The sequence below is a fragment of the Notolepis coatsorum genome (genome assembly GCF_963971535.1).
Source record: "Notolepis coatsorum genome assembly, chromosome: 17".
Lineage (NCBI taxonomy): Eukaryota > Metazoa > Chordata > Actinopteri > Aulopiformes > Paralepididae > Notolepis > Notolepis coatsorum.
Genome location: NC_140181.1, coordinates 95,545,251 through 95,649,471, shown reverse-complemented (window position 1 = coordinate 95,649,471; position 104,221 = coordinate 95,545,251). Strand labels below are relative to the sequence as shown.

The 104,221-nt window shown below is 43.4% G+C and overlaps 2 protein-coding genes across 6 annotated transcripts in view; both read left to right on the top strand.

Moving 5' to 3' along the window:
• Window positions 1-32,253, top strand: part of washc5 (WASH complex subunit 5) — a 115,865-nt gene extending 83,612 nt beyond the window's left edge. For 2 of the 3 annotated variants that reach the window (XM_084332578.1, XM_084332579.1), the window contains exons 22-29: window positions 2,981-3,083; window positions 3,698-3,777; window positions 6,589-6,692; window positions 17,057-17,186; window positions 23,238-23,334; window positions 26,176-26,329; window positions 29,668-29,755; window positions 31,618-32,253. In XM_084332578.1, coding sequence (XP_084188704.1) covers window positions 2,981-3,083; window positions 3,698-3,777; window positions 6,589-6,692; window positions 17,057-17,186; window positions 23,238-23,334; window positions 26,176-26,329; window positions 29,668-29,755; window positions 31,618-31,674 — 813 coding nt within the window. In that variant the 3' untranslated portion in view covers window positions 31,675-32,253. The remainder of the gene's footprint in view (window positions 1-2,980; window positions 3,084-3,697; window positions 3,778-6,588; window positions 6,693-17,056; window positions 17,187-23,237; window positions 23,335-26,175; window positions 26,330-29,667; window positions 29,756-31,617) is intronic. The other variant, XR_014620654.1, reaches the window with a different exon arrangement.
• A 9,963-nt stretch (window positions 32,254-42,216) lies between these two features.
• On the top strand, window positions 42,217-102,178 carry nsmce2 (NSE2 (MMS21) homolog, SMC5-SMC6 complex SUMO ligase). 3 transcript variants are annotated; one of them, XM_084332630.1, is made up of 7 exons: window positions 42,217-42,462; window positions 42,852-43,000; window positions 84,089-84,201; window positions 86,989-87,142; window positions 87,267-87,352; window positions 97,241-97,347; window positions 101,582-102,178. In XM_084332630.1, the coding sequence occupies exons 2-7, from the start codon at window positions 42,880-42,882 to the stop codon at window positions 101,694-101,696; spliced, it is 696 nt and encodes a 231-aa protein (XP_084188756.1). In that variant the 5' UTR covers window positions 42,217-42,462; window positions 42,852-42,879; the 3' UTR covers window positions 101,697-102,178. The 3 variants fall into 3 exon arrangements, with proteins under 3 accessions (XP_084188756.1, XP_084188757.1, XP_084188758.1); XM_084332631.1 differs by lacking the exon at window positions 42,217-42,462 and adding an exon at window positions 42,467-42,535; XM_084332632.1 differs by lacking the exon at window positions 42,217-42,462 and adding an exon at window positions 42,569-42,676.
• Window positions 102,179-104,221: the final 2,043 nt, after the last annotated feature.

Here is a 104,221-nt window from a genome sequence, read left to right as displayed (position 1 = left end):
TCCTAAACTGATATTTCACTAATAACACTTTAACCTATTGGTAAACAAACGTATTGCTGAAAATATACACTATGACTGCTATTGTGACAGGGTTAGGGTCTTTACTCTTGGCTGTCCTGGTCGCGTGAATACTTTCCCCAAGGTGGTTGTCCTTCCTCGTTCGGTTTGCGCGGCCTGATTGGCCACTGACGCTTCTCTCAGCACCCAATCGCGTTACGCCTAGCTTTCAGTTCCACAACCCAAGTCCTTCAGTTCCACAGCCCATTTCCTCGTATTGTTTTCATCTCTCTATATTAACCCTTTATTCGCCAATGACGAGTTAACACGTTAATCTCCGCCATGCGTAATCTGCCAATGACGACGTAACACGTCATTGAGATCAATATTTCAAACATCTGTGATGGCAATCATATTTTCCCCGCGGAGACTTGAGATCCCCTGTTGATCTCCTCTCAACTCTCCGACGGTTCAAGAGCGCCATCTGGTGGCCGATCGGCGGATCGCCCAAACAGCAAACCGGAAACAGAAAGTGGTGCTCATCCAAATTCGGTCCGACCACTCGCTATAGCTCCCGGGACTCCATCTTGACACACTGGATAATCGATCGCTCGCCCTAACTCAATAAACAACGTTATTTGGACGTATATAGTATTATACAACCTGGAAATGGTTCATCTAGATCATAGGTGTCAAACTCATGGCCCGCGGGCCAACTGCGGCCAGCCACGTCATTTGATGTGGCCCCCCAAGAGCTCTGGATTTTTTTTTTTTTTTTTTTTTATTAATTGTGGGTTAATGCGTTAATAAAGCTTTGACAGCCTTAGTTATTACACATTCTTACACATACATGTGTGTTGAACATCTGAGGTATTGATCAAGTAACAAAGGAAAAAAGCCAAAAGCACTTACTCCTCAGACATTCTTTGACAATTTTACAACCCAAAATACAAAAAAGATCCAGGCGGAATAGGTAACAAAGGGTTGAAGAAATATTGTCTGAACTGTCAGATGCAAGCTGGCTGTGTGACATAACCGAGCATCTCGCTCAATTGAATAAGAAGCTGTAGGGACACAAACAAGTCCCACCCAAAACTTGACCAATATAGTTGTGAACTGAGACAACCATTATTTTGTTATTTTTGAGTACAGTTACAGTTGTGTGTTCATGCAGACACATAATAGCAATTTCATTACGAATTGAAAATGGGGGACCCTGATGTAAACAAGTCGAAAGTCTTTCTCTGGTCTGCATCCCCTTAACAATTGTGTGTATTGAACTGTACTGTACCCATTCTGCAATCTGTTAATTAAAGTTAATTAAACTATCTTCCATTAGTTGGATGTATGGCCTCTGCAAGGTTGTGTGCAGCCATTTGTTTTTGTAACATCTGCTACATCTGTCCCACGTGTTCTTTGCAGCTCACAGTTGTTAGTTCTGCCCCTCTTGACTGTGACAAAAAGGTTTTGAACAAACTTAATGTCATAGCTTGTATTTGATGATATTCTTCTTTGTTATTTACTTGAATGGTTTGATCATTGATTGATGGAGTAATATGGGGTTCTGATAAACTAAAATTATTTGTTAAAATAACATAAGCTAACATATTTTTACATCTATGCAAATGCATATGCAATATGTATAACTTGAATAAGTAATAAATACAGAAACAACATGTTTAACAATATGTAAATGAGTAGCTACATTTATTTTACATTACATTAACATTTATACGGTCTTTGGCCCTTTGAGGGCAACCATAATGCTGATGTGGCCCTCTGTGAAAATGAGTTTGACACCCCTGATCTAGATCAACATCCCATAATAGAAATGTTTCTACTCCAAGCTGATCGCCCAACGGCTCGAGGAGACCGGGGTAAGTTTCAGCGTTTATTATTACCGTGTTCGATACAAACTGCTCTGATGATCATATCACCCACACTACATGAATCATCTAACGTTGGCCACGGAATTATAAACGACCCCCCCCCCCATCCGGTCAACATCAGATGATGAGTAGTAACTTCTAGAAGCACGTACATTTGAAATTTTTTATCTATCAAACTGTATTTGATCATCAATATAATGCATTTAGGGCTATAAATCACGTTCTGCAGAATGCTGCAGAAAACGATAAAAACATATTTATACTTTAGACCGTATTTTAGTATGAATATGTGAATGAAAAAGTAGAACGTTGCTACATCCTAAATGATAGATAATTGACGTTGAATGGGCCATAGTAATGTCAATTTAGCAATACAATTTAAAAAGTTATAGCCCTGCAAAGAAGGGGAACTTCTCCATAGACAAATAGAGCTGGCAGAGGATGGTATAAGGATGTTTTTTTTTCTCATCCATTTTCATTGAGTCCAATCCAAAAGGGTGCATTACCATCTGGGAGACGATAGGGGGCGCTTTTTTCACATCTGAGCGCCTGGCGGGCCAGGTTTACCAACGGTAGACTCGGTTGATGAAATATGAATTCAGATCGCTAATAAAAAAAATTAAACGAGAATTCTCGTGATGGGCATTCAGGGGGCGGGCTGATAACCAGAGATATCTCGTGATGGGCACTCAAAGTGTTAACGTAACGCGCTATTCATATCAATCGACATCACATCAATATAAATAACGTGTTGTTTTCAGTATATTGCACGGCGGTAGCAGTATATTGATGCACGGCGGTAGTAGTTAGTGCATTGATGTGCTAGTTAGATAGTATATTGATGCACGGCGGTAGCGAGTGCTGTTGATAGTTAGTAGTATATTGATGCAGGTAGGTAGCTGATGTGACGGACTTGTGGAACTGAGAAGTTCTGAAAGTTAGGAGCGAGCGTTAGGAGTAACGCGATTGGGCGCTGAGAGAAGCGTCAGTGGCCAATCAGGCGGCGCAAACCGAACGCGGAAGGACAACCACCTTGGGGAAAGTATTCACGCATCCTGGTCTACATGTCATTCTCTGACGCTGTCCCCTCTCAGAACTTCCTGACCGTCCTTCAGAAGACCATCCTGAGAGACAAGGTCGTGGTCGACGTCTTCAAGGCCATGCTGGTCGCTGTCAACCCGGTGAAGGGCATTGTGGGTAAGTAACAGTACTGGCCGTCTCAGACCCACTCATATCCAAGCTCCAGGAGAGTCATCAAAGAGAAGTCTCCTATTCTCGGTCTTTGCCCCACAATGGTGGAACGAACTGCCCACCACAGTTAGGACAGCCGAAACCCGTCCAATCTTTCGCTGTCGACTAAAGACGCACTTCTTCAACCATTATCTGAAATGAAAAAATAATAATAAACAATAATAATCTAACCCTAACTAACCTTACTGTCCTAATATACTAACCTACTGTACACTGTAGCACTCAACACTTTGATGAACATTGTTACTCAGCTGATAGATTTGTGCCCTTCCTGATGACTTGTTTCAAGTTTCTTTATTAGTTGTGATAAAAAAAATACAGAATACTTTTATATGAAATGCTTTTTCCTGTTCCTGTCATACTTGTTTCTGTTCCTGTCGTACATAACTTTTAAGTCGCTTTGGATAAAAGCGGCATCTAAATTACTAAATGTAAAAAATTTGAATGTAACAGTGTAGCTATGGTGATAATGCTTTGGTATAAATGATGATAAGCTTGTCGTTTCATATGAACAGTTTCTTTTGTTATTAAGTGTTTTTTGTTATTTTTTCACACGTCAGTCAATTCCAGCAAAGTGTACGCCCACGCCGTGGCCAAGACGCAGAGGGTCTGGGGGCCGTACCTGGAGGCCATCATGAAGGTACTGGGGAGGGTCTGGGGGCCGTACCTGGAGGCCATCATGAAGGTACTGGGGAGGAGTGGGGGCCGTACCTGGAGGCCATCATGAAGGTACTGGGGAGGAGTGGGGGCCGTACCTGGAGGCCATCATGAAGGTACTGGGGAGGAGTTAGTACCTGGAGGCCATCATGAAGGTACTGGGGAGGAGTGGGGGCCGTACCTGGAGGCCATCATGAAGGTACTGGGGAGGAGTGGGGGCCGTACCTGGAGGCCATCATGAAGGTACTGGGGAGGAGTTAGTACCTGGAGGCCGTCATGAAGGTACTGGGGAGGGTCTGGGGGCCGTACCTGGAGGGCATCATGAAGGTACTGGGGAGGAGTGGGGGCCGTACCTGGAGGCCATCATGAAGGTACTGGGGAGGGTCTGGGGGCCGTACCTGGAGGCCATCATGAAGGTACTGGGGAGTAGTCAGTAGCTGGAGGCCATCATGAAGGTATTGGGGAGGAGTCAGTAGCTGGAGGCCATCATGAAGGTACTGGGGAGGAGTCGGTACCTGGAGGCCATCATGAAGGTACTGGGGAAGAGTCAGTACCTGGAGGCCATCATGAAGGTACTGGGGAAGAGTCAGTACCTGGAGGCCATCATGAAGGTACTGGGGAGGAGTCAGTAGCTGGAGGCCATCATGAAGGTACTGGGGAGGAGTCAGTAGCTGGAGGCCATCATGAAGGTACTGGGGAGGAGTTACTGGGGAGGAGTCAATAGCTGGAGGCCATCATGAAGGTACTGGGGAAGAGTCAGTAGCTGGAGGCCATCATGAAGGTACTGGGGAGGAGTTACTGGGGAGGAGTCAGTAGCTGGAGGCCATCATGAAGGTACTGGGGAAGAGTCAGTAGCTGGAGGCCATCATGAAGGTACTGGGGAGGAGTCAGTACCTGGAGGCCATCATGAAGGTACTGGGGAAGAGTCAGTACCTGGAGGCAGTGTTAATTTTGGCAGCTATTTTCATTTTAGTTTTAGTCTTAGTCATGTGTCAAGTGCTCCTTTTTAGTTTTCATCATATTTAGTCATCTGCATTTATTTTTCGTTTAGTCAGTTTTAGTCAACTAAATGTCTGAGAATTTTAGTCTTAGTCAGTGTTAGTCTCGATTTTGTCTTTTTTGTTTTTGTCTAGATTTAGTCGCAGAAAACTGATGATTTTTGTCTAGTTTTCGCTAATGAAAAAAAGGCATTTTATATTTTTATATTGTAAATAATGCAATTCTATTTATTAAGTATAGTCTAGCCCAAACCCTATCAGCTGATTCACAATAAGTTCAGTAGAAGACTAGAAGCCCAATACAATAGTAACCAAACATTCCTTGAAATGGTCAATAGATTCAGAAATAGTCAGACATGGAATGGAACATATTCTGATTTAAATTGCATTTTTCTTTTTCTTTTTACCAACAAAGCAACATTAGGGTAGTGTAAATACACAGTACACACTGATTGCTATTCTTACTGGGACCTACTGTACAAATTTCACACACGTCACACACACATTCCCTTTTGTCCCTCGAGTCGTACCGTAGATCGCTGACGTCACTTAAAATGGCGGCCCCCATCAGAGCATTCGGCTAATAACATTAGCTTAGCGACCCTGCCACCGCACTTCTATGTGCATAAAGTGTGGTAACAAAATATCACAGCCCCTAAGACTGGGAGCGTTCTAACTCTACTGAGCATGTACCCAACATTATATGAAAAATAAAAAGTCATTACGACGTTTTAGTGCACTTCAAGCGCTAAAGGGATTCATAACTTATAGCAGGGTCAATCTCAGTGTTAGTACTCGTCTGTTTCTTTTCTTTTCATACTAACATTACCTTTTTGAGTGAACGTGGTCTTGTCCTTGTTGTATCCATGTGTAATGTTGATAGTAGTGGGTGTACACAGATGAAAGAGAGCAAGTCTGTGTCTGGGATATAGATCCCGACTCCCAGGCTATTAGCTATTAGCTCTTCTGGCAGCCTAGCCATCCTCTCAGCCTCTGTCGTCTTAAATGCTATGTTCTTTTGGTAGAACTGTTCGGATGCCGCAGGAGTGGTGAGAGAGTAGCAGATTCCGTTCATGGTTATTGGTATAAGCTGTAGTCACGAGAGACCTGGGACACGGTTTTTAGCCTCACGTATGTTATGTAGCTTGGCTTTTAGCCATAAACGCTGCTGAGCTTAACCCGGAAACGGAAATGGGAAATGCTGAAATAATAACGTGACTTATTCTAAAAGTTATAATTATTTTGTCTCATCTTGTTTTAGTCAACATAAATTAAGAGAGAATTCGTCATGGTTTTTGTAAACTACATTTTTGTGTACTCAGTTGTGGTCAACGATATGTAATTAACTATTTAGTTGCGTTGGCGTCACGTGGTCTTCAATAACGTGACGTCACGTCTCGTTGTCGTCATGAAAAAAACCTTCGTTGACGAACATCTTTCGTCATCAATTTAGTCAACAAAATTAACACTGCCTGGAGGCCATCATGAAGGTACTGGGGAGGAAGAGAGGAGGAAGAGGAGGAAGAGGGGAGGAGGAGGGGAGGAGGAAGAGGGGAGGAAGAGGGGAGGAAGAGAGGAGGAAGAGGGCAGGAATAGAGGAGGAAGGGGGCAGGAAGAGAGGAGGAAGAGGGCAGGGAGGAGGGGAGGAAGAGAGGAGGAAGAGGGCAGGAAGAGGGCAGGAAGAGAGGAGGAAGAGGGCAGGAAGAGAGGAGAAAGGGGGGCAGGAAGGGAGGAGGAAGAGGGGAGGAAGAGGGCAGGAAGGGCCACAGACCGACCCCATGTCTGGCTCTCCACAGGTGGGTCAGATGCAGATCCTCAGGCAGCAGATCTCCAACGAGCTGAACTACTCCTGCAAGTTCGACTCCAAGCACCTTGCGGCCGCGCTGGAGAACCTCAACAAGTTAGTGAAACATCATCTCAACACACCTCCAACACTGTTAGTGAAACATCATCTCACACACCTCCAACAAGTTAGTGAAACATCATCATCTTAACACACCTCCAACACCGTTAGTGAAACATCATCTCACACACCTCCAACACCGTTAGTGAAACATCATCTCACACACCTCCAACACCATTAGTGAAACATCATCTCACACACCTCCAACACCGTTAGTGAAACATCATCTCAACACACCTCCAACACCGTTAGTGAAACATCATCTCACACACCTCCAACACCGTTAGTGAAACATCATCTCAACACACATCCAACACCGTTAGTGAAACATCATCTCACACACCTCCAACAAGTTAGTGAAACATCATCTGACACACCTCCAACACCATTAGTGAAACATCATCTCACACACCTCCAACACCGTTAGTGAAACATCATCTCAACACACCTCCAACACCGTTAGTGAAACATCATCTCACACACCTCCAACAAGTTAGTGAAACATCATCTCACACACCTCCAACATCGTTAGTGAAACATCATCTCAACACACATCCAACACCGTTAGTGAAACATCATCTCAACACACATCCAACAACGTGAAGCAGTTCTGCACACTTTCATTCAGTCTGACGGTCATTGAGAGTAAATTAGTTTGAATATGGCCACTGGTGATGTCATCAGGGACATTGAATCCTTGTGTTGTGTTAATTACAGTTTAATGATAAGGTAGCAGTCCCCTGTAAGGCCGTGTCCACACAGTTTGGGTGTATCCGCCCAAGTATTTTATCGTATGCACGTTTCGTCCATGCGGAACCGCGTTCTGGGAGCCTGAAGACGCTATTTTCTGAAAACGGGTCCCAGAGTGAACAAATCTGAAGACGCCACCCTTGCGTTTCCATCTTTACAAGTCAGTACGCATCTTTCCTGAACTGATGACGCCCACCTCTCCCTTAACCCTCATGCTCAAACCCAGCCAACAAAAAAGAAACATAATACAACATAGCTGCAGTTTGTTCACCAACAATCTCAACATTTGTATTCTAGACATTTTCAACAAGTCAAAGGAAGACAAATATTAGCTAGCTTAACTAGCGTTAGCTCAAAAACACAGAACCGGACGACACAAGTTGTTCCGCTAGCGATAACAACAATAATACTTCCGGTCTGGGGTTTTCAAAATAAAAGAGCAAAGTCTAAAACACCGAAGCTATTGAAAGACGTTTATTTTGTACATTAAAACAACAAACTAAGCATTTAGCATTGTTTGTTTGTATCTTCCGCCATTCTTCTTCTTCATGTGTTTGTTCATTGCACAGGTTTTGCGCATGCTCCATTCTTCTTCTCTGTTTTTAGTGTAGTTTGTGGCAGCGTTACAGCATTTTCAGTGGTTTCGTTTGGACGCATATTTCTTGAGACGATTTCGTGTTTATCGAAAACCTTTTTTAAATGAAAACAAAAAGATCGGTTCCGTGTGGATGTGGCCTAAGACAAGGTGTTGTGTTAATTACAGTTTAAGGAAATGATACGGTAGCAGTCCCTATAACCTGTTCCACTCGACGGGGTCGGTACCGACCCCTTTTGACCTTATTAAATTATAGTCATATTTTTATGAAGATGCAAAATAATTTGTGATTTTAAAATCAACCGTTTTCAAGTATTATTATCACTACTATGTCACAAATACATGTAGAATGTAAAACGTTAGGTTGGAAATAGTTTAGCAATAGGTTAAAAGTGTACTTATATCATTTTAAGTTTTCTATTTGCGATCGCCAATTTGACCCGGAACCGGAAATGGAAATGTTGAACCATGGGAATTGAAGCTTTTTTGCGGCCATTTTGTAGAGGATATCGCTAGCTATCTGCCAGCGTTGGAATATCTCCGATCTACACTTCCTGGCAAGTTCTATGGGGGTTCAAAGTTCAGTGTTCTGAATGAATTATGTCAATAATTGTTATGATTCGCGATAATAAGCTACAAAAGGTAACGTTTTTGACAAATATTGAAAAGCAGTCAGTTTCCCCACACTATTGTTACCATGTAGGAAGAATTAGATCTGAAATTAGTTTCAAAATGGTTACACTGTGGGCGAAATAAAATAGTACAGTCGATTACAGTAAATATCAGTATCTGTTATTATGCACGCCTGGTGATACTATATCCAAATTGAACTCGGCCATTTGAAAGATACTATATGTATATATATATAAATGTGCGAATTGGCTATAATAAGGTAATATAAGCATATATTCTATATTCTATAATAATATTTCAAATTGCATTGGTCCGGATGGGAGAATTCAGTACTGTATATACAGAACCTTCAGTTTGATCATCTTCCCTTTATTAATTTCCTTAGATCTTTTGTACACATGATCTCAAGAGGGTACTGAATGAGCTCAGTGGCAGTTTTTTAAGTTTGGTCATTATTATCATGGTTTTATTCACTGTCAAAGATGAAAAGAAAAATCATAATTCATATTTTCCTTTGTTTCATCACAATTTAAGCAAGCCTAGTAATAGACACAATATTTCTGACACTGAGAATACATTCATTGAGGTCCATAGATGTTCCTAGATACCAAGAATATGCAAATAGCCCTTGTAGAAGTGGAGCAATATTCCATTTACCTAGGTATACATTTTATGCAGATTTTCACCTGGGGTGGAACAGGTTCTATAAGACATGGTGTTGTTAATTACAGTTTAATTAAATTATATGGTACAGTAGCAGTCCCTATAAGACAAGGTGTTGTGTTAATTACAGTTTAATTAAATGATATGGTACAGTAGCAGTCCCTATAAGACAAGGTGTTGTGTTAATTACAACTCAATGAAATGATAAGGTAGCAGTCCCTATAAGACAATGGGTTGTGTTAATTACAGTTTAATGAAATGATAAGGTAGCAGTCCCTATAAGACAAGGTGTTGCTATCTTTTTCATCATTTCATGGAGCTTTAAAGGGTTAACAACACAAGGATCCAGTGTCCCCGGATGTCACTCAAACTCATTTACTCTCAATGACCGTCAAACTAAACTAAAACTGTTTAGAGTTTTTGGATACGCGTGAGATTATGTGTAAAATAAATCTGCGTTGTTTTTTGGTGAAGTGCTCCTTTAATCTAATTTACGGGGGGCGGCAAGAGACAGCTGAGACCTCAACAATATGATGATGATACTGTCAATATGGTCTGTGAAAGTAAATGTGATGTTATTCTATATATTAGATTAAGATGTATTGTCATTATGCAGCACAAGTACAGTACAACTAAAAGAAGCTTGACATCCAACCAGAGTGCAAATGTAACAGTAAAGTGCAACAGTAATATAGAATGTACAGGTGATTAAACTGGGTATAGAATATATATATTAGTACTACTGAGTAATAGTGCTATTCAGATGTATACAGAGTTGTAGTATTAATATGTATAGTTATACAGGTATAAAGGGGGCGACAGTGGCTCAGGAAGTAGAGCGGTTGTCTGGTAGTCAGAAGGTTCCCGGTTTGATTCCCGCTCCTCCCGGGCAGTGTGTGGAAGTGTCCTTGAGCAAGACACTTAACCCCTAACTGCTCCTGATGGGCAGGTTGGCACCTTGCATGGTCACCTCCGCCGTCGGTGTGTGAATGGGTAAAATGTTAGGAACAAACTGTAGTGCTTTGGATAAAAGAGTTATATAAATGCACCATTTACTATTTCTAAAGACACTATGGTAGTAAGTCATACTGGCCAGCAGCATAACTAGTAAGAGTAGGTAAGGGATATGTACAGATATAGATATTGTAACTGAGGGGTACAATTCCCTGACTGTATTAATCAAGTATTGGTATCATTAAACCACTACCGTATTATGTACATTACTGGCCAATACCGTACACAAGTATATGATGAGAACTTCTCCACAATAACACGGTTTCCACACAAATACTCGTTTAGAATATTTATTACAGCAAATAGTATTACATAATATACTTTACTTCGGGTGCGCTTATAAGGCAAGAAATGTGCGTAAGCAAATCAATATGGAATGTCCATTCTCAGGTTACGCAGGAGGTAATTATACAACCTGAATGTAAGGAATTATATCTCTGGTACTCTGGGGAGATACAGGGAGATTCTGGTAGGGGGGTGTCCCACCGGTTGTAAGCCAGCAGGGGGAGGCAATGCTCTATGCAAGTCAATGGTTCCAAAGGGAGCTTCAATAGGCACCTGGAGACGGTATATTGCTCCCTGAGTCAGCGGGGAAAGGCAGTGGTAATCCCAGGGTGCGCGCCGCGCAGATGAAGCCGTGGAGTCTCTGCTCCGACAGAGACGGGCTCGAGTGATGTCCTCACGGGCAGGTGTAGATCCCACAGCAGTGTGTGTAGACGGTTCTCTGCTCCAGCAGCTTGGTGAAGAATGAAGAATAATAATAGTAATCCTGCCGGAAAGTGGCTCTGCAATCACCGGTGTAGGTATCCTCCGTGGTGCGCGGTGGTTCACAATTGAACTTGACGTTACTATCCTATTAGCACGCGGCAATAAGTGCTCTATGTAGACACACAATTACACACTTCACGTGGTCTTTGACTCGTAATGAAGGCTTTTACTAGCAAGGAGCGAACGATACGTTAAACAAACGTAGTAGGATAAACACGACTCTATTTGGGGCAATACGAGCCCTACTCTGCCCACGTTGCGTAATGGGGAGAGACGTCACTTGGATAACTGGAACTGAACGAGACTGAACGGGACAAGGGGCTTCTACATTTACTTGCGCCATATTTATATGTACGGTGGACAAGTAGTGCCGCTCTGCTTTCGGTAGCCGTATTCCTGCGCGGAGCTGAGGCTAGTAAGGGCATGTCTCGTCGGTAGCTTTCAAGTCGGCTCTAGGGGGTAAGTCACTGGCGCCTGGTGGCACGCCATCCAATAGGAGAATGAAATATTATGGGCTGTGTAACTACTAGGTTAAAGGGACATTCCGTGTATATGTACAAAGAATACACAAGGGATATCAAACGATATACAAATATTATGCAATATATCAATAAATACATATATTCGGTTTAATCTGACCCTTTGTAACAGCCGCCCCCTAATTAGTCCCACCTAATTAGCTAAGCAGAGACAGATTAACCGCACTGTCCACTACTCAATGTCCGTTGTGAGGGTAGGCAGGTCACAAAGTCAGGGGTCATGGTCGTCATTAAGCGAGTCGGGGAGCCTTGGCGACTCTATCAGCCTCGCCACGGGTCGGTTGTAGGTCCGCCCTTGGCCGAGCACTTCTGCCACTCTGACCTTTCCGTCGGCACCAGTGGTCACTTTGCTTACGCGGCCGGCCGGCCACGCAGCTCGGGGTAGTGACTGGTCTATGGTCATGACGACTGGACGGGATGAAGGGGGGCTTAGGAGGAAGCGGGCCTGAGACTGCTTTGATCTGTGCTTGGCTGTGCCTTCTCCTCCGTCTGTTTCTCTTGTTTGCTCTGTACCCCATCTGAGGAGGGGCCGGTCCCGGCCGCCCCGTCAAGGAGTCGCTTGGGGTGCTGGGTTCGATGTCAGCTACGTCTGAAGCGCAGCTGAGGGGGGTGGAGTTCCGAACTCCCTCTGGTGCCCACGGTTCTCTCACGGGCCTCTCGCTTAATGTCAATAGCCTCTGCTGTACGGGGGAGAGGCCGGTGTCGCTCGCCTCTGTGTGTAGGCAGCGTGTAGACGTGGGTTGACTGTCAAGTCCGTAGAGGGGGCCCTGGAGCGTCCATCCCAGTCGGGTCTGAACCGCGACTGGGCATCCTTTGGGTCCGACGTGGGCCGCCTCAATTGGGAGAATGAGGTCCGCGTGGTCGGAGCCGATGAGCAGGGTCGGTGTGGCGCCGTCGATAAGCGGTATAGGTAGTTGACGTAGGTGCACATACTTAGCCATCAGCTGTGGGATGGGGTAGGTGTACTGAGACAGGCCTATGTCGTGGCTGGTGAAGACGTTAGTTATACTATACTGCTTCTCGGGCTGGTCCACCGCTGCTATCTTGAAGGAGACCCTTTCACCCTTTATGGTCTTCTGGTCCCTTCTGATGGTGCGTATGGTCATTGTATCTTTGACACCTCGCAGGCCCAACTGGGCTGCTGCGGAAGCGAGGAGGAGAGTCTTTTCAGACCCATCGTCCAGGACGGCGTAAGTGTCCAGGACCTTGTCCTCGTGGCTCAGGAGCACTCTGACCACTTTGAGGAGCACACAGGGGGTCCCGCTATGCTGGTCAATGTGGAGCACTCCTGTTGGTTGGTTGCCTTGGACCTTCTGGTGGGCTCCGCACAGTGCTGCGCGGTAAGCGGCGCCCGCCTGGGCCGCCCCTGCGTGGTAAGCGGCGCCCGCCTGGGCCGCCTCACGCCACTGGTCCACTTGGACGGGGTTCAGTGTCTTATATTCGGCGCACTGTGCCAGCCAGTGTCCGCCGTCGCAGTAGGTACAGTAGGGAGCGGTCTGGTGGCTCTTCGGTACTGGTGCCACCGCCTCGGCATGGTACATTACCGCGACGGGCCCACTCTGTTGTCCTGGCTGACGCCTGTTGATGTCATGCAGGACCTCCAAGTGGGTGCCACCGCACCTGCTGCACTTCTTCTTCAAGCGGCACTCAGCTGCTAGGTGGCTGCGCGCGCAGCGGAAGCAGCGGCGGTGGTCCTTGACCCACTGACTCACATCATCCGTGGTCAGCTTCTTGAAATCTTCGCACTGATACAGCCGATGTTCTCCCTCACAGTACTGGCACTCAATCTTCCACTGGTCCTCTTTCGTCGAGGGGGTGTTGTGGTTCTTGTGTGGTACTGATTCGGCTTGGTGCATAACGGTCACCAACCGGCGGTTATCCGTTTGTTCCCGAGGTCCGAGTCTTGGGCTTGGTCCACTCCATACGAACGCGTCGAGTCGTAGGCTACTGACCTCCCTGGTGAGGAACTCAGATAGGTCTAGGAGGGATGCCTCTGGACCGTTGGGGTCGCGGTAGTCTCTCTGCCGCCTGAAGCGCTCTTGTCGGGCGGGAGGGAGCTTCTCTAATATCCTCTCTACGTTAGAGTTAGCGTACAGTTCGTAGATACCCTTTTCCTTTTGGGACCCCAGCATCCCTACCAGGGACTGTACCTTGATAGACAGGTCATCTAGCGCTCTGTTGTCTCTGGCTGGGGGGAGACGGTCAATGTCTCTTATCTCCTGTATCACGTAGTCCCATACGCGTCCATACCGTTGGTCGAGTGCTGCTAGAGCCGCTGTGTATGGGGTAGTAGAGTTGGCATAGGCCAGCGCTATATTGTGCGCTCGGGGCACCTTGAGGTGCTTCAATAGGGTAGCATACTTGTGGCGTTCATCAGCTACATCAACCATCATTGTCTCTAAGCACATCCGTAGCTCTGTGTACTGTGCTCGGTTCTCATGGGTGAAGTCTGGAAACGTCGGTGCGCCAAGGTACGATGTCATGGATGACTGGCACATCGGTGAGCGTTGGGGAAGAGGCCTCCTAGGCGAGTCTCCCCGTGCGTGTCGTCTTGGGCTGGTACTTGGTGGGTACCGAAGGTCGGGTACCCAGGTGCTGTCCCTTGGGGCTGGCGGTGCGTCAAACTCACCCGTGAGTTGAGTCGGGGGTTTGTAGCGCAGGGCCTCGGGGCTGACTTCTGGGCTGTACTGGACCTCCTGGTCCAGAGTACGTTGCTGCTGGTCGGGGCTGTACTGGGCCTCCTGGGCCAGAGTACGTTGCTGCTGGTCGGCTTGACATTCCTCCTCTTCCTCTTCCTCTTCCTCTTCCTCTCCCTCTGCTAGGACCTGGAGTCTTCTGTTCTCGGCGTGGTCCGATTCTTCCCGGTTGCTGGGTCTCGTATGGACCGGCCGGGAAGGGGGTTCGGAGACGTGGACAGGATCCTCCTGTTGGCGGAGTCCCGGGTCGCTTCGTCGGGTAGGGGAATGTGTCCTAGACCCCTGTCTTGACGATCTCTGAGAGCTCCGTGCGGAGTGAGGGGGTGTCGCCATGGCAACCAGTTTGTCCATCAGCTCCGCCTGCAGCCGGTCGCGCTCTGCCTCGCGCTGGGCATGGGCTGCGTCGCGCGCTGCTTCGCGCTGGGCATTGGCGGCGTCGCGCTGCGCATTGGCGCTGGCCTGGGCGGCGTCGCGCTGTGCGTTAGCGGCGTCGCGCTGGGCATTGGCGCTGGCATGGGCGGCGTGGAGCTGTGCATTTGCGACGTCGCGCTGTGCATTGGCGCCGGCGTGCTGTGCATCGGCGCGGCTTCTCTCAATGTTCTCTTCTGTCTGGAGGCGTCTGGTCTCCAGTCTTATGCGGTCGTCTTCACTCCTTTGTTGCGCCTGGAAGCGCTCTCGCTCGCCTGCAAACTGTTCGCGCTCGCGCGTCTGTTGCGCTTGAAGTCGATCGCGTTCGGTGGAGGCTGCCAGGGTGGCGATGAGTGCTTGCGCCAGCATCTTGTCCGCCGCGCTGGGGGAAGACGCCGTTCGGGGCGATCGGCTCCCGGCAGTACTTGTTGGAGACCCGTTCTCCTGTTGCGTACCGAGGAGATCCATCTCCTGGGTGCGCGTCTCTTCTTGTGGTGGGTCAGGTTCCATCCCGGGAGGGCTTTCTTTGTCCTGGAGCTCTCCGGGGACTACCTTGTCGACGTTGTCGGGGGATAAAGTCGTGTCAGTTCCCTCCTGGTCCCCACCGTGAGCTTGGTCAGTTACATTAGAACCCACTAGGGCCTCTGTGGTCGGGGTATCCTGGTTGATGGAGTCGGACATAATTTTACTATCCGCTTTAGTTATTTTATCCGTATCTAATTTCCCTTTAAAGCTAGGTATTGGACTGACAGCGTATGCCTCTAGATAGGGAGGTGGCTGCCGTCTGCGCTGCGGGCGATCTAGCTTAGGAGAACCGTTTGTGGAGTGTTCGTCATCGGCCATGTCAATATTAATATTATATTAATATTACGCTAATTATTATCCGGCTCGAAGGACCAATTGTAACTGAGGGGTACAATTCCCTGACTGTATTAATCAAGTATTGGTATCATTAAACCACTACCGTATTATGTACATTACTGGCCAATACCGTACACAAGTATATGATGAGAACTTCTCCACAATAACACGGTTTCCACACAAATACTCGTTTAGAATATTTATTACAGCAAATAGTATTACATAATATACTTTACTTCGGGTGCGCTTATAAGGCAAGAAATGTGCGTAAGCAAATCAATATGGAATGTCCATTCTCAGGTTACGCAGGAGGTAATTATACAACCTGAATGTAAGGAATTATATCTCTGGTACTCTGGGGAGATACAGGGAGATTCTGGTAGGGGGTGTCCCACCGGTTGTAAGCCAGCAGGGGGAGGCAATGCTCTATGCAAGTCAATGGTTCCAAAGGGAGCTTCAATAGGCACCTGGAGACGGTATATTGCTCCCTGAGTCAGCGGGGAAAGGCAGTGGTAATCCCAGGGTGCGCGCCGCGCAGATGAAGCCGTGGAGTCTCTGCTCCGACAGAGACGGGCTCGAGTGATGTCCTCACGGGCAGGTGTAGATCCCACAGCAGTGGGTGTAGACGGTTCTCTGCTCCAGCAGCTTGGTGAAGAATGAAGAATAATAATAGTAATCCTGCCGGAAAGTGGCTCTGCAATCACCGGTGTAGGTATCCTCCGTGGTGCGCGGTGGTTCACAATTGAACTTGACGTTACTATCCTATTAGCACGCGGCAATAAGTGCTCTATGTAGACACACAATTACACACTTCACGTGGTCTTTGACTCGTAATGAAGGCTTTTACTAGCGAGGAGCGAACGATACGTTAAACAAACGTAGTAGGATAAACACGACTCTATTTGAACGAGACTGAACGGGACAAGGGGCTTCTACATTTACTTGCGCCATATTTATATGTACGGTGGACAAGTAGTGCCGCTCTGCTTTCGGTAGCCGTATTCCTGCGCGGAGCTGAGGCTAGTAAGGGCATGTCTCGTCGGTAGCTTTCAAGTCGGCTCTAGGGGGTAAGTCACTGGCGCCTGGTGGCACGCCATCCAATAGGAGAATGAAATATTATGGGCTGTGTAACTACTAGGTTAAAGGGACATTCCGTGTATATGTACAAAGAATACACAAGGGATATCAAACGATATACAAATATTATGCAATATATATCAATCAATAAATACATATATTCGGTTTAATCTGACCCTTTGTAACAGATATAGTATCTACAGATATGTAAAAATGATATAGAAAGAATATAGAAGGATTATATGCAGGTAACTTCAGACAGATGTATATATATATATGTGGTAAATATATAAATGTATTATTTACGGTATATACAGCACTATTGTACATATATATAAATGGTTTGTGTTGCGTCAGGTCTCTGCTGTCGGACATCGAGGCTCACTACCAGGACCCCTCCCTGCCCTACCCCAAAGAGGACAACACCCTGCTATATGAGATCACTGCCTACCTGGAGGCCGCGGGCATCCACAACCCCCTCAACAAGGTACATATAGACACAACATGGCCTCCACAACCCCCTCAACAAGGTACATATAGACACAACATGGCCTCCACAACCCCCTCAACAAGGTACTGTACATATAGACACAACATGGCTGCCACAACCCCCTCAACAAGGTACTAGTTGGGTCAAGAACCAACATTCTGTGACCATTCTCTGGCTAAGATGTTTTGATGATTGATTTGACTTCTATGGACCTTTTATAAAATATTTAGCCCCCGTGTCCCTCCGAAAAATCCCGGCATTTTTTGTCAGATGGCCAAATCCAAAATACCTGCTGACGCCATCTTGAAAAATGTACTTTTGATCCAGAGCACCTAGAATCATGTATGAATACACTTTTTTGTCTAAGTCAACCATGACGATTCCAATTCTGACATCAGTTTGACTCTATGACATCAATTTGACCCAGAAATCCAAGATGGCCACCATATAGTAGAGCGAAAATGTAACTTTTAATGTCAAAACCAATTTTACCATGGTACTGCTGTACTTTAAACAAACTACCTTCATAAGGATAACAGCAAAATAATTGATGAATGTACAGTATGATAAGATAACTAATTATACTTCAAAATACGCTCTCTTAAATAGCTGTAACTTGAACAGATTAACAATGAAACCACTTTTTTTCCATTTTTTTTTACTTAATTTTTTTTGTACTTTATAGCATTTTCAACTTTTTCTGGCCACGCAGACCGATAGAGGGAGAGAGGAAGAACGGGAGGAGAGGTAGGGAAGACATGCAGCAAATTGTCGCCGGGACTGGGAAACGAACCCGGGACGACCACTTCGCGACTCAGCACGCTATGTGGTGTGCTACTGGAGCGCCCCAACAATGAAACCACTTTGTCATGTCATGATCAGTCCGAATCAGAGCATTCTGCCTCACTAGATTCTGAATCATCAGATTCCAATGAATCACCCCTCCTCCTCCATACATCATCATCTCCCTTCTCATCATCATCCTCCTCACTCTCCTCTTCCTCACTTTATTCAGCTGGTCCTGGTGCAGGTAGATGTGTTGGGAGAGCAGGTTGTGTGTGGCGGACAGGGCGACAGCGACCACCCACCAGCTCCCAGCCATGTCCGAGTGGCAAAGGGTGTCGCTTCAGGGAGGGGTGGCACACTAGATATGCCAAGTAGTTGGCACGGAGGCAGTGTTGGCATAGGCTATCTGCATATGGAGGGAGATGGATGAATGATTTGTTCTTCATTCTCTTCCACTTTGTGGCACGGGGGTCTCAGCCATGGTGCTACTCTTCTTGTCGCCATAAATAACATGTCGTGTGAACTCGAACAGCTCCTCTAGCACCTCCTCCTCAAGGTCAAGGCTATCTCCACACCGCGAGAGCAGCCGTCGTGCCATAGGGCTCTTTGCCACCTTGTCATACACCGACGACTTACCCTTGCCATAGAAGCCTGAATTGGCATCACAGCCTGTAATACAGTGTAGCTGCACAATACAATCTGCCATCTCCTCAGTAACCAGGCCACGGCAGAAGACTGTGTCCTGCTTTCTCTTGATACAGAGCATACCGGGCAGCTGTTGAGAGATGACCGCTGCCGTGACATAGGCATCGGTGTCGGCTGCATCAATGACCACAGGGCCACTGTAGCCTGACTCACGTAGAACTGTGTAAGCAGAGAAAAGGATGGTGTGAGCCTCAGACTGGTCAAAGCTGTAGTTCTGCATTGGTTGCTGGGTTGACAAGTTGGTGCAGTGGGAGCCAACAGAGTAGACGATCTCTGTATCTACACCCTGTGCAACAAGGTCAGTCAGATAGCTGCATATTACTTTTTGTAGCCGCTCCTTGTTGCTGACGCTACACAGCAGTGTTTTGAACTCTCTGGCAGAGGGGAAGGGGTCGCCCAGCTTCATGTAGGTGTTGGGGACATGTACCTTACCTTGTACCCGCAGATCTCGCTCATCATCTTTAGTTGAGTATGCTGCGTCGTACGGGTCATTTACACAGAAAATACGGTCAGCATCACCATGGCAGGCAAGGATGATGGATGATACCTTGTGGACATAGTCCAACCACTTGTATGGGGTGCCATCTTGTGTCTGCCGATCTTCTGCTGATGGGGTTGCCATCCTCCAGATCATGCCCATGTCGACAATAGCGGTGTAGGGTTCTTGCAGATCTACAGATTGGAGAGAGAGCTTCTGAATGAGCTTGCTCTTCTGTGTCTTCCTATATGTGCCATTGGAGTTGAATAAGGCCACACATTCCTCGACAACACGATGTTCCAGCAACTCGGAGAGATTCACAAGTTGACTGACCTCAACCAGGTTGATCACTGCCTTGAGAGCACTCCGCTCCATCTCAGCAGCTCTTGCTTTGAGTTCCTCCCCGGGCTTCTCCATGCAGGGCTGCTTGGAAAATGTCAAGCGTTTGCTCAGAGGGACAGGTGCATGGAGGGAGGTTTTCTTACTGAACACTCGGTCTTGCAAGAAGCTGGTCAACTTCTCCTCTCCCACAGCATAGGCTGAGTTGAAGTCCGCGATGAGTTCATCAGAGGCAGGCATGGCTGACTGGAGGGTGGGTGAGGCTGGATCAAATGGGAAGGAATCAAACTCATGCATGCATGCGACCAGGTCCTGCACGCGCTGCTCATCTTCTCTCATCCTTTTCGGACCACATTCTATGTGCTTCCTCTTGGCTTTTTTTGTGTGGCCAGGGCATTGTGAGCCACCCGGATCTTGGCCAAATTGTTCACATTTCTGGAGTGCACCAGCAGCTGCTTCTCATTCTGGAGGATGGAGAGCCAGCCAGACTTCATTTTGCTGCCCTTGTTCATTGTACACTCGATCCACATGTCCCAGGCCATGTTGGAGTAGGGGTTGCCTGTGATGGACTGAGTGAAGTCAGTACGAAGGAAGGCAACCTGATCAGCAGGGAGAGCTGTCAGCATTGCCCAGAAGTCAGGCAGCCACCTTCCATACCTATTGTTGTCGTACACTACCATCCATGGCAGCATGGCACGATTGGCACGCAGAGAGCTGACATACTCATCCCAGTTGCAGATATGTACTGCATGCACATTCTGCATGAGTGCATCTGTCATAGACAGGAAGTCCCTCCAGTAGTCCGCCATATCACTGGCCTCCACCTGGGTGAATAAATTGGTGATGAGGCTCTCGAGGTCAGTATCATCCTCCAGTGCCGCATGTGCAGCTGCACGGGGTTCTTGGGAGAGACTCATATCTCTCAGAATCTCAAGGTTCTCCCTTGTCTCATCAGCCAGGTTGGGCATGAGCCTCCCCTTTACGCAGCCCCCTCTTGTAATGCTTGCCTTTCAGTGCACGGTCGACGGAGCCCTCTGCAATAACTCCTCCTGCCACAAGTACATCTCCTAGCTCACTCCCCTTGTAGCGCTTGTAGATAGCGCTCATCATCACACACTGTGAGCGCTCATCATCACACACTGTGTATGGAAGGGACCAAGAAAGGGTACAATGTCATGGTACTTGTTTGGGTTCTTGGCCTTGATCAGAGTGATGAGGACGTACACAGGATGATCTCCCACTAGGAAGGCGAAGGGCATGTGCTTAGTTGCGATGATGGTAGACCGCTTCTCCATGATGTCATTCGCAACTGACTTGTTGGGCGGTTTATTGTAAGATGTATGAAAATAAGCCTTGCTCTTCCTCTGCTCCATATTCAAGCCAGCGTGAAACCCATTGTATGAAGGGATAGTCTGCTCAACTGCAGCAGGACGATCACCATTTGTATCTGCACAAGCAAGGGCATGAATAATACTCCGCTTGCGCTGAGGCTCTGTACTTAATGAGAACATAGTGGGCTTAGGGCGGATGGGAGGCTCACTGGGCTTGATGGTCCTATACGGCATAACTGCCTGCATCTCAGACGCCTTCTCAGTCAGTGCCTGCGACACAATCTTGGCATCTTTTATGCACGCATGCTCAACCTGGATGTTTGCCTCATAGTCCTGTACATGACATTCTAGACGTTGCAGAAACATCCAGCTACAGCGGTGTGCAGTACCCCCTCCTGTCAAGGTGTCATTGAGAAAGTCGTCATTGTCAATGATACTGATGCTTGGTTCTCCCTCAGCGATCCCGCCAGGACACACCGAACACCGCTCAAGGTCATGCATGGTCCAGACATCACGCAGGAGAAGCACATTCTGGTAGCTTATCCCCATGCCCAGCCCAGTAAGAGTCAACAAGCTCCTTGTTTCGAGTCATCCCATGAAGGGTGACAGTGGCATTGATGGTGGTAGTGGTGGGTCGCTTTATGACGTACTGTGTTATGAGAGAGGTGAGAGAGTGTGTGCTTGGAGTCAGATCTACCCCCTTCTTTCCCCGCAAAGCAGATAGCAGCTGCACCATGAGAGGCGAAAGCTCTTCCTCCTCTTCTAGCTCCTCGACCCTCGGTGGCCATGGGACAAGTTTGACTGACTTGATGTCATCCCTGAGCAGCTTAGCCACATTACGTACCAGTTGCTCACTGCTGACACCGATGGAGGAGAGTGCTGCTTCGACATATGAACCACCCCCAGATGTGTCATAGACTAGATCGCTATGGCTCCTCTGATGGCGGGAGTGGAAGCCAATCTTGCTCTCAAACTCCCGGGTCAGGATGTCTTTGATGTAAGATGACTTGACCCCGGATGTTGGGAATCCATACCGAGAAATTATAGAGCTGTAGTCTCGGAGGAGACTCTGCAGTGATCTCAGCTCATGTTCCTCAAAGATAACTGTTGTGATGTGGTCAAAGAAGATAGTCTGAGCCTCACGGAGAGTGACATTGTGCATGTGTGGGAGTTTGTCATCTTCACTAATTTTCTGGTAATTACGCACATATTTCAACCAGCATTTGAGGTGATATCTGATTTCAAGTGCATAGGGCTGATCAGCTGCATAATCAATCAGACAGTTGATTCTGTCTCGCATTCTCTGGTCTTCCAGGGCCACCGTGTGGCTCTTGAAAGCTGCCCATGCGTGATCGTACGAAATCAGTACCAGCTTTGATTCTGGGTGGTTGGACGACTCTGTCTTACAGCACCAGACACATTTGGTTTTATCATGTATCAAAATAAATTGTAAAAAAACAAAAAAAAATTGTTTCATTGTTAATCTGTTCAAGTTACAGCTATTTAAGAGAGCGTATTTTGAAGTATAATTAGTTATCTTATCATACTGTACATTCATCAATTATTTTGCTGAGATCCTTATGAAGGTAGTTTGTTTAAAGTACAGCAGTACCATGGTAAAATTGGTTTTGACATTAAAAGTTACATTTTCGCTCTACTATATGGTGGCCATCTTGGATTTCTGGGTCAAATTGATGTCATAGAGTCAAACTGATGTCAGAATTGGAATCGTCATGGTTGACTTAGACAAAAAAGTGTATTCATACATGATTCTAGGTGCTCTGGATCAAAAGTAAATTTTTCAAGATGGCGTCAGCAGGTATTTTGGATTTGGCCATCTGACAAAAAATGCCGGGATTTTTCGGAGGGACACGGGGGCTAAATATTTTATAAAAGGTCCATAGAAGTCAAATCAATCATCAAAACATCTTAGCCAGAGAATGGTCACAGAATGTTGGTTCTTGACCCAACTATACATATAGACACAACATGGCCTCCACAACCCCCTCAACAAGGTACATATAGACACAACATGGCTGCCACAACCCCCTCAACAAGGTACATATAGACACAACATGGCCTCCAAGAGTAAAACATATTTTTTTTCTTTTTCTTATCTTGCAGCATATTTTAAGGTTTTTTAATATTAAAATATATTTTGTTTTTAAGAATTGTAAAGTATAGGCAAAGAATAAGCATGTGCTTCAGCCTATTCCTTTTTTCGGTCATTGAGTTTGGATTTTGTGTGTGAACTTACTTTGAAATAATGTACATTTGTGATTTTTTTCTTTTTGTAGGTCCACACAAGTGTGTTTTTGATTTGTTGTAAACAAAGACAGAAAATAAACTATTCATTCATTATTGATCACTCGGTCTGACTGTCAGTTGTTGTTGTTGTCGTTGTCTCAGATCTACATCACCACCAAGCGACTTCCCTACTTCCCCATCGTCAACTTCCTCTTCATCATCGCGCAGCTGCCTAAACTGCAGTACAGCAAGAACCAAGGTGAGGGACGCCTTCATTAGCCTGCATTACAGCTCAGTGTTCCTTCTAGGGCTGTACCGAATGTCATTTTTTAACATTCGAAGCTTTTTTTGAAGTATTCGAACGAAGCTTCGAATGTCTGTCCTCATATTTTATAATATATATATATTTTTTTTAATATCCTCAAACTAAATCCTCAATTTGAATAAAGTGATTAATCTGATTAAATTTGTATTTTTATTTTTATTAAATCAACTTTCTTTAATGAATATATAATCAGTTTTAATACTACTGTTGTCCTCAGGACAGCTGTTATATAAATGTCCCTGTGTTGTCCTCAGGACAGCTGTTATATAAACGTCTCTGTGTTGTCCTCAGGACAGCTGTTATATAAATATCTCTGTTGTCCTCAGGACAGCTGTTATATAAAAGTCTCTGTGTTGTCCTCAGGACAGCTGTTATATAAATGTCTCTGTGTTGTCCTCAGGACAGCTGTTATATAAATGTATCTGTGTTGTCCTCAGGACAGCTGTTATATAAATGTCTCTGTGTTGTCCTCAGGACAGCTGTTATATAAATGTATCTGTGTTGTCCTCAGGACAGCTGTTATATAAATGTATCTGTGTTGTCCTCAGGACAGCTGTTATATAAATGTATCTATGTTGTCCTCAGGACAGCTGTTATATAAATGTCTCTGTGTTGTCCTCAGGACAACTGTTATATAAATGTATCTGTGTTGTCCTCAGGACAGCTGTTATATAAATGTCTCTGTTGTCCTCAGGACAGCTGTTATATAAATGTCTCTGTGTTGTCCTCAGGACAGCTGTTATATAAATGTATCTGTGTTGTCCTCAGGACAGCTGTTATATAAATGTCTCTGTGTTGTCCTCGGGACAGCTGTTATATAAATGTCTCTGTGTTGTCCTCAGGACAGCTGTTATATAAATGTCTCTGTGTTGTCCTCAGGACAGCTGTTATATAAATGTCCCTGTCCTCAGGACAGCTGTTATATAAATGTCCCTGTCCTCAGGACAGCTGTTATATAAATGTCCCTGTCCTCAGGACAGCTGTTATATAAAAGTCTCTGTGTTGTCCTCAGGACAGCTGTTATATAAATGTCCCTCCCTGTGTTGTCCTCAGGACAGCTGTTATATAAATGTATCTATGTTGTCCTCAGGACAGCTGTTATATAAATGTCTCTGTGTTGTCCTCAGGACAGCTGTTATATAAATGTCTCTGTGTTGTCCTCAGGACAGCTGTTATATAAATGTCTCTGTGTTGTCCTCGGGACAGCTGTTATATAAATGTCTCTGTGTTGTCCTCAGGACAGCTGTTATATAAATGTATCTGTGTTGTCCTCAGGACAGCTGTTATATAAATGTATCTGTGTTGTCCTCAGGACAGCTGTTATATAAATGTCTGTGTTGTCCTCAGGACAGCTGTTATATAAATGTATCTGTGTTGTCCTCAGGACAGCTGTTATATAAATGTCTCTGTGTTGTCCTCAGGACAGCTGTTATATAAATGTCTCTGTGTTGTCCTCAGGACAGCTGTTATATAAATGTCTCTGTGTTGTCCTCAGGACAGCTGTTATATAAATGTCTCTGTGTTGTCCTCAGGACAGCTGTTGTATAATGTCCCTGTCCTCAGGACAGCTGTTATATAATGTCCCTGCCCTCAGGACAGCTGTTATATAATGTCCCTGTCCCCAGACATGACTGGTATATAATGTCCCTGTGTTGTCCTCAGGACAGCTGTTATATAAATGTCTCTGTGTTGTCCTCAGGACAGCTGTTATATAAATGTCTCTGTGTTGTCCTCAGGACAGCTGTTATATAAATGTCTCTGTGTTGTCCTCAGGACAGCTGTTATATAAATGTCTCTGTGTTGTCCTCAGGACAGCTGTTATATAAATGTCCCTGTGTTGTCCTCATGACAGCTGTTATATAAATGTCCCTGTGTTGTCCTCAGGACAGCTGTTATATAAATGTCTCTGTGTTGTCCTCAGGACAGCTGTTATATAATGTCCCTGTGTTGTCCTCAGGACAGCTGTTATATAATGTCCCTGTGTTGTCCTCAGGACAGCTGTTATATAATGTCCCTGTGTTGTCCTCAGGACAGCTGTTATATAATGTCCCTGTGTTGTTCACAGGACAGCTGTTATATAATGTCCCTGTGTTGTCCTCAGGACAGCTGTTATATAAATGTCCCTGTGTTGTCCTCAGGACAGCTGTTATATAATGTCCCTGTGTTGTCCTCAGGACAGCTGTTATATAATGTCCCTGTGCCCAGGCATGACTGTTATATAATGTCCCTGTGCCCAGGCATGACTGTTATATAATGTCCCTGTCCCCAGGCATGACTGTTATAACGTCCCTGTCCCCAGGCATGACTGTTATAACGTGCCTGTCCCCAGGCATGACTGTTATATAATGTCCCTGTCCCCAGGCATGACTGTTATATAATGTCCCTGTGCCCAGGCATGACTGTTATATAATGTCCCTGTCCCCAGGCATGACTGTTATATAACGTCCCTGTCCCCAGGCATGACTGTTATATAACGTCCCTGTCCCCAGGCATGACTGTTATATAATGTCCCTGTCCCCAGGCATGACTGTTATATAATGTCCCTGTCCCCAGGCATGACTGTTATATAACGTCCCTGTCCCCAGGCATGACTGTTATATAACGTCCCTGTCCCCAGGCATGACTGTTATATAATGTCCCTGTCCCCAGGCATGACTGTTATATAATGTCCCTGTCCCCAGGCATGACTGTTGTATAACGTCCCTGTCCCCAGGCATGACTGTTATATAATGACCCTGTGCCCAGGCATGACTGTTATAACGTCCCTGTCCCCAGGCATGACGTGCAGGCGGGCGGCGGATGCGGTGGACTGGCCCCCCCTCGTGCTCGGGCTGCTCACGCTGCTGAAGCAGTTCCACTCCAGGTACACCGAGCAGTTCCTGGCTCTGATTGGTCAGTTCATCCGCTCCATCATGGAACAGTGCACCAGGTGAGAGAAACTGTGGTTACCTTGGAAACGAAAAAGAATCCCTTAATTAAAAGCTGTTTTGTTTCTCTGCTAGGGCCGGGTAACAATGAACTATAACATTTTAATATATAAAATATATCGAATCGATATGGAATTGTTCAATTTGAAAGATTTTTTATTTGATTTGATTTTTATTTGTCTCGAACATAGAAACATAAAACAAGTTTAAAAAGCAAAAAGGTAAATAGTCAAAGACTATTTCCATACAATAAGTGTTCGAGAAGGAACAGGGGGAAGTAAAAAAAAAAAAAAAAAAAAAAACGTATCAAGCCCTGCCCCTTCCTTACAATGGTTTACATTATAATTTAATACAAATAAAAATTATATATTTATCCAAATGAGAAAAAATATGTATTAGGCAGTCACATTACTGCTCAAGCTCCTCTCTCTTATATGTGTCCATAAGTGCTTGTTTATAGCTACCTTTAAATTATTTGATATTATTGCTTAATTTTATACTCTCATCCAGACCATTCCAGAGTGATACCCCACAAACTGCAATGCACATACTTTTAAGAGTTGTAGGTTGTAGTTGTAGGTTGTTCTTTTCTTTTTTTTTTTTTTTTTTTTTTTTACTTTTCTGGTCAAGCATGACCGACAGAAACAGGTTGAAATGGGATGTAGAGCAGGGGAAGACACTCTGAGAAAATACGGCGGGTCTGGGAATCGAACTCGTGTACCCCAGATCCGTGACGAGCACGGTTTTCCCCGACGCAGAAATAGCGCCGAGATATGCGGTGAGCTACGGGAGCTCCCCTCCGTAGTTTGTTCTTAAAGTCAATGTCCCTCTAAAATTATAAACACTCTCTCTAGCCATGAATTTTTTTTGAATGTTGCATGGTAATTTGTTTTTTATTGCCAAAAACATAATTTGTGCAACGATCCTATATCGGTTGTTATGAGATCTTTTAATCTAATTGCATCTGGACCTTGTGAATCAAAGTGGTATCATCTGGGCCCAGGAGTTCAAAACTTTTCATCCCCATCTGATTGGATCAGATTTGGATTTTGGGTAGTTCAAAACCAAAAAACAGGATTAGGATCACTTTGATATCCGATCAGATCAGGAAATCAAATCCAAGCTTTAATCTGGATCAAATCTTCAAAACGGGTAGTTCAAACCGACAACACAGGATTGGGATCAGTTTGATCCCAAAAAAACTGGATTATCTTGATCCCACCAGAGGGGTGGATTTCCAGTGGATTACCAGAGCAAAATGTACTATACAATTTATTTAAAAATACGTTTCAATATAAATAAGATGGCAAAGTTAATACACAATTATAGCCTTCATGTGGCCTATTTTGTTTTCAACCAAATGCTGATGACATAAATGTTTCAAGTTAAGAGTTTTATTTGTCACGGCATACAAGCATACAGTGAAATGCGGGTGGTCATGCCCGCAGCGATTGTGCAATAATACAAGTAATAAGAATAAGACATTTGTAATAAGAATAAGACATTTCTTATGTTGTTCTTATGTTTATGCTGATAAAAGTATCACAACAAAGATTGTCAATCACAAATGTAATTTAGATTAAAGAAAAAATATCTTCAACAAAAAAAAGTCCATCATCTGTCATCACTCATCACCTTCAGCAAACTGAAACCTCACTTAGAATTCAGCCCCTCAAAGCATGCCTGGATGATCAGCTGCCTTTGAATGAATGTGTTTTTGTTGTTACCCTAGTGGGAGTATTTCTTTAATTACAATTCCATTGTGATTTTATGTCCTTTATGTATTTAACAATATAATTAGACATTATAGATGTCTCTGCAATGTGGTGCACTCCTTGTCTTCCTTTTTTTCATATCCACTAGATAGAGATCGGTAGGATTAAAGCACTGATATTCAGGATCTAGTAATCTTGAAAAGTCTGAATCTGGATCAGGGTGATCCTATCCTGGATTGCTTTGAAATACCGGGACAAAATCTGGCCGAGTTGTCTGATCCTGGATCACAAAAAATGGGATTTAAAAATCGGATCGGATCAGATAGGGATTAAAAGTTTTGAACTCTGGTGATCTGTGTCAAAACCCTGTTCTGCTCAGAGCTAGTACAGAACCAACTGGACTGACCAGGATTCTTCTGCACATCCGCTGAGCTGGTTCTGTACAGCAGATAATGATGATGATGATGACGATGATGATGATGATGATGATGATTGTAATAATAATAATAATAATGATGATGATAATAATAATAATAATAAATTAATAATAATAATAATAATAATAATAATAATAATAATAATAATAATAATAATAATAATAATAATAATAATAATAATAATAATAACAAACTTTATTCGTATAGCACGTTTCAGAATGAAAGGTGAATCAAACACATGAATCATATGAATTGAAAATGGGGGACCCTGATGTAAACAAGACGAAAGTCTTTCTCTGGTCTGCATCCCCTTAACAATTGTGTGTATTGAGCCGTACTGTATTGCAGGGGTTCCCAAACTTTTCAGGCTGGGACCCAGAAAATAAGGCGTCAGAGAGCCGCGGCCCAATGCACATCGTCAGACTTTTTTTTTTTTTTTTTTTTGTCAGGCAACCGATTTTTTAAGCCAAATATCACTTCAATCCTATTAAGTTAGTTCGAGTTAGTTATTCATCTATATGTGCTATTTATGAGAGGGCTAACTTGTTGCAAAATAATAATGATAATAATAATAGCCTCATTAAAATACTATTGTTGCTTCGGTTGTTTTCAGCGTTTTATGTGCATAATCTGTTATTTAGTTTGAAATGTTCGTTGAAATAAGTAGATTTTTCATTTTTGTTTATTTATTAAGTTAATATAAAACCATATAGTCACATTTTAGAATACAATAGAATAGAATTTTAGAATACAACTAGAAACACTGTCCTGGCCTGCTTCTAAGTTCAGTGGCCTGAGAAAAAAAAAAAAAAAATTGATTTTTCTTTTTCTTTTTTTTTTTAAATCATCTCGCGGCCCTCCCGTGGCTGCTCGCGGCCCACCTTTGGGTCGCAACCCCGACTTTGGGAACCACTGCTGTATTGTACCCATTCTGCAATCTGTTAATAACGTTTTCAATCAATCAATCAATTCATACAAGAATTGCAGCCCAAGGTTCTTCACAGCAGTAATGTAGATATGAATGGACATAAAATAGACATAATGAGCATAACATAGATGATTATTGATTAAAGTGGATGGCTATTGATGATAACTATTATAAAGAGGTATCCGGTTTGCTCTGAACATGACTGTATCAGGTGTTTGTTTTGGAATCTGAAGTTCTTATTTTCCATGATGTGGCTGCAGTCAGAAGATCCCCGACATGCCCTCCGACGTGGTGGGTGCTCTGATGCTTCTGGAGGACTATGTGAAGTTCACCAAGCTCCCCCGCAAGGTAGGTCTATGTTAGGGATGTCTGATATTATCGGCCGATATTGGCATTAAAATGTAATATCGGAAATGATCGGTATCTGTTTTGAAAAAAAGATAAAAAAAAAATTTGAATTTCTTTTTTACATTTATTTAACCTTTATTTACCCGGGCAAGCAAGTAAGAACAAATTATTTTTTTTATTTATTGTCAAAAGTATGCATAGTGTTGTGTTAATTCCACGACAAGAGATATGTAATGTTGGCGGCTAAGTGGCGCAGTGGGCAAGGCGCTCGCTGGGTTCGAGCCCAGCTCTCGGCATTGCTACCAGCTTGGCTTGTCGTTCATACTAAAGCAATTGGCAGTGTTAGGGGTGGGAAGCTGGAGGGTGGGGATCGGACGTTGTGGACAGCGACTCCTACAGGTCGGTTGGTGCGCCTGCGCAGAAGAATCAGGAAGCAACGGGGGCGGTGTGTCCCTCCCACGCAGACCTTCGCCGCTGAGAGATTGCGCTGTACAGGTGAAAAAGATGCGACAGCTGCCTCCTCGTGTACCGGAGGGGACACGTGATGCAAGGCTTGGTCCACATTGCAGCCGGCCTGTGGGAGGCATGGCCTAACAGCGTTCGAGACAGGGGAGGGTAGAATTGGACGATACGAAAATTGGGATGGGAGAAAAATAGAAAATGGGAGAAAAAGTAGATATAAAATTAAAATAAAAAGATATATGTAATGTTAATATAAAAAATGTTGGGGGGGAAACCCAGCATGTATCGGTTGATATCGGCGATACTAAATTTAATTTAATTTATTACTTTTTTCAACTGCAAATAAAACTTTGTCAACATGTTTTATCTAATAAAATAAAGTTCAGTCTGTTCATCTCACTTCAATCATTTTTATTGCAGAACATGGTATTTTCTCAAGCAGACGGGTGTAAACACTGTAATCTGTGTTGCATGTACCTGACAAACTGAACTGTTTGTATTACAGTCATATTCCAACTTAACTGAATGCACATGTGTGTGTGTGGACTACTGTAGTATTACAGGTATTGAAATGAACAATGCAACTTCCTTATACAAAAAAATATATATTTGTTTAATTTTTTATGAATAATTAAATATCGATACTTGGCGTCCCTGTATCGATACAGTATCGCCACGCAAAGTATCGCGATACTACTACGTATCGATTCCCCCCCCCCCCACCCCTAACGTTCATCCTGAGAGGCACTAGGAAGTATATGTGTAACTAGGAGGGATATGAGGACTGTGTGTAACTAGGAGGGATATGAGGACTGTGTGTAACTAGGAGGGATATGAGGACTGTGTAACTAGGAGGCATATGAGGACTGTGTAACTAGGAGGGATATGAGGACTGTGTGTATGTGTAACTAGGAGGGATATGAGGACTGTGTGTATGTGTAACTAGGAGGGATATGAGGACTGTGTGTATGTGTAACTAGGAGGGATATGAGGACTGTATGTGTAACTAGGAGGGATATGAGGACTGTGTGTATGTGTAACTAGGAGGGATATGAGGACAGTGTGTATGTAACTAGGATGGATATGAGTTCAAGTTCAAGTTTCTTTAATAGTTGTCATAGTAAAATACAGAATACTTTTCCATGAAATGCTTTTTTCGGTATGAGCTCCTAAGACATTGCTAATAGTTCTGGAGTTCTTTAGCCGTTAGTTCTCCAGCTGCTGGCAGCGGTTCCTTGCCCACGGTTGTGGAGCCTGATGGCCGCTGGCACGAAGGACTGGCATTGTGCATATTTGGACGATTTTATTTCCTCTTATTTTCAAAAGTGGCAGAAATGTAAAGAACGCTTTTATGTATTTTGTGTGATGGTTATGATTATTCTTTGTTTTCTTTTCCAAAGGTGGCAGAAGCCCATGTGCCCAGTTTCATCTTTGATGAGTTCCGGACTATACTCTGAAGATTCTGTTGAGGTCCGGACTATACTCTGAAGATTCTGATGAGGAGGTCCGGACTATACTCTGAAGATTCTAATGAGGTCCAGACTATACTCTGGAGATTCTGTTGAGGTCCGGACTATACTCTGAAGATTCTGTTGAGGTCCAGACTATACTCTGGAGATTCTGTTGAGGTCCGGACTATACTCTGAAGATTCTGTTGAGGTCCAGACTATACTCTGGAGATTCTGTTGAGGTCCAGACTATACTCTGGAGATTCTGTTGAGATCCGGACTATACTCTGAAGATTCTGTTGAGGTCCAGACTATACTCTGAAGATTCTGTTGAGGAGGTCCGGACTATACTCTGAAGATTCTGTTGAGGACGTCCGGACTATACTCTGAAGATTCTGATTTTCATCATCAGTGATTCATTCTTACTTGAGCATTTTATTGTTTTGGTCAATAATGTCTTAATAATGTACTTAAAAAGATTGTAAATAGAAATACTTGTAACATGCATCATGTTTCGCCAACATCATGACCTATGACCTGTTGCCATTGTCTAATGAACCTCTGTCTTTTAATAAATGGAAGTGTTTATTCTGTTGTTTAGTTTCTCTTTTTCTGAAATATGAATGTGTTTTTTTATAGAATGAATGGGGTAAACTTAGCAACGCTGAGAACAGTGATGCCACAGATTACTTGTAAAAGTAATCTGATTACTGATTACTCCTTTAAAAAGTAATCTAAGTTACTTTACTGATTACTTGATTATCAGAGTAACTTAGTTACTTTGAAAGTAACTAGGTTACGAAGTCGTCGTCGTTCCCCCAACAGTTTTTTTTAAACGCTTTATTGAAAGTGCATAAATTGTTTTTAACTTGTTTCTCTGCACATAACGTAAATTGTTAAACTAGTGCTTCAGCTTCTGTACCATCAAGTATGGTAAAGCAACAGTCTATGATGCTCACAGCATTAGAGCAGCCAGCCAGTGGTTTTACAAAACCAGTGTATCACATCTAAATGATCTAACAAATGCAGGCTGAACTATTCAATTATATCAACTGTAACTATTAAATTGTTTTTATAAATGTCTCTCTATAAACATACAATCAGTCTCTCTTTAACATGTAAATTAACTGTAAATCTGGCAAATAAGAGCTTTTGCTCTGCCACCATCAAATATACATTAATCAAAAGGGAAAGAAACAATCTCTCTCTTTTGCTGTTTGGTTGGTGGACCTCCGAGTCCTCCTGTACCTAGTCGAAGCGTCGGCTAGTGTTGTGATTCCAGATGCTTTCAATGCAATTGGATGTGCTGTTTTTAGCGGTAGACAGTATTTTGTTTCCTCCGCATATGAATGTTTTTTTCACCCGGCTTAGCTGACACAAACGTGAAGTAGTGACTGAGGCTACGTTTAGACAAGCGTTTTGGGATGGAAGTCTGAACAGAAACCGCAAAAGTCGTCTTGCGGTTTCACTTTTAATTTTGCGTTTAGACAAGCGTTTTGGGGTGGAATTCTCCGTGCAGACGAGGCTGTAACGACGGAGCCCTGCTGTCACACGATTGGCGCATATGTCACATGACGTGCTGTGAAGACCCGCCCTACTCTGCCTCTGATTCGCAGACTGTGGATGGGGAATGTGATTGGACCAAAGCAGAGTCACTCACAGACAGAGGGTCCAGTCACGCCGCGGGACACATCCTTGTGTATTTAACCCTTTCACTGCCACACGACGTCACTCCCAAATAAGAAAAACAGCCCAAAATGTATTTTTGACTGTCGAAAACAAAATAAAATACTGCATTCCGCCTGCATTATGAATTTATGATGAGATAGTAACGAAATAGTAACGCACAGCCACTTGGACAAGTAACTGCAATCAGATGACTGGCTTTTAAAGATTAACACGTTAGATTACTATTTTCGGGGAAAAGTAATCAGATTACAATAACGCGTTATTTAGTAACGCGTTACTGGCATCACTGGCTGAGAATATGAATGACAGTCGGTTGTTGACTGTGTCCCTAGTTATGGTGCTGGGTAGTTGTGGAGAGTCACAGCCACGTGACCCCGCAATCGCCATCTCGTCCCCCAGTACAGACGCTATTAAGACAGTGGAAAATGACCGACCAGGATGACAGAGGCGGTGTTGAAGTGCCACAGACACTTTTCATAATGACATCCTGTTCTCTCTGTCACTTGCATGATATAAAGGTTTAAGCATATGTTTATTGTATATTGTTATGTTATTATTATATATCTGTTTTAAATCTAGGCATATGTTACTGTATTACTGTATTCCTGTAATTACTCTATGTCTGGGCTGGGCTGCACAGCCAGAATGGAAAGAGAAGGGGCCTCTGTGCTGTAAAGACAGGAATGTGACCTTGGCAGAGGAGGAAAGGAGAGAAAGCCTTGCAGTTATGAGGCAGAGAATTATTGTACACTGTAGACTACAGGATACATGTATTATGTTTGGGCATGTCAATCAGTGGTTAAGTATATGAGTATTGAATAGTACAGGTATATATATATATCTGTATATATATATATAAGCGTATAGGCTATTCATGATAGAAGGACCATGTACTGTATACAGCAGTCTCCCTCGTCTTCTTCTCTTACTGTTGAGTGGAGCCAGGAATGTGTCTACGACCTTGGGGGCCTCTGCTTGCCTGCTAGAAAATCTTAGGGGGTTTCACACAGCACAGTAATCTGTTACTTTTTTTAGTTACTAACTAGTGGAGTAGCGATGAGCCAATAACAACGACACAAGTTGAAAGAGGGAGTGTTTATCTGTGCTTGCTATATGACGTGACGGACCTATGTATAAAACAGAGTTTCACTCTCGTCGAGCAGATTTAGATTTTTCAGCTTGTCAGATTTTCACTTTTGACTTCAGACACGTGGGCCCTCATTCATCAAGTTTTCTTGGAAAATGTTCTATTTCCACACGTAAGCACAGAATTTAGAATGTATGCATGCACAAAAAAAACGGGATTTATCACACGTGCGTACACAGGTCCTACGCACACCTGTCATGATAAATATCACCTTGCTTCTACGCTGAGGCTCGTGCACACTTTCACGTATTTGCATACCAAAACCGCCCCGATTAACCATATACGGCAATGGAACACCCCCATGAAATGTGGAAAAATGGACTAAACCGAGGGAAGCGTGTTATGAGACAGGCTGACAGACGTGTACACGTACGGTGATGTCGGATATGATATCTATTAACCATTGCTGCCTGGACAGCGCAAACACTAATAAAGACCGTGCTGGAATATGACTGCCTTTTTCCGTTTTGTTTGATTAATACCCAGGGATTAAAGTTCTCCTCAATTTTATTCCAAATCGCGACGGATTTTCCGTCAATTTTCTACCTGCTGCATATGATTTCTAGAGGCATACAATCTATTTTGATGTCAGTATTGGGTAGCCTATATAAACAATAATACGAGAGCATATACAGGAACAATGAATCTCACTGCCATGTATGATGTAGCCTGCCTATGTGATCAATACATGAACTTGAATTCCATCATGTTTGTGTGCGGGAGCTCACAAGGCTGTTGTCACAATGGGTGGTAGTACAGTAATAACAGTCTACACAATATCACGATGGACCATGCCATGTAGCCTATGTTCTATTATGACATGATCTGTGATGACAAATGTTCTAGAATGTTTGATTATGACATCATACTCTGACAGCATGCCTATGATCAATAAAAACGCGAACTTGAATCCCATCATCATATTTACATAGTCTGTCCACTATCTTTATTACTTTGTTATTCCCCCCCCCCCCATCTATGTAAAGCGACCTTGCATGGGTCTCTTGTAAGACGCTATGTAAAATGAAGCTATTATTATTATTGTTGTTGTTATTATTATTATCATGTCTGTGTGCTGAGCTCAGTGAAGTTTCAACGGAGCGAGGTAATCTATTCTAATCAACAAATTGAAGTAGAAAGCATTCCGTTGTGGCCAATCTTATTTGGAAACATGACACAAAATAATAGTATGTCGCTTTTTATTTGAAACAATATTTAATGGCGTTTGGAGGTAGGTGTTCTGCTTCTGCCCCCCGTGCCAAACAAGCAAGCCAACCTCTTGTTCCCGCATGAGCCCGTTATAATTACACTACTGTCGCTATTTTACAGTCCTCGATATCCTCGCGGACGGACCAGTATACCTTTATATCATATCATATTCATATCATAGTTTACTCTATCAGCCTACCAGCATGTAATACGTTCTTTGTTAGAACTCAACTCGTTATTATTTTGCGCATAGATTGCAGAAATACGGGAACGTTTTGATTTAGGCTTTGACACAGAATACAAGTCATGATATCACCCACACGATATATGCTCTGTGTCCAGAGCATGTATGCTTTTCATTCATGTAAGACACATTTATTGCAAGGGTTTTGTATACACATACACTCAACAAATAACCTCTGTCTGTTCTCGTTGCAATGCGTTTATATCATGGGTGTTCATATGACTTGTATTCTGCTTACAGCTTCGGGGTTCCACTTATTACGTTTAACAATGGCAAAGCCTTTTAAATATAATCAAAACGTTCCCGTATTTCTGCAATATATGCGCAAAATAATAACGAGTTGAGTTACGCGGAGCGCAGTCAGTGCTTATTTCCGCGTTGTAAAAATATTCTACCACCGGGCGCCAACTACGCATGGTCCGACCTGTGCTTAAATATACGCACAAAGTCGAGCACAAGTTCAAATAGATAAATCCCACACTTTGCTTAGAAATGATCGTACGCACGGCTTAAGCACATATCTGTGCGTACGTCAAGTTGATAAATGAGGGCCCAGGCGTATAGGCTATGCTATACTAGAGAAGAGATGTTGTTTTATTTTATAATTATTTTAACTGAATTGGACATTTCCAATACAGTTTCTTTTGTAACTTGCTTTTTTTCTAATTAAAAATACTTTGTTTAAATATCTATTGAGTTCGTGGACTGCTTTCTACCGCAATGGGCCACGAGGCTGGCCGCGCCCTGCTTTCATCTGAGGTGACTATGATCTGGTATCCTGAAATACAGATTGAATCAATTGCTGGTTACTGCTTTTCAGCTAAAGTTATATAAAGGATATATATATACATATGGCACTGTTTGTTGTTTGCGGGTTCCGGTATCTCTGTGTTCGACGGGCTCTGTCAAGTTTGTGGGAAATTGATGGTCTAGTCACTGCAGGACTGGATGATCGGTACCACGGACGGATGGGCCTGTCGAGTTGATAAGGGGTACTGGGGCATGCAAATAATGATTAATTGTTAGTATGCTAATATTACACTATTGGCAGTAGTAAAACTTATTAAACGGTGAAGTAATATCACCAGACTTTCAAATAAGCAGCATTACAGGCATTTTGTAAAATGATGATAATAATGATGGTAATGATAATAATAATATTATTGTTATTATAGGCAATAAGAGTTCTCCCAGACATACATTCGGTTTATTACAAACAAAGAAGAGGTTAACAACTCTTTTATGCTTACATTTCATATCAACTGGATATAACTAACTAGTGACTATGAAGTAAGCTTGATAGAAATAGTAATTGACCCGAGAACTTAGTGAGTTTAGCACCTCGCTGGGGGATATCGGGCGGCCACAGGGGTCTATCTCGAGTAGGTGATCTAAGATAGATAAGAGACATCCCATCGGCATTCAACAGTAGTTCAATCCTTTTTATTGATTAGTTCATTTTGAGTCATTCATCCTAATGAATAGAACCTTTAATAATAATAATAATGTATTTAATTTGTAGGGTTGCTTTATATTTGTGGAACAAGTCTCAAAGCACTACAGTGTAGAGTAGAAGAACATAAAAACTATCGAGAGTAAAAAAGAACATAGAATAAGTAGGACTAAAACTAGTAAATGAGTAAAAAGAACATGAAATATGAAGGGCTAAAGCTAGTAAAAGAAACATAAAAGAAGGGCTAAAACTAGTAAACGAGTAAAAACAACGTGTGTGTGGAGCTAAAACTAGATAAAAATCAACAAAAGGCTCTATTAAGCTTCATTCACTTCTGGGAGCTTTTTAGTGCAACGTCAATCCAGCTTTAAGTAAGAGATGAGCGCTCCCTGTATTTATTATATTTCTATTTATCACTTTTTTATAAAGCCTATGCATGTAGCTAATGGGCTGTAATAGACCTGTCGCTAAACCACACCCCAAATAGAATGTGTCCAATCATATCACAGCAAAAATCCTAGCTTGGAGAATAGTCGGACAACAAGAGAAAACCCATTTGTGGCACATCAAACCAGACGGCTGTGATCGAAACCACTGTGAAGAGTTCAGTTTATATGTTATTATCTACCTAATATCCAATGGTGAAACGCTGTGCGTGGGGTACCTGTAATTCGGACACCAGGTACCCTGAACGACTGGATGGAGGCGTATATTTCATACCTTTTCCGAAGCCCAAACGAAAACTAGAGAAATGCAAGCGATGGATTCTGTTGTGTCGTCGACCACATACACAACTGAATGTGAAGACCATTACCAAGGACACGTATGTTTGCTCAAAGGTAAGGTCAATTCATAAAGACATAATATTTGATGGCATGTATTAGAAACGTAGACCAAACTATTAGTTTGCTAACGTTTGACTTTGACTGCGAACTAGCTATCGTATATCCAGCCCAGTTAGCTAACGTTAGCAGCTAGCTAACGTTAGCTGCCAACATGTAACGATACCGCAGATATTTTTGCATCATAAGGTTAGCTTTCTGCATCATAACGTGAGCCTTCTGTATCATAAGGTTAGCTTTCTGCATCATAACGTGAGCCTTCTGTATCATAAGGTTAGCTTTCTGCATCATAACGTGAGCCTTCTGCATCATAAGGTTAGCTTTCTGCATCATAACGTGAGCCTTCTGCATCATAGCTTTCTGCATCATAACGTGAGCCTTCTGTATCATAACGCGAGCCTTCTGTATCATAAGGTTAGCTTTCTGTATCATAACGTGAGCCTTCTGTATCATAACGTGAGCCTTCTGTATCATAAGGTTAGCTTTCTGCATCATAATGTCAGCAACGTTACCGCAAGCCAGGTGCATAACAGTGGAAATGATGACCAACAAGGACAGTTATAGATGTAATGTAGTGACCACCATTGATAGTATAAAGAACTGGCTAACAGACAACAGAATACTAATAACATGAATACTACTACATGCACTAAGAATGCTCGATGCACTTCAGATGCCATAGTGCCACTTGAAACCAGTAACAACAGGGACAACGATGTAAACAGTAAATAAGTCCTGGACTTTTCGTTTTATCCCTGACAAGGCAAACACAAATGTTGATCTGTCAAAGTTGTTATGTTTGTTGTCAATAAAATCCACTTTGAGCTGCACCTACACCACCTTAAATCCAAGGGCCGCCAGCTCGAATGGCTATCTAATAAAACCGGTCTCACTGTCCATAAAGAGGCCTACAGACAACATCAACAGCTCTACAAAGACGCCCTCAACTCTGCACGCTCCTCCCACTACTCCACTATCATACAGTCTGGCAGCAACAACCCCAGGACTCTGTTTTCCACCATCAACACACTTCTTAAACCCTCTGACACAATCTCCTGTTCCTTCACTGTCAGTAAATGTGTCTCCTATCTGTCACATCTCCAAACAAAAATTGACAAAATCCACACCCAACTAACAATTGCCTCCGCCAACACTATCTCCCCTCCGGATTCAACCCCCTCTCCACCGCCCAACCCACCTTTTACATCCTTCACTGAAATCACCGCATCGGACCTATCCTCCATTCTCTCTACAATGAAAACTTCTACCTGTATCCTGGACCCTATCCCCTCCATCCTAGTCAAGGCTTGTCTCCCTGCCCTTTCTCCCCTAATCACCTCCATTGTAAACACCTCTCTGACCACTGGCCTATTTCCCCCCGCCCTCAAAATTGCTTCTGTCACCCCCCTACTAAAAAAAACCCGGTCTCAACCCTGAAACCCTTGATAATTTCCGCCCCATTTCCAACCTCCCCTTCCTCTCAAAAATAATTGAGCGAGCCATTGCCTCCCAATTAAAATTCTACCTCGACAACAATAACCTTTATGATACATTTCAATCCGGATTCCGCACCAAACATAGCACCGAAACTGCTCTTCTAAAGGTCACCAACGACATACTCCTCTCTGCCGACTCTGGTTCCCTCTCCATCCTCATTCTCCTAGACCTCAGCGCTGCTTTTGACACCATCAGTCACCCCATCCTCATCACTCGTCTCCAGTCCTCCGTTGGCATCTCCGGAATCCCCCTCACCTTGCTCCAATCATACCTCTCACACAGGCACCAATTCATCTCTATCAACAACTGCAAATCCCCCACTGCCCCCATCACTCATGGTGTCCCCCAAGGCTCAGTACTTGGTCCCCTGCTCTTCATCCTCTACATCCTTCCACTTGGTCTGATTCTCCGCCAACATGGCCTGCGTTTTCACTGTTATGCAGACGACACTCAGCTCTACCTCTCCACCAAGACTATCACTCCAGCCACTCTCTCCACCCTCAGCACCTGCCTCACAGACATCAAAACATGGATGCAAAATAACTTTCTCAAATTAAACTGCAATAAATCAGAAATCATCATTATCGGTCCAAAATCCCTCACCAGCCACACCCAGGATTTCACCCTAAATATTGATGGTACCATTGTCACCCCCTCCATTCACGTCCGTAACCTTGGCATCATCCTGGACTCCACCCTTTCTTTCCTCCCCCATGTGAACCACATAACCAAATCTGCCTTCTATCACCTCCGGAACATTGCTCGTCTTCGCCCCTCCCTATCACTCTCCGCTGCTGAAACACTGGTTCATGCATTCATATCATCAAGACTAGATTACTGCAACAGCATCCTCTACGGCTCACCAAACACTATTCTCAATAAACTCCAATATGTCCAAAACTCTGCTGCCCGCATGCTCACCTCCACCCGTCGCTCTGATCACATCACCCCTGTCCTCCACGACCTCCACTGGCTTCCAATCAAATACAGGATACATTTTAAAATACTACTCATCACATTTAAAGCCCTCAACAACCTTGCCCCTCCCTACCTGTCCGACCTCCTCCACCGTCACACGCCCACCCGTCGCCTTAGGTCTGCAGATGCCAACCTCCTAACACCTCCCACGACCAAGCTCCGGACCTGGGGCGACAGGGCCTTTGCTGCTGCTGCCCCCTCCCTCTGGAATGCCCTCCCCAGCCATATCCGTGATGCAAACACCCTGACATCTTTTAAATCAGCCCTCAAAACCCACCTTTTCAATTTTGCTTTTGACCTCTAATTCTGTCGGTTTTATTTTATTTTGTCATGTATTATTTTTGTTCTGTTTTGTTCTGTTTTTTTGTTTTGCCATAGTTTGTCTCTCCTGCCCATGTGAAGCGTCTTTGAGCACCTGGAAAAGCGCTATATAAAATAGATGTATTATTATTATTATTATTATTATTATTATTATTATTATTATTATTATTATTATTATTATTATTATTATTATTATTATTATTATTATTATTATTATTATTATTATTATTATTATTATTATTATTATTATTATTATTATTATTATTATTATTATTATTATTATTATTATTATTATTATTATTATTATTATTATTATTATTATTATTATTATTATTATTATTATTACATATTCTCTGCTTCAAATTGGTTATGCTTTGGCCCTCTTTCGAAGTGGGTTATGCTTAGAGTTAGGGAACAACATATCAATTGTTGTTGAATATGCGGAAGAGACCCTTCTGCGCTAAACCAATCAGAGAGGGTCTTTGTACGTTTGTACAGTTGTACAGTGTCCCCCACCCACCCCTCCTACCCACCCCCCCCCCACCCACCCAACCACCTCCAATGTACAGTCCAATGTACAGTCCCATAATCCAATGTACAGTGTTGTTTGTACAGTTATACAGTGTCCCCCACCCACCCCTCCTACCCAACCCCCCCCCACCCCCCCCACTCCTACCCAATACCCCCCCCCCCCCTCCTACCCCCCCCCCCCCCCCCCCCCAACCACCTCCAATGTACAGTCCCACCCCCACCTACCCAATCCAATGTACAGTTTCTACGCCTAATGTATATACTCTTTTCTTTCTGGACTCTTTTTGTATCACAAATACAGTACTGTAATTGCAAATCTGGTATGTCATAAATGTATAGATGTAGCAGTACTGTCTATCTGTATGTCATGTATGTCATATATGTTACGATGAAATGGAAATGGGGGACCCTGGTGGAAACAAGACGAAAGTCTTTCTCTGGTCTGCATCCCCTTAACAATTGGATGTATTGAGCTGTACTGCACTGTACCCATTCTGCAATCTGTTAATAAAGTTTTCATTCATTCATTCATTCATTCATTCATTCATTCGCTGTACGCGGCTAGCCAATCAGAGAGCGTCTTCGCAGACATAGGCTACGGGGGGAAAAAATCACGCACAGAGTGACGTAGTGTGCAAGATGTCGGTTTCTTTTTTGCGATAGTCATTTGATTTTGTTCACATTTAGCGCACTGTTTAACGTTAGCCAGTAGATGTATTCATAACGTAGCGTTAGCTAACTGTTAGCTTACTTATATAGCGTAGCTGTTACTGCGAACAAGGATTTTCTTCAATGCACACACGGTAACTGACTTCAGCAAAACGTTATTGTTTTTTCCCCGGGTATTTTTGTGCATCTCTAACGTCCTCACGTTGGTAACGTAACGGTGAGTGAAACTACACACGTCATCACGTTGGTAACGTAACGATGAGTGAAACTACATACGCAGAAAGTGTCAAGTAACGTTAACTTATTTGTCCCTTTTTTTGTTATCTTAGACAACAGAAAGTAACGTTAGCTATGTAAGCTAACTTTGCACGTTAAGAACTAAAGTTAGCGAGCCAATGGTTTGGTAAATACTCTGTCTAGTAATACTCTATGTAAGTAGCATGTAACTAAGAGCAGTTAGTAATAATAACGTTAAACGAATGACTCGTAACGCTGGGTTCATGGTGTAACTGATTGATTGAAAACTATTAATGTAACTCTGGGTTAATGTAACTCTTGGTTAATGTAACTATGGGTACCATCATCCGTCTTGTTTCTCTCCATCAGTCGTTAGGTTACAGACAGTTGTGTCATAATGACTCTGTCCATGAGCACTGTCCATGCCACCCTGTCCGGTCTGAAGACGTGTCAGACAGACATCGGGACTGGAATGGACATCGTCACAGACGTGGCTATGGATCTGGTGGAAGCTCAGGGTAAGTAGTAGAAGTAGATGATCCCTCTTTCTCTATCACTCGCTCACACAGTCACTCTCACATGCACACTAGGGCTGGGCGATTAATCAAGTTTCAATTTCAGTTATGATTTTGTCTTCCCACGATCATGAAAACAAGAGAATCCAGATAAATCCATTATTGTGCAGCACCCTTCCTTCACAGCGGTGTGAGCCCCCCCCCCCCCCCCCCCCCCCCAAACAGTATTTTCAGCTAGTATTGGTGCATTTCTCCAGTTATTCTGAAAATGTTTGGTTACGTGTAGAATAAGCATCCTTTTGTCAGCCAGCTAATCACACAACCCACAAGGGTATGTGAATCAACTCAGACTACCATTGACCTCATCCTGACCTCTGACAAGTCCAAGATCTCTAATAAAGGGGTTATAGCATGCGGGTTAAGTGATCATTATATGATATTCTGTACCCGCAAAAAGCTAAAACAAAAGGCTGGCTGTCACAAAACAGTCACATCTAGAGACCTCAAAACCTACTCTAGCGAGGCCTTTAACCTTGAACTGGAGAGTCTGGACTGGTCAGATGAACTCAATGGTACACTGGTTGAAGAAACCTGGCTTGGATTCAAAACCAAATTTCATCAATACTAAACAACATGGCCCCCCTAAGAACCACCAGGGTAAAAAAAATCGCGCTGAGCCATGGATGCACACTGAAATACTGACCGCTATGAAAGCCAGAGACAAAAAATGCTCTGAGTTTCGTAAAAGTCAGTCAAAGCTTGCCAAAAGCACGAGCAGTGAACTCCAAGACCACGTGACTGAACTCAAACTAGAAAGAAACAGACTAAGAAATGACGTAAACTCCATGATCAAAACTGCTAAAAAAAATTCATCAATGACAAAACTGAGGAAAACAAAAATAAACCACGTGAACTTTGGAAATTACTCAACAATCAACTAGGCTGCAGTAAAAAACTTAAAACCAGGTTCTCAAACATAAACATAAAGACGGACAACACGCTCATCACAGACAAACTGGATGTAGCCAATTACTTAAACACTTTCTTCACAAACATAGCCACAACACTGGTAAACAAACTACCCTCCCACTCAGGGCAGTATGGGGTAGAACACATAGTAGCATACTACAAGAACCTAGGCGTCCACAAAGACGACTTCAAACTGGAAATGGTAACTACAGATGAGGTACTCAAAAAACTGAGCGCCCTCCAACCGAACAAGGCCACTGGCCATGACAACATCCCCTCCAAATTCCTCAGAGACTCAGCAGCCGCCATCACCCCAGTCATCACACACATAATAAACCTCTCCATAAAACAGGGACACGTCCCCAAGGACTTCAAAATTGCGAGAGTAGACTTCCGGTTTAGCTGCAACATGTAGCGCACGCATTTGGCAATAGCTCCGCTCCCGTCAACGTTAATTTCGTTTAAAAACCTTATTTGGACAATACCAAAAGAGATTAGACCACATCGTATGTATTGATAAGACCTTCTACTAACTATATCAAAAGACAACATGGTTAAGGATAAGGAAAGGACGGGAAAGAAACAAGAAACGGCAACTTCAGCGGCGCAGATTGAAACACGATCAAGAAGAAACGTTCAAGGCGACGCGGATAAAGATCCGTTGGCGACAAGCCCCGACGAGGAGAATAAAGAGGAGAATACACCGAGACCATCGACTATTGTCCCCGACAGGGAGACAATAGTTGTCAACATAACAGGAGCGACAGGAACAAGCTCCGTGAGAGATATAGCAGTTGATTTTGAGAAGATAATAGCAGACAAATCCATCGGCATCGTCACTGCACCTATACCACCAACTGACACAAGCAGTACAATCACACCACCCGATTTCAACTCATTGACTAACCTGATGAAAGAACAGATGGTCGCTTTCAGATTACACATCGAGGAACTCAAAGATGAATTCAAAGCACACGTCGATGCTAAACTCGAACACATCGATGCTAAATTAGAAGAAGTTAAGAAAGCGGTCGCTGTACAGTCCGAGCGAATCACGACAGTGGAGAATACGGTGACAGATATTACACGGGCAGTCAAAGTGAACAAGAACACCATCTGCATTGGCATGACAGAGGTGACAAAAGAGATAGAAAGGGTGGAAGAAGCATGCCGGAGGAAAATACAAGAGGTTAAAGATGAAGCGATGGAGAGGCTACTCGAAACCCAACGCTACCACAGGCGAAATAACATCCGCATTGTAGGACTTGATGAAGCAGTCAATTGCGCAGACGACAACTTTCCAACAGTGCTATCAGTGATTTTGGGTAACAACTTTCCAAACACAGTGCCGAAAGTGGACCAAGCTTACAGAATCGGTTCTCGGGAGCAAAGAAACAACGGGCCAAGAGTCATCATTGTTACTCTGCGGAAGACATCAATAAGAGATGACATCATCAAAATTGCTCGCATCCAACGTGGGAAGCTGAAACATGGTGATCATTCAATATTTATCTACGAAGATCTAAGCAAAGACGCCATCGCTCGACGTCTACCATACAAGGAGGTGATGCAAAAATTGTTCAAGTCTGGCCTCAGACCAAGGCTAACATACCCGGCGCTGTTATCGATCGTGGGCAGGGACGGCCGTAGGATTGGATTACACACACCTAAAGAGGCTGAGGAATATTGGATTCGATATGGAGCAGATCCCCCAAGGCAGAACGACACTGTCTGAAAACAGATACGCCGATTCATCTCCCTCTTTCTCTGTGTATATCAGTATTAGAATGACTTTTATTGTGTTCATCAAAAGTAGCAGATGATATGCAGGCCGTCTACACCAATGCGTATTGTGTATAATACGATTCGTAATACATTATAATTTCAGACCTCTGGTCTCCGGGGAGACAAGAACATATCATTGGCAATAAGAACAATCTGGAATATTCTGGGTTTATCGCTCGACTGCCCTGGGTCACTTAGAACATTCTGGAACACAACAACAGTCTATTAGTACTAGTGTATTCTACAACCTTCTAGAATATAATGCACCATGACAACGAAGGCTTGCAACTCTAACATTAAACATCCGGTGTGTATAAACATAGCATATAATCAATTGACTGAAGTTCATTCAGACCTTAATAATACTTTAAAAAATCAACCACACCTAAACGTATGAACACAACAAGGTTATTCTAACAATTTAAGAAGAGACTGGCACATTGAAGCTCTAAAAGGCTCTGTTTTTCTATTTTATCTAATCACTCAATTCGGTTCTAGTGGCTTCTCCACGTTGAGTATTATTCTATCTCTCACTCCTTATCTTTATCTTTTTTTTATTATTTCTATTTTTTCTCTTTTTCTTTTATCTCTACAATCTTTTCCTTTTTCCTGATGTTTCCTACATATGTTAGTAGAGGGTTCAAATGAATATGTCGATGAAAGTTTATTCTCTTTTTTTTCATTTTTCACAATATTTCATTACAGTAAGGGAAGGTGCAAGACCAAAAGCGACATTCTATTGTATTAGAATGAAAATGTTAGATCCTATGGCAATTAGCATAGGAAGATTAGGATTACAATGCTCAGTTTGGGCAATCCGGTGGACTAAGGGAGAAAGTCATACGCGGAGGATGTGTTTTTGGAACACAGGCCTGTACGACTCTCTGGGTGAGGGGAAAATAGGGGATTTTTATTTGTATATATATATGTTTTTAAGCTCGGCTCTCAACGGGACCTCAATAATTGGATGTACATCTATTGTAGCTTCGCACTCCAGAAGCATTACCGAAAACTACACAAAAACATGCATAGATTATGGCTAGTTTGAATATAATGATATGGAACACTGGTGGGATAAACAAATAACACAAACGCAAAAGCGTGCTCACACTGATGAAAAAAGAACATGTGGACGTGGCTCTACTAAGCGAAACGCACATTTTAGAGGAAGACATAGATACGTTAGCAGATAACACATACCATAATATTAGTCACTCTTCTTTTGGTACGAGAACTCGAGGTGTAGCCATAGTCGTCAGACGTAAATTAAATATCGAATTAAAAGGGGTATGGTCGGATGCTGAGGGGCGTATAACTATAGCTAGGATTGTACATAATAACAGGAAAATAGCGTTGGCAGCGGTATATGCCCCAAATTTGTACGAAGTGGGTTTCTTCACTTCACTAACCAATGAAATGTTAAACCATCCCGAGTACTCATTTATAATAGGTGCAGATTTTAATGCCATTTGGAATCCAAGGATGGACAAATCTTACCTCGCCTTTTCCAGCGAACAAAAAAATTCATCTAAAGCATTAAAAGATTGGTCAAAGACTACAGGGGTAATTGATTTATGGCGTTCACTTAATCCCACGACCCGAAAGTACTCCTGTCGATCGGCGAGACATAACACATTATCCAGAATTGATTATGTCTTTGCATCCCCGAGACTATTTGATAAATATGAAGTGGAAATGATACCCAATGCGCTTTCAGATCACTGTTATTTAATCCTAAAACTAAAAGCAACATTTGGTATACTATCTTCCCGGGCCCCAAGATGGCGTTTTAATACTATGCTGCTTAACAACAAGGAATTCATTACACAACTCAAAGAAGCTCTCACAGTATTCCTACGGGAGAATGCAAACGCGGTGCAAGACCCCAGAATAATATGGATGTCGGTAAAGGGTATGATCAAGGATTTCACGGATAGATTTTCCTCCATATTGCGCAAAAATCAATGCACAAAACTGTCTGAACTGGAAACGCTTTACTCAACGTTATTTAATTCTTTAAAATACAACAACTCAACTAGACTAGAAAATCAAGTTAACGTTCTAAAAACAGAGATCAATGCAATATACAGACAAAAATCGGAAATGCAAATACGCAGCACAAGACAACAGCAGTATTTCCAAGGTTCTAAACCTAGTCACCTATTAGCCATGCGATTAAGAATAAATGCAAAATTTGCAGATATAACTGCCATTAGAAAACAACAAGTACTTGTAACAGACCCCAAAATAATAAACGATACATTCAAAGAATTCTACTCCGACTTATATAATTCAGAAACGACCTTTGATCAAAACAAATTGGACACATATCTTAATCAAATTATTCTCCCTAAACTTTCGGAGGACGACGCTAAACAGTTAGAAGCACCGATCACATTAGAGGAACTCAAGAAGGCCATATCCAAAATGAAAAATGGTAAGGCTCCTGGAAGAGACGGTATCCCATCAGAAATGTACCTTTCTTGTTGGGACATATTTGGACCCTTATTACTAAATATGATCTTATACTCAGTCAAGGAGGGGAGCTTCCATAAACACCACAATATCGCACTAATTTCTGTCCTTCTCAAAAAAGACAAAGACCCCACCGAGTGCGGTAGTTACAGACCTTTAAGCCCCCTCGGAACCGATGTCAAACTGTACTCTAAGGTATTAGCCATCAGATTGCAAAAGCATATGACGTCTTTAGTTCATCCGGACCAAACTGGCTTCATAAAGGTGCTCCCATAGTCCAGCAGACTGTACACAGAGCAGACTCCGCGGAGATCCGCGCGGCTCTTTGAGCTTTCATAGTCGAGCAGATCTCAGCGGACGTCCGCGGTCTATTTCCTACATTTCTCGCACCAGTTTTACTACATTTCCCACAATTCTGTCTGTTCTACTGTACTGGCAGATCAGAGGGAACATTATCAGCGGGAGAGAGGGAGAGAGAGAGAGAGAGAGACAGAGAGAGAGAGAGAGAGAGAGAGAGAGCGCGCTTCACGGGCTCATCTCTCTCCTCGCGCCACCAATCGCTCGCGCAGTGTCACATTTAATGCAGTTCGATGTCAACCAAAACGCCGAGCAGCGTTTTGTGTGACACCAAGTCAGCGGCGCGGATGTCCGCGCCTCAGAAAATAGGAGTGTCGCACCTGTGGGTCTGCTGTCCGCTGAGATCAAGACATCCGCGGAGTCTGCTCTGTGTACAGTCTGCTGGACTATGGGAGCGCCTTAAGAGGTCGCCTGATCAATGATAACATAAGACGAATACTGCACGTACTAGATGCAGACAAAGAGGACACCACACCTAAGGCGATGCTATCCCTGGATGCTATGAAAGAATTTGACAGGCTGGAATGGTCGTTTCTATGGGCAGTATTAGAAAGGATGGGGTTAGGAAAAGGATTCATTGATATGATTAAAGTATTATACAAGGACCCATCGGCCATGATTACAACAGGCACATTCATCTCCGAAATCTTTCCGGTATCACGCTCAGCCAGACAGGGTTGCCCTCTTAGTCCCGGACTATTCGATCTATCATTAGAGCCTTTAGCACAATATATAAGACAATCCCAATACATAGAACCAATCGTAATCAAGGGCACACAACATAAAATTAGTTTATATGCGGATGACGTAATATTGTTCATGCAAAGCCCCAACACCACATTGCCTCATCTACTCAAGTTGATAGAGAACTTTGGTGATTTATCGGGATTTAAAATAAATTGGCCGAAGTCGGCTTTCCTTCCACTTAACATCCATGCAAAAAAAGACACAACCCTCCCAGGTGCGATACCCATGGTAAAACATTTTAGATGCTTGGGTGTGGAAATATTTCCCACCATAAGACAAACGGTGAAGCACAATTACACAAAAATACAGAACAAAATCAAAGACGACCTGGACAGGTGGGCAAAACTTAAAAACTCATTACAGGCAAGGGTATCAATAGTTAAGATGGATGTATTACCAAGAATCAACTTCATCAGCTCAATGCTACCGTTACCCCCTCCAGAGGGCTACTGGAAAAGATTACACTCCTCCACATACAAATTTATTTGGAATAACAAACCACCTCGCATAAAAAGATCCACCGCACAGAGAAATAAAGCAGACGGTGGCATGGCAGTTCCAGATTTTTTACAATATTTTAAGGCTTTCACATTAAGACCATTGACAATATGGTTTGATCCCCAGGCTTTGGTATCTTGGAGAGAATTGGAAGAAAACATAGTAGCCCCACAGAGACTGAAGGACCCATAATTACCCATGCAATCCGAACATGGCGGGAAACACAAAAAAAATATCCTAACCCTCAAAAATGGCATAATCACACTCCCATATTCAATAACAATGCACTCTTAATGGGAAAACGTCCTAGAAGATTCCCTATATGGGAAGAGCAAGGCATACACTCATTAGGGGATATTTTTAATAACCAGGGCTTCTGTAGTTATGGAGAAATATGCACAAAGTTTAACCTCACCGAGTCCACATGGCTTTTTTACATACAGTTACGCCTATGTTTGAAGTCTCACGGTGTTCCATTACACATACCAGTTGAACACCACAGATACCACACATTTTTCTATGAAAGAGAAACATTGGGAGGTTTTGTATCAGGTTTTTATTATCAATTACTAACGTCCTCGTATGAAACCCTTCAACTAGACACTGTCTGGAGGAGGGATATTCCAGACCTGGAAAGTGACTTTGATTGGCAAGAAGCATGGGCAAATGTCCGTCTTACATCAAGGAACCCGGACCATCAACAAATCAATCTTAACTATATTCACAGGACATACTTGACTCCTATAAGACTGAACAGAATGGGCCTGAAACAGGACTCAAAATGCTCCCAATGTACAAATGGAGACGAAGGGACATTTATGCACATGTATTGGGACTGCCCACCAGTTAAGGCATTCTGGAAAGATGTGACCCATCAATTATCAAAACTTGTATCTTGGAATATACCAGTACACCCCTCTGTATTGCTTTTAAATTATGTTTTTGAGTTTGCAGTAAATCCACAGCTAAAGAGATTGGTCTTATCGGGTATCACAGTAGCTAAAAAACTGATCGCATCACGCTGGTTTCAACCGGAAAAAATGTGCCGGAAAGTTTGGTCTCTTACATATCTCGATGTGATATATCAAGAAATATCTACAGCAAGAATTCTGGGTCTCAACGAATCCAAAATGTCAATGTGGGTAGAAGTGGTGGAGAGAATAAAAGCTAGCTTATAATGGTAGTGTCTGGTTAGGAGTGAGGGATAATGGAGGTACTATCCAAGGAGGGGTCCGGGAGGGGGGGGGTTCGAGCTGGAGCATATGTGTGTAGGGTTTTAGAAAATAGGTATTAGGGGTATGTCCTATATAAGCATTTGTATAATTGTTAATTTCGCTGGATATACACTGTATACGGTTAAAATATTATTATAGACTTTTTTTTTGTCTTGTTTCTGTACTTGCATGTAATTTTAACCACCTTGACTGTTAGTTTCATTATGCATTATGTGTTGAGTACTGACTTTTAATAATTTTTGTTTTGCAATAATAAAAAAAAAAAAATTGCGAGAGTAACACCCCTGCACAAAAAGGGCAGCAAACTAGACCCAGGCAACTACCGCCCTGTTTCTATCCTTACATCCATCTCGAAAGTCATGGAAAAAATAGTATACGAACAGATCGAAAGGTACCTCGTGGAAAAAAAATCTAATCTACGAATTCCAATCTGGCTTCAGAACATCCCACTCCACTGACACATGCCTTCTCTATTTGAACGACCACATCAAACAAGAGGTGGATGCAGGCAAATACTGCGGCATGGTCATGCTGGACCTACAAAAGGCCTTCGACACTGTCAATCACACCATTCTGATTGACAAGCTAAAAGCAATAGGTTTTGATAGTTTATCAGTGAGCTGGATACAATCCTACCTGGAGGGGAGAGAACGGATGGTGGAGGTAAACGGTACCCTATCCCCCCCCCTCACAGTGAGCTGTGGTGTTCCACAAGGAAGCATACTAGGACCGCTACTATTCCTAATTTATGCAAATGACATGTCGTCAGCTTGTGACTGCAACTTGTTCCTGTTTGCGGACGACTCAGCCATGCTGGTCTCTGACAAGAACAAGTTACAGGTTGAAAAAGCCCTCAGCTCGGAACTAGGCAAAATCTGCATATGGCTCGCCGACAACAAACTATCATTACACATGGGCAAAACAGAGTCCATACTCTTCGGTTCAAATAACAAACTCGGCAAGACCGACGGCTTCTCGGTTACAGTGGGTGACAATATTGTCACAAGGAAAGATGAAATTACCTACCTAGGTTCCATCCTAGAGGCTAATCTTTCCTGTGACAAAATGGCATCCAATGTAATTAGGGCTGTCTTAAATACTTCGAAGCTTCGAAGCTTCGTTCGATGGCACAAGCTTCGAACATTAAAAAAAAAATCGAAGTTTAAAAAAAATATATATATAAATTTTTTTTTCAAATTGTTACTCAGCTGAGTTGTACCCTTCTTGCTGTCTTGTCGTACAGAACTTGTAAGTCGCTTTGGATAAAAGCGTCAGCTAAATGACTAAATGTGTGTGTGTGTGTGTGTGTGTGTGTGTGTGTGTGTGTGTGTGTGTGTGTGTGTGTGTGTGTGTGTGTGTGTGTGTGTGTGTGTGTGTGTGTGTGTGTGTGTGTGTGTGTGTGTGTGTGTGTGTGTGTGTGTGTGTGTGTGTGTGTGTGTGTGTGTGTGTGTGTGTGTGTGTGCGCGCGCACGCATGGGGCCATTGGGTGGGGCCGGGGGACAAATACACTGGAGGAAAGTAACCCAGCTCAGCACTGCCAAAATTATATCATCACTATTGCCTGTTTGAAGGATATCATCCTCAAATACATATACACCTACATGCCTTGTAGAATTCCACACATAAGAAAGAAAGATACTGGGATCAATAAACAAAATAGGAAATAAAATTTAGATGTTTTGGTGAGTTCTTTGTTTTTTTGTGGAAGTTGCCCTTCTTAAAAATGCATGAACATTCACTGATAATTGGTCTGTAGTGGAGTCTACAAGGTCTACATTGCCGGACCATGTAGAATCCGGACCTTGTATACTGACATAATTCTGTGCATAGTTTAGTCTACACAGGCCATATTTCAAATAATCAAAATCTTACTTCATTCATCTTAAACATTCTTGATTTGGGGGATTGGTAGTTCCCATGAAATCTGAAGTTGTTCAAACGACAACAGCGATCCACCTTGAATTAAATCACACAGCCGAGTGAAACCTTGTTGGCTCAGTCACGAAAGGGGCTACTTAATTAATTAATCCAACCCACTTTATTTATAGAGCACATTTAAAAACAACAAAGTTTATGAAAGTGCTGTACAAGTCCCACAACATAAGATAAAAAAATAAAAAAAATCGAAGCTTCGAATTAAAATCGAAGCTCGGCCCCGAAGCTTCGATTGCCAAAAAAAAACTTCGAAGGTCAGCCCTAAATGTAATAAAAAAAGTCAACCAACAAACTCGATTCTTGTACCGGATCTCCTCTCTGGTAAACAAGAATACCCTGAAGACTCTGGCAGGAGCACTCATTCAGGGGTACTACAACTATGCTTGCACCTCATGGTACCAAAGCACCTCAAAGGCACTAAAAAACAAATTACAAACATCTCAAAACAAGCTAGTCAGACTACTGCTTGACCTGACTCCTAGAACCCACCTCACCCCGGCCCACTTTGACAACCTAGGATGGCTTAGAGTAGACGACAGAGTACAGCAACTTGCAATGGGCCTGGTCTACAAGATACACTACGCGACCAAGGTACCCATGTACATGTCAAAATACTTCCCAAAGGTCAGTGAATACCACGATCACAACACCAGAGGGAGCTCCACAAATCATGTTAAACCCAGATTCGGCTCAAACAAGGGACTAAACACGTTTCGCAATTATGCCACATCAATGTGGAACGCCCTACCCAAAGCTGTAAAGGAATGTGAATCACTACCCACCTTCAAAAACACTCTCAAAGAACACCTACGGGAGACTGCAATTCGAAACTGGCCCCTACAAATGTCTTAACCCAGTTGTACAGTAAATTACCAAGTATGGCTTTGTCAGTATTCCAATGTACAGTGTACATATCGATACTGAATATTTAAAACTGTTTCGATACTCATTTCCCGAAATATCGATACTTTCTGCAGTATCGATACCAGCTGGCTTGCTCGCAGTGTTCTACCGCAAGTTGTTGACAGACAGACGCACGCTGTTGCAGAGCACGCTTGCCCCTCCTCCTCCGCTGCAGCCCTCCCCCTCACAGACCTGTCTTCAGTTTGTAAACAAAAGATTTTAGCTCCGAATATGGCCAGTGCAGAGCCTCCGCAACTTGTGCTTGTGGATAAAGAAAACAGCAGAAGTGCTGTTTGGAAGTACTTCGGGTTTGAAGTAAACGACGAAGGAAAAGCTAAAGCGTTGTTACAGAGCAGTGCCAACGATACAGCTATTAGCTAACATTAGCTTATGCTAGCTAGCTGGCCACCTTTATAATTACTTCATGGAAACGGAGTAACGTTAAGTCGAGTTCATACTAACTACACTAGTACACGTATGAACTCGACATAACGTTACCCCGTTTCGGGAAAAGCTAAAGATGCCACGATGCCCATTTGCAAGCGTTGTTACAGAGCAGTGCCAACGATACAGCTATTAGTTAACGTTAGCTTATGCTAGCTAGCTGGCCACCTTTATAATTACTTCATGGAAACGGAGTAACGTTAAGTCGAGTTCATACTAACTACACTAGTACACGTCAGGGTTTCCGTTGTCCGGTAATTACCGGTATTTGACCGGGAAAATCTGTTGAAGTCCGACATATTTAATCTCTCCGGTCTTAATGTCCGGTGAAAATAATTCCCTCTAAGCACAATTTGATTATTTGAATTGTATTAAAATAGGCTAAAATTAAATAGCCTATGCGATGAACGAAACAATCATTACATTTGTTTCATCGTTGCTTCACCAAGCCGGTATAATAATGTTGTCAGCGAGAGCTTAGTGCTGGGTTTGCGAGTGCATGTGCAGCTGCAGAGCCGGAGCTGCAGCGGCACAGTGCAGTACTCAGCCATTGGCAATTCAGCTGTTGGGTGGGGGGCGCTGTTGAGCGGTCCCCAGATAGAGCCAGAAAACAGCTGAATCTGCTGCTCTGCAGCGCCATACTCTCGCAAGGTGAGGTGGAGAGAGTCATCACGCAAAAACACGATAATGTTGCCGTCTCTCTCTGCCAAATTTCTCAGTTCTTCGCTTGATATAATTAATACAAATGTCCAATATAACGGAATTTGTTAGCTCATAAAAATGTGATTATAACAGACTGCTGTTAATGTCGGGCGACTGCCCACAGACACCTATTTGATTTAAAGTCGGCAGCAGCACGGAGTCTCGGGACTTATTTTATTTGGAATATAATGACTGTATACGCAAAAGTAGCCTAGTTTTAAGTTAAAATATTATACATCTACATGCATTGAGGATGTCATTCTTTATATAGCCTGCCTATCAATTGTTTTTAAGTTCAATAAACTCTGACCGGAATTTCTCTCATTTGACTCTCTCTCAGGGTTTCCGTTAGAAAAAATTGTTGCCGACCGGCAACAATTTTTTCTAACGGAAACCCTGGTACACATATGAACTCGACATAACGTTACCCCGTTTCCATGAAGTGTTTAAGTAGCAGCAATCTTGTTGAAAATGTAACGTTAATAAATGCTCCGAGCATAGCTCCGGAGAAATCTCTCTCTCTCTCTCTCTCTCTCTCTCTCTCTCTCTCTCTCTCTTTCTCTCTTTCTCTCTTTCTCTCTCTCTCTCTCTCTCTCTCTCTCTCTCTCTCTCTCTCTCTCTCTCGCCGTCATGAAAATTGTTGTAGTTGTTGTTTTAACCAAATAAAAAGCAGCAGCACTATTGCATAACTGAGTCATGTTTGCTATGTATTTCTTTCTTTAGGGGAGTTTGTTTCACAGTTTTAGCATGATGTTTTATAGATGGCTAGGTTAAACAGGTTTTTGTTTTTAAGAGGGGTTTGATTTAGATTAGATAATTTAGTTATTTTTAAATGTCTGATCTAAAGATAAACAAATGGTTTTAAAAGTGTTATATTTATCTTCTCTTATAGTACCAGAGAGAAGCTGAGGAGAATCAACCAGCAACAAAAGCAAAATTTGTTTAAAAAATATATATATATTTTTTTGTATCGAAAATATCGATACTTTCGATACTTTTCAAGGTATCGTATCGAAGTCGAAATTCCAGTATCGTGACAACACTAGTGCATAGTCTGTCTTCTTTTGGGAGCCAGGTCTGGCTATGGCGGCCTATCTCGATGGCTAGTAGGCTGTGCTCGCTGAGTCTGTACCTCAAGGATCTCCTTAGTTTTGGCCTTTGGGTCAGTCAGTGCTCAGGTATTCTGCCACTGTGTACTCTCTGTTTAGGGCCAAATAGCATTTCAATTTGCTCTGGTTTTGGGTTGATTCTTTCCAATGTGTCATAGTTTTCTTTTTGTTTTCTTATAATTTGGTTTAGTCCAGTGTGGTTTCTGTCTTGTGGCTCTGCTTGTGTTTGTGAGCAGAGTCCCAGAACCATCTGGCTGAGTGGGCATCTCTCAATGGTCTCACTGTAGGTGAGGGCTTTGTTGTGGAGTGTGTCTGGGTCGCTTTCTTTTAGGTGATTGTAGAATTTAAATGCTCTTTTTTGGATTTTGATGATTAGTGGGTGTAGTGGCCGCTTGTTGCTCCCCAATGAATCGACAAGCGTCACGATGCACCCACTTAGATATTTCCTATACTCAGCAATCAAAGTTGTGGATGTTGAATGAGTTGAATGTCCAAGTTGCAGCCGATGTAGTTTGCAGGGTTTTATTGTCCAAAGGAAAGATGTATGATGATGTTGAACAGAACAGTTGTCAATTGTTTGTTACAGATAAGCAGTTCCAACAGTGAAAGCAGGTTTGAGAGTAAACACGATTCCATTGATTAGCTAGGCTATTTATAGAAGAGTGGCTATAATGGAGGCGGAGAGCCCTCTAGTGTTCAAAGTAACATAAATAAGACACTATCCTAAGCACAATAATAATAATATTAATAAACAAAACACTCATATGGCCTTTACAGTGGGTATCTTCCTAGTTCTGCTCTGCATGCATTATTTGGTGTTTTCCGTTGGGTGCGGAGAATGGATTTGCAAAATTCTGCATGCAGAGTCTCAATTGGGTGTTTGTCCCATTTGGTGAAGTCTTGGTTTGCAAGTGGGCCCCAGACTTCGCAACCATATAGGGAAATGGGTTCTATGACAGAGTCTAATATTTTGAGCCAGATTTAGATTGGAATGTCTAACTTGATGTTCCTTTTGATGGCATAAATTCTTGCTTTGTCTCTCAGGTCGTTCAGCTTGGTTGAAGTTCCCTGTGGCACTGATGCTAAGGATAGGTGTAGTTTTTTGTGTATTCTAGGGAAATTTTGTCTAGGAGGAATTTGTGTTTGTGTTGTTGTAGGCTGGGCCTTTTCTGGAATATCATAACTTTAGTGTTGGTTAGGTTTAATGTTAGTGCCCATGTCTGGGAGAATTTGTGCAGATGGTCAAGGTGCTGCTGTAGCCCTTCTTTTGTTGGAGACAGCAGCACCAGGTCATCTGCAAACAGTAGGCATTTTACTTCTGTGTTTGCTAGGGGGATGCCAGGTGCTGCAGTTTGTTCCAATGTTTTTGCCAGTTCATTTATATATATGTTGAAGAGGGTTGGACTCAGACTGCACCCCTGTCTAACCCCACGGCTTTGAGGAAAGAAGTCTGTGTGTTTTTCCTCAATCCTCACAGCACATGTGTTGTTGGTGTACATTGACTTTATGAGGTCGTAGGTTTTCCCACCAATGCCACTATCTAGCAGCTTGTACAGCAGACCCTCATGCCAAATTGAGTCAAATGCTTTTTGGAAGTCAACGAAACAGGTGTATATTTTGCTTTTATTTTTATTTATTTGGTTGTCGATTAGGGTGCTGAGGGTGAGAATGTGGTCTGTTGTACGGTGGTTTGGTAGGAATCCCATCTGTGATTTGCTCAAGGCATTATTGTCTGTCTGTGGTTGATGATCATACAGAGGATTTTTCCAAGGTTGCTGTTGACACAGATCCCACGGTAATTGTTTGGGTCAGATTTGTCTCCCTTTTTGTGGAGCGGTGTTATGAGTCCTTGGTTCCAAATATTGGGGAAGATCCCGGAAGGACAATGTTAACACTTTGAGCGCCACGCCTGGTTTTCCGTTTTACCGCTTGAATGCCACCATCGGCGGCAATGTTAACGTTAATATCGCCTAATCTATGTTTTAAATTGTCTAATCTGCCCATCGCATTATCAAAGACTATTTTCCAGTCAGTGCTGTGAAGGCAGATTGTTTTTTTATCGCGTCGTTTCCGTTCAGAGCAGTTAGAAAAGCCCCCGTTTTGATATAAAAAACAGCTAATTCTCAAGTTCAAGTTCAAGTTCTTTAATAGTTGTCATACAGAAGTACAGAATACTTTCATACAAAATGCTTCTTACTGTTACGCTCCAGAGACTGTGCTAGACAAGATAGTATCAAATAACATAATAACATAATATAGCATGAATTTAGAAGAAGAAAATGAGGTCACAGTTGTTCGGTATAGACATATGTACAATGTTCTGAGTTACCATATAATATACAATACACAATACTATGCAGTGTACTAATGTACAGTACTATCTAGTGCAAAGCAGAAATGGGATGAGGTACAATTTTAGGTACAATTTACAGTAAGGTGTACGAGTTGTAGTGCAATCCTTCATCCATAAATATAAAGTGTGGGGAGTGGGTGCTACAGTGTGTTTGTTTAAAGTGGGTGTGTGCTATAAAGTGTGTGTAGTGGGTGCTACAGTGTGTTTGTTTAAAGTGAGTGTGTGCGTGTGGATGTGTGTGCTATGTGTGTTTGGTGGTTGTTGTTGTGTAGTGTTCATTCATTGTTCGTTTAGCAGCCTGATGGCCTGGGGATAGAAGCTACTTCTGAGTCTTTCTGTGCTCGCCTTGAGACTCCTGTATCGCTTGCCTGACGGCAGCAGTTCAAAGAGGCAGTTGTTCGGGTGGCTCGAGTCCTTAATAATTCTCTTAGCCTTCCCCTTGCAACGCTTGTAGTAAATGTTCTGGAGGGTGGGGAGCCCCCCTCCAATTGTGCGTTCGGCTGAACGTGTCACTCTTTGTAGTCTGCTTTGGTCTTTTGCAGTGCTATTCCCAAACCAGGAGGTGATGTTGCCGGTCAAGATGCTCTCTATTGTACATGAGTAGAAGTTCTTAAGGATCTTCTGGCTGACTTGGAACTTCCTTAGGCGCCTGAGGAAGTAGAGGCGTTGTCGTGCCTTCTTCACCACACTGTTAATGTGTATGGTCCATGTCAAGTCCTCGGATATGTGGGCTCCGAGGTACTTGAAGCTGTTGACTCTCTCAACCGGTGCCCCGTCGATGCTGAGGGGGCTGTAGTCCTTGACCCCCGACCTCCTGAAGTCCACAATCATCTCCTTTGTTTTGCTGACGTTCAGGGAGAGGCTGTTTTCCTGGCACCATCCCGCCAGGACCTTGACCTCTTCCAGGTAGGCCCTCTCGTCGTTGGCAGAGATCAGGCCCACCACCACTGTGTCGTCAGCAAATTTGACGATTGTATTGCTACTCCGCTGAGCCACACAGTCGTGTGTGTACAGGGAGTAGAGGAGGGGACTCAGAACACAGCCCTGGGGGGCCCCTATGTTGAGGGTGATGGATGAGGAGGTGCAGTTGCCTGCTCTCACCACCTGGGGTCTGCCAGTCAGGAAGTCCAAGACCCACTGGCAGAGGTCATAGCCCAAGCCCAGGTCCCTGAGCTTGGCTATGAGTATGGAGGGGACTATGGTATTGAATGCCGAGCTGTAGTCGATGAATAGCATTCTCACATAGTTCCCCTGCCTCTTGTCCAGGTGTGATGCTGCTGTGTGCAGCACATGGGATATGGCGTCCTCCGTGGACCTGTTGGGGCGGTATGCAAATTGCAGGGGGTCCATGTTGATGGGGAGGGAGGAGCAGATGTAGCCCTTTACTAGCTTCTCAAAGCACTTCATGGCTATGGAGGTGAGAGCTACAGGGCGGTAGTCGTTGAGGCAAGCAGGCTTGGATTTTTTGGGTACAGGGATAATAGTGGACTTCTTCAGGCAGGTGGGGATGACAGCCTGTTCTAAGGACAGGTTAAATATGTCGGTGAATACTGGGGCCAGTTGGTCGGCACAGACTTTTAGGACGCGGCCGGGGATGCCGTCCGGACCTGCTGCCTTCCTGATATTCACTTTTTTAAAGGTCCGCCTCACCTCATGCTCTGTTACCCTGAACACTGCGCCTCCATCAGCAGCCGACCCCCCCCCCCCCCCATTGCCGAGGCTTGTGAGCTGGTGTTGTTATTACCAGCATCAAACCTCGCATAGAAGGTATTGAGGTCGTTTGCTAAGGAGATGTCACTGTTCAGTTTGAGGGAGGCGCCTTTGTAGTCTGTCATCGTTTTGAGCCCCTGCCACATAGCTCTAGAGTCAGCTTGTTCAAACTGGAGTTCAATTTTATCCCTGTAGCGCCGTTTGGCCTCTGACACTGTCCTCCTTACGTTGTGTTGCGCCACCTTGTGGTCATTCATGTTGCCTGCCACTAGGCCGTCATTGTATGCTTTGGTGCGCTCTCTCAGAGCTTCACGGACGGATTTGTCTACCCAGGGTTTTTGATTTGGGTAAACTTTCATTTTGGTAGTGGGGATTGTTTCTTTCACCCTAGTACAGACATAGTCCAGCACTGTCTCCGTGTAGGCATTAATGTTATCTGTGTCGCGGAATACAATCCAGTCTGTGTTGTGAAACACTGACCGGATCGTATCCTCTGACGTCACATCCCATTTCTGCACCTCTCGCGAGACTACGGGAGTACTTTTAATTCTTTGTCTGTACTTTGGTGTAAGGAAAATGGATGCGTGATCTGACTTGCCAAAGCCACTATCAGAATGAGCCTTGTAGCCACCTTTAAATTGCGTGTAACAGTGATCTAGGATGTTACCGCCTCTGGTGTTGCAAGTCACATGCTGGTAGAAATCAGGCAATACCTTTCTCAGATTGGCGCTATTGAAATCTCCCAGTACTAAAATGGCGGCGTTAACGTTCGTCGCTTGTATACTATTTACCTCGTCGTGGAGTCTGGAGAGCGCGGCGTTGTTGTTGGCTTGCGGTGGAATATACACTCCGACCAGGACGATCGCCGTTAACTCCCTCGGGAGGAAGAAAGGACGACACTTGATGGTTATATATTCCAGTTCTGGGGAGCAGTGGTTGGATAATTCCTTCACATTCGTTGGATCACTCCAATTTTTGTTAAACATGAAGGCAATACCTCCACCACGTTGTTTACCGGACTCTGATTGTGTCCGATCCTTCCTATGGATAAAGAAGTGATCCGCTGGTTGAATCGCGTGATCTGGAACCTCCGGTGTTAGCCATGTTTCGGTGAAGCAAAGGACATTGCAGTCCCTAGCGTCTCTTTGATATTGAATCCTTGCTCGGATGTCATCCAGTTTATTGTCTATTGATTGTACATTGGCTAGCAATATACTGGGAAGTGGTGTACGGTGTCGTCTGGATCTCAGCCTGTTTCGGATCCCAGCCCTTTTTCCTCAACGTCTTTTCCTGGGCTCTGGGAACAAAGGATCTGGTCCTAGTCTCCGGAGGATTTCTTCCGGCCATTGATGTGGTTCGGAAAGTTGATCCAGCGAGTAATCCAGTTGGTAAGTTTCCCGTAATCCAATGTCTATGAGTGACTGACGGTCATATACATTAAATGCACCAACAGTTGGTACGCACAAAACTCTAAAAACTATAAATATTAACAAAAGTAAACACAGTCTCGGCGGCGCCATCATCAATTCTGGAGCATTCTATGAAAATCGTCTTTTAGTGGAATATTCCACAACGTTGATATTCGTCTGCCTTTTTATGAATCGTTTTCAAATAAACAATAGATGATCAATATTATACGTGCACGCAAGCACATTACGGCCGCGCACTGATAATCGCTCCGTTGATTTCCTCACAGACTTTTACAGTGAAACCGAAAGAAGACATTTCACAAAACAGCTTATAACTTCATCAAACTTACTCTGATTATCCTACCACTGATAACATAGAGTCCTTACCTGACATCAGATGGTATCCAACTGGTATATTCCAATTCCTGATCACCATTCGAAAAAATCGATACGTGTATGGATCCAACGCGATACAGTAGAACTCCATGATCCGCGGGGCTCTGAGGCTCCAGAATGAACTCTGGTAACCCCGGCTGGATCAGTGAACTGGAAAATGTGGAGTACCGGATTTTTTTCCCCATTCATTTTCATTGAGTCCATTCCAAAATCACTTATGTCATCTGGGAGACGACAGGGGGCGCTTTTTTCCACAGTGATCGCCGGCGCCCCTCGGCTATACTCGGGTAGGCTCGGGTGATGCAATAATTTTTCAGATCACAAAAAAAAGTGGCACTCAAAGTGTTAAGGAGTTTTAGTATAGCCAATTGGAATTTGGAGTCTGTGAATTTTATCATTTAATTTAGGATACCATCCGCTCCGCAGGCCTTCTTGGTTTTAAGTGATTTTATTTTGTCCTGTAGTTCTTTTAGTGTAATTGGGGAGTCTAGCGGGTTCTGGTAGTCTTTTATGGTTGACTCTAGGCTCTAGTTTATCTTGTATGTGTTTTTAATGTTCATTATTTTGTATTGGACTAAAGAGATTGGAAAAGTGGTTTACCCATATGTCTCCATTTTGGATGGGTAGCTCCTCGTGGTGGTGTTTGTTTAGTTTGTTCCAGTTTTCCCAGAAGTTGTTTTTATGGATTCCTCTATATCTTGTAGCTGGTTTCTAACGTGTTGGTCCCTTTTTTTTCTGGCTGTGTTTTTGTAGTGTTTCAGTGTTTCACGAAACGTATTGGAGACGTGTGTTCTGGTTGTCTGGGTCTCTGTGTTTTTGGTTTGATAGGTTCCTTAATTTTCTTCTGAGATTTTTACAATCATTATCATACCATTTGTCATGCATATTTTCTTTTGTATTTTCTTTTTTTTATTATTTTTTAACCCTTTAATCGCCGTTGACGCTGAAACACGTCATTCCCCGCCATGCTTATTCTGCCAATGACGCTGTACAGCGTCTTTGATATCAATATTTCAAAAATCTGTGATCGAAATCATATTTCTCCCCCGGAGACATTATATGTACTGGTGAGCCCCGGTCAACTCTCTAACGGTTCAAGAGCGCCATCTGGTGGCCGATCGGCAGATCGCCCAGGGAAGAAACAGGGAAGTGGAAGTTGGTGCTCATTTCAATTTGGTCTGATCACTCGCTATAGGTCCCGGGACTCGAGCTCGACACAATGGATATCGATCCGTTGCCAATAACTCGCTAAACAACATGATTTGGACGTATATACTATTATACAACCTGGAAATGGATCGGGTATTTCTATATCCCATAATAGAAAAAATTCTGTTCCACGCTCATCTCCCAACGGCGAGAGGAAGCTACGGTGAGTTTCAGCGTTATTTTGTAATGTCTTCTATACTAACTGCTCCAATGATCATATCACCCACACTAGATGAATGATATAACGTTGCCCACGGAATTATAAACGACCCCCCGCCCATCCGGTCAACATCAGATCATACGTAGTAACTATAAATCACGTTCTGGAGAAAGCTGCAGAAAACGATAAAAACATACTTATACTTTAGAGCGTATTTTAGTATGAATATGTGAATGAAAAAGTATAACGTTGCTACACCCTGAACAATAGATATAGGACTTTGAATGGGCCATGGTAATGTCAATTTAGCAATACAATTTAAAAAGTTATAGCCCTGCAAAGAAGGGGAACTTCTCCATGTTAAATAGGGCTGGCGAGGGATGGTAAATTATGAATTTAACCCCGGCGATCAAAGGGTTAAACAAACACATAAACAAACATGACAACACACGATTAGATATACAAGCATTGTTAACAGTGCACATCAAATTAAATCACCGTTTATATAAATGTCTTATACAAGATATGCCCCTAATACCTGCTATCTATTCCCCTACACACATATGCTCTTACTCGCACCCCCCCACCCTGGACCCCCCCAATGGATAATCCATCCATTATCATTCGCTCCTAACCAGACACTACCATTATATGCTAGCTTTTATTCTCTCCACCACTTCTAACCACATTGTCAATTTGGATTCATTGAGACCCAAAATTCTTGCTGTAGATATTTCTAGATAAATCACATCGAGATATGAAAGAATCCAGACCTTTCGGCAATTTTTTTTCGGTTGAATCCATCGTGATGCTATCAGTTTTTTAGCCACTGTAATACCAGATACAACCAATCTCTTTAGCTGTATAGGTACTGCATACTCAAAAACATCATTCAGCAGTAATACAGAGGGGTGTACAGGTATATTCAGAATTAAGAGATTTGATAATTGCTGGGTCACTTCTTTCCTTCTTAACTGGTGGGCAGTCCCAGTACATGTGCATAAATGTCCCCTCGTCCCCATTTGTACATAAGGAGCATTTGGAGTCTTGTTTAAGACCCATTCTGTTCAGTCTTATAGGAGTCAAGTATGTCCTATGAATATAGTTAAGATTGATTTGTTGATGGTCCGGGTTCCTTGATGCAAGTCGAACATTTGCCCAGGCTTCTTGCCAATCAAAATCTTTTTCCAGGTCTGGTATATCCCTCCTCCAAATAGAGTCTAGGTGGAGGGTTTCATACGAGGCCATTAGTAATTGATGATAAAAGTCTGATACAAAACCTCTCGATGTCTCTCTTTCATAGAAACATTTGTGGTATCTGTGGTGTGCAATTGGTATCCTTAATGGAACACTGTGAGCCTTCAAACATAACAATAATTGTGCGTAAAAATAATATGTGGAACCGGTGAGATTAAATTTTTTTTCTATTTCATCATAACTACAATACCCTGTTTGTTGAAAACATCTCCTAATGTATGTATGCCTTGCTTTTCCCATCTAGGGAATCTTATAGGTCGTTTTCCAATCAGGAGTGCATTGTTATTGAATAAGGGAGTATGATTATGCCATTTATGTGGGTTAGAATATTTTTTTTGTGTTTCACGCCATATCCGGATCGCATGAGTAATTATGGGGCCAAATTTCAGTTCGCATTGCTTAATTGATACTTTGGTGTATACTATGTCCTGCAGTCTCTGTGGTGCTACTATATTTACTTCTAAATTTCTCCAAGATACTGATGCTTGGGGTTCAAACCAGGTTGTCAGTGGTCTTAAAGTGTACGCCTTAAAATAGTGGAAGAAATTTGGAAATGCCATCCCTCCGTCGGCTTTGTTTCTCTGTGCGGTGGATCTTTTTATACATGGTGGTTTGTTATTCCAAATAAATGTATATGCGGAAGAGTGTAATTTTTTCCAGTAACCATCTGGAGGGGGTAACGGAAGCATTCAGCTGATGAAGTTGATTCTAGGCAAGACATCCATCTTAACTATTGAAACCTGTGCCTGTACTGAGTTTTTAAGTTTTGACCACCTGTCAAAGTCGTATTTTATTTTATTTTGGATTTCTATGTAATTGTGTTTCACCGTTTGGCTTATGGTAGGGAATACTTCAACTCCCAAACATCTAAAGTGTTTAACCATTGGTATTTCTTCATGCATATTTATATTTTTCCTCGCTTTCCTATTTGAGGCCTTTAGGTTGGATAAGGAGGCTGTAATGTTGAATATGTTGTTGAGGTTTTCCACCGCCCCGTTTACGCTTTTGCTGTTGTGTTTAGGGCTGTCTTAAATACTTCGAAGCTTCGTTCGATGGCACAAGCTTCGAACAAAAAAAATCGAAGTTAAAAATTATATTTTTTTTTCAAAATTTTATTTAATTTTTTTTAATTTTTTTTTACTTCGATTTGTGTGTGTGTGTTGGGGGGGCCGATGGGTGTGGGGTGGGGCTCTCGGGGGCATGGGAAATAGCGGGCTTGGCTCGGTGGGGGGGAGTCCCCTATCCTTCAATTGATTCAAGGGACCCGTGTCGCTGGGGGCCCGGCCACGGGCGCAGCGGCCTGGGATATGGGGGGCGCCAATGGGCTCAACTCAGGGGGGGATGTCGGGGGGGGGGCATCGTTTCTGCGGTTTGACCCGGGAGAGTGGGATCTCGTGGGTTGTGGGTTCGTTGTGCGTGGGGTGGGGTGCTTGGTGACATGGGAGGTAGCGGGCTTGGCTCGGTGGGGGGGGGGGGAGTACCACCCCTCGCCCCTCTACTGGGTCTGGCCCAATCAAATTCAAGGGACCCGTGTCACTGAGTGCTGGGCCCCGCGTGGGACGGACCTGGGATGCGGGGGACGGACCTGGGATGCGGGGGACCCCGGTTTCTAGGGGGGGATGTCGGGAGGGGGGGGTTCCTTTTATGGAGGTCTGGACGGCTGAACGAGGCCATATTCAAGGGACCCATATCTGTATGTTGTTATGTTATGGATGTCACTGTAAATATTGTGTTTTATGTCTATAAATGTTAAATAAAAATGTAAGTTTAAAAAAAATAATCAGTAACGTTAGCTAGGTAGCTAACTAGGGGTGGGAATCGCCAGAGACCTCGCGATACGATACTATCGTGATACTTGAGCCGCGATCCGATAGTATCGCGATACTCGATATATCGCAAATATTGCGATTTCTTTTTTCTTTTTTTTTTATCAATTTTTTTTCTTTTTCTGCAAAGTAAAACTGTCAACATGTTTTATCTAATAAAATAAAGTTCAGTCTGTTCATCTCACTTCAATAATTTTCTCAAGCAGACAGATGTAAACACTGTAATCTGTGTTGCATGTACCTGACAAACTGAACTGTTTGTATTACAGTCATATTCCAACTTAACTGAATGCACATGTGTGTGTGTGGACTACTATACTATTACAGGTATTGAAATGAACAATGCAACTTCCTTATACAAAAAAAAATTATTAAATCTTTTATGAATAATTAAATATCGATACTTGGCATCCCTGTATCGATACAGTATCGCCACGCAAAGTATCACGATACTACTACATATCGATTCCCCCCCCCCCCACCCCTATAGCTAACGTTAGCTCACGGAACAACGATAGCTAGTTAGCCAACACTAGCCAACTACTGTCAAAACTATTGCCAAATGATGATATCAGACGTTGATATCAGGAGCTATCAGTAGCTAGCCAGCTAGATAACGTTAGACAATGCCTCATGTATTAAACTAAAGTGAATAGTTGACTGGGTAATTTTGTTTAAACAGTAATGTTAGGGGCGGCTACGTGGTGCAGTGGGCAAGGCGCTCACCACAAATACTGGAGACGCTGGGTTCACCTGTTCGAGCCCAGCGCTCCACATTGCTTTCAGTTTAGCTGGTTGTCCGTACTAATAGACATTGGCAGTATTAGGGGGTGGGAAACTGATGGGTGGGGATCGGGCGTTGTGGACAGCGACTCCTACAGGTCGGTTGGTGTGCCTGCGCAGTAGAATCAGGAAGCGATGGGGGCGGCGCCCCTCCAAAGCGCAGACCCCTGACGCTGAAAGATCGCGCCGCGCAGGTGAAAAGATGCGACTGCTGTTACCTCGAGTATCGGAGGGGACTCGTGCTATGTATGACTTAGTCCACATTGCAGCCGGCTTGTGGGAGGCAAGAAACAGCGTTCGAGACAGGGGAGGGTTGAATTGGATGATACGAAATTGGGATGGGAGAAAAATAGAAAATGGGAGAAAAAGTGGATAAAAAAAACAGTAATGTTAGCTAGTATCACTCGAGGTGCACTCGACTCTGCCGGAGCATTTGTTGTCATGGGTCTGTGGGGGCGTGCAGCAGCAGCTGTGAGCAAGAGAGACAGCGAGTGAGAACTCCGCTGAGAATTGGATCATGTTTTTCGCGCGTCGGCAAAAATAAAGCATTATCGGAATTCACAGATCTCATATTTATATTGAATATCGGCCGATACCGATTGCTGGCCGATCGATTGGGGCATCCCTAATTCCAGTGGTTTTGTCCTGGACCACAATTGAGTAAAGCTTGCTGATCATCTGATGCACGGTCAGCTCCCCGGGTGGAGACCTGTTGGGCGTGAGGTTGACCTGTAGATTTGTGTGGTATGGGATTGGTGGTGGCATGTGCTGTGTGTTGTGGGGTTGGCAGGGTGTGCATTGGCTGGGGGGGGGGGGTCGGCAGGAGGGGAGCAGGTCGAAACTGGGCAGCCTGTGCATATGTGTGATATGTTCTTTGCAGGTCGGGCGTGGACCTGGCCTGGGGTGCAGGGTGGTCTCTGGGTGCAACAGGTCTTCTGGGTGTAGCTCTGGGTGAGGTGTTCATCCCTCTCTCGAAACATTTCATGACCACAGAGGTGAGTGCCACCGGTCTGTAGTCATTTGGACATGCTGGGGAGGGTTTCTTCGGCACAGGGATGATGGTAGACATCTTGAAGCAGGCAGGGACCACTGACTCCGCCAGTGATTGATTAAATATGGCGGTGAACACAGGGGCCAGCTGGTTGGCACAGGTCTTGAGTATACGTCCTGTTATGCCATCTGGGCCAGCAGCCTTCCTGGTGTTCACCTGCATAAATGCTCTTCTCACACTGTGTTCCGACAACGAGAGAGCGTCCCCCCCCCCCTCGCGGTTGCCCCCCCCCCTCCACAACAGCCGGCGCGCCAGTGACGTCACTAGCCGGAGAGCCAGCAGCGCCACTGTCTACACCAAACCGAGCGTAGAAGGTGTTGAGCTTGTCCGCGAGGGAGGCGTCGTCGCTCCCCATTGAGGGGGCGCTGACTTTATAGTCAGTTATTGTCTTCAGTCCCTGCCATAATCCTCTTGTGTCGTTTTGTGCCATTTGTGTCTCCAGTTTATCAGCATATGTCCTCTTAGCAAGTTTGACAGCTTTGCGTAGAGTATAGACTGAAGCCTTATACTCCTCCATGTTTCCTGACTCTCTACCCAGGTTGTAGGCGGTGGTACGAGAGTTCAGAGCTGCTCTAATGGTGCTATCCACCCACGGTTTCAGGCTGGTCAAGGACCACATTTGTGCCTCCCTCCCCAGTGATATGGACCCTATGCAATTTGCATACAGGACAAACAGGTCCACCGACGACGCGGTCTCCCAGGTACTGCACAGCACCCTCTCGCACCTTGACCGTCAGAAGGGGGGCTATGTGAGACTGTTGTTCATTGACTACAGCTCAGCGTTCAACACCATAGTCTCCACCAGACTGGTGGACAAGCTGATCGAGCTAGGTCTGAGCTCCGCCCTGAGCGCCTGGGTACTGGACTTTCTGAGCGAAAGACCCCAGGCGGTCAGGGTGGGGGGTCAGACCTCCAACACCATCACCCTGAGCATCGGGTCCCCCCAGGGCTGTGTTCTGAGCCCCCTGCTGTACTCACTCTACACACACGACTGTGTGGCCAAGTTCAGCTCCAACTCCATAGTGAAGTTCGCAGATGACACGGTGGTGGTGGGGCTGATCTCGGACAACGACGAGAAGGCCTACCGGGAGGAGGTTGAGGTACTGGAACGCTGGTGCCAGGACAACAGCCTGCTCCTGAACATTGGCAAAACCAAGGAACTGATCGTGGATTATAGGAGAGGACAGCAGGAGACACACACACCACTGATGATAAACGGGGCTACCGTGGACAGGGTGAGCAGCTTCAAGTACCTGGGGGTCCACATCTCAGAGGACCTGACATGGTCAACACACATAGACACAGTAGTAAAGAAGGCGAAACAGCGTCTCTACCACCTGAGACAGTTAAGGAAGTTCAGAGTATCGGGGAAGATACTCCAGTCCTTCTACTCAGGAGCTGTAGAGAGCATCCTGACCGGAAACATCACTGCCTGGTATGGAAACAGCACGGCACAGGACAAGAAGGCCCTACAGAAAGTGGTGCGCTCAGCCGAGTGTACCACGGGTATTGCACTACCCCCCCTGCAGGTTCTATACAACAAGAGGTGCAAATCCAGAGCCTGCAGGATAATGAAAGACCCTCACCACCCCAATAACAGCCTGTTTCAGCTGCTGAGGTCAGGCAGACGCCTGCGAACCCCAGCTACTAGGACAGAGCGGCTTAGGCTCAGCTTCTTCCCCCAGGCCATCAGAGCCATGAACAATGAACATTGAGTGCTCAGAACATTGAACTGTCCACACACAAGCACACATGAACACACACACGACACGCACACTGTGCACGCTCACACACGAGCAGCCACTTAACACTTTAACATGAGCGGGCACACACTCATGTCGCACACACGCACACTTATGGCCAAAGGAAAGGACACTTTAAATTAGAATAACAGGAACAGTGTATTGCACTACCAAAGCTAACTAGCATGTCACACATGCTCTGTAAATAACTATGTACAGATACCGAGATGTCACTCCATGTTACCTGCTACCTGTTACTGCACAATGTTGTTTTCTTCTTTTGATTCTATTATATGTACCACTGTATTGCACATCGTTGCGGGCAAGACCACCCGCATTTCATTGTATACCTGTATGCCGTGACAATTAAAACTCTTGACTTGACTTGACTCTGTTGCTCCTGTAGGATGTGATGGGGCTACGGTTTAGTGCAACGTCTTTCAGGGTCTTTGCGAAGTTAGGGACTGCTCTTTTGAGGATGTGAACATCGTCATGCATGTACAGGTCTAGGGTGGGGTGAGCTGCCATGTATACGTTTTTCTGGAGATGTGTGCATTAATACTTTGTATGAAGTCTGGGTGGTAATCCCATCTGGGTAGCAGTGCCGAGATTACTACTTTTGCGCTGGGAAATGTTGACGTGGCTTTTTCGATTACTTCCATGACAGATTTGGTCACCTCCTCCCCTGTCTGCATTCTCAGGTTGTTTGTGCCTGTGTGTATTATGATGTGGCTGGGGGACCCCAGGATGTTTCCTGTCAGTAGCTCTATAGCCCGATTGGTATTCTGGCACTTTAGTTTCTTAACTCTGTGGTTTGGGAAGAGTTTTTCTTCCTCTACATTTCTCCCGTTTGAGTCCATGAGTACAATTTGTGGACTTTCTTGAGATTTGGTGGGTGATGTTGGAGGTGGGGTGTCTTGGGTGTCTGTTGTTGTGGTTGGTTGGTTGTCCTCTGGATCTTCCTCTTGAATTACTGATGTCTCTGTTTTTTGGGGCTGTTCGGTGGTCAGAGCTGGTTTGGCTGTTGACATCTCTTTGAGGTTTTGCATTTCCTGCCTGATTAGATTGTTTTCGTTCGACACCTCTTCAACTTTGCCCATGGATGTCAGCATTTCTGCCTCCAGTTTGGCTGTTGACATCTCTTTGAGGTTTTTCAGCTCCAGCCTGAGGCCATGGTTAGACTAGTGTATTTGTGGCGTTTTTTTATACGTTTTTGAATACGTTTCATGTCCCTATTACACAGAAATGCGTTTTTTGGCGTTTTTTTGTGGATACGGCTGAAACGCAAAATTGTGTTTGCGTTTTGGAGAAACGCTAAAAAACGCACAGACAACAGCGTGTAGTCTATGGAAGCAAATGAGTGCCATAAGTATTTGAATTTAATCAGACACCGCATTTATAGCATTGAAAATAATTACTTTGAAAACATGTATAATAACTTTGAAAACATGTATCTGAATTTTTTCAGACACCGCATTTATAGTTCCAGACACCGCATTTATAGTTTCAGACACCGAATTTATAGCATTGCAAATAAATACTATGAAAATCATGTATCTGAATTTTTTTGCTCAGAGTTTACCAAAAATGCAGTGTTAATAAAAAAAATCGAATGCATAATAAAATTCAATGTAAAAATGCAGTGTTCATTAAAAAATTCGAATGCATAATAAAATTCAATGTAAAAATGCAGTGTTCATTAAAAAATTCGATGCATAATTGCGGTGTATATAATTCGATGTCAAAAATTGCGGGGTGTGGATTTCGACGTAAAAAACCCAACATCCGGGTTACCCAGACAGGATAAAGCAATCGAGCTGGATGTGATCGAACTGACTTCTGGCCTATCACTGCACGGCTTTGTCAGTCATGTGATCACAACAACCCAGGAAGCCTTTCCTCCCGACGACAAAGAGAAGAGAAGGTGGCTGAAGCCTGAAGTTGATACAGTAAGTTTGATCTCAATGATAAACAATAATTAACAGGTAGGCTAACGGCAGGCACCACTACGAATTGAAAATGGGGGACCCTGATGTAAACAAGACGAAAGTCTTTCTCTGGTCTGCATCCCCTTAACAATTGTGTGTATTGAGCCGTACTGTATTGTACCCATTCTGCAATCTGTTAAATAAAGTTTTCAATCATTCATTCAGGCTAGGCTAACATTAGGTACTACTACTAGTTAGGTAACGTTAGCTAGAATCCAAATCGAAAATCAAGAATCCAAATCAAAAGTCTTATATAAGGTTATGAGATGAACATGTAGGTTATGAAATGAATATGTATGCAATATGTAATAAAAACGCAGCTCAACGCATACATTTGATCTAGAACCCCGTTTGTTGTCCCCTAACTGTTATACGAAGATGGCCGGCGGTCTCGTGACAACCAGAATACAAAACATTACCTGTTGTTATTGTTAAGTCGCTATCTTGTGATAGTAACATGGTCGTGGTGTGAATTACCTGGCTCTAAATTAAAGTATTTTTGGATGACACAACACAGTAATAAGAAGGATGGCAAGTGTATGATGGCATGCATGTACAATAATGCTGTGTATACCCTAATTATATTTATTCTTAATGTACTGTATATATCCACATGTGTTTGTACATATAACTGCATATAAACCTTTTACATATCTGTAGATACTACTATATCTATATCTGTACATATCCCTTACCTACTCTTACTAGTTACGCTGCTGGCCAGTATATCTTTATACCTGCTGCATCAATGTACATAATAATACTACAACTCTGTACATATATATGATCTGATTAGCATTATTACTCAGTAGTACTGATTTATATATTTTAAACAATATAATGAATTAAGGTTTTGTTTTATTTGTCACATAAGGTACATGTACATTACAGTGAAACACTTGGTTCTGTATGAGCCTCCTGAGATTGTGCTTCATAGAAGTTAGACATCTCTTTGATCCAATGACCTTGTAGTAGACAGAAATCTATTTGTTTGTTTCTTCATATCACAGTTTACAATTTATTTTCTTTTTGCAGGCATGACTTCACCCCAACATCCCCTGAGTGGAACATGGAAAGAGTGTTGACCTTGATGTTTATCGTTGTCTTTCAACCATATTGTTTGTTACTGTTTAATAAATTGTTTGTTACTGTTGATGTTTAATAAATGTTTATCGTCGTCTTTCAACACCCTGCCTCAGACTCCTATCCATGGTAACTCCCAGCTATTACTAAAGTTGATTTCAAGACGTGACTCGGGGGCGTTCCAAGGGTGCGTTCCAGCAGAGGTGTTCATTGACTCCAGTGTTTATTATGTATTTTCACAGCAGAAAAACACTCAAGTTATTCCTTTCTTCCGTTCAGAATCAGCCAGCCTGTTGTATATTGAACAGCCCAGTATATGTATTAGTGATGCACAGTATGGACGTTTTTTCAGCCGATAACGGATCACTACCTGCTGCTCATGGCGAATACTGATAACTTCATAACCTGTAGTTTATACACAACTGAGGGTCTACAGATCTAAAGGACAACAACCAATCAGAGCACTTGTCTGCCATAAAAACATAATACATCTGTAAAATAACAAGGGAACAAAGGTGAATTGTGCCACATTTATTTTAAACGTGTTTTATGTTTACTCTGGTGTTTAAATTTCTGTGAATATAGTTTGTATTATGTACTGTTTACATTTTGTACAATCGTCGTTTCTGTAAATGAGGGAAACCTCAGAGGCTTACGATTTTAAATAAAGGTTGAAATGAAAAAATTTGGTTACAGAAAAAGACCTAACCTCTCTTTCTCAGTCATCAGATAGAACATGCTCACAACATTGAACAGCAGCAATGTAGATGTCACAGACTGGGATGCAGCTCGTAGGTCAACAGCTTCTCTTAAAGCAGCCATTAGTCCATCAGTCAGTGGGCTCTCTGTGTTTGGGACAATGACACTAGAGTGGCCATCAGGAGCAAATCCACTGTTCTCCCACTCAATCTGAGGAATATCCACACCCTAAAAACAAGAGAAATAGAAAGCCTTATTTGTGGTATTAATTATCTTGATAGACAGCAGCAGTAAGGTGGGCACTTATGGCTTTTGAAATCTGTATGCTCCTACTCATTTATCTTTCTGTTTTCACATACTGTAACTCATTTTCTAGGACTATAAGCCCTAAACCACTGCCCATGTTGTTTAGCAAATGTTCATGGCTCTTATTCTGACCTACACTTTTGTAATTCACTCAGCATATGAATTGTTCCCACATGTAAGAGAAATTACATTTTCTCATCAGGAAACCTTTCTTATGCATTTGACACATCCCAACTTTTGCCATACAGTATAACTATGCTATAGTTCAAATATTTTCACCTATTTACCTTGCTGTCAGATAGCCCTTTCTGGTGGGGAACAGGCTTTATAGCCACCTACAGTATGCTCTCTTAAAAGGGTGCTCTGGGATGAAAATACAGGGGAAGTTCAATGGAGTTTGGTAGGTGTTTGCAAGAGCATGGATAGCGGTTTCAGTTTTTGAGTGGCTGAGGGATCAATACTATTGAAAGCATTGAAGTTGTAAAAATTGGACAAAGTTACCTCCATGTTATCAGAAACTGGAATTGGGTGATGGATTCGTCCCAGCTCCCACAGCTGATTTAGGGTCATATGGCCTTCTGTTCTTATAGGATGATTTGCCCAGCCACTGCGCAATGTGTCCAGGTCATCGTGAAGCCGTGGCAGGAACACATAATGGCAACAGAAGAGGTGTGTAGCATTGCCAATGTTGAGGAACCCCTCTTCTTCAAGGTAGTGTAGAGCATCATAGTAGATGACTGTAACAGCTGTCCACATGTCTCGCCATAGCCTCTCTATCCTGGAAAATTGCGAGTTTACCAGAACATTTTAAAGTTAAAGGACAGGGAATGGCAATATTTGCATTTGTGGCAGATTTGACATGGAATTATTATGTATGTATAATAAACAACTGATCATGTAAGATCTCAGCAGTTTCTTTTGTTGAGAAAAGGTTTCCAGCAACAACAAATGCACAGATGGATTTTATTTTAAATGCAATCCAATGATCTGATGTTCATTGTGTGTATTTCTTTATCTACCCTTTCATGAGTCATTATTGTCAGTCCAAAACAAGAGATTATGTTTTTGTAACATGTTTCTAAAACATTATCTCGTGTTATTTACATACTAAGACAATAGGTGTGACATACAAATGTAATTCGACACACACTGCCCAGCAAAAACTACATTTTTATTTTTGCAGCAAGGAAGAGATTGTTTAATTTGCATGATGAAGAGGTCACAGTTAAGTACCCTTTGACTGACATCAACTCCCACCGTAGAGAGGAATTTTACCTCACACTATTGCAAATAACAGTACTGCTTCTAGTAGGTATATGTGTAGCAAACAGTACAGTTCTGGCATGGCAGCAGTGAGATGGTGTCTTTCAACTAGCTTATATACAATATAATATATACAATAATACAATAAATTCACCAAACACTACACAATACCAATGCTGTAGACTGATGAAAATATAATTTATTTATCTGGCCTTCTTCCAAGAATCTGTCAAGAAGTTTGGTTTCCCTCTTAGGTAAATATTTCCTGAGGCAGTGGGGGGCCGTTGAAACCAACACTTAATGTGGTCTTTGTTGTAATTGTTGGTATATTTTAGGGTACGAGCTGATCAGGGGGTGGAAAATGTGGACGTTCCACGTCTCATGTTTACAGTCCGTGGCACTGGAAGGGGCAGCTTTATATCTGGCAAGAGTGTTCACAACCAACGGTAAGCCCAAAAGATCAGAGATTGCTAGTTGAAAGACACCATCTCACTGCTGCCATGCCAGAACTGTACTGTTTGCTACACATATACCTACTAGAAGCAGTACTGTTATTTGCAATAGTGTGAGGTAAAATTCCTCTCTACGGTGGGAGTTGATGTCAGTCAAAGGGTACTTAACTGTGACCTCTTCATCATGCAAATTAAACAATCTCTTCCTTGCTGCAAAAATAAAAATGTACAGTTTTTGCTGGGCAGTGTGTGTCGAATTACATTTGTATGTCACACCTATTGTCTTAGTATGTAAATAACACGAGATAATGTTTTAGAAACATGTTACAAAAACATAATCTCTTGTTTTGGACTGACAATAATGACTCATGAAAGGGTAGATAAAGAAATACACACAATGAACATCAGATCATTGGATTGCATTTAAAATAAAATCCATCTGTGCATTTGTTGTTGCTGGAAACCTTTTCTCAACAAAAGAAACTGCTGAGATCTTACATGATCAGTTGTTTATTATACATACATAATAATTCCATGTCAAATCTGCCACAAATGCAAATATTGCCATTCCCTGTCCTTTAACTTTAAAATGTTCTGGTAAACTCGCAATTTTCCAGGATAGAGAGGCTATGGCGAGACATGTGGACAGCTGTTACAGTCATCTACTATGATGCTCTACACTACCTTGAAGAAGAGGGGTTCCTCAACATTGGCAATGCTACACACCTCTTCTGTTGCCATTATGTGTTCCTGCCACGGCTTCACGATGACCTGGACACATTGCACAGTGGCTGGGCAAATCATCCTATAAGAACAGAAGGCCATATGACCCTAAATCAGCTGTGGGAGCTGGGACGAATCCATCACCCAATTCCAGTTTCTGATAACATGGAGGTAACTTTGTCCAATTTTTACAACTTCAATGCTTTCAATAGTATTGATCCCTCAGCCACTCAAAAACTGAAACCGCTATCCATGCTCTTGCAAACACCTACCAGACTCCATTGAACTTCCCCTGTATTTTCATCCCAGAGCACCCTTTTAAGAGAGCATACTGTAGGTGGCTATAAAGCCTGTTCCCCACCAGAAAGGGCTATCTGACAGCAAGGTAAATAGGTGAAAATATTTGAACTATAGCATAGTTATACTGTATGGCAAAAGTTGGGATGTGTCAAATGCATAAGAAAGGTTTCCTGATGAGAAAATGTAATTTCTCTTACATGTGGGAACAATTCATATGCTGAGTGAATTACAAAAGTGTAGGTCAGAATAAGAGCCATGAACATTTGCTAAACAACATGGGCAGTGGTTTAGGGCTTATAGTCCTAGAAAATGAGTTACAGTATGTGAAAACAGAAAGATAAATGAGTAGGAGCATACAGATTTCAAAAGCCATAAGTGCCCACCTTACTGCTGCTGTCTATCAAGATAATTAATACCACAAATAAGGCTTTCTATTTCTGTTGTTTTTAGGGTGTGGATATTCCTCAGATTGAGTGGGAGAACAGTGGATTTGCTCCTGATGGCCACTCTAGTGTCATTGTCCCAAACACAGAGAGCCCACTGACTGATGGACTAATGGCTGCTTTAAGAGAAGCTGTTGACCTACGAGCTGCATCCCAGTCTGTGACATCTACATTGCTGCTGTTCAATGTTGTGAGCATGTTCTATCTGATGACTGAGAAAGAGAGGTTAGGTCTTTTTCTGTAACCAAATTTTTTCATTTCAACCTTTATTTAAAATCGTAAGCCTCTGAGGTTTCCCTCATTTACAGAAACGACGATTGTACAAAATGTAAACAGTACATAATACAAACTATATTCACAGAAATTTAAACACCAGAGTAAACATAAAACACGTTTAAAATAAATGTGGCACAATTCACCTTTGTTCCCTTGTTATTTTACAGATGTATTATGTTTTTATGGCAGACAAGTGCTCTGATTGGTTGTTGTCCTTTAGATCTGTAGACCCTCAGTTGTGTATAAACTACAGGTTATGAAGTTATCAGTATTCGCCATGAGCAGCAGGTAGTGATCCGTTATCGGCTGAAAAAACGTCCATACTGTGCATCCCTAATACATATACTGGGCTGTTCAATATACAACAGGCTGGCTGATTCTGAACGGAAGAAAGGAATAACTTGAGTGTTTTTCTGCTGTGAAAATACATAATAAACACTGGAGTCAATGAACACCTCTGCTGGAACGCACCCTTGGAACGCCCCCGAGTCACGTCTTGAAATCAACTTTAGTAATAGCTGGGAGTTACCATGGATAGGAGTCTGAGGCAGGGTGTTGAAAGACGACGATAAACATTTATTAAACATCAACAGTAACAAACAATTTATTAAACAGTAACAAACAATATGGTTGAAAGACAACGATAAACATCAAGGTCAACACTCTTTCCATGTTCCACTCAGGGGATGTTGGGGTGAAGTCATGCCTGCAAAAAGAAAATAAATTGTAAACTGTGATATGAAGAAACAAACAAATAGATTTCTGTCTACTACAAGGTCATTGGATCAAAGAGATGTCTAACTTCTATGAAGCACAATCTCAGGAGGCTCATACAGAACCAAGTGTTTCACTGTAATGTACATGTACCTTATGTGACAAATAAAACAAAACCTTAATTCATTATATTGTTTAAAATATATAAATCAGTACTACTGAGTAATAATGCTAATCAGATCATATATATGTACAGAGTTGTAGTATTATTATGTACATTGATGCAGCAGGTATAAAGACACTATGGTAGTCATACTGGCCAGCAGCGTAACTAGTAAGAGTAGGTAAGGGATATGTACAGATATAGATATAGTAGTATCTACAGATATGTAAAAGGTTTATATGCAGTTATATGTACAAACACATGTGGATATATACAGTACATTAAGAATAAATATAATTAGGGTATACACAGCATTATTGTACATGCATGCCATCATACACTTGCCATCCTTCTTATTACTGTGTTGTGTCATCCAAAAATACTTTAATTTAGAGCCAGGTAATTCACACCACGACCATGTTACTATCACAAGATAGCGACTTAACAATAACAACAGGTAATGTTTTGTATTCTGGTTGTCACGAGACCGCCGGCCATCTTCGTATAACAGTTAGGGGACAACAAACGGGGTTCTAGATCAAATGTATGCGTTGAGCTGCGTTTTTATTACATACATATTCATTTCATAACCTACATGTTCATCTCATAACCTTATATAAGACTTTTGATTTGGATTCTTGATTTTCGATTTGGATTCTAGCTAACGTTACCTAACTAGTAGTAGTACCTAATGTTAGCCTAGCCTGAATGAATGATTGAAAACTTTATTTAACAGATTGCAGAATGGGTACAATACAGTACGGCTCAATACACACAATTGTTAAGGGGATGCAGACCAGAGAAAGACTTTCGTCTTGTTTACATCAGGGTCCCCCATTTTCAATTCGTAGTGGTGCCTGCCGTTAGCCTACCTGTTAATTATTGTTTATCATTGAGATCAAACTTACTGTATCAACTTCAGGCTTCAGCCACCTTCTCTTCTCTTTGTCGTCGGGAGGAAAGGCTTCCTGGGTTGTTGTGATCACATGACTGACAAAGCCGTGCAGTGATAGGCCAGAAGTCAGTTCGATCACATCCAGCTCGATTGCTTTATCCTGTCTGGGTAACCCGGATGTTGGGTTTTTTACGTCGAAATCCACACCCCGCAATTTTTGACATCGAATTATATACACCGCAATTATGCATCGAATTTTTTAATGAACACTGCATTTTTACATTGAATTTTATTATGCATTCGAATTTTTTAATGAACACTGCATTTTTACATTGAATTTTATTATGCATTCGACTTTTTTTTATTAACACTGCATTTTTGGTAAACTCTGAGCAAAAAAATTCAGATACATGATTTTCATAGTATTTATTTGCAATGCTATAAATTCGGTGTCTGAAACTATAAATGCGGTGTCTGGAACTATAAATGCGGTGTCTGAAAAAAATTCAGATACATGTTTTCAAAGTTATTATACATGTTTTCAAAGTAATTATTTTCAATGCTATAAATGCGGTGTCTGATTAAATTCAAATACTTATGGCACTCATTTGCTTCCATAGTAGTCTGCATGAGCCGTTGTTGCGAAAACGCCCATGCACAGTAGATACCATCTGCGTGCCCTTCCGGTGACAGAGAGCTGTCCCAAACCAAATAGCTGCAGCTACTATGTGTTGTCAAGCCCAGTCCAAGCTACAACAGTCTGCATTCCCTTAACAATTGTTTGTATTGAGCCGTATTGTATTGTACCCATTCTGCAATCTGTTAAATAAAGTTTACATCCATTCATTCTGCTAGCATTAACGTTACCAAGCTGCTAGCCACAATGCTATACTGTTATAATGGCATATCCCAATCACGTTAGCACGTAAGCTAACAAACTTCGCTGCTAGCCACAATGCTATACTGTTATACTGGCATATCTCAATCACGTTAGCACGTAAGCTAACAAAATCGGCGACGATCTTTTTGTGAGACTAAACTCCGCTCTTGGTGGTCAATTATGTTGATGTTAGTTTTGTTTCATCAACAAATGAGAGGCAGAACACACAGTGAATGTATCCGTTTTGTTTATTGCACTTTTATTGCACTTTCTTTGCTGAAAAATAAATGCTACGTTGGCTAAATGGCTCACGCGAGGCATTTAAAGATGGTGGATTGTTGATTTTTAGCAGGAAGTGTATTGGCACATTCAACTTTTCTGATTGGTTGAAAATTGCCTTCATGTTTGAACTACATCGCCACCTACTGCCACCTACTGCTTTGGCATTGTACTACATGTATATACATCACTGTGCTCAGGAGGCAAAAACAATGTCTAACTTGCCTGCCATTACGTTGCGTTCTGAAAAGCGAAACTGACCCTGAAAACGAAACGAAAACTGGCCATTAGTGTAACCGCAGCCTGAGTGTGTTTGGTCCTCATTTGCATTTGAATCAGGGGGACTGCGTGGCCCTGTTTCCATTGTTCCAAGAGTTCAAGAACTTCACACCTATGTCCTTCGGGTTGTCTGCCAAGGTGTCTGGTTCAAACCAAGATTTCTATCCAGTTTATAATTGTAGGTAGGTGTTTTAGCTAAAATGTCTGACTAAAATGTCAGTATTATTCAGTTTTTGGTAGGCCTCTTATAGTACTTACTCTGTTATGACTCCAACAAAGCACTAGTCCACTAGAAGTTGGTATAATCCTTTTTGTCTCCTTGTAGAGATATCCAGGTTTTGGTTTGGTTTATGAGGTAGACCTCTCAGTCCAGTGATATTTACTTCGTTATTACTCCAACAAAGCACTATTCCACTTGAGTTTTCAGCCTAAAATCTGGAGGTTTTCCAGGAGCTCCTGAGAACACAACCTCTCTCTTGGACTGCTAACACCTCTCCCGCTCTCTCTGCTCTCTCTCCCGCTCTCTCTGCTTTCTCTCACTCTCCCTCTGCTCTCTCTCACTCTCCCTCTCTGCTCTCTCTCTCCCTCTCTGCTCTCTCACTCTCCCTCTCTGCTCTCTCTCTCTCCCCCTCTCTCTGCTCTCTCTCTCTCCCACTCTCTCTGCTCTCTCTCCCGCTCTCTCTGCTCTCTCACTCTCTCTCCCGCTCTCTCTGCTCTCTCTCTGCTCTCTCTCACTCTCCCTCTCTGCTCTCTCTCACTCTCTCTCTCACTCTCTGCTCTCACTCTCTGCACTCTCACTCTCTCCCCCTCTCTGCTCTCTCCCCCGCTCTGCTCTCTCCCGTTCTCTCTGCTCTCTCTCCCTCTCTGCTCTCTCTCCCGCTCTCTCTGCTCTCTCTCACTGTCTCTCTCCCCCCTCTGCTCTCTCTCCCCTTCTCTGCTCTCTCACTCACCCCCTCTCTCTTTTGTCTCTGTCTCTCTCTCTGTTGTCTCTTTCTCTCCCCCCCTCTGCTCTCCGTCTCTCTCTTCCCCTCTCTCTCTCTGCTCTCTCTCTCTCCCTCTCTGCTCTCTCTCACTCTCCCTCTCTGCTCTCTCACTCTCTGCTCTCTCACTCTCCCTCTCTGCTCTCTCTCTCTCCCCCTCTCTCTCTGCTCTCTCTCACTCTCCCTCTCTGCTCTCTCTCCCTCTCCCTCTCTGCTCTCTCTCCCTCTCTGCTCTCTCCCTCTCTGCTCTCTCTCACTCCCTCTCTCTCTCCCCCTCTCTGCTCTCTCTCCCGCTCTCTCTGCTCTCTCTCACTGTCTCTCCCCCCCCCTCTGCTCTCTCTCACTCTCCCTCTCTGCTCTCTCTCTCACTGTCTCTCCCCCCCCCTCTGCTCTCTCTCTCCCTCTCTGCTCTCTCTCTCACTCACCCCCTCTCTCTGTTGTCTCTGTCTCTCTCTCTCTCTGTTGTCTCTTTCTCTCTGTCTCCCCCCCGCGTGAATATTAAAGGCAACCAACTTGTGTTCAGCTTTTCGTTCAGCGTTTCTCTGATTGGCCACACGGCCAATCAATCAATCCACTAGCACACGCCCTCGCGCAAAGAGAGACGCGGCAAAAGCGCTGGTCGAACCAGCGGTGTTCTGTTGTGTGACTGTACTCTACAGCGGTGTTCTGTTGTGTGACTGTACTAAACACTTCCACCACATGACCGACATTTGACATACAGTACACCTCCTATCTATGTTGGGATTATGTTTGGTCATGACAAAACAATAAAAATCGCTACTGTTAGTAATGCTGCCACCACCCACTTCAATTACAGAGCTCTCATATTTGCGAATGCATAAACTATATCTTAAATTATGGCGATGTGTCTAATATGGCTGTCGCAAAGTCATTGATAAGCGACAGCCATATTAGACACATAGCCATAATTTAAGATATAGTTTATGCATTCGCAAAATATGAGAGCGCGCCGCTGTCATTGAAGGGCTTCCTACAACAGAGCACCGCCGCTGCGCTGCTGCTGAAGCTGTATCAAGCCGGCGGCGGTGCACGGACGTCGGGGAAAAACCACCGCGTCGCCCCGCTGGCGCTTCAGGCTCAGCAGCCTCCACGGGCGAAATAACATATAACGTTACAGTTCCACACTGATGTACAGTGAGTGTCTAATATGGCTGTCGCGAAGTCATGCCTCTCCCTCTGACAATATCATAATGATGTGTTTTCTATATTATATCCACAATCATTCATCTAAAAAATTGTATGGGCTTTGATTAAACATGTAACCTACACCTACTGTAACTTACTGTACCTCTGCTTCCTACAGCACAGCAGGTAATGGCGTTAATCAATGGAACGCGAAACATAATAACGTTACGCTTTCTAGTTCAGCGCATTTCATAACTGTGTGGGCTTTTATACACGAGTGAATCTGGTAGTCTATGATACACAGCGTGGATCGGCTTTCAGAGGGAGAGGCATGACTTCGCGACAGCCATATTAGACACTCACTGTACATCAGTGTGGAACTGTAACGTTATATGTTATTTCGCCCGTGGAGGCTGCTGAGCCTGAAGCGCCAGCGGGGCGACGCGGTGGTTTTTCCCCGGCGTCCGTGCACCGCCGCCGGCTTGATACAGCTTCAGCAGCAGCAGCGGCGGTGCTCTGTTGTAGGAAGCCCTTCAATGACAGCGGCGCGCTCTCATATTTTGCGAATGCATAAACTATATCTTTAATTATGGCTATGTGTCTAATATGGCTGTCGCTTATCAATGACTTCGCGACAGCCATATTAGACACATCGCCATAATTTAAGATATAGTTTATGCATTCGCAAATATGAGAGCTCTGTCATTGAAGTGGGTGGTGGCAGCATTACTAACAGTAGCGATTTTTATTGTTTTGTCATGACCAAACATAATCCCAACATAGATAGGAGGTGTACTGTATGTCCACTGCTACCGCAGCTGAACACAAGTTGGTTGGACTTGGAACAGCAGCCCAACGCGTACACAAGTTGGTTGCCGCGCTGCCGCTCGCTTGCTCCTTGGATTTCATTTGGGACGTGCGCTTGCCTGCGCGTGGGGGCGGGGGGGCGCGGCCAATCAGAGAAAAGCCGAACACAAGTTGGTTGCCTTTAATATTCACGCCTCCCCCCCCCCCCCTCTGCTCTCTCTGTCTCTCCCCCTCTCTCTCTGTCTCTCTCTCTCTGTTGTCTTTCTCTCTGTCTCTCCCCCCCCCCCCCTCTCTCCCCCCCCCCCCCCCCCCCCCCTCATTTGACTTGGTTTGACCCTCTCCCCCCCTCATGTCCCCCAGAGGGAGAGGAGCACGCTGACCTGGGCAAGCTGGAGGCTCTAGTTCTGGACTGTGCCCGACTGGACCGGGAGATCAGCTGCTTCTTGGACGTGGTGCAGCGGGTCACAGCGGAGGTCAGAGGTCATCACGTCACACTGTTTCTTTAACATTGGAACAACAGGGGCCCCCTTGTCGTCACGTCGCACTGTTTCTCTACCATTAAAACAACAGGAGCCCCCTTGTCGTCACTCAAAAAAGGCAACAGAAAAATGCAGTCATGGCAGACAATGGAAATTATACTGCCCCAGCACTTCCTGTAGTGCATTGCAGTTACAAATGAACATTTGCGCAGTTTTGAATTAACTTCACCGGCTCTCTGTTTTTATACGATGCATCAACACTAAAAGTCTGCGAGTTTTTATGATCGACGTCGCCGATTATGTCGACTAATCGTTGCAGCCCTAGTATAAGCCAGTGTAGCGCTGTTTGTGCCGCTGTGCAGACGTAACTAGGATTTCTGTATGTGAGGACGTTAACACATTGGACGCCAACAACGTGATAATTCGTTATTGCCCGCCATGCGTTGAACGCCAACAATGAATAAACACGTTTTTGGGATAAATATTTCATTTTTTCGCCATGGCATTCATAATTCATCCAGCCTCCCTCCGGGACTACAGCTGGACCCTGTCTGATATTGCAACGCCTCAATACCGCCGCCTGGTGGATGATCGGGCGAGTTACACTCCAAGCCAAACCGGAAGTGGCGCTGGTGCATTGAGGAAATTCCTCCGGCGGTAATATCTTGTAACGTGGGTCTAGATACACACTCGAGTGCATGGGATCGCTTTCGAAACGCAATAACCAATATGATTTCGGCGTTTATTGCGTCATACAAACGGGAAATGGATCTAGCAGATCGACGTCAAATAATTGGAATATTTTTCCTCCAGTCTCATCGGCGAACGGTAAGAGGAATATGACGTTATTTTCAACCCGATTGTTTATTCATTTCACTGCAAACCATCTGATCAACATATCAACCCATACTAAATAAAGCCGTTACTGACGATCAAGGAATTATAAACGACCCCCCCCCCCCTTTCCTTCACGCATGATGAAGCATAATGTATACCGATCATATACATTTGAATTTTATAATATAGCGTGTATAGGAAAGAAACACCAATCGATAATCTATCATATGCTTCAGAAAACCTTAAAAACATACTTATATTCTTGACGGTATTAACACAACAATGTATGAATGAAAAACTATAACGTTCCCACATCCGGAACGATAGATACCCAATGTTGAATGGGCCATAGTAATGTCGATATAGCTATAATATTTAAAAAGTTATAGCCCTGCAAAGAAGGTAAACATCTCCATAGGGTTACAGTGCTGGCAGACTGGGCATAAGGATGGGCATACTGCGTGGCAATCAAAGTGTTAATATGTGGTGCTACACGCAGACACCATATGTAATAATTTGTTTAACCCAATGATGTCGCCATTTTACTGTGTAACCTGGCACATTATGTGATGGATATTTAGATAAAGTGATATATTTTGTCTTATTATATATGCCTATATGTATAGGAGGCGGGTGAGCCGAACATTAGGCGAGGCTATAGTTGGGAGTCACGCGAACGCGCAACATTTTTCCTTTTTTTCTTGCGCACGCTGCATGCACCTGCAAGCGGTGCTGTCCATGCCTCCCAGCAGCCTGCAGAGGACATGTTCAGTTACAGTGATCTGGTCTCTAGGGCTGACCTTCGAATTTTTTGGCATTCGAAGCTTCGGGCCGAGATTCGATTTTAATTCGAAGCTTCGAGATTTAAAAAAAAGAATTTTTAATTTCTTTTTTTATTATAATTTTTAATTTTTTTATGTTGTGGGAGCACTTTGTTCAACTTTGTCAGTGCTGTAAAGTTTAAACCTTTTTAAATCTTAGACAAACGAAACACTTTGCTTTCATGAAATATTGTAAGCCGTCATTTGAGGCTTTATAAAAGCAGCACAATGAACACAAATCTGTCAGTGCCGAGTCCGACCTCATCTTAAATAACAAACAGCATTGCTTGTTGTAGTTAACAAAAAGAGGCAGTTGATTTTGCAGGAAAAAAATATATATATAGAATTTCTTTTATATATTCGAATTTTATTTTCCCATTTGAATCTCATGCCCATCGAACGAAGCTTTTAAGTATTTAAGACAGCCCTACTGTTTTCTCTCTCCATGCCTCCCAGCAGCCTGCAGAGGACATGTTCAGTTACAGTGATCTGGTCTCTCTCTCCTCCATGCCTCCCAGCAGCCTGCAGAGGACATGTTCAGTTACAGTGATCTGGTCTCTCTCTCCTCCATGCCTCCCAGCAGCCTGCAGAGGACATGTTCAGTTACAGTGATCTGGTCTCTCTCTCCTCCAGGCCTCCCAGCAGCCTGCAGAGGACATGTTCAGTTACAGTGATCTGGTCTCTCTCTCCTCCAGGCCTCCCAGCAGCCTGCAGAGGACATGTTCAGTTACAGTGATCTGGTCTCTCTCTCCTCCAGGCCTCCCAGCAGCCTGCAGAGGACATGTTCAGTTACAGTGATCTGGTCTCTCTCTCCTCCAGGCCTCCCAGCAGCCTGCAGAGGACATGTTCAGTTACAGTGATCTGGTCTCTCTCTCCTCCAGGCCTCCCAGCAGCCTGCAGAGGACATGTTCAGTTACAGTGATCTGGTCTCTCTCTCCTCCAGGCCTTCCAGCAGCCTGCAGAGGACATGTTCAGTTACAGTGATCTGGTCTCTCTCCTCCAGGCCTCCCTGCAGAGGACATGTTCAGTTACAGTGATCTGGTCTCTCTCCTCCAGGCCTTCCAGCAGCCTGCAGAGGGCTGAGGACATGTTCAGTTACAGTGATCTGGTCTCTCTCATCCAGGCCTCCCAGCAGCCAGCAGAGGCCCTGTTTACTCTGAGCAGCCGAGTGAAGAACCAGTTCACCGATGCCATGGCCAGGCTGTCGGACGCCGAGCTCCACAACCACCGCAAGGTGGTGGCCTTCAAGGAGAGCATCCGGAACCCCGTCACCGAGGGTACGAGAGGAGGGAGAGAGAGATATGAATTAATACGTAATAACACCCTGTAGTAAAGTAGGATGTACGTGTGTCTTCATGGTTTGGACCGCCGCTGATATGGAGCCATGCGTTGTGTTTGCAGAGACCCCAGAAGGGGGCGAGGACATGGAGGACGAGGACGTTGCCGTGACGCAGACCCAAGTGAACTTCAGCTGTCCCCTCACCACGGTGGGTGCATTCTGCCTGACGACAGCACTGTCACACATCTTATTTCCCAGTTTGGGCCGCGATGTTGACGCCTACTGAGTGGATGGAAAGCTGCTACAATGCGTGTGTACTGACCATTAAATAAATGCATAATGAAAACGAGAGAACCTCTTAGCCTGCGACACCCCATATGTGGGACGTTTTTCGGACTTTTTGCAACCGGCACTTTGGCGACCCCTAGTGGCTCGGTGTGCATATTTTGTAATGCAATATATATATCGAATTGAAGGCTTATTTGTTGCCTGTCGATAGCGACAAAATCCGACAAAATCCGTTCAGCGGTTCTCGAGTTATATGCCGGTATTTGAGGCTTGTGCAAAGTACACAGTATTGCGCAAAATACCACTCCCGACTCAGGCTGCAGTAGTTCCATCAATCTAGATCCGATCTCGAAAATGATTGTGGATCGTTGTAGCCAATGAGTGTGGCTTCCCAGGGCTCTACAGTGCGACCATTTTACTCACATTTGCCCCTAATAATATGTGTGTGCGAACCGGAAAAATCAATTACTCGCACAGTTTGCAAGTGAAGATTACAGCCTCAGTCGTGCTTTTTTCTCTCCGCTGCGAATCGTTCAAAAACTACAAGTCCCACATTACACTCAAGCCAACGGTCCAATCACAGTAGAGTGACGTGACTGGTTTCAAGGGAAAGAAAGCAAATGACCAATCGGAAGCTTTCATTTGCTTTTTTACTTCCGGAAAGTCCGCCATTGCCCTATGCGAGACTTTTCCGAGACAGTTACATTAAGTTTTATGTAACTTATTCTAGTCTTACCAATAGCAATATATTTTAGAACACCTAGATTTATCGATAGCAATAGTAATATAACGTTAATGCAACTAAACGAATGCCTTGCTTTGTTAATCATAACGTTGACAAACATAGCCACAACACTGGTAAACAAACTACCCTCCCACTCAGGGCATTATGGGGTAGAACACATAGTAGCATACTACAAAAACCTAGGGGTCCACAAAGACGACTTCAAACTTGAAATGGTAACAACCGATGAGGTACTCAAAAAATTGAGCGCCCTCCAACCTAACAAGGCCACTGGCCATGACAACATCCCCTCCAAATTCCTCAGAGACGCAGCAGCCGCCATCACCCCAGTCATCACACACATAATAAACCTCTCTATAAAACAGGGGCACGTCCCCAAGGACTTCAAAATTGCGAGAGTGACCCCTCTACACAAAAAGGGCAGCAAATTAGACCCAGGCAACTACCGCCCTGTTTCTATTCTTACCTCCATCTCGAAAGTCATGGAGAAAATAGTCTACGAACAGGTCGAAAAGTACCTGGCGGAAAAAAACCTAATCTACGAATTCCAATCTGGCTTCAGAACGTCCCACTCCACTGACACATGCCTCCTCTATTTGAACGACCACATCAAACAAGAGGTGGACGCTGGCAAATACTGCGGCATGGTCATGCTGGACCTACAAAAGGCCTTCGACACTGTCAATCACTCCATTCTAATGGACAAGCTAAAAGCAATTGGTTTTGATAGCCTATCAGTGAGCTGGATGCAATCCTACCTGGAGGGGAGAGAACAGATGGTAGAGGTAAACGGTACTCTATCCCCCCCCCCTCACAGTGAGCTGTGGTGTTCCACAAGGAAGCATACTAGGACCGCTACTCTTCCTAATTTATGCAAATGACATGTCGTCAGCCTGTGACTGCAACTTGTTCCTGTTTGCGGACGACTCAGCCCTGCTGGTCTCTGACAAGAACAAATTGCAGGTTGAAAAAACCCTCAGCACGGAACTAGGCAAAATCTGCATATGGCTCGCTGATAACAAACTATCATTACACATGGGCAAAACAGAGTCCATTCTCTTCGGTTCAAATAACAAACTCAGCAAGACCGACGGCTTCTCAGTTACAGTGGGTGACAATATTGTCACAAGGAAAGACGAAATTACCTACCTGGGTTCCATCCTAGAGGCAAATCTTTCCTGTGACAAAATGGCATCCAATGTAATAAAAAAAGTCAACCAACGAACTAGATTCTTGTACCGGATCTCCTCTCTGGTAAACAAGAATACCCTGAGGACTCTGGCAGGAGCACTCATTCAAGGGTACTATGACTATGCGTGCACCTCATGGTACCAAAGCACCTCAAAGGCGCTTAAAACAAAATTACAAACATCACAAAACAAACTGGTCAGACTACTACTTGACCTGAACCCCAGAACCCACCTCACCCCTGCCCACTTTGCCAACCTAGGATGGCTTAGAGTAGACGACAGAGTACAGCAACTTGCAATGGGCCTGGTCTACAAGATACACTATACGACCGGGGTGCCCATGTACATGTCAAAATACTTCCCAAAGGTCAGTGAATACCACAACCACTACACCAGAGGAAGCTCAACAAATCATGTTAAACCCAGATTCGGCTCAAACAAGGGACTAAACACGTTTCGCAATTATGCCACAACAATGTGGAACGCCCTACCCAAAGCTGTAAAGGAATGTGAATCCCTGCCCACATTCAAAACCGCCCTTAAAGAGCACCTACGGGAGGCTGCAATTCGAAACTGGCCACCGTAAATGCCCAAAACCCCCACCACCTCCTAATAGACAGTCTCCTCCCCACCGCATGTATATATTCCCTCCCCGCCGTATGTATATTCCCCTCCCACCCACCCACCCCCTCCTAATGTACAGGCCCCTCCCCATCATATGTATATACTCTGTCAGGATCTAGGGGTAACAGTACTGTATATTTGAATACCGCCTATGTCACAAATGTATCAGTACTAAATACCTATATGTCCCTATGCCATAAATGTCATGTATGTTATGTATGTCATAAATGTCTATATGAATTGAAAATGGGGGACCCTGATGGAAACAAGACAAACGTCTTTCTCAGGTCTGCATCCCCTTAACAATTGTATGTATTGAGCCGTACTGTATTGTACCCATTCTGCAATCTGTTAAATAAAGTTTTCATTCATTCATTCATTCATTGATGCAGTAGCGTATGTCGTTGTGTTGGCTGTAACGGACATGATAATAACATAACACTGTGTACACATTAAAATTGCGATAATCGATTCTAACACTTTCAAATCGATGCAGTTGAATTTTCCCCTTAGGATCGATGCATTGCGATGCATTGTTACACCCCTACACCAAAGTCACTGGCCCACTGCCTGTGTGTATGCTAACTTGGCTAGCGTTATCAACAGCAGAGGTGGGTGCAGGCGGTGTGACGTAATTGGCAGAATCGACTGTCAATCAATGGTCTACCTGACACGCAAACTCATAAACAATGTTTCTGTACTGGAGGTGTAGTTAGGGTTTCCGTTAGAAAAAATTGTTGCCGGTCTCCGTGACCTGCAAGATTTCAATCTACCGGACAAATGAGATTAATTCCGGTCATAGTTTATTGAGCTTTAAAACAATTGATAGGCAGGCTATATAAAGAATGTCATCCTCAAGGCATAAAACTAGGCTACTTTTGCGTATACAGTCATTAATTAATATATTCCAAATAAAATAAGTCCCTCGATACTCCGTGCTGCTGCTGACTTGAAATAAAATAGACCGCGTATGTGGGCAGTCGGTCCGACACTAAACAGCAGTCTGTTATAATCACATTTTTATGAGCTAACGAATTCCGTTATATTGGACATTTGTATTAATTATATCAAGCGAAGAACTGAGAAAGCAGAGAGACGGCAACATTATCGTGGTTTGCGTGACGACTCTCTCCACCTCGCAACGACTTATTTACAAAGAGTATGGCGCTGCAGAGAAGCTGATTTAGCTGTTATTGGCTCTTTTCTGGGAACCGCACAGCAGCGCCCCCCACCCAACATTGGCTGAAAATGGCTGAATTGGAGTACTGCTGGAATACTGCATTGTGCTGATAGTGCTCTGGCTCTGCAGCTTCACAAAAGTTCGCACACCCAGCACTAAGCTCTCGCTCGCTGACAACGTCGTTGTCATTATTAGAAGCAACGAGGAAACAAATGTAATGATCGTTTCGTTCATCGCATAGGCTATTTAATTTTAGCCTATTTTAATACAATTCAAATAATCAAATTGTGCTTAGACTCAGGGAATTATTTTCACCGGACATTAAGACCGGAGAGATGAAATATGTCGGACTTCAACAGATTTTGCCGGTCAAATACCGGTAATTACCGGCTAACGGAAACGCTGGGTGTAGTACAGTATTTCAATAGGCAACCCTGAAAGGATTATTTTTCTAGAAGAGCAACACTAGCCAAAACATAGGCATTGTATGCATAAAAGGGGCAAAAGCTAAAGTTAAGTGACTGTTACTTTTGTAGCAGTAGTTGATTGATTGATTGATTGATTGATTGATTGAAAACTTTATTAACAGATCGCAGAATGGGTACGGTACAGCTCAATACATACAATTGTTAAGGGGATGCAGACCAGAGAAAGACTTTCGTCTTGTTTACATCAGGGTCCCCTATTTTCAATTCATCATAACATATATGACATACCAGATTTGCAAATACAGTACTGTTTGTGATACAAAAAGAGTCCAGAAAAGAGAGTATATACATTTGACGTAGAAACTGTACATTGGAGGAGGTTGGGTAGGTGGGTGGGGGGGGGGGGGGGGGGGCTGTACATTGGAGGTGGTTGGGTGGGGGGGGGGGGGACACTGTACAACTGTACAAGCAAAACTGTACATTGGAATATGTACATGCTGATCCACTCAACAGGTAGCGATCTCAAGATGAGATCTGATTCAAATGTATTGTCATTATACAGCACAAATACAATACACCATCCAACCAGAGTGGATAAAAAAATGCTCCAGAAATAAATAAATGCATAAATGAATGAAAAAAAATAAAAAAGTTGTAACCGAGAGATTTTAACCTGGGACCATAGGATCCATAGGCAGCTGCACTAACGAGTTGAGATAAAGGGTCCGACGTTAATTGCAACTGACTAATCCATCATTTACACTTGTCAAGAGCCAATTGCGCAGGCGTTCAATATTGGCATTGACCTCTTGAGCCCGAGCGGTCCATCGGCAGACCGCAAATGACATTGCGTCATAAATCACTCTCTCCAGACTGTATGACATTAACACATTCGGGGCCATTGGGATCCGTCTAATCTCACTCTATAAGGCCAGCTTATCATAACAACCTTTCATTGTGTGTGAGGCTGTTTGTAGAGCTAAATCTATACTTTATATTAGTGCTATCTGTCTATTGTCATTGTCAATTGACACTATAAACCGTCCCTTCAATATGCCTTAAAGAAATAATTTTTTCATCAATACGTTCCCATTTTATAGCGTCGTGAATATAAGCGTTATACCAGATTGTTCTGGGGTATTTCCTGGAAGGCGAGATATAGGGTGCTAAGCTAATAACATTAAATCGACGTGGTTGGCCCTCAAGCGTTGGATCCGAAACACGTATATATACGTGGTTGGCCACGAATGTGTTAAGTAGCGTTTTATTTTCCAAATGTATCTAAGAGTAAAGAGTAACCATGTCACAACAGCAGTCATAGTGTATATCTTCAGCAATACGTTTGTTTACCAATAGGTTAAAGTGTTATTAGTGAGATTTTAGTTTATGGAATGTCTTAATAATATAGCAAATATCCGCCATTTTTAATTAGCAAAATTCCGCCAGTTGTAGTCATATGATATATAATATAGCGGGCATCCAGAGCTCTCAATGAGCATTGAAATTTCCTAGCGATTTCCAGCTTCCTGCAAGCAAATGACTTATTTTTTATTTCTCTTATTTCTCGGGATTATATACCACAAAACTGAACGTTATTGGCATAGATTGGAGCACAGTTTGTCTACCTTCTGTGAACATTTAGCAACCATCCGTGTTGAAATCCGATTCAAAATGGCGGACCCGTGGCACATTTTTTTAAAAAGCTGACTGTATTTACAGTAGATTTCATTATCGGTTCTTCCTGCACGCCTGGTGATACTAAATCCAAATTGAACTCTATCATTGGAACGAGTAGATTTGGCCCGATAAGGCTATAATAAGGTAATTTATAGGCCTGCTATTCTATATTCTATAATAATATTTCAAATTGCATGTGTCCGGATGGCATAATTCAGTACTGTATCTACAAAACCTTCTGTTTAATCATCTTCCCTTTATTAATTTCCTTAGCTTTTTTGTACACGTGATCTCAAGAAGGTACTGAACGAACTCAGTGGCAGCTTTTTACATGTCTGGTCATTTTTAGCATGGTGTTATTCACTGTCAAAGATGCAAAGAAAAATCATTATTTATATTCTCCTTTGTTTCATCACAATTTACTCAAGCCTAGTAACAGACACAATATTTCCCATATTTTGGGAATACATTCCCTGAGATCCATAGATGTCCCTAGATACCAAGACCGTGCAAATGGACCTTGTAGAAGTGGAGCAAACTTCCATTTACTTAGGTATGTATTTTTAGGCGGATTTTCAGAAAATAGGGCTAGGGCTTAACAGGTTAATAAATCAGATGTCATGCTAATATGTCATGTTCTACAGTAGGACTTACTACTATGATACCAAATAAAACAAGTCACTAGAATAATAGAAGCCTACTTTGCTGGAACGATTCATTTTGAATGTATACAGTGTTGTGTTTGTGTATGTGCTTGTGCGCTTAGGCTCACTAAGCCTTTCTCCACGCATATTCATTTCTGGAGCATTTATTTATGCACTCTGGTTGGATGGTGTATTGTACTTGTGCTGTATAATAACAATACATTGGAATCTAATCTAATTTTGAGATCGGTCGCAAATCGCTTCCTGTTGAATGGATCGATCGAGTGCAATGCTGAACCTCTGCTGTTCGTTTTCGCTTGTCTTGACAGCCTAGAAATTATGACAAGCCCACTGATGATGTCACGGTTCGCAAGGAAAAACCAAAAAAAATTGTTTCCAGCTGAGCACCGATTTTTCACATTCCGAACCAATTAATCCCGGTGTGAACGTGCCGGTTGGTTTGAGATCAGTCTGTATCAGTTCCGCAACCGTTCCTATTTCCGGGGTAGGTCTGATTGGCCCCGGCAGGCACGTGACCCGCCGCGGCCATGCCCCGCGGCAGCCCCAGGACGCGGCAACGAGGCTGCTGTGCTTCACCGCCGCTTTCCGCCTTCAACGCCGCAGAGTTACCATACGCTATACAATATACTATGCAATGTACTAATATACAATACGGCTCACTTTTCCCACTTCAATGACAGAGCCGCTGTTTAATAATATTGTCGCGGCGGAGCTCCGTCGCGGCAGCATTATGTAGCAGTAATCCCCCCTTTTTTACCATCGACAACTAGCTCAATTGGTAACGCTGCTTGGCTGTGGATCCTATGGTCCGTTTGTGACAAGTTCGATTCCCTTAATTTTTTTTTTTTTTTAACGTGCATTGCACTATAGCGTATTGTATATTGTATGGTACAGTAACGGTCTCTGGAGCGCAACAGTAAGAAGCATTTGCACTGCAACGCATACACCTTACTGTAAATTGTACCTCATCCCATTTCTGCTTTGCACTATAGCGTATTGTATATTGTATGGTAACTCAGTTACTTCTATTCTGCATCGAACGCTGTACATATGTCTCTATACTATTTTATTTCATACAACAATGTATGCCTTTCAAATGTTAAATGATAAATGATTGCATGATACACACTGAAATAATCCTGCGCTCGCGCAAATTTGCTGCTGCGGGCGGCGTTGAAGGCGGAAAGCGGCGGTGAACCACAGCAGCCTCGTTGCCGCGTCCTGGGGCTGCCGCGGGGCGTGGCCGCGGCGGGTCACGTGCCTGTCGGGGCCAATCAGGCCTACCCCGGAAATAGGAACGGTTGCGGAACTGATACAGGCGGCCGGGAGCCGCGGCTGTCGAGGTTGGAGTGGGTGGTGGGCCTGTCATCTGTGGGGGTCCCGTTCTTTAGGGGTGGGTGGGCACTCCCGTGGTGTTCTGGTCTGCTGAGCTACACCTGAATATATATGTGTATATATTAGGGCTGTCAGTTTATCGCGTTAATTAGATTAACTAAGTACGCAGCAAATTATCGCGTTATGAAAATTAACTCAAAATGTATTACAAAAATTATATATATTTTTTTTTTTATATAATTTCTTTTTTTTAATCTCATTCATTCCATAAGAACGTAGAATACACATTTACAGGCGGTTAGGTGGTCGAGCGGAGATTGCGTTCGTCACCAGCCCCGGAGCTGTGAGCTTGGTTCGCCTGTTCGAATCCAGCTCACAGCTCCGGGGTTGTCACCAGCTTGGCTGGCCGTCTGCACTGATACAATTGGCTGTATCAGAGGGTGGGAGAAGCTGGCGGGGTGGGTCCGGGTCGTTGTAAACAGCGACTCCTACAGTTCGGTGGGGGCGCCTGCTAAGCACGGATTGGACGTGAGGGGGATAGTGTGGTCCTCCCACACGCTACGCCCTCTCAATGAGAATCCGCGCTGCCAGGTGAAAAGAAGCGGTGATTGGCTGGACGTGTGTCGGAGGAAGCACGTGGTAGCCTCCACTCTCCCAAATGATCTGACTGTGGGGGGTAAAGCGCAGCGACCAGGAAGGGACTGGGAATTGGCATACGACTAACATTGGGATGGGAGAAAATCGGAGGAAAATGGAGGGGGAAAAAGACCAATAAAAAAAATAAAAATAATAATACACATTTACAGACTTTTTTTTTTATATGGTCCATTTGCATGTTCTTGGTATCTGATTCTAGGGACATCTATGGATCTCAGGGAATGTATTCCCAGTGTCAGAAATACTGTGTCTGTTACTAGGCTTGAGTAAATTGTAATGAACCAAATGAGAATATCAATAAAAAAAAATGTATCTTTGACTGTGAATAACACTATGCTCAAATTGACCAGACCTGAAAAATCTAAGCAAATTAATAGATGGAAGATGATTAAACAGAAGGTTTTGTAGATACAGTACTGAATTCTGCCATCCGGACACATGCAATTTTAAATATGATTATAGAATATAGAATATCAGGCATAAAATGGTTATGCGATTAAAATGCGATTAATTAGATTAATTAATTACAAATCCTGTAATTAGATTTTTTTTTATTTATTTTTTTATCCCCCCCCCCCCCCCCCTCCTTTTTTCCTCCGATTTTCTCCCATCCCAATGTTAGTCGTTATGCCAATTCCCAATTCCCTTCCTGGTCGCTGCGCACTTACCCCCCACGGTTGGTCTGGGAGAGTGGAGGCTATCACGTGCTTCCTCCGACACACGTCTAGCCAATCAACTGCTTCTTTTCACCTCGCAGCGCGGACTCTCACTGAGAGGGATCACACTACCCCCCTTAGATCCTATCCGCGCTGAGCAGGCGCCCCGACCGAACTGTAGGAGTCGCTGTTTACAACGACCCGGACCCACCCCGCCAGCTTTCCCACCCTCTAATACAGCCAATTGTATTAGTGTGAACGGCCAGCCAAGCTGGTGACAACGCCGGAGCTGTGAGCTGGATTCGAACAGGCGAATCCAGCGTATCCGGTGTTGGTGACGAACGCAATCTCCGCTACGCCACCTGACCGCTCCCTAGATTACTTTTTTAATCGCCTGACAGCACTAGTATATATATAATTTTTCTTTTTTCTTTTTATATATTTAATTTATTATTACAACTAATTGATTTAATTTAATTGTCTTGTCTTATTGTCTTACTCTGTTGTTATCCCCTCGTCATTATTATGATGATTATTATTGTTGTGTGATGTCTTGTTTCATGTGAAATAAATAAAAGTGATTACAAAAAAAGAGTTAAGCGCACTAAAGCTTCAAGAACTATTGATCTAATGAACTTTTCTTCTCTGTAGGTGGAGATGGTGAATCCAATGAGGAATAAGAGCTGCAACCACCACTACGATGAGGAGGCCATTTTGAATTTGATCAGGGCAAAACACAGACAGCTAAAGAAATGCCGGTAAGACACGTTCCTTAGAACACAATCAATCAATCAATTGAATTTATTTGTATAGCACATTTAGACATGACACTTGTCAACCAGTGCTTCACAGTAAGTCGCATAGCTAAAAACAAAAGTGCTAAAGTATAGAATAAACAGAAAATATAAACAACCAACGGACAGACAAAGAAACAAAACAACACGTCAACAAGCTCCTGGATTGGTGTAGTGCTGGCCTTGGTACCTGGTTGGTGTAGTACTGGCCTTGGTACCTGGTTGGTGTAGTGCTGGCCTTGGTACCTGGATTGGTGTAGTACTCGCCTTGGTACCTGGATTGGTGTAGTGCTGGCCTTGGTACCTGGATTGGTGTAGTGCTGGCCTTGGTACCTGGATTGGTGTAGTGCTGTCCTTGGTACCTGGTTGGTGTAGTACTGGCCTTGATACCTGGTTGGTGTAGTGCTGGCCTTGGTACCTGGATTGGTGTAGTACTCGCCTTGGTACCTGGATTGGTGTAGTGCTGGCCTTGGTACCTGGATTGGTGTAGTGCTGGCCTTGGTACCTGGATTGGTGTAGTGCTGTCCTTGGTACCTGGTTGGTGTAGTACTGGCCTTGATACCTGGTTGGTGTAGTGCTGGCCTTGGTACCTGGATTGGTGTAGTACTCGCCTTGGTACCTGGATTGGTGTAGTGCTGGCCTTGGTACCTGGATTGGTGTAGTGCTGGCCTTGGTACCTGGATTGGTGTAGTGCTGTCCTTGGTTATTGTCCGATTCCTGGAATCGCATGCCTCCGTGACTATCGAGTATCGATTCCTCTTATCTAGGGATGGGTACCTTTCACATTTGTACCTGTGAATCGATACCGGTACCCAATGGTACCTTTTTCGGTACTTTAGTTTCAAAAAATGTAATCTACCTACCTCAGTTGTAAAAAAAGAAAAAAAAATCCAAACTTAACACCTTGGATGCCAGCGACGTCATTTCTCGTTTTATCAGACCCCCCATTGAGTGCCGACCGACGCGAAATGTCGTTTGTTTGCCGTATTTTTTTTATTGGCGATTTGAATTCATATTTCATCAATCGAGCCATGGGTTAGTGCTGCAGTCTCTCTGAGCTCAATTGGGAAGATACCGCCCCCTATCGTCTCTCCCTGTGTAACTGCACCCCATCAGCTCAGACTGATACAGGGGGAGTGGTCAGTTTGCTCTTTTTATTTTTCCGTCAAGGCATCTGAAGAGACCAAGTGATCGCCGGCCCTCAGAACAGCAACGATTATGTATTTACAGTACCAACACTGTAATCAATAAGCATGATCGATATTTGGAATGGCGATCAGGAATTGGAATAATCTTTTTGGATAACATCTGATCTCAGGTAAGGAATCTATTTTACCAGTCTTAGGATAATCAGACCTGTTTTCACAGAGATTTCAGCGTTTGCCCTATGTGTGATGTGGCTGTTTGGCTGTGATCGCTGATGAGGAAATAAGAGAATCGATTTTTCAGATCGCCTCTATAGCGTGCATACGTACACATATACTATCGATAATCTAGCGTTTATTTGAAAACGATTCATAAATAGGCCGAAAAATGACAGCGTTTTTGTGTATTCTAGAATATTCCAGTAAATGCCTTTTATCATGGAATCTATATATTTTCCTTGAAAACGAGGGCTTTTCAAAATGCTATAAAACGAAAATGAACCGATAAAAAAACAATCCGTTTCGACAATGTTGACTGCAAACAAGAAATTGATAAGCGACGGGCAGATTAGACACATAGCCATAATTTAAAACATAGATTAGGTGTTTTTAACGCTAACATTGAAGTGGATGATGGCATTCAACAGGGTAAAAAGGTAAACAAGGTAGGCACTGATAGTGTTAATATTTAATAAATAAATAATGTATTATTATTCCTTTATTATTATTTACATCTTACTGATGTAAAGCACTTTGAACTGCAATCCCCTGTATGAAAGGTGCTATACAAATAAAGTTATTATTATTTATTTAGAACATATATATATATATACACAGTTACACACATATCAAATTATTCTTTTCATATGTATTATCTATCTGCGAGACAGCGCCAACATGCAACAAGTCGAAATTCTCCACTATCTCTGTCTGCATGTCGATTGTCGACTGCGTGTGTGTGTGTGTGTCTGTCAACTATGCTTTGGTCCAATGACATTCCCCCACCCACAGTCTGCGAATCAGAGGCAGAGTAGGGTGGGTTTTCACGGCAGTTTGTTTGTCTTTCACCTGGGGCAGTGCAGAGCCAAGTTATAATGAATCTTTTTAGAATGCTCTGGGGCAGTGTAGCGCATATGTTTATTATATATATCTATGGTGTAGCGTATGTTAGCGGGGCTCCATCGTCCCGACTCTACTAGTAAGTAACTTACTCCCATGCTCGCTCGCACACACACACGCTCTCTCTCACGCTCGCAAGCGCGCACACACACACACACACAGAGTGCCAATGCTTGGTTTGCACAAGCTGAACCGCTTAACGTGCGGTTTCGTTTTGCGGTAAACGTTGACGTCATCGGACTTAATTTTTTTTTTAGCATTACCGACAATTGGCACTGTTGGATCTCACGTGAATCGATAAGTCAAGTCAAGTCATTTTTATTTATATAGCACATTTACAAATGACTAACAGCCAAACCAAAGTGCTTTACAACATGATAAAAACACATACAATGCAATAAAATACACTAAAATTACATAAAAAGGTAAAGTACAGTACATATAAGAAAGCAAGGGCAAAGTGCAATATAAAAAGAGACAGGAAAATTGGATAAAAAGTCCAGGGTGACAGCGGACGTCATGTGTAAATGCTAGGCTAGCTCTGGTCAAAGGCCAGGGAGAAGAGGTGTGTTTTGAGCAAGGATTTAAAAACATCTAGGCTCTGGGCAGATCTTATGTGGGGGAGGCTGTTCCAGAGCCGGGGGGCAGCAGCAGCAAAGGCTCTATCTCTCCTAGTTTTAAGCCTGGTCCTAGGCACCTCCAGCAGCAGCTGGTCAGCAGACCTTAGGGCTCTGGATGGGGTGTGGTGATGCAGGAGCTCAGCTAAGTACAGTGGAGCCAGCCCGTGTAGTGCTTTAAAAACAGTCAGTAAAAGTTTTAAATCAATACGGAAACGGACGGGGAGCCAGTGGAGAGAAGCCAGAACTGGTGTGATGTGGTCACGTTTCCTGGTACCGGAAAGCAAATGGGCAGCCGCATTTTGTACCAGTTGCAGGCGACGGAGCAGCAACTGGTCAATGCCGACATACAATGCATTGCAGTAATCCAGCCAGGTCGAGATAAAGGCATGGATCACCCTCTCCAGATCCTTCTGGGAGAGGTATGGTTTGGTCTTGGCCAGGAGTCTGAGGTGGAAATAGCTGGTTTTAACCACCGAGCTAACCTGCTTATCAAATTTAAAATGTCTGTCAAAGATTACTCCAAGGTTTCTGACAGAGGAGCGGATATTTGAGCCCAGAGGGCCTAGACTGGCATACTCGGTAGTACCGACGTGTTTCGGTAGGTACCTTTTTAAAAGTACAGAATTCTGTAGTTCTGTACCCATCCCTACTCTTATCAATGCCATGTTTTTTCCGACAGTTGTGCATTTTAAAACAATAACGTTAGCGCCACACATGCAGCCATAGCAGACTATTTGATTCCTTGACTAGGAAAACCTAAAGGGCTCGAAATTGCGACCGTTTTTGGTCGCATATGCTGCTCCCGAAATTCTCCCGCTGTTTCTATGTGCAGTGAAAAGTGAAAGTGCTTTGCATCCTAGTCATTCATTTACGTGGTAAACTAACTAATTTTAGCTAGCTAAAATAGCCATGCTCATGATGACAGAGAGAGAACACTGAGCTGGCACGGGTGGGGGCTCTCGGGGGGGGGGGGGGGGGGGGGGGGGGGCCTGTGTGTGCGTGTATGTGCGCTCGCCTGGTTGGTGTAGTACTGGCCTTCTGTTCTACTGCCTTCTGTTGTACTGCCTTGATGTTTGAATCACAAAAGTTTGGCCCCAGTAAAAAAAAAACGACTTCCATGTTGGGGTCAAGGAAACCACAGGTGCTTAGATGGAGTGCCTCTGTAACTAGTGTTCTCTGTTGGTTGATGGAGCTCCTCTGTAACTAGTGTTCTCTGTTGGTTGCATGGTTGGCATGAATGTAGCAGATACACGTATATTTGATTTACAGAGCACTTGCTTTCTTGTATCAACCCCCTTCCCCCCCTCTCTCTAGTTGTCCGGTGGTGGGCTGTGGGAACTCAGACGTGACGGAGTCGGACCTGGTTCTGGACCAGAAGCTGAGGAGAATGATCCAGCAGAACAAAGGCAGACAGAACAGCAGGACGTAGCAGCGGCGTGGCTTAACCCTTTCACTACCACACTACAGAAGGTTAACCCTTTACTATCACACTACAGACGGTTAACTGTCTGTAGTGTGATAGTAAAGGGTAAACCTTCTGTAGTGTGGTAGTGAAAGGTTAACCTTCTGTAGTGTGGTAGTGAAAGGGTTAACCTGCTGTCGTGTGGCAGTGAAAGGCTTAACCTTCTGTATTGTCGCAGTGAAAGGGTTAACCGTTTGGTAGTGCTGCAGTGAAAGGGTTAAATGAATGATCCTGTCCTGTCGTTAATGTGTTAGTGTTGATTTATGTTGAAGGAACCAACACCTCAGTTTCTTCCTCAATTTGTTAATTACTGTCAAAGGAAGATGATGCCTCGGCTCAAAACAACATGTGATTCAGTTTAATGTAAAGAAAGTATTGGTTAATGTAAAGAAAGGATTGGGCCAGTACATCTTAATTTTTTACTGTATCTTGTAAACACGTTGAATAAATGTTAATAAAGATGATCTTTTTCTTCATAAAACTGATTTCATTATATGCTAGACTTGCAAAGTAGTAACATCAAACTTTAATCTGTAGTTACATTATGGATAAATGCATGACCCGTTTTATATGTAGATGCCCTCACTGGCGTCTGGATGAGTTTACAATCGAAACGAGACAAATAAACAAAGTCGCATAACAAAATGAAAATAAACCTAGACAATTCCGTGGGGGAAATTGTGAAAGTGTGGGTGATGCCTGTGCACCGCCGGCCAACGGGAGAGGGTCCCTGGATCTGCTGGATCTCCTCTCTGGTTTGATTGATTGAATTGATTGAAAACTTTATTAACAGATTGCAGAATGGGTACAATACAGTACAGCTCAATACACAATTGTTAAGGGAATGCAGACCAGAGAAAGACTTTCCTCTTGTTTACATCAGGGTCCCCCATTTTCAATTCATCAGGACATATATGACATACATGACATACAGATAGACAGTACTGCTACATCTATACATTTATGACATACCAGATTTGCAAATACAGTACTGTTTGTGATACAAAAAGAGTCCAGAAAAGAGAGTATATACATTTGATGTAAAAACTGTACATTGGAGGAGGTTGGGTAGGTGGGGTGGGTGGGTGCTTGAACACTACAACTGTACAAGCAAAACTGTACATTGGAATAATGACAACCATACTTGGTAATTTACTGTACATTGGAGGGGATTGGGTTAGGACATTTACAGGGGCCAGTTTCGAATTGCAGTCTCCTGTAGGTGTTCTTTGAGAGTGGTTTTGAAAGTGGGTAGTGATTCACATTCCTTTACAGCTTTGGGTAGGGCGTTCCACATTGATGTGGCATAATTGCTAAACGTGTTTAGTCCCTTGTTTGAGCCGAATCTGGGTTTAACATGATTTGTGGAGCTCCCTCTGGTGTTGTGATCGTGGTATTCACTGACCTTTGGGAAGTATTTTGACATGTACATGGGTACCTTGGTCGTGTAGTGTATCTTGTAGACCAGGCCCATTGCAAGTTGCTGTACTCTGTCGTCTACTCTAAGCCATCCTAGGTTGTCAAAGTGGGCAGGGGTGAGGTGGGTTCTAGGAGTAAGGTCAAGCAGTAGTCTGACCAGTTTGTTTTGAGATGTTTGTAATTTTGTCTTTAGTGCCTTTGAGGTGCTTTGGTACCATGAGGTGCACGCATAGTCGTAGTACCCTTGCATGAGTGCTCCTGCCAGAGTCTTCAGGGTATTCTTGTTTACCAGAGAGGAGATCCGGTACAAGAATCTAGTTTGTTGGTTGACTTTTTTTTATTACATTGGATGCCATTTTGTCACAGGAAAGATTAGCCTTTAGGATGGAACCCAGGTAGGTAATTTCATCTTTCCTTGTGACAATATTGTCACCCACTGTAACTGAGAAGCCGTCGGTCTTGCTGAGTTTGTTATTTGAACCGAAGAGAATGGACTGTTTTGCCCATGTGTAATGATAGTTTGTTATCAGCGAGCCATATGCAGATTCTGCCTAGTTCCGAGCTGAGGGTTTTTTCAACCTGTAACTTGTTCTTGTCAGAGACCAGCAGGGCTGAGTCGTCCGCAAACAGGAACAAGTTGCAGTCACAAGCTGACGACATGTCATTTGCATAAATTAGGAACAGTAGCGGTCCTAGTATGCTTCCTTGTGGAACACCACAGCTCACTGGGAGGGGGGGATAAGCTACCGTTTACCTCCACCATGTTCCCTCCCCTCAAGGTAGGATTGCATCCAGCTCACTGATAACTATCAAAACCAATTGCTTTTAGCTTGTCAATCAGAATGGAGTGATTGACAGTGTCGAAGGCCTTTTGTAGGTCCAGCATGACATGCCACAGTATTTGCCCGCATCCACCTCTTGTTTGATGTGGTCGTTCAAATAGAGAAGGCATGTGTCAGTGGAGTGGGATGTTCTGAAGCCAGATTGGAATTCGTAGATTAGATTTTTTTCCGCTAGGTACTTTTCGACCTATTCGTAGACAATTTTTTCCATGACTTTCGAGATGGGAGGTA

What these genes read in the sequence shown, in the direction of transcription:
- nsmce2 (XM_084332630.1), top strand. Translation starts at nt 42,880, where the DNA reads ATGACTCTGTCCATGAGCACTGTCCATGCCACCCTGTCCGGTCTGAAG. An exon ending in GGATCTGGTGGAAGCTCAGG is followed by an intron (nt 43,001 to 84,088) that starts GTAAGTAGTAGA and finishes CATGTCCCCCAG; the next exon opens with AGGGAGAGGAGCACGCTGAC. An exon ending in CCGGAACCCCGTCACCGAGG is followed by an intron (nt 87,143 to 87,266) that starts GTACGAGAGGAG and finishes TTGTGTTTGCAG; the next exon opens with AGACCCCAGAAGGGGGCGAG.